At 51.3% G+C, this 141,226-nt stretch overlaps 2 protein-coding genes across 10 annotated transcripts; one reads left to right on the top strand and one right to left on the bottom strand.

Annotated features, from left to right (window-relative positions):
* The first annotated feature begins 24,542 nt into the window (after window positions 1-24,542).
* Window positions 24,543-70,110, top strand: SCMH1 (Scm polycomb group protein homolog 1). 9 transcript variants are annotated; one of them, XR_014185959.1, is made up of 17 exons: window positions 24,543-24,623; window positions 35,962-36,023; window positions 38,162-38,246; window positions 40,459-40,527; window positions 43,872-43,942; window positions 44,695-44,929; window positions 47,655-47,743; window positions 48,614-48,857; window positions 56,403-56,635; window positions 57,195-57,321; window positions 58,285-58,485; window positions 59,130-59,315; window positions 63,581-63,712; window positions 66,391-66,594; window positions 67,650-67,792; window positions 68,267-69,534; window positions 69,609-70,110. XR_014185959.1 is itself a non-coding variant. In XM_082071604.1 (16 exons), the coding sequence occupies exons 3-16, from the start codon at window positions 38,222-38,224 to the stop codon at window positions 68,390-68,392; spliced, it is 2,085 nt and encodes a 694-aa protein (XP_081927730.1). In that variant the 5' UTR covers window positions 24,543-24,623; window positions 35,962-36,023; window positions 38,162-38,221; the 3' UTR covers window positions 68,393-70,110. The 9 variants fall into 9 exon arrangements, 8 of the variants coding, with proteins under 8 accessions (XP_081927730.1, XP_081927734.1, XP_081927733.1 ...); XM_082071604.1 differs by having other exon boundaries at window positions 68,267-70,110; XM_082071605.1 differs by lacking the exon at window positions 24,543-24,623 and adding an exon at window positions 25,256-25,496 and having other exon boundaries at window positions 35,917-36,023; window positions 68,267-70,110.
* A 295-nt stretch (window positions 70,111-70,405) lies between these two features.
* Window positions 70,406-83,626, bottom strand: CTPS1 (CTP synthase 1). The gene is made up of 19 exons (XM_082071704.1): window positions 83,489-83,626; window positions 83,009-83,182; window positions 82,449-82,619; window positions 81,615-81,715; window positions 80,867-80,983; window positions 80,161-80,244; window positions 79,831-79,911; window positions 78,237-78,388; window positions 77,377-77,509; window positions 76,848-76,936; window positions 76,609-76,703; window positions 76,020-76,082; window positions 75,321-75,364; window positions 74,333-74,429; window positions 74,022-74,077; window positions 73,841-73,937; window positions 73,417-73,561; window positions 72,497-72,587; window positions 70,406-71,973 (listed from the first exon to the last, which is right to left on the bottom strand). Exons 2-18 carry the CDS (start codon window positions 83,172-83,174, stop codon window positions 72,503-72,505), a joined length of 1,776 nt encoding a protein of 591 aa, XP_081927830.1. The 5' UTR covers window positions 83,175-83,182; window positions 83,489-83,626; the 3' UTR covers window positions 70,406-71,973; window positions 72,497-72,502.
* Window positions 83,627-141,226: the final 57,600 nt, after the last annotated feature.

Below are 141,226 nucleotides of genomic sequence, written 5' to 3'. Positions count from 1 at the left end.
AATTTTTCCATTTTATTGCTCGTGTTCCTGGCATCAGGACAGAAATACTTGAACTGTTTCTGCCCAGTCTTATCTGAGCTCTCAGCCGAGGAGGTGCCGTCCGTTTGCTGGCTGGAGGGCCTGCCTGACGTCAGCTGTTGGCAAGGGAGATGCTCTCCCGGTCCTTGCTGCTCTCTGCTCTTCCTTTCTTGGCTGCTCAGCTCCTAGAGACATGGTCACCCTCCTGCTCCATGTGTATTCCAGGCAGGGTGCAACCAAGGCCAAGAAAGGAAATACTGAGACAGTCGCATCCACAGGGAGCACCGCTGCTTATCCTTCTTCCCCTTGATAACCTGCTTTTAATATTATCCACTGCAGACTCATCCTTTGCAAGTTCTTTATCCACTTTCATTCTGTGATCCCATCTTCTCTAGGTTAGCTAATAATTTCCCATGGGTGCTTTATCCGATAGTGGTTTAAATCGCAATGCAACACGCTGCCTTTGTGCAGAAGAGCCTCGGCCTGCTTAGTCACTGACAAACTACCTTCAGAGAACCCATGTTGCGTTTTATTTCATCTTCCCCACCTTGGCCTAGACATGGGAAAGCAGGAATCCGTCCACTGCTCGTCCCTGCTGGAGAGTCCCCACCTCTTCATCTGCTCTGTCTTCTCTGCATGTCCCCTGTCATTTCAACCTCTGTTTCTTGGTTGACACTATTATCTCTTTTCTGTCTTCTTTTAGGACTAGATGCTATTTTCTTTTTCATGGCCAACCTTCTGTTTCTCCTCCCTGAGCTCTGGTGCACCAAACCAAGGTCTCCGCTCCATTTTCTGCTCTACCTGTCTCCTCCTTCTGCCCTGGGTTTCTTACCCTCTTTTCCATGATGCTCTATGGACACAGCCCCACTTCGCTTGCAAGACGAGGTGCTGGGCAGCTCTGGGATCAGAATAAGGATATTATTTTCTGGTTTAAATCAGCCTCATCCCATATACATCACCTTTGTTCTTCCTTTTCTGCGTGGCTCCAAGTGAGAGGGGAATCAGGCCATGTAGTACATACAGCAAAGGCTACATCGCTCTGACCCGTCGCCACAAGCAGCCCACTTAGAAAAGAAAGAAACTGCAGGACACATTCAGCCACACAACAGCTGGGATACTGAAGTATAAGATATCCATCCCATTAAAAAGCTCAAAGACAAAAATCCTCTTCTAGCTGCATTGTTGTTTCCAGGAACATCTTAAAGATGCTTTGATTTTTCATGTCTTATGTCCTTGTTATACAAAAGCAACAGAACAGCTCTCCACAGAAGCACCATTAGCTACTTAACACATCATGGTCAGAAAGAATAAAACCTGGTTTTATGTCTATTCTTTGGGCCCGGCTCATCCAGCTATGCAGAGATACACCAAAATCCAAGGGATACACCACCTCTGTAACCACTTCCACAGAAAGAGCCATTGTGAGATGATTTTATCAGTCAGGGCCATCACGATCACTTGTGAATTCCACCTGATTTCATCCTTCTCTTGAGCAAAACACAATACATGAAGAGCAGGCTCCAAGCTCATTACAGACAAGAGTTCAGCAAAACTGCCCCGCTGAGCCACTCAGACGTACAACGGTGTAATTTGTTTTGGGAGATAACCACAAGAAACCCCATCCACAAGCCAGATTCCATCAGCTGAAGCATTTGTTCACCTATAGAAAAGTCCATCAAACTCAAGATAAGCCAGACCTAGAGATCAGACCCAAAAATACAGCGCAAGCCATTCAGTGTTTCCCTGCAGTTGTTCATGTTGCTGTTTTTCTGCTCTTTGCCTCCTGGCCCCTGTGCTGCTTTCTTAAAAAGTTCCACAGTAGAACCAGCCAAAGTCGAGAATTTCCAAGAGACGTGAAAATAGCAGAATGCAAATTTTGTGGAGGCTTGAAATTTCAAGTGATTTACCGGTGTCAAATCCGTAAAATCAATTTGGCAGGTGTTTGCTGGTTAAGATTAGTTTTAACTGAAAGCTGGAGGCATTATTGCGGGTGTCTTTGAGCATTGTTTTGGATGCACAAGATGTAAGCATGACTGTGTGCATATAGCGCATGTATGCACGTCGTAAAGTGTAATTCTTCTTGCGTGCCTTGTAACGCTTTTTGTGCACACTCAGAGATCTCTGCGGACTGAAGCCGTGTGGCCGGTTACCGCAAAACTGCGTTTGCGGAGGTTTTCTGGCATTAGGAAAGCCCTGCCTTGCCATGGTCAGCGGGTGACGGGCGCAGGTCCCTGTCCTGGGGCAGCGTCGGTGCCCGCAGGTTCGCGCCCAGCCGGGATGGTGGGGTTTGAAGAGCAGAAAGGGTGAGGGAGGTGTAATGAACTCGTGGCATATCAAGGCAAATGGGTTCTGTTCACCATGGCAGCGCCGGTCTGTGCTGCTTCCCTATGGCAGAGCTGCCCTTCCAGCAGACCTAGAATTACCCTGCGCTCCTGTCCCAGACATGGTTACCTGCCACTCTTACTCCCGGTTTTCTCAGGCATTTTGCTTGCTGGGTTAAGGTTCCATTGAGCATTTGGGCTTCTCTGGAGGGGTGGAAAATATCTATGGGAGGATGGAGGGTGGTATCCTCCGGGTAGAGCTGCATGATGCAACTCTGCATCTTCAGGCGAGAGGGCCTGACCCTGCCTTGCACAGCCAGCCGGGGGGGCACCACCTCCCTGATCAAACCTCCGTGAGCTGCGAAGGGTCAGGCTGCAGCTGCCAGCCTTGCCCTTTCCTCAAGAGGAGATGCCATTTCGTGACAGTCCTGCTGTCGCCAGGGAGCTGCGCACAGCGCTGCCTGCTCATCCTGCTGTCTCTTGGAAAACTGCCGCACCCCAGTGACCCCAGTACATCCCACCTGCCTGCAGAGTCCTACTGGGTCACTGCCCGGTGCTCTCCACCCCCACTGCGCCTCATCCTCCCAGGAGACACCAGTGAAACCCAATATACAGCAAGTATCTCTGCCCAGCTCCCCATCCTGCGGGGGCTCCTCTCCTGTCTGGGACGTCACCCAGTTCCCCTGACAGGAACCATTCCCAAATGCTTCCTGGGGATCAGAAGCTGCTCCAGGACCCCAGACCCATGGAGAGGGGTCAGCAGAGCAAGACGTGCCCAGGTCCAGGGGCTCTGGGCTGGCTCTTTGACAAGCGGCAGCAGGGCTGGACCAGCATCACTCAGGTCCTCCCTCCAGGGTCAGCAATAAGTCTGAAGGGCAGTGCGGGGAGCCCTTTATCTCCCCTTTGAAAATTAAAAAAGAGGCAGAAAGGGTTTGGTTTTCATTAATATTTTTCTTCAAAAGTTTTCTGGCTTCCCTTCCCTTCCCCGTCTTCTGCCAATATTTCTTCGAGGGGGCGGGCGAGCGAGGAGCAGGGAACGTCTGGCAGGTTTTTGTTTTCAATTCGCACAAAACGGTTTTTTTGTGTGTGGTTTTTTTGTCTCTTTCTGGAAATTCGCTACAGGCAGACACTTCCTGCAGAAATCATCATTTCCAAAGGAAAACTATCTTGCAACCATATTTTGTCCCTTTCCGTTTGCCCTGGGTCTGCAAAAACCCTGGGCTGGGCTGATTTGTGTTCCTGGACCTGTCATGTCCCAGTGACCACACTGTGTGACACACCAGCCCTGCCTGTGCCCTCTGCCCATCACACCCCTCCCCGTGCTGCCCCATCGCTCTGGGGGGCTCAGGCTGAGTTTCCCAGTTCCCATGAAGTCAGAGACACAGAGGGAAGCTCCAAGGTTGATGGATTTTTTGGGGGAGCTTTGTCCAAGAGACGGGTCATTCAACACAGCATCCTAGGGCAGAGGTGCCTTGCCATGGCAGAAGGCCATCCAGATGTTCTACCAGCTGTTCACCTCTGGTTTTCTCCCTGCTCGCAGTGGCACCGCTGCCTCCGCAGGGCTCTCGAGGACGGGCAGGGCTGTCTACAGCCGGGAGGAGCGGGGGCATCTGCCATTGCAGACCCAGCATCAGCTTTGGCCTCTCCCAGTCTGGGTGCCCAGTGAGCCCCACACCACGTCCCAACAGCACTGGTCAGACATTGGCCCTGGGCTTCCTTAGACTAAGTTCTCCAGTCCTGGAGTGTGTGAGTGGGGGGGGTAGCCAGGAATGTGAGGTTAAATAATTCATTCCTCATAAATCTTTCCTAGAAACATTCTTTTTTCTTCCCAGGGAGACACATTACCACCTCACACACGCAAACCTGACCAGGAATTATAAGAGCAGGTTTCTGCAGCGTCGAACGGGGCAGGGAGAAGGGAAAGAAGGGAAGGAATAAAATATAGATTCTTGAACTCAGACCTGGGAAGCGGCAAAGCATCAATCTTGTTAAAGGACTAGTGTGGACTCTCCAGCCAGCCCACTTCATCCTGAGCCCTGACAGGCCCCGATGATTTGTGCCTGCTCAGCAGAGGAGAAGCCCCATAACTCACCCGCCGAGACGGCGTGGGATGGAGGAGCGACCCGGCAGCGGGACCGGCGCCCCGCAGCACCGGGGCTCCCGCGCACCGACCACCCCGCGGGTCCGTCCCCGTCCCAGACCTCCAGGCTGACACAAACCCCACCTTTTGCTCCAAGATTTATGGGGCTTGAGGTGCTTTTAGCCCTTGCACAGTCTGAGTTATAAGGAGGGGGCTGAAATTCCTGGCTTGTCCTGATTTACTGAGCATCTCTATGCTGCTCGCCTGGAAAACAGGCAAGGCGTCTGTCCCCCACTTTGCAAGGCAGAAGGATTCCTCTTTACACCCAGCCCTTGCTGAACGGGAGGAATCCTGCCATCGCTTCTGACAGTGGCAGGTCGAGCCCGCAGGGCTCTGCGGGGATGTGCTGAGCATGGTTATCATCTCCGAGATGGACGGTACCGCTGCTCTGAGCCCTGCCCGCAGGCACCGCCACTGCATCGTTGATTAGTGCAGAATCCTGAGCACGGAGAGGAAATTCTCCCTGGAGCCTTGCCAGGCCAAGTCCGCATCCAAAAATACATCCTGCCGTCCTGCTCGGAGCCCAAAGGTTTTTGGAAAGGAGGCTGCAGCTGCTTTGCATGCAAAAAATAATAGCAGCCCTGAGATCCCCGCATCCTTGTGAACAGTGCTGGAGTCACTTTCAAATCACAGCGTTTATTCCAAAAGAGAGATGGGGAGAAGAAAAAGAAGAAAGACACACATGCAGCACCACGGATCTGGCAGGCAAACACAGCTCCAGGGCTTCTGTTTGCCCATCACAGGAAGATTTACTAGGGGAAAAATATAGGCTGATTAATTATGCAGCCGGTTTGGTCCATTATATCATAAAACCCAGCTGTGTAGGACAACCTTGGAGATGCTACCTCTCCAGCATTATCTCAGCCCGGAACCAGGCGCCTGGAGCCAGAAGAAGGCGTCTCGGCACTGAATCCTCGCTGCCGCGCGGAGCGATAGCATCTTCCGAAACCCACCTTTTCCTTTTGAGATTAGGAGTGCGGTGAACTTTGATATTGTACCACCGCTAATTTCAATCGGCAGGCCCCTCGCCGGTGTCACCGGAGGCCTCGGGTTCATTCAGAGAGCTGCGGCAGCTCGGAGGGGAGGAGGGAAAACAGCCAAAGACTCTCCTTGAATATTAATGAAGCATCAAAGCTTTTAGCTGCATGGCCGTGTCTGAGCGCGACTGCTCTCCAGGGCTCTGCTATGCTTGGCACAATAAAGCCTTGGTAATTATTTCCAATAACTAATTTAGATTATCATTAGCCCCACATTGGAGGCACAGAGAATGCTGCCCTTTCAAACACTTGAACCACTGAGCCTCAAAAATAAAACGTTCGCTCTCTGCAAAGAGATCTTTGCCAGCTCTAATAAATTAGAATATATTTGTGTGCGTTAGCGCCTGTGGTGGCTCAGGATAATGAGAGCAGGTTGTGTCTGGGAACGGAGGAGAAGGCGGCACCTCCTCTGCCCCCCCGCTCCGCACTGTGCACATTCCTTCGGGCCCCAATTTGTCCCCATTATCCTCCCGCACCCCCCAACCTCAAATCACCCAGGCCTGGCAGCCGACCCTGTCACAGCCACTAATAACCCATAAATCATTCCATGCCTTAAAAGACAATTTCTATGTGATGTTAACAGCCTCCTGTGCCCCAGCCCTCGCTGCCAGCCCAGCACTGCGGGGCTCTGCCCCCCGGGGGATGCTCTGCCCCCCGGGGGATGCTCTGCCCTGATCCTGCTCCCCGTCACAGCCAGGGGCTCCGGCAGCTCTGCCCACCCCTCCCTGCCCTGCCCAGGCAAAGCTGCTCGTGCTGCCATCACCTCCAGCCCTGCAAGCACCACGGGGTCCCAGCACTCTGCTCACCAACACCACGAGGCTGCTCCAGCCATCGCCAGGCTCATAGAATCATAATTTTGGTTGGAAGAGACTCTCAAGATCATCGAGTCCAACCGTAACCCAACCCTGGCACTGCCCCATGTCCCTGAGAACCTCGTCTCCGCTCATGGAGCAGCCTGCCCCGCCTGCTCACCCACTGCACCAGGGGAGGTTTAGATCTGATATTAGCAAACTTCTCTTCTCCCAGAGAGGGTTGTGAGGCATTGGAACAGGCTGCTCAGGGCAGCGGTGGAGCCACCATCCCTGGAGGGGTTGAACAGACGCGGAGATGAGGTTCTCAGGGACATGGATTAGTGCAAGGGTTGGGTTAACATCTGGACTCGATGATCTTGAGGTTCTCTTTCAATCAAAATGATTCTATGAATCTTTAACTCTTCAAAATGAAGGCGAAACTCTCGGTGCCCCCAGCCCAGAGCCGGCCCTGCACTCACTGCCTGCAGCTCCTGCCTCTGCCACCGCAGGGGCCTCGAGACCTTGGGTGAATCACTCCAGCTTTCACAGCCTCCATTTCATCAACCGTGTCATTAGGCTAATGATAATTAATGCCTGCAAAGGGCTTTATGCTCTTCAGCTGGAAGGTGATAGTGAAGGGTAAATTATTGTTATTACCATAAACACAGGGTACCTACCACTTACCGCGGGTGGGACCTGCTTTCTGACTTGCCTCAGCTCTTCTTGGATCAGGACCAGGGTCAGGTGTGAGCTTCGTTTCCTCCATCGCTCCCAGGTGAACCTGCTTTTGAGACAGGCACGGCTGGGGTCTGATCCTTTTTCATGCAAAGACTCAGAAATAAAGGTCGAGCTCATTTTTTGGAGCGCACATGCTGCAGCGCCGCTGGGGTGGGATGCGAGAGCTTCCTCCACCACCTCCACGTCCGTTCGCCAAGGGGATGATCACCTTCCTCCCACTGGCTTTGGTATCTAGTGGTGGAACCAGCTGAGCTGCTCTCCTTTGGTACATAAACATGTGTGTGTGCATGGATGCGTGCGCACCAAGAATATGCGTGTGCAAGGAAATGCCTGGTGTGTTTCTGGTAGGGATGCTGTGGGCAGAAGGCAGGACAGCAGCTGGCAATGGGATGTGAGCAAACCCTTCGGCCCTTAAGTACTCCTCACTGCTCCCCAAAGAAACCAAGCAGCTCCAGCTGAATCACTTTTCACCAGCAGTTGGTCCAGCTGTGCCAGAGCTCGCAGGTCCTAATTTCTTTCAGGACTTGACCTGAAGCTGCCCCTCAAATTAACCTCTATGTGTTGCAAACACACTCATGGCACTATAAACATGGCATCTTCAAAGACCTTCATAATTTCCATCATTCGTGGGTGGACCAGAGGCACATGCTGCTGGGAGGGGTGTCCGCAGCCCCACTGCTGCCCCTGCACCCCTCCTGCCACGGGGCCAGGGGTTGTGCTCTTAGTTCATAAGATCTAAATCATTTTCTATGAAATGTAATTAACTCTCCTCCTTCTCCTTCCCGCCCTGGTTCCCCTCTCTCAATCCCAAAGCGATTTCTTCCAGCCCATGTTAATGTTCTTGGAGGAAATGGGTTATCTTTCCTATCTTTCCACATGCGCAAAATCGCAGCTCCTACCCCCCTGGCTCAGCACTGCATACTAATAGGGAGGAGGTTGAGATGGAAATGTATCAAAATGCAAGAACTCAGCTTTGTTTTTGCATCCTCAGAAGCCTTATTTTGCTTTTTGGGCCAAACATATTGTGCATTTTCTGTAACAATGAACTTATCACACTTATTATGATAAACTGAGAAAGCACTTTCCACAGTAGACTAAAATCCCACAGATTGACTTCAGCTCTCAAATATTTTTGGGTACACGTACATTTTTCCATGGCTCCTCTGACCCGGGGAGTTTCCTGCCTGCAGCCGGTCTGTGCATGAGCACAACAGTCAATCCCCAAACGACGGGACCTCGTGCTGCTCCTCAAGCACCAGGACGAGCAGCTGATGCCGTGTCCTTGCTCCAGGACAAGGCCGGTCCCAGCCCTGTGACCACCCAAAGCACAGGGGGCTTTTCAGCCACCCGTCTGCCAGGACATCCCACCCAACCCGTGCGACCACCCACTGAACTACACTGCGGAAATAATCCCCTGCTTGAACACCACCCCTCAGGTTCCTAATTAGCAGGAGGCACGTTAGAGCCTCTGGAAAACTGAGCCAGGCAGACACCCTGTAGCTTTGATATCCCTGCAGCTTTGCTCTCTTGCTAAGCAAGATGAAACAAGAAATCTCGCTCACCCGGTGCCCCACCGCAGCTAAGCCACCACTGCAAAATCCCAAGCTAAGCAAACATCTGGAAATCACAGCTGGAGCATCTGCCTGTGTGACAATCACTGAGGACAGCAAACACATCCCCTTGTATCCCACACTGACCAGCTGCATCCCAAAACGCCTGCACCTCACCCAGCACCACCTCGGCCTCCCCTGTCACCTTTTGCAGACACTCAGCTGCACGTTTCTCTGGACACCAAATTCTCATCCACCACATTCCCACCAAGCAATGTCCTACCACCCATCTCCAGGGACCATGAGCAGAAATATGCTTAAAACACACCAAATACAGTAAAAAAGTGTTTTCCTCCTTCCCACAGACCGGCAAACCAGGGAGGATGCCGTGTGGGGATAAATCCTCGGGATGCAGCAACCCGCAGCCAGTCCCTTTAAGCACGTTTGGTGGCACAGGGAAATAACCGCTGCGTGAAACCCTCTGGAGCCGATTCCCGGGAATCGCGAGTGCCACGCCGTGGTGAGCGCCCGCGAGCACAGGGAGCTCGCCCCACCATCGCCCCAAGGGCAAGCGCTGGGCCAGCAGGAAGCTGTATCTTGGCACATCACCTCCATCCTTCACCTTCAGAAGTGAAGCGTGCAGAAAATGAGAGCAGAAATGCCTTTGCTGACAGGTTTGAATTAAGAGATTCCAGCTTTTTATAAACAGTCTTCAGCTTTCCTGAAAGTTACAGTGCTGGGCGTCATTTGTATGCAGGATGTATTCTGGCTCAAAGGTACCAGAACTAATGCTGTCCTGTTAATGAACTGAGTGAGTAATAGCCATGGGTATAGAAAGCTTATGTCTGAAACTAATCCTAGTTAATGAATCTATTGTTACAGGTATTAAATGGTGACAGGGGGTTTCATCCATCAGCCCTCCATTAATCACAGCGTCCCCGCCTATGCTTATTATTTAGAAGCCAGCAAAGGGATCTTAATGATATTAGTAATAGACTGGTTGCGGTACGTGACCTAGGACAAGCTGGGGATTTAAGGTGATAAGTGTCTGATCACATAAGGCATTTTAGAGGTGATCCAAGCGGCTTTGCTCCCCATGGCGTGTTATCTTGTCTCTGCCAGCTTGCTCTGCTGTGAGAGCGTCGGCGTGCGGGGCCGCGGTGGCCACGCGGGGACCCCCACCCCGTCTGCGAGGAAACCTGCGGCTGCGGGGGGTCTGCCCGTGTTCTCCAGCAGCCCCCTCCCCGCAGACACGCACCGGGCGCCCGAGCGTGGGGGGCACGGCGCAGGGACCGAGCGTGCCCGCGGGGCGCACACACGGGCGCCGGGCGAATCCGTCTGCACAGGCAGCCAGGTGCGAGCCCACGTGCGTGAGCACACATACCCACACACCCACGCAGCCTCGCAGCAAATGACTCAAAGGTTTCTCTGGAAAGATGGGATATTCTACGCTGGTTCTCCGTCTGGATGCTCTCGGCATGCACAGGATTCATCTCACCTATTGTGGTCCCCTAAAGTCATGTCTAGTCAGAGATATTTCAGCCCAGCAAAGGGACATCATCATCTCCAGGGCAAGGCGGGCTCGCTGAGAGGGCCAGGGCAGTGTCTAAGGTAAAACAAGCCACCAGCTTCAGGGATGGTCCTTTGCTACCCGCCTGCCTTTGCTCCCTACCACCTGCTCTGCTGGGAGATGTCCCTGCCCAGGGCAGGGGGTTTGGAACTAGATGATCTTTAAGGTCCCTTCCAACACAGACCATTCTGTGATTTCACAGGGCCATACTGTGCTGCATCGGCATCAACAAGCTGGGCATGGACCAGCTTTGGAGACCTGCAGGGCTGATCCATCTTTTTGTATTCTCTGCAAGGACTCAGAGCCCTGAATTTCCATGAAAATCCAAGACAGGTAATCTGCCACTTGGTTATATTTTTAGGTTAATAACAGATGTGTAAATATATATATATATATATATATATGTCTCATTTTTACAGGTATTCAGAGCCAGGAGCTCACCACTTGCCAGTGTTTAAAACAAGCCCAGATCTAACCTGATAAGCTGAGCGTAAACCCAGATCTAACCTGACACCTCGCCTTGTCAGCCACACAAACATCACCCTGTTGCTCTGTTGTTGGCCCAAGCAGCCCTGTGTGGCTGCAGCCCAGTCCTGTCCCATCACCAGCCCCATCACCAGCCCCATCACCAGCCCAGGCCCATCCTTGGCCCCATCACCGTCCCACCCTCAGCCCCATCCCCATCCCTGCTCGCTCCCCACAGCCTCCTCCTGTTCTACTGCCCAGGCTGAGGGTGCAGAGCTTCCCAGGACAACTGACACCCAAATTTGCCCACAAGCAGGGAGGTAACCCCCTCCAGCTCACTCCAAGCGTCCTGCCACTAGAACAATGTGTTTTGGAAGTTGCGCTTTGTTGCAGTGTTAAGAAACCACCTTCACTTTCCTGCCTGCTCCAGAGGGAGAAGATGAATGATGGCTCCAAGGGATGCATTACCATAGTCAGGCCCCCAAAAAACAGGAGACTGCCTGGAAAATCTTGTAACCATAAGAAACTGGTGCCTTTGCTTTGTCAGTCCATACTCACAGCTTTCTCCCCCATCAAGAAGGAAGCTGCGTTTATCCAGCAAGGAGAGCTGAGAGCCTCCCATCACCTGCTTCCAAGAGCTGGGGTTTTCTATGAAATCCCCAGGATTGCAGGGTCTGGCAAGCAAGGCCAAGCCCTGGCCAAGGCTGGGCTCGGTCTCCCCGTGCTGCACAAGCCCTGGCACCGAGCAGGTGGGTACCTGGTCTCCAGGAGTGCCAAGCTGCTCTAGGCCAGCAGCCAGCAGAGGAGGAAAAGGAAGGGGAGAGATAATTATTAGTGATTGAAACTGATTGCATGAAAGAAGGACAGATGTTTCTTGTTGTGCTTGTGTGCCTGAGGCTACAGAGCCATGCAAGGGACCAGGGAAAACTCCTTCTCAGCCTGGGAGTGCTGTGGCGCTGAGCTGCATTCAAACGAGGACTGGAATCCAAATTTCCCTCTGACTCTTGCAAATTGGTACAGGATGTGGTTAAAATGCCCATTTCCTCATTTTACCCATGCAGGTAGGTGATGCCCATATCATCTCCATACCCATGTCCATCCCTCTGGCCATGGGATCCCCCAGCTACCTCCCACACCCCAGACATCCAACCATCCCAGTGGGGCCAAGGCACTGGGAGATGACGGGACTGGGGACAGCACAGCCAGGTCTGGCAAAGCAGGGGGCAGAAATTTTGAGCACGGCATCATACAACTGAAGGCAGGGAAAGCTCCTGGCCATCCTGTTGCTAGAGCAAAACAGGCTTTTGTATGAGAGCAGAAGGATTTACTAATCAGCATCCTCCCTTGTAGCACCCAGGATGGGGGATCCCACTGGTGTTTTCCTTCAGAAAGGATGGGTCATCCAGGAGAAGAGCCAGCTGGTGTCCCCACCAAGAAGAGGAGTTGCTGTTGAGTGGACACAAAGCCCCTGTGGTGTGTTGTGTGGGCTGCAGTGCATGTTTAATGGTATAAAATATGTAAATAGAAGGCTTGTCTTAGCAATGCTACTGATGGTGGTGATGTGCTTTTGGCACCAGTTCAGGTGGCTCCAGTGCCAAGGCAGGATGGAGCTGGAGATGCTTTAAGGCAGCGGAGAAGGGGTCTTGCCCAACCGGGAGAGGAACCTGCCCCCTCCAGCATGGCCCCTTGGGATGACCTGAGCTCTTCTCCTGGGAGCCACTGGAGGCACCATCCAGACTCAGATCTGCATTGGTCTTACTTGAAATAACTGCTGGAGCAGCTCCGAGGGAGGCTTTAAGGGGCTGTGAGAGGCAGTGGGGCTCAGACCGGTTTGGGGCGCACTTGAGGTGGGATAAAAGGGCGATTAAATGAGTGAATGCTGCGGCAGACTGGGAGAAGGTGACGGCTCAGCCCTGGAGCTGCCAGCATCGGTGTCTCCTGTCAGCTGAGCCAGAGGACCTGCAAGGAGGGGAGAGAGGATGGTGACCACCCCAGCAGCTCCATGTCCCCGGGGTGACCCCAGGGCTCCCCGTTGTCCCAGCAGAGAACGGCACTGGGTGCCCCGGGGATGCGCAGGGTGTGCACCTCATCACCCGTGGGTGCTGCCACCCGATCCCTGGAGCTCCGTTCCCACCAGCGGCTGCAAAAGCCTCTGGCGTGGGGGGTGAGGGTCGGGACCCCACGGCGGGACCCGGGCTGGCAGCAGGACGGGCTGTCCCCTCCTGTCCCGCCATGTCCCCCGGCATCCCGGCCCCTCCCGGGGCAGCATCCCCGGGTGCCCAGTGCCCCCTGGCGGGGACGCTCCGCCGCCGGGAGACACTCGGTTGCCATGGCAACGGGATGTTCCGCTCCTCGGCGCGACTCCAGCGATGCCTTCGGCTCCCGCAGCCCCGGGCGGGCGGACCGAGGGATGGGGATGGGGGCGTTCTCATGTCCCGGGCAAACAGGGGGGGCTGGTGCCTGAGGTGCGGGGAAGGCACCCAGCTGGGTGAGGGCACGGTCACTTGTCGCTTATCCCAGCGTGAGCCCCCTCTCCGACAGCCCAGCATGGGCCTTTTCCCACACACCTCCATGCTCCTGGGTGTCCCAGTGCCTCCCCAGTGGTCCCCTGGGCTGGCACTGCGCAGAGGGAGGTCAGATGCTCACCTCTTCAGTTTGATCTTCAGGACTTCAGTCCTGCTTGGCTGTTCTGCTCCTTGCAGGAACACCCATGTGTGTACAGCCCTTGGGGGCATCATCCACCATGTCTCCATCCAGCCTGACACCGCAACGAGAGCCCGAGTTGGGCTGTGTGTGCAGTTGCCAGTTTTGCTGACCTTCTGATCTCTGAACCGCCTGAAAGGAGCTTGGAGCCAGGGGGGTCGGGCTCTGCTCCCCAGGAACAAGCGCCAGGAGCAGAGGAAACGGCCTCAAGTTGCGCCAGGGGAGGTTGAGGTTGGATTTAGGAACAATTTCTTCCCCAAAGGGCTGTGGGGCATTGGAACAGGCTGCCCAGGGCAGTGCTGGAGTCACCATCCCTGGAGGGTTGGACATGGAGATGAGGTTCTCAGGGACATGGGGTAGTGTTAGCTTTAGGTTGTGGTTGGACTTAATGATCTTGAGGGTCTCTTCCAGCCAAAGCGATTCTATGATTTCTTGTAAAAAAGGATAAAAAAAAGGATAAAACTATTCAGAGAGTGACAGAGGGGCTGAGGCTGGAAGGGACCTCAGGAGATGATCTGCCCCAGGCTCTGCTCGGGGCATTCCTACGTGTGTGTGTCACCAAGCGCACGCCCGTGCACACTTGTCTGGCCATGGTGTGTGTCCGTGTGAGCATCTCCCCCTGCAGCCCTGTGCCTGGGATTACAGCTCTCAGCACAACGCAGGCAGGCAGAGAAGTTCCCTGATTTGAAAGAGCTGCTTCTCCAGACATCAGAGCTGTCTTTGAAAGCACATGAAAGGCAGGCAGCTCATGAGCAACCAAAGCCTAGCTCAGGGAGGCAAATGTCCTTCTGCACACCCCCAGCCTTTTCCTGCGACACGTGTGATCTTCCCCGCTCTCCTGGGTGCTGGGGTTTGAAAGGCTGCGATTGTACCGGGGGCTGGCGGTGTTTGAGAGGATTAGGCAGCCTGGGAAGGGCCTGGCGTGTGTCAGGGAGCTGCTGGAGACACGTGCCGCACACCCTGCACCGCGGGGACACCGGCCAACAGCCAGCGCCGACCCAAAGGCCTCCTGTGTGGGGATATGGGGAGGAAGAGCAACAGCACCCCAGCCCCCCAGAAACACCCCAGCACCTATGGGGGGCTGTGTCTCATTCCTGAGGGTCTGATGCGCTCACTAGACTCTACCTCTCTGCTTTGCAAACCTGCGTTGGCTGCACTGACCACACTCCAGGAGACCAGTGGAAGGGTGAAACCTTCTGCTGATGCTCCCCAGAAACACAGAATCACTCACAGCATCCCAGCCTGGCTGGGCTGAAGGGACCTCTGGAGATCATCCAGTCCAACCCCTGCTCACGCAGGGTCACCGAGCAGATCACCCAGGATCCCAGGGGTTTGAATGTCTCAGAGGAGACTCCACACCCGCTCTGGGCAGCCTGGGCCAGGCTCCGGCACCTCCCAGCAAACAAGTTTCTGCTCATGTTCAGATGGAGCCTCCTGTGTTTCAGTCTGTGCCCGTTGCCCCTCACCCTGGCGTTGGGCACCACTGAGCAGAGTCTGGTCCATCCTCCGACACCCACCCTGAGATATTGATCCATTGATCGCATCCCTCTCAGCTTCTCTTCTCCTGCTCAACGGCCCCAGCTCTCCCAGCCTTTCCTTAGCAGAAAGATGCTCCAGACCCCTCAGCATCTCTGTGTCCCCCCCGGACTCTCTCCAGTGATTCCTTGTCCTTCTTAAACTGGGGAGCCCAGAACTGGCCCCAGAACTGCAGAAGTGGCCTCCCCAGGCAGAGCAGAGGGGGAGGATTCACCCCCCTGACCTGCTGCCCACACTCTTCCTCACGCACCCCAGGCACCATTGGCCTCTTGGCCGCAAGGGCACATGTTTCGCCTTCCTGAACGCCCAGCAGACGAGCCCATGCCCACAGTGACTGCACAGCACCATGCACAGCCCCAGCCTCTCCCTCCCACTGCAGCCCCAGCCCCTGCAAACCCCCAACTATCCCCCAGCTCCTGCTCCAACCCTGAGCAGCCTCCTCTGCCGTCCCCAGGACCAGCGAAGCTCTGACAATTATTTAATCCCAACCAAAACCTTTCTGCAGGAAGTTTGGGGTTTGGGAAATCACTGCTCAATTTTTGTCCTGGTGTAACTTGGTGTTCCCGACTCTTCTCAAAAAGCCTCTTGTTCTTTCATCACTTCTCCCCTCACACTGGAGAATAATATTTTCACTCACACACTGAAATAAGATCCTGATGTTTCTGCCAGCAAGGCTTTTCAATAAGTTGCTTTTGTTCCTGGATGTAATTCCCTGGCAGAGTTTCGGCCCCTGTGAATTCGGGGGCGAGGGTGTGTGTGAAATGAGACCCATTAGTGTCCTGCACCCGAGCCCATTTTGGCTGCGTTGTCGGGGCCCAGGTGAATGAAGGGCAGAGCAGATCAGAGGGTGAGCACACACAGGGCATCCCCTCAGTCCGGCACCACGAGGATGGACGAGCTCTGGAGGAGCTGGATCCCCAGGCTCAGCTCCTTCAAGCACATCAGCAGGTCCCTGCAGAGCCCAGACCCCTCCCCAGCAGCTCACGGGGGGACCTGGGCCGTGTCCCAGCCCGGATGGTTCTGGCAGTGGACAAGAGATGCCAATGAGTGGTGACAAGTGTTCCTGCCTCGGTGGCACCCTGCTAGGTGCAGTAACAGAGAGCCAGAGATGGGGTTTAGTTTCTGGGGCTCCCCAGACTCACTGCTGTCGCGCTCCAGGGCGGCTGGCCAGGCAGGCACCTGGAAGTCCTGAGGGTCCCAGCTGCCCAGCACCCTTCCAGCTTGCCGCAGCGTTGGGCCAAGGCTCCCGGGGAGCGGGCCAGCGCGGGGATGCTGACAGCCTGCCAGGGGCAGCACGGAGCAGGCAATTCTGCCAGCCCCGCGGTCCACCTGGCAAACTGTGGAGTGGTTTGGCAATCCCCGCTCTGCAGCAACGCGTGTGGCAAGCCTGGAAGCCATGGGTGCCCATCTGCCAGCCTGGCAAGCTCTGGGCAGCAGAGGAGCCCCGGCTCCCAGCGCCAGCGGGGTGGAGCTGGGAGGCAGGCAGAGCATCCCACAGGTCACTGCCAGGAGTTCCAGCAAGCTTGGCAGGGGCTGGAGAGCCCCAAATGCTGCCTGAGCCACTCTCATATTTCAGGAAATCAACCTCGGGAGGAGGGTCCCTTGCCCATCAGGAAATCACAATTCCCCAGGCTGCAATTGCAAAGATATCCTTGAACCACACCTCCAGCAAGGACGCTGCAGCTCTGCACTCTGCTGGTTGGTGCACCCTGCAGGCTCACGGCCACGCACCAGCTGAACTTTTTGAAGGCAGAAAAAATAGTTTATAAACAATAAAGCCTGACAGGGCCCGACAGAGCCTGACAGAGCCTGACAGAGCCCTGCAGAGCCCAACAGGTCCCGACAGAGCTCATCAGAGCCCGACACGGCCCAACATATCGCCAGAAGTGTCATGGTAATTTTCCTTTGGTGTTTTCCAAAACAGCTCATCCTCTGGCTCAGACAGCACGTGGGAATCTCAGCTGGATGTTTCAGACGATTACGAACATCTGAAAAAATGGATGTAAGCGGTCTCTGGCGTAGGCTGCAGCCTTTCCTTAAACTGCTGATGGTTTACTAATAAGCGTCAGGATGTTCACAGCTATTGCCCAGATGCTGTAAACTTTCCCCACACAGTTATCCCGAGGTAGGAGTTTGCTCCTTTGGGAGCAGAGGTGCTGGAGGCCCTGGGGTGCGGGATGGGGTGTTACCCCTGAGCAATATTTGCAGAGATGGAGCCTGAGCCCATGGGTCCCGCATGGCTGGTGTCATCGCTGACCTCCTCCCATAATCCGCCACAGAGGTAACGCTGCACAACGCACAATAAAGGACAAAGCTGGCATGGCGGTGAGTCCTTCCTTTGCTCAGTTTCAAAAGAACACACATTGCAAGCTATTTTACATTTTTTTTTTCAATCAGCTCTTGGAAACTGTGTCTCTTTCTACCTCCAACCGCCTGAATTCCCGCCCGCATTTCTTGTGGTTTCAGCTGGCTGCAAAAATGTTGTACTCGGGAGAAGAAAAACCGTTCGCTCCTCTCGCATGAACCACACTTTCCAACAATAGTTGCTAATAACTCGTGCCGTGATCAAGTGTGTGTAATCTGGAGATGCTTCACCTCGCGAGTGCGCTGCCCCAGGGACCGGGGGCTCTTGTGGCCCAAGCAGAAGCTCCTGGGAAAAGCCTGGCAGGATTTATTGCCTCCTATAACAGGGCAGTAGGTGGATGCTCGCTGTTATTACAGGCTGTATTTCTCTTCTGCAGCAAACTGCGGCTTCTACCCGCTCCAGCTGGTTCTGCTCCCATCCCTGGGCTAAGCCTAACGGGGCAGAAAGCTCAGCTTGGGCTCACACAGCTCCAGTTCAGCCCCTCCGCTGGGCACTGGGACCTGCCGTGCCATCGAGTCATGGAATCATTTTGGTTGGAAAAGACCCTGAGGATCATCGAGTCCAACCGTAACCCAACTCTAGCACTAACCCGTGTCCCTAAGAGCCTCGTGCAGGTGCAGGCAGGGGCTGCAGGCAGGGCAGGTGCAGGCAGGGGGTGCAGGCAGGGGGATGCAGGCAGGGCAGGTGCAGGCAGGGGGTGCAGGCAGGGGGATGCAGGCAGGGGGTGCAGGCAGGGGGTGCAGGCAGGGGGTGCAGGCAGGGGTGCAGACAGGGGGTGCAGACAGGGGGTGCAGGCAGGGGGTGCAGGCAGGGGGTGCAGGCATCGCCCGTCGCAGCAGCGCCCCCTGCCGTCCTCACCCCGCCCTGCAGCCGCGGGGGGGTCGGGCCCGCAAAGACGGCTCCAAAAAGCAGCGCAAAGACGGCTCCAAAAAGCGGAGCAAAGACAGCTCCGTTTCCTTGTTGAGCAGCCTGATTTCCAAGTTCTGTCCTGAAATACCCCTGTAGCCATTTACCAGTAGGATTGCACAGGAACACCTCCCCCTTTCTTTAAAGCAGTTTCTGCATTCTTGTATGTATAAACGGGCAATAAATAAGCAAGTGACCTATCTGCAGGAAAACCAAGTGACTCCAAACACCAGACCCAAGCCCAGCGCTGGGAGCTGCATCCCGCAGAGCCCAACCGCCCGTCAATAATCAGAACGAACAACTCACACAAATTAATTCGCCAAAATGATTTTTCCAATCGGCTTGGAGCAGAGCGTGCGTTCAAGGATCTGCTGCACGGGGTGGTGAGAAAAAGGCAAATGCGGGCTAGAAATGGTTGCCAACTCCTGATGCGGTGAGCACCGAGCATCGCCTGTGGCAGTGCGGGGGGTGCCTGTGCAGCACCGGGATTGATGCTGTGGGAGCAAGGAACTTGCAGGGAGGGTTTCCCCAAAGCAGGGGAGATCTGGGCACTGCCAGCCCCCCGGGGAAGGACTGAGAACCAGCCCCGGCTTCCCCACCATCACTAGGTACAGGATTTACCACCTGGAACCATGGAACCGCAGCAGCCGTACGTGGGGCGAGCAAAAGTGGTGGGGACCTGCTGACCTGGGAGAGGCTCTTCATGTGCAAACTGCAAACTGTTTTATTTAATTCAGTGCAAGAAGAGATGAATGGGCTGAGCAGCTACTTCTGTCCACAGAGGGGCTGCAAAAATTAAAACCATAAGTAACCATTAGAGACCACTTATTGCAACTTATATCTGTTGTGGGTCATAGTGTGACCCAAAAATCTACTCTGTTGGGCCCAGAGACCGGAGTGAGGCTAAATATTTCGGATTCCTCCCAGGATTTGTGCTTGATTAAAACCATTGGTCAGGGCCAGCGGAGACAGCCCATGGCAGGTGACAGTAGGGTCCACCATGCTGCATCTCCAGGTGGGACTGGAGAAAACGCAGAAAGGCACAACAAGTCTTACTGCAGATAAAAAGCGAAGCTCAGAGCATGGTATTTAGATATAATCAAAATGTGACTCCAAGTATTGCCCATAGAGAGATGCCTGGTTTCCCTGGCCCTGCTCAGGCCACCCCAGGAGCTCCTCCTGCCCCCATCACCCCCATTTCCATCCCCATCTCATGCCCCGTCCAGCCGCTGCCAGCGAAAGCAGCTCGCCATGGAGAAGACCTTTCATCTTTCTGCACCGTGCATGAAGAGCTCCTTGACCCCAAGTCAGAAGGATGTTTTCCAGCCTTCAGAAGACTTTTGCAGCTTTTCTTCCAGCCCTCTTTTGTGCTCCTACCGGCTTCATTGGAGACTGACAGCAGAGCTGCTGCCGTGTTCCTGTAATAGCTTTTCCAATTCCGTGTGAAGGATCTAGGTCACTCCTGACTTCTTGCTATTCCCCTTTTATATACCCGACATCAGGCGGATGCACAGAATGACTCTGAAGACGCCCTGAATGATGCTTTGTGAGACAAAGGCTCTTGTTCTGGGGAATGTGTTTTCCTGGCTCCCAGGTGCAGTTTTGCGGATGGCTCTTCAAACACAGCGGCTGGACTGGGACTAATTAATGATCCCGATGGGTTTGCAGCAGTAACCTGTCCTGCACATTCGTTTTATCATCAGCAAATGTTACTGCATATTTTGTGATTGTCATCTACATCTTTAATAAAATTACTCCAAAGCTCTGTATTTATAATCCCAGTCCCAGTAGGAACAGCATCTCTCCTTCCTTAGAAGGGAAGGGGCTGGAGCACAAGTGTGATGGAGCGGCTGAGGGACCTGGGGGTTCAGCTGGAGAACAGGAGCTGAGGGGAGACCTTCTGATCTCTGAACTGCCTGAAAGGAGCTTGGAGCCAGGGGGGGTCGGGCTCTGCTCCCCAGGAACAAGCGCCAGGAGCAGAGGAAACGGCCTCAAGTTGCGCCAGGGGAGGTTGAGGTTGGATTTAGGAACAATTTCTTCCCCAAAGGGCTGTGGGGCATTGAACAGGCTGCCCAGGGCAGTGCTGGAGTCACCATCCCTGGAGGGTTGGACATGGAGATGATGTTCTCAGGACATGGGGCAATGCCAGGGCTGGGTTAATGGTTGGACTCGATGATCTTGAGGGTCTTTTCCAACCCGAATGATTCTGTGATTCTGTGATTCATCTCACGGTGCTGGTGTTGGTAGGGAGGTCTGTCGTGAAGCCAGAGACAGCTGATGAGGCCTGTTAACCCTCATTTGCATAGCCAGTTTAGAGCATTTAATTATTTCCTTGGTGGTAGCATTTCCACACTGGCTTGTATTCAGTCTGCCGATCCACACGGCACTGCCAAGATACCCGCTTAAAACTGCTCAGACTTGGCCTGGTCCAGCACGGATGTTTTCACCAGCCTCGATCTCTCACAACAAAGACCATGAGTTTATCCAGCAAGACCTACTTTCCATGCCAAAAGCCATTAATTACATTGTTTAGCCAATGCTTAGTTGTAGAAACTCAATTATCCTTCCCACCATTTGATCTGGGTTCGTGGCTTCCTTTCTCCAACCGTCATGACCATTTTGTAATCCCCCAGTCCCTCGGGAGTTTCCAAGCTTTCAAGACTTGCTAAATCTCACTATTCAGAACTCAGCTTTCCAGCTAAATCCCCTGTGAGCCCCGGTTTTAGGTTTTCCAGAGTGTCAACTTGAAAATATTCCATGTCATTATTCAGCTAGCACCCTCCTCGGTGCAAAACGACGGGTTTTCCAAGGACAACCAGCCAAACCGGAGCAGTACTTAGATGAACTCATACCAGATTCACAAAGAAAAGTCTCCCAAAAAGATGCATACGACCTTTAGTCACTTGCGGACTCTGCATTCTGGTTTGTTGATTATGTATTCTCCAAATTAGCAGAAAATAGGTTGGTTTGTTTTGCATTCTAAATGGATATTCTATTCTGAAGGGACTAGAAAGGTGCCACACTCATTGGGAGGGTGATCCCCGCCAGCAGCCCACGGAGAGGCTGGTGCCAGGGTTGGGTTATGGTTGAACGCGATGATCTTGAGGGTCTCTTCCAACCAAACTGATTCTATGATGCCAAGTGATTGTGTCCCTACCCCTTCACATCCGCTGCTCCCTCCCCAGCCCACGGCAGCTCATCCCAACCCTTCCCCGCAGCCCCAGTGATTGACTTGGCCGCGCTGGGAACCTGCGGCGCTAATGACCCATGGGCAGCAGGTTGTCACGTCCCGGGGACGGCGTTTCCTTCCGAGCCGCGGATCAAAGACGACTCTGGAGTCGTGAGTCCCGGCGGGAGGGGGAGAGGTCAGCCTGGATTAAGATGTGCAGTAATTTGTGAAGGGTATGAACAGAAGAAACAAGCTATTAGGGAAAGTATTTGTGGCTGGCGGGATTAAAGAGCAACAGTAGGAAAGGTTTAAAATAAGCTAGGAAGAAAGGAAATTCAAACCCGTGTGAGTCTATTAATAGACACAGGGAATTTATTAACAGCTGTAACAAATCAGGTGTTCAATAACTTTCTAAGTTCTGCTTTTGCAGAGAAACTGGATCATTTTTCTTGTAATGCATAAAGCTGATGAGGTACTTGCAAGGTTGCTATTAGCCAAGAAATTTAAACAGTATGCATTCAAAATAAACTTATTTTTCAGGCCTGGAGAACCCAAAGAGAAGCATCGTTACAGAGCTGATGGAGATAAAGAGCAGGCTTTTGAAATACCAGACGGCTGATGCTGGTATTGAGCTATCATGAAAACGTGAAATCACATAATTATGGCCTGGCTAGTTTGACATTAGAATAATAGAAAGATTATATATATATATATGTAGCCAAGTTTGTTGGGTGCTAAGTAGCAAAGATGGGGTGGATGGGATGGACAGTTGTGCTCAGGAAAGCAGCAGCTCTGGTAAGGAGTGAGGGGTGAGCGAAGCAGACCTGAGGTGCAGGAATGACTTTTTAAAGGATGTTTTTGCTTAAAAGTGGGTGCATATACTGGAGAGGAGGGGGTACGAACAGGGCGTGTGGATCCTGAACATGGCACGGTGACACATTGGCACTTGGCACCCAGGCTTGGTGTCACCGTGGATGTGGAAAAGACAGAAACAGCTGAAAAGAGCGATCAGAAATGGGAGAAAGAGAAGCGAATTACAGTGAGAAAATGTGTTCTTTTGCCTCAGGAGGAGATCGCAAGGGCACGGGGTTTGCAGGAGTTTGCAGGGGCTTTGCAGGGGTTTGCTGCCCTGCAAGCTGGCCGGGAAAGGCAGAGCTGCCTGCAAACAATTGGGAGACAAAGCCAGCAAGTTTCCCACAACCAAAAGAGGTTACTTGTGTTCACAAAGTTGATTTTCCAGCCCATGGAGCCTTCAGAACTAAACCAGACCCTTTGGGGAAGACATAGCCCAGGTAAAGTCAGCAGCTGGTCTCAATATGAGGCTGCCTTGGGAAAGGGAACGTATGGGAGGTCCTGCAAGGTGATCTGCTGCCCATTCGGGCTTTCAAGTCTAAATAACCTTTTCTCCTGCCTCTTCAAGACATGGGGAAGAGATTCCCACCTCCCATCTGCAAGGGAGATGTCAGGTCAAACAGCATGTCAGGGTTACTCTGCGTTTCTTTAGATCACCCTCCTCTGCATCCGTCCCTGTCCCCTATCATCAACTTTTCTTTAAATATCAGACTTGGGATAAGGACCACGAGATGATAAGGCTCTTCTAGCAGAATATGGTCCGTATTTATATAATTCATGCCAGATTCAGGATCAATTTCTAGCAGAACACAAAGTCGATGATATAATGGGAACATTACAAAGAGTGGGAACCAGCCTAGGAGGAAGTTTAGTCCTGGACTGCGGAGAGGGACTAACCAGGGAGAAGGAGGGAGGGGAGAAGAACAGACAGCAGGAGGACTTCTTCCCAGTCACCTTAGCTTATATTCACCCACATCCTCTCCTTCTGAAGGCTCCTGCTCAGAATGTCTGACACCACACGCATCAGGGTCCCAGTGCCCTTTTGCCACCGTCAGCTCCCGGTGGCTCGTGGTGCTGCCGCTCTGCGAGAGCTGCCCCGAACCAGACTGCAAGTGTGCTTCAGCTTTTTTGGCAACACTTCATAATAAACAGCAAACCATTTCTGCGGCTCGTTTCCATTGTAATATTAATCAAACTGAATTCCTGCGGTGCTCATATGGATGTCATATGTAAATCCTTCTGAACTCGGCTGCTGCTAACTCTAAATTAAAGTCAATGGGGAAATTTCTCTCCTTTCTCCATCTTCAGCTCTTGCGCATTTGTTCCATTCATGAAATCCTGATTATTTTGGAAATGAGGAAATACCAGAGTTGATGAAACCCATGAGGAGCATTGATAGTACTTGTGAATTTGCAGGGAAGGTGCTCAGACGCCGTGCTGATAGGCAGCACTGTGGAGCCCTGCTATGGCAGCGAACACACCTCTGCGTCCTACCATCACACCAAGCACTGCACGTATTGAAACCAAATCCCTCAGCAGCATTTGCAACTGTCCATTGCCTCAATGCAAATATTTTAGGAACAAGAGGGTTTCCAGGCCAGCGGTGGTGGGTACCACCATTCAGAAGTTCTGGAACAACTCCCTCTCAAAGAGTTTTCCCCCCAGACCTTAGAAATCCCACTCCATTTGATAAAATATATCTTTATTTATCATTTTTTGTAGGGGCAAACAGGCAAATACAGGTTGTATTTTGCTCTGAGAGTACCGCTCTGATTTGTGTCCTGAGAAGGGGGTCACAGCTGGCTGGAAGGGGTCCTGCTGGGGTGGGAGGAAAGGGAAGATCTGGGGGTTGGTTGTCTGTCCCCAGGGCTTGGTCGTGCTGCGTGGGCTCCACCCTGGTCCTGGGCGTCTCCAGTGGGGCGTGGGGACCCAGACGTGGATGGACATCACTCTCTGGTACCCGCAGGATTTCTGGGGAGCACTGGGGTTTATCCCAAGGTTGGGATAAACTCTGCACTGTGCCCAGAGCGCGGGGTGAGGTCGGGGGCGTGAAGTGGGCACGGCGTGAAGTGGGCACGGCGTGGGGCTGCCCGCGCTGCTCGGAAACGCTCGGGAGAGTTCGTGAGAGCCGAGTCGGACCGAGCCGGGCCGAGCGGAGCCGAGCCCCGTCGGGCAGAGCCGAGCCGGGCCGAGCGGAGCCGAGCCCCGTCGGGCAGAGCCGAGCCGGGCCGAGCGGAGCCGAGCGGAGCCGAGCCCAGTCGGGCAGAGCCGAGCCGGGCCGAGCCCAGTCGCGAACTCCCCGCTCGCGGCGCGGCGGCGCCGTCCCGGGCAGCAGGGGGCGGCGCGGGGCCGGGCCGGGCCGGGCCCGTCCGCGCTCCCTCCCCCGCTCCCCGCCTTCCCTGCGCGTCGGAAACATGGCGGCGGCGAGGGACTGAGCAGCGCAGCGCTCAGCGGCCGCGCAGGTGAGGGGGCGGCGGGGGCGGCGCGGTGCGCTCCGGCCCGGCCCGGCGAGGCGCTGCCGGAGGCCGGGCGGAGATCGGGGGCGCAGGCCCCGGCGGCGGCAGCGCGGCAGGCCCGGCCCGGCCCGGCGCGGGTCCCGCCTGTCAGCGCGGCCCGGCCGCCGCCTCCCCCGCGGGGCCGCGGTGGCTGCGGCCGGAGGCGCCGTGTCAGCGGCCGCACCTGTTGGTGCCCGTCAGGGCCCGGCCCGGCGCCCCCCGGGGCCTCGCCGGTGGGGCCGCGGCTCCCGCCGGCAGCGGGGCAGAGGCCCGGGGGTCCGCTCCGGCCTCCCGCCCCTGCCCGGGGCCGCTTCCCGGCCGGGTTGGAGCTGCCGGTGAAGCACCTTGGAGAGGCTTTGTTGTCGCTCCAGGTGCCGGGCAGGCTCGGCCGGACGGCCCCGCCAGCGGCTCGTCCAGCGGCCCCGGCTGTCGCGTTCAGCAAAGGCCTCGGGGCGGCTTTCCCGGCCCCCCCCCGGCAGCGCTGCCAGGACAGTCCTGGCATGAACAGGGAAGCAAGACCGAGCTGCCCGAGGGTTCGCAGGAGGCGGCCGCTGCCCGCGGGCTGTGCCCGGGGAGGTTTGTGCCCTTCCCTCCCCACGAACCCCTTAGGACCTCGGTGAGCCCTCCGGTACCACGGTGCGCTCTGGAGGTGGACAGCGACGCCCTGAGCAGGACCCGCCACCAGGTCCGTGTCTCCGGAGGTGTCAGGGGTGACCCCCCAGCCGGACGGAGAAGCCCCATAACAGCATCCCTGGGAAACGTCCGCACCCTGTGCAGCCCCCTGAGCCGAGCGATTGCGCAGAGCTGCGAGGGAGACAAGATTGGAGCTTTTTGTGCACAGTAAGATGTTTAAAAATAAACACAGTGTCAGGCAGGCTCCTGCCGCACGTCGTTCAGCTTTAATCCGCAGGCTCTTTGAAGCTCCCGTGTAAAACCAGGGCAGCAGTTTGGAGCCTTCACAACTAAAGGTAGAAAGAGCGAATCTAAACAGGCATCCAGAGTTTTGGATGCACTGAGCCACTTGGCTCCCTTTGGCCTCAGATGTTTTAGTTTCAGCAGCTGAATACTAAACTAATTATTTCCATGGGTAAAGTCAGGACACAGAGACCCAGCTCCAGGGTACCCAGCTTGGATTTTTGTCTCTGTTTCTGTTTACTGTTGTTGTTTATAGCAAACACTGTGCACTGAGTGGCTGAGCACAGCCATGTGGTCGCTCTTCTTCGGCAGCCAGTAGTATTGGGGAAAAATATTCTCTCACCGTGGTTCTACTGCCTGAGCGACGGCATCGAGCGGGTTGGACCGGGGGTGTTGGTGGAGGGACGGCTCCTCTCCTCCTCCTCTCGGCCTTCCTCTTACCTTCACGCTTTTGCTGGAAATATTTGGAGTATGGCTTGGTGGTTTCATGCCTCCCTTGCTCTTTGTAGCAAGCACCAGCTTGTGGCTTGGTGCTAATTTAGGGAACAAAACTCAGCTGGTGGGGGGCTCAGTTTGGGACTAACTGGCTGCAGCCTCGCAGGGCCTGCGCTGGTGGGTAGTTCAGGATCTGCCCAGTAGATGGTATGAAAATGCAGATGGAAAGAGGGGAGTCCTTTCAGATGGGGAAAAGGGAAATACCTGTATTGCTGTGCTACTTAAAGTCTTTATTTTATTGAAGTGTGTTTTATTTGAAAGAGATACACTGGCCTTCGGTCCTCCTGTTTTGGTATTATGTCTTAGGAAATGATAAATCTACATCTTGACAATCTGCTTTCTAGTCAAATATTTAGTATTAAATGAATCAGATTGTTAGCTAATTAAAAGAAAGCAGGAGTGCGAGCGGCGTCCCCTGCGAGTTGTGGGCCTGCGTCACCTGCTTTTTCTGCATCTAAAATGTTATTAACATTTAACTCTTGAGGCATTCCTCTAGAAACTCGATGAATTTTGCAGCACAGTTTGGTGTCTTTAAATGAACGCTGCTGTTAGGGGATAAAACGGGGATGTTGTTCGTCAAGCAGCTGTGTTCCAGACTGGTGTGAGTGCTCTGGGGTTGTGTCCTTGCTGTGTATCTCATTTAACTTTATTCCATAGCTTCAGACACTGTGTTTGGGGGGGACCTCCAGAGATGCCCTCGGTGTTTCCCACCCCTGGGGTAAGGTCACATCCAAACCCTTCCCGAGCAGTGTTTTTTCTTTTAAGGCTCTTCCTGCTGGTAATTTCGCACCCTGTGCCGATGACGGATGCGGGCGCTCGCACCTCCTCACCATTAGAGAGGTTTTTATGGTGTTTAATCAAAATCTTGGTCTTGCGCTTGGAGCCTGTTCCTTCTTCTCTGGTCTCCAGGGCACGTGAAGAACACTCTGCTCCCTACATCTCCACAGCGAAGTTCGAGCTATTTGAAGACTTTTCTCCTTTTCCTCAGCTGAACAAGCTGTTTCTCTGCTCTTTTCATTGCTCTTGTCCACACAGCTGATCTCTGCCCCTCCGGACTCTGCTGTAGATCCACGCTTTCCTGGTCAGGCTGGGCTTGGTAGGACTGCGTTAGTTGAACTGCTGTGGAGCGGTTGTAATATGTGGGACCAAATGACCCCATTTTGGGTATGTCTGGGTATGGTTATGTGAAAAAGAATGCAGATCAGACGTTTGCATATTTGTACGTTGAACTGTGCGTTTGTGGCAAAGGACTTGGCGTGCTCGGCGAGCTCCTATTGCAAAACCTGGAGCAGCGCACTGGTGAGTTGAAGCTTGGCACGTTCGGGTCTCTTAAAGCCGTAATGTTTGCATCCAGCTCCCTGTCTTTTTTCTTTTTCTTGGCTGCAACTCAAATGCAGTTTGTGATGAGACAAGCAGATTTTGAGTCATTTACTCATCCATTTATGTTTGAAAAGTTTCCTGACAACATGGCCATGAGAAATGAAGCGAGGTGCGTTGAGGACAGAGCGGCAGCCCCAGCTGCTTTTGCAAGGTGGTTAATCTCCTGCATGTGTGTATGTGTTATGTAATTCAGAAACATGCCCAGGTGAAAATCATCCCCACAATTAAACTCTGGGTGTAACAGAACTGTAACTCTGACCACCTGGTATAGCACATGCACTCCAAGCTACCTGAGGTGAACAATGTTTCATTCCACTTTATTTGCAGGATGACAGGGTCTAATCCAAAGGAAAATGCCTTTTTTTTTCAGTACATTTGTAAAGAACTCCTTTCTTACCAAGCTTAAGTATCTGACAGTGGAGACTTTTATAAAATGCTTGCTCAATATTTAGAGCGATAATGCAAGTCTGAAAGTAGCAGGGAGCACATGAAGCCTCCCATCTGTACCACCAGGTCTCACTGGGCACGGGCTTGGAGCAAACAAGTCTCATCCATGTCCAGTGTCTGGTGGGGGCTCTGGGTAACACAGGTCACCCCACCTCTTGTTTGCGAAGCTCTGTGCTGATTGTCCTGTTCATAGGGCATTTCAGCGGTAGCTTCGATTGTGAGCAGGAGAGTCCGGTACAGGAGCATCACTGCAGCCTGGCTGGTGCTGGAAACGTAGTTAATTCCCAGAGATCTGCATTAAACTTCCTTGAAAAAACAGGATAATACTTATCTCCTTTACAAGGTTCCTGACAGACAAGCTCTAGCAGATTTGGCTGCTGTGATGTACATTATTGCGATCTGCAGGCTTCGCTCAGACACCCACCAGGTATTTCTGCCGCTGTCGCAGGGATTTAAGCAGAGTTTGTGCCTCTGTTCTCACTGTGCATAGTCTTGCTGGTTTATGCAGAGTCATCCTGAGCAAAAGTTCAAGAATTTGGCTGTGAACCGAAGGCAAAGATGAAGGTTTTGCTGTGGCTGCTGTTCGTGGCAGCCTCATCCGCCCGGCCAGCGGGATGTGCTGATGTCTTCAGCTGCTGGAATTGGGTCCACCAGCACTCGTCTTGCTGAGATGTGACTTTACCAGCAGCCGTAAGTCATCCTTGCAGCTCCACTGCGTGCTGGGTAACTGGGCACCGGAGATAAGGAGACGAGAGCAGAGATGAGTCGATATGGCCATTACCGACATGAGGGTTTGACACAGGGCTCCTTTTTTCCCCCAGTACAAGCTTGTGCTTCTGAAATACACACACCCCTCTCTATTTCTTGCTCAGAAGTTTTCTTGTATGTGTTGTAAATTGGATGGTATTAGCACCAGTCAGCAGGCTGCCTCCTTTGGGAGGTGCCTCCTCCGGCCACTGTGCTCCGAGTTACCCAGCTCCAGTTCTTATGTTTTGCAGTCTGACACAGTGCGAACAGTCCAGAAACCTCCCCGTGGCTCGGTTTTGTTTTTAACAACGGAAACCGTAGGAGTAGATGCCAGTGGAAATTTGTGAAGCTCCGTCTTTGCCCATTGAGAAACACATGATCCCTCTCCTGGCCCTTCCAGCATTGCACCCACACTGTGTCAGGTCCTTTCTCCTGGATATCGTGGCAGGGGAATAGATTTGGTGCCCAGATTGCTGTGGTTTGCTTGGGCAAACTTTGTGGGGTGTGCGCACCCTTCTGAGCCCCCCCGGGCACTGCTGATGTCCTGCTGGGAAAAGCGGTTGCTTTCCAGGAAGGAATTTGCGTCTCGGGCGGGAGCTGGAGGAGCGTGTGCTGTTCCTGTCAGTTGAGCGCTGGCAGGGCGCTGTGCAGGCTGAGAGCCCAGAGCTGCTTCGGCTGCAGCCGCTTTGCACCAAGTGAGCCGCAGCCTCCTCGGGTCCCTTTGGCAATGGCTTTGGCAGTGGCCTTGCCCAGCGCCCGCCTGGCAGAGGCCAGCGCCTCGGCGGCTGCTGGGCGCAGTGCTGGATTTGTCCGCCCTGACGTGCCCCTGTGTGACAGCCGCCCCTCACGCTGGGTCCCGTCCCCATTCCCAGCGCTCGCTGTCCCTGTTCCCCGGGCTCCCCCATCTCCCCCGCCATGCTGAGCCCTCTCTGCCTGCGTTTGAAGCGCTGGGACACGTGTCCAGCTGCGTCTCCAGCCATCGGGCTGGGGGGGGCAGTGTATGTTCCTTCTCGCTGGCTGTTGGTCGGGAAGCCTCCCGGGCCGGCCGCCAGGCTGCCTGCCCTCCCCGCGTCCCCGGCGAGCGGCGCGGGCTGCGCTGCACGTGTGTGCGGGGGCGGCGGGCCGAGCCGCGCTCCTCCGAGGCAAGAACTTTGGCTCTGGCTCCCGGCAGCACGAAACGCCGTCCACGCCGTACGGCTTCGTGTCCCCGAAACCAGCCGGTCTGCAGAGGTGAGGTCGGTCCCAGGCTGGCGCTGGACGCGCTGCGTGGGCTCCGCGGCGTGTTCGGGCGCCTCCACGCAGCGCTCCCCTCCCTGCGGCGCTGCTGCAACGAGCCCCTCGCCTCCCCGGTCTCCTCCTCCACCGCAGTGTGGCCTTTCCTGCCTAAGGGCACGCAGAAGGTAGGAGAAATTTCTGCTCTGGAAATGGAGCATTATTTAAGTGAACGCGCGGTGAGCAGGTAGAGGAGCTGATGAGGTCTGATGTGGACCGAGGAGGAAGTTACACCAAATCCACTTTCTAAAAATAAGCCAAGTGAATGTTCCCTCAGCCTGGAGGCTGCTGTTTTGTGTATGCTGAGTGTGTTTGCATTTTTGTTGTTTTGTTTTGTTCCAGCAAATTAAAAGAAAGATGCTACACTCCATTAAAATACTGCAGTGGCTGTGTGATCCGACATGAGCTTATGAAGAAAGTCTTGGTTGTTTCAGTGTTTCTAGAAGTGACCTTGAGGCATTACCTGCGCATGGCGTTTCCTAGAGGTTTGTCTAAGCTGTTCTTAAAGATTTCCGGTGGTGGTGATTCAGACTTTCCTCGGCAATCTACTCCACTGCCTGACTATTCACATCGTTGAGGAGCTTTGCTTGATTTCAGGCTCGTATTACTGGGTTTTAACCCCATCATCTTAATGTGTCACCTTCTCTCTGGCAGGCTACCAAAGAGAAGAAAAATTCTATAAATCTAAAAGCGATTATTCATGTAGAGTTTGATCTTCCGTCCTACCTTTCCCTTCGGTGTTCAGAGAGCATCTGCTGCTCTGCTGCGCTCTGTGGTTTTAATTACTCGCTCCTGACTCCTCGGGTTGCGTTGGCCATAACTCAGTCCTTGATCTGTGCAGACGACGGTGAGAACGTGGTGCCTGAAGTGACGTGGGTTTTATTAAAATTGTATATTGCGAATCGCCCAGTTCTCTCATATTTCTGTAGCAAAATGCATGTCTCAAACATCTCATGGAGTTTTTGGTTAGTGATACATTCTGTGCAAATCAACAAGATAACGTTAAAAGTTACATTATTTCGAAGCATCATATAGAGAGGCTGCTGATAAAGCTGAGTGGGAAGGAGCAGAATGTTGTTCTCCATCACGAGGTGGGGTTTTGTCTCCTTAGCCTGTGGTTGACCGTTTTATGAGATGTGCGTTTGCTGTGAACTTCACGATCTGCAGCTGATTTCCCATCCCTTTCCATGCCACAGTGGCTCTTCCTAATAACTTCAAGGCGTTATCATAACATTTCTTCGTCTCAATCACTGATAAAATTGTTATGATGCAGATGGAAGATTGGAAACTGCTAAATTAGTGATGTGCTATCCAAATGTTAGGATTGTTATTAATTTACACTTGCATTAGTAGTTCTTACTAGTTTGGTAAGAGCGTGTCCCTTGGTTGTGGAAGTTTACACCTCTGAGGTTTTGGTGCTGTTAGTGTTCTGTCCTTGTGTGCAGATTACTCAGCAAAACGCTTTTCCTTTTTCTGTAGCAGAATACCTGCTGTGCCCCACGTTATGTACAGGTGACCCGTCATCGTCCAGACGATATTGGTGACGATTGGCAACAGGTATCAGTCTAACCAGCGAGGCCACCACCTTGCTGCTCACCACAAGGGCAATGAACGCCGACAGACGGCCGATCCTCTGGCTTGTCACGTCTTCAGAGGTGAAATCCATGTTGACAGTCCCAAAATTGGGGGGTTTGGGTGGCTTTCCCACGCCACACGTCCCCCAGCGTGCAGGAGGGAGCGGGTTGTGCAACAGTGAATTGGCTTTTGCCGCAGCCGGGGCAGGAGGAGCCGATTCCACTCGGGTGTCATCCAGGCCCCTGTGCTGTAAATCGGGGCAGTCCTGCTGTGTCCAGCACTGCGCTGAGCCTGGGAGGTGCCTTCGTTATCTTGGCTCGTTTTCCATCACCATAAGCCTTGCTGTCATCTCCTGCCTCGCTGGCACCATTTCTAGCGTGTATGTGGCAGAATATATCCAGCATCATCCACCGTGCCTGACCGGAGGGCTCGCTCTCTTCTGGGTCTGTTCAGTTATTTCATATTGTTGTCAGCTGGAAAATCTGTAAATACTCTGTGATATTTTATGGCTTTATAAGCTGTACAAAATGTCCAGCAGGTAGTTTAATGTCTAGCAGATACAGCCTGCAAGAGCGCGTTGTTTTCATTAGCTCTTTGGCAGACACTGAACATACTTTCGGAGCTGCAGGATGGACTTTTGGTTGCTTGTGGCCATGGTTTGTTTTTTTATATTGGCGTCTACCGTGTGTACATGTTGCTGCCAAAGTAAGAGATTTCATCCTGTCTTGTTCAGACAACAGTGGGGGGGCCTCACAAGATTCTTTTTAGTTTTCTGAGCTCTTCACGAATGTAAAGCAGCCTAACAACTTTTTCTTTATCTAATTAAAAGCAATCTGTTCGGGGTTCTTGCAGGAACCGGCTGGTGATTTTTCCTCTCTGGGAGCAACTCTCTTGAGAGAATAATTCTGTATACTGTTAGATTGCTTTTTCTTTTCTTATTAAAGTTTACAGAAGCTCTGACGGACGCTTGGTAACGTTTCCTTGTATCCAGGCTTTGCAGCCTGCGGAGGAACTTTCACCTATTTCAGTAGATTTAGACTTTTGACTCCTGGGATTTTAGCACCTTAAGTCACAGACGAGACCAGAGTTATACCCAGGGTAAAAATAGAAAGCAGTAATTAATACCCATCCTTGGTGAGCCTGGCTCTTCTAGTCTCTCTTGACATGTTACGCTGCTGCAATTTCCTTTCCTGTTCCTGAGAAATAGATTAATTAATATCTGTCTACATAAGTGAGAAAATAAACCGAAGATGTTTGTTTCCTGCCCTGGCACGCTGTTCCCTTGGGTCTCCCTTCGCCCTCCATCATCGCTCCTTCCTCCCATCATCGCTCTTCACCTCCATCAGAGACTGGATTATCTGGATTGTCTCAATGCTCCGAGCGGCAGAGACCGACTCCTCTTCAGCTCTCACAGGGGTAAACCCAGGTTTCTGTGGCTCTTCCCCACACCGTGAGGGTTTGGAGATAGATATATATATATATTTGTATATATTTAATTTATTTTGCAGATTGAGAGAGATCAGTAGGAACTTCTTCTTGTCTGTCATCCGTTTGCACAAGAAAAATCAGCTGCTGGGAGGGTTGGAGCGAAGGGCTCTGAGCGAATGCACCCTCAGCACGTTGGGTGACACCAAGCTGGGTGGTGGAGGTGACACCCCTGGCTAGGGAAATGAGTGTATATTGAATATATATTGAGTATATATTGTCTTCCTGGAGTTAAGCCACATTCGTTTCATTAATTAGTATTACAAATCATGTGTATATATATACATGATTATATGTATATGGTCCAGCAGAGAATAGGCTTGATGAAATTTTTTTTTGTAGAATATACATACTGGGTGTTGAACAGAGACCTGTGGAGAATTTACACATCGGGGCGCATTTTGGGGGCCACATACAGCGTGTCTGTAATTGCTATAAGGAAAAGCAGTCGTGATTTACTGTGTTAGCCTACCATGGAGCTGGGGGGGAAGGTTGTGCCTCTGGTACAGCCTGATGATGATATGGAAACCATGCACTGGGGTTTTTTTTTATGTAGTGCTGTTTAAATTCTTATTTAAAGACTTTGAAGCATCTTATTGTTTGGTTTTGTATGGGGTGACTTTGTAACCGTCACGGGCAGAATCCCATTTCAAGGTCTTCTGTAAGCCATCTGCTTTCATTAATAGCTTTTGGATGTGGCGTGCGGCTCAGCGCACATTAAAATACCCACATTGCTGCAGAACTTTCTTTCGGGGCTGCGTGGGTTTGTCCTGCCCGGGCGGGAGGGCGCTCAGCGCTGCTCCGCTCAGCGTGTCCTCATCGGCCCATCCGCGGTGTGTGAGCCGGCGCAGGGCTGGGGTGCAGCGGGTCTCTGCACCTCTCCTGGGAGGAAACCCCAGGTCAGGTTCACTCCAGTTGAGCTTAAGCGCAGCCGGGCAGGGAGGGGGTTGTCCCGCTCCGCTCTGGCCTCACCTGGGCACTGTGTGCAGGGCTGGGGACACGGGATGAAAAGGGTATTGAGCTACTGGAGACTGTCCAGAAGAGGCCACAAAGCTGGTGAAGTTTGGAGTATGAGGAGTGGCTGGAGTCCCTGGGTTGGTTCAGCTGGAGCAGAGCAGACTGAGGGCAGAGGGAGCAGCAGGACAGGGCTGAGCTCTTCTCTCTGCGACCAGGGAAGGGTTCCCGTGAGGAAACATGCGTTGAAGCAGACATTAAATCGAGGGGGTTTTTACTGGCTGGGCTGCTTGTGGTGCACAACACTAATGCCTTTATGGGGGAAGAAAAAATCAATGACCGCAGGCCTGGTGCGTTATGAGAAACCATCAGGATTTTCTTGTCGCTGTCCCATGGGATTTCCAAGAAGCGTCATTCTCACAGTCCTCTGGCAATATTCAGAGCGTTTTTTTTCCTCTTGATCCTAATCTGTGGGGTGTGCATCTGACCTAATCAAACCACTTCTCAGCTTCGCTGTTGGTAGTTTTCTTCCTGCTCTTTCTGAAGGCGTCTTGCCTGCTGGCAAGTGCATTGTCCAGGGGTTTGGCGCCGGCCGCGCTGTCAGCAGCACTTCGGTTCCCTTTCAATCAGCCGCGGCAGCGCTGGGAGCTGACTTGGCCCCATCCCAAGGTTCGCCAGAGTCTTCCTCGGATAATAGGAAGTCCAAACAACCCCAGGAAATAATTCAGATGTAAGCGGTGCCTTTAGTGGAATAAAGAAGCGCCTAGAAGAGACATTAAGAACCTCAGCTTTAACTCTTTTCATAATTATACACTCCGAAGGAGCGGAGACTTTGTAGATAAAGAGATTAGGTGCATTTTATGAGATCGGTATAGCTGTGACAGTACCTTTCATCCACATTTTCTCACTTTGGCACCATTTAATGGCAGAATATTGCAGAGCGGGATACCCCGTAACCCTGACAGTCCCTTCCCACCTGGCAGAGGTAAATGGAATCACTCTCCATGATAAGGAGGAGGTTTTGGAAGAGCCCGTTGCTAAGAGCGATGCGGGGAGAACATAATTAGATTGAGGTGCAGTTGGGGGATGTTTGTGCTGAGGGTTTTCAGCGCGGGCTGGGGCTGCCCTGGGATGCTCGTCCCAGCTTTTCTTCTTCATCAGGCAAAAGGAACTTACATCCAAGGTGTAAATCTCGGTCAAAACCCATTCAGGGGGTCCCTGGGGTGCTAACGAGGCTGTGTCGTGCTGGTGCCGCGGCAAGCGCTCGGCGTTTCCGTGCCGGAGCGCGGCAGCCGGGCGGTGCCGTGGTGCACGGGGCTCGCTGCTCCCCACCTCTCACAAAACTTCTGCTCGAGTCCCAACGGCCTGTGCATTTCATACTTTGCTGTAGTTATAAACACTCTTCTGCTTTTTAATATATTTGTCCTTTTTAATGTTAATTGTTTCCTTGTGTTGATAACATCCTCCATGAGGAAGCTGCACGTCTGTTAGTTTCCAATAAACAAAATTTGCTTCTCCCTGGTATATACTTTGTGGTTTTTGGTGTTATACGTTGGTCCTGCCGCACGATAGGAGGGATAATTTGGAGTCCTCACTTCACTCCCTTGGTGCTATTCATTATTTTATACGCCTCTCCTGTGGTCTCTCTCCTTTTCATTACTAATCAGCTCTAGTCTTTCAAATCCTTGTGTGTGTGATAGTTTCATTTTACAAGAGCTGAACTAGTTTCTATCAGCTCAGTTGATGTGATCTTACTCATATCAAAGGTGCGTAACGGCAGCGGTCCCGTGTGCTCCCTGCGAGCCCAACTTAAACTGCGTCAAGTTTTGCGCTGCTTTGCTATGGCAAGTGGGAATGTTTGTTGCAGCTGTCTTTAAATTTAAATCTGGATGTTTTAAATGAATTAAATATGAACATGAATAATGCAACTGGTAACCTAGCCTTCCTGCAATTAAATGCAAACTTTTTCATTTTGTCTCTATGCTTTCAGGTTTTGATATGCCGCAGTATTTGTACTGACTTTACTGTCTTGTAGGAATGATGGGGAACTAGAGCCCATGACAGTTCAGTGGAGCCGTTGGCACTTTTGATATCTCGGTGAGTGGAACTTGTTTGAAACGGTGGGAAAGGCACTTTTTTTGCTACAAAAGGCAGCAAATCAGTTGGCCTTTTTACATTTTAAGGTAGCGTCCTGCCGAAATAAATTTGCGTGTCGATCTGTCCTTTCAGGGTATAAATTCTGGAAGCCAGCACCACATAAAGCTGTGGTCTGTGCTTGCAAGGTTATCTCGCTGCCCGCAAGCATGAGACATAGAGCTTTGGAAAAGGAGTTTTAACTTGGGTGTGCAGCTTTGTACAAGAGCTTCTGGAGACCATTGCAGCGTGTGCTGGGCTGTGTGCGCTTTATTTGATGTAAAAGTGAGATTGTCTCCTTTGTGTCATTGACCCAGCCGACAAGTTCCCATCGGGGGCACGTTTGTGCCTGGGGTTGGTCAGGAAGATCTATCTGTGAATAGCCCATTTTTCTCCCTTGGATACCGAACTGTAGCTTCTGCTATTTATGACTTTAAGGTTTTTTCCATCCTTCAGCCCCTGGACAATGTAGGAGCGCACAGCCCCGCAGCGCGCTGCTCCCGCTCCTGCGGAGCCGCTCAGCTCGTCTGCTCTGCCCTTCGCTTTCTCCTCTCTAGACCACAGCGTCCCAGGCTGCCTGGGCTTGAGGGACCCCTGGAGATCACCTGCTAGCGCAGGGTCACCAGAGCGGATCGCAAGGGTCGGTCCAGGCGGGTTTGGACGTCTCCACACCCGCTCTGGCCCAAACGGGGCACATTTACCATGAGTTTGTAGGTACTTGGGTGAGTCCCGCGTGCGGGGAGCGGAGCAGACAGCAGAGGGGCAGAGCCAGAGGGGGCGAGTGCGTGTCTGGTGCCTTCATATAACACCTTTCACCCTGGGTTTTATGGCTGGGGGACTGTTCCTACCATGACTGCGAGCTTTGAATAAAAACGACTGAAGAAAAGTATGAAAAGAAGCATTAAACGTTGTAAATAAGCTCTTGCGTGTAGATTACCTTCTGCTATTGAAAGGAAAAGAGACTTTACTCCTTTCACAAGCGTGCACAAACACACACACTGTTTATGAGAGAGGCAGTGAGGGACTACTGTGTACCTTTGGATTGGATTAAAAAATAACTAGCGCTTTTTTTCCCTTTAGTATTTAATATTCTTTTAATATTTTCCTTCTCAGAGTATTGCTCCATGTGTCAAACGCTGCACATAAAGGCTGTAGTTAATAGCGCTTTTATAGAAAACTGAGGCCTTAATTTCTTTTAGATTTGGAAAAAGGCTGGTTTTCCAAATCCAAACTTCTCGCCAAGTTGGATCTGCAAATAAGCCCTGAAGCAGCAACTCAGCATCGCGTCCTGGGACGGCTGCGTCTTCCTCCCTTCGGCCTGACCGAGCAGAACGGAGTTACATTGTCCCAGTCCTTCAGCAGTTAGTGTAGTGTCAAAACACGCTTTTCCTGGCTTTCCTAAGGGCTTGTTTGTTCGGGTATATTCTGTCAGGCCTTGAGCACATGGGAGGCACATGTGAGATGGGCCGTGCGGAGCCCTGCACACGCGTCTCCAAGAGCTCTGATTGTCAGTAACATTTCCTTATAGCAAGAATGCAAATGCTTTTTCTTTCTAAGGCCAGTCCAGTGAAGTTTTTTTCTCTAACCAGGAAAAACAACATGCAGCGCAACTTGGACATTCGTAGCGGTGCTAATAGCAAAAGCATTTCCTGGGTTGTTGTCCAATTTCTCATCCTGATTACGCAGGGCTGCTGCGAGCTATTTGCATTGCAAGTGGCGAGCTGGGGATTGCGGTGCTGCTCTGCCAGGGTTAATGTTATGTGTCCGTGTGTTTTCTTTCATAAATTTCAGCTCTGCCTCCCTTTGTTAGGAAGGGCGGCCCCCGTTCCGCACACGTGGGACCCGCTGTGGGGCTGGCACGGACACTGGCGTATGCTCCTCTCGCTTATTTATGCCACTCCCGTGGCCGTAAATTTGAAGTTGTCCACGTATTGCAGAAAGACTTGTACTTTCAGGGGGGCTGAAATGAATTGTGTTCAGTAGGAGATGGTTTGTGCAACCCAGGGTGAAAGAGCATCTATTTTCTCCCTGCTGCGTGATTAGTTAATGATTGTGTGCTCCAGAATGGGGGAATTTTCTCATGTTTATTTCTTTTGTCCTAGACATCTTCAGTTATCCAAAACCAAGCCAGTCCCAGGATAAGGACGGCAGCAGGTGATATAATGCGGAAACCAGGCCCTCAAAAAGGTGAGTGGTGACGCTTGGCACAGCCCGGCTGGCGCGGAGCGAGGACCGAGCGCAGCGCACGGGGAGGCCGGCGAGGGGGCGGGAGTGCGGGGACGCGCGGGTTCCACACTCAGAATGGAGTCATAGAGTTACAGAATCATTTCAGTTGGAAGAAACCCTCAGGATCATCACGTCCAACTGTTCCCCCACCCCTGGCACTGCCCCGTGTCCTGAGAACCTCATGTCTGTCTGTCCAACCCTCCAGGGATGGTGACTCCAGCACTGCCCTGGGCAGCCTGTTCCAATGCCCCACAGCCCTTTGGGGAAGAAATTGTTCCTAAATCCAACCTCAACCTCCCCGGCGCAACTTGAGGCCGTTTCCTCTGCTCCTGGCGCTTGTTCCTGGGGAGCAGAGCCCGACCCCCCTGGCTCCAAGCTCCTTTCAGGCAGGTCAGAGATCAGAAGGTCTCCCCTCAGCTCCTGTTCTCCAGCTGAACCCCCAGGTCCCTCAGCCGCTCCATCACACTTGTGCTCCAGCCCCTCACCAGCTCCGTTCCCTTCCCTGCACTCTCTAGTACCGCCCCCTCAGCATGCAGAGGTGGATTCATCAGAGCACCCCCAAAACAAGCAGGGGAAGGTCCCTCGCCGGGCGCACCCGGCAGCTCGTGGGTGCAGCGTTGGGCGGTGGGGCTGCTCTGCACAGCCCGCGGCACCTGCCAGTGCTCCCAGCGTGGGGCAAACTGCTTCTCCGCTGGCACAAGCCTCCCCCCTCTAATGAGGCGTGAAACCAAAGACCAGCCCACCTCGTGGAGATTAAATCTGTTACGGGCGCTTACCTCTTGCTGCCCGAGTCTCTCCTCCCATTAGCGCAGCGGCAGCCGCGTGCGCCCTGCCCTGTCCTGCCAGCCCCAACTGAAAGGGTGAAGTCGAGCAAACTGCTCACACTGAGCCGCTCGGACTCCTCGTGCTTAACAAAAATATCGATTTCCTTTAGTCTCGTGCCGTTCATGTGCGTTCAGCTGGAGTGATCTCATCACATCGGGAAGATGGGGGAAGGGAGAAGCGTAGAGGATGGAGCATCCTCCGCAGTTCTTTGTTCACATCTGCTACACGCTCGCAAGGTTTATTGCAGGAGATTTCTATGCTCGATTTCTCTCCTCGCTTTATTTTTTTTAAACGTCTCCTTTGCTTCTCTGGCGGTTCATCTTACAGAAGCGTTGTTCTCTTCCTAACGCCGCTTGTCCTTTAATGAAGTGAGAATAAATGAAGGCAAGCAGGGAATGGGGAGAGCCTGCTGCGAGGCAGCTGGAGGGCTTGGTAATGAAGAGGCAGGTTGATTAGTCAGCAGCGTGGCCGGGTTGCTGGATCCTCGCCCCCCGCTCGTCCTCCTCCCTGGTGCAGCCGGACACCTCCAGCCCGCCCGGCCTGCAGAACAACACCTGTATCGCACACACGTGGGTTTCTGTCCTACTTACCTCGCTTTTTTAATAATGCATTGAACTTCTCCTTTTTCTTCATTTGCCTGCGGAAATTCGTGGGTTTCTTTCCCCCTCTGCTGCTTGTGCAGCCTGCTTAATGAGGATTTTTGCATGTTAAAAGTTAAGAATGAAAAGTAGCTTCACCTGCAGAGTGTGGCAAAGGCTGCGTTGCGACACCGGGAGCACCGTTACCCATCTGGGGGGCTTTTTTGTTTCTGACTTCAATACTTCGTGTCCTTTATTCTTAAGGAGATGGCAGAACACTGTTCTTCATGGGAATACATTTATAGGAGGGGTGCCCTTCCAGCTTTTTCATTCACCTCTCTTCCAGGAGGTTCTTTGGCAGGTCCATCTAGTGATGCTGTGGCCACACTCCATACGTCCCTCGCGTTCTTTTAAGGGATAAAACCTACATGCCGTCCTCCTGTCCATTGTAGTGAAAAGAGCTCATCAGGAAGAGAAGGTTGCAAAAATAGCGGTCCAAACCAATTTCAGACATCTTGAGACCCACCAGTCTACTGCTTTTTACATTAGTGTGGGAGAACAGTAGTCGGTGAGGACTAGGCAGAGCCTAAGATGCAAATGCTGATTCCTCATGTGAGGTCTCCTGAGCTTTAGACAAGTCACCCCTGTTACCTGGGGCCATGAAAGGGAGGCCCGAGGTGTCTGCAAAGCAGGTGACACGACCAGATAATGTGCAAGGGTTCATTCGCTGGCTTCCTTCACTGACACAGGTGCTTTGTTTCTTGTTTCAGCCATAGACTGGAAAGATGGTAAAAAGCACAAGTACGGCCGCCCGTCAGAGTCTCCCTCCCAGTACCAAGGTAAGAGAACTCCCTTCTCCCATTAAGTTTTTTTACCTAAAAGCTTTCTGATGCGCACGTGTCCGCTTGGCGAGTGTGTGGTGGAGCAGTGGGGATCGGGGATCTCCCCCTGCAAGGGGCTGAAACTGCAGCCGCTTACTGGCACAGAGTGTCCTGCAGTCCAGGCTGCAAGGAGTTCTGCTCAGAGCTCTTACTGGCCTGGGACACCTGAGAAGAAGCAAAGCAGACAGCGTCGTGGTGTTGGAAACCTATTAGTTTTGCCTCGCACATTCTCATGTTTCTTCTGAGCGAGACAGTGAGGAAGCGGGATCATGTTATCGGTCGTAGCCGTGAGCAATAGAGAACGTGCGGGCGGATTGATGGCTGAGCAAAATGAAATGCTAACGGGTGGGATGTGCGGGAGCTCTGCCGACCCCTCGGAGGCTGCGCCCAGGCGTCGCGGGAGCCGGTGGAGCCGCCAGCAGAGACGGTGCTCTGCTCATTTTCATACCGAGCTGCTGCTTTCACGTGCTGCCTTGATGCTCGTTAGCAGACACGCATATGGGCTGCAGACTTTAATGGGATGCCTTGATCTGGGTAGGCCGCGTTCTCCTTCACAGATGTGACCTGAAACGCGCCTGTATCATTTCAGTTGGATTGATGACCCCTCGGGAGCTGAAATGCTAATGGAGACCAAACCAGACTTTGGTTAAAGATATAAACAGAAACTCCATCTTCATTTAAATTCTGGGCAAAAGATCAACACGAAATGCAACGCGATGAGAATCCAAACACAAGGGTGCAGAGTTGCATTGTTCGCAACTACTGTAGTTTGACCCCTTGGGGGTGTGGAGTGTTTTGTTTGTAGTAAATATTTGTGAAGGTGAAGACATCAGAGGCCACATCTGACACTCTGCCTGCAGTAACACCTCCCTTTGGCACAGGCGCTGGTGAGGAGCTTTCCTAAGCAAGCAGAAGTGACAGACAGTCACCCTTCGTGGGCATTTTCACAGCCGGGTTACAGGGAGTCGTACAGATTAACAATTCTAGGCTTTTCTTTAGCTCACGGAGTCACCAGGAACCAGAGAAAAGCCACCTTGGCTTTTTTAAACTCGACCAAGAAAACATTCTCCAGTGCTACCTGCTCAGGCCAGATCAGAAACAAGCATCTTGTAAACTAGAAGGCCCTGTTCCTCTACAGTGAGACATCCAGTTTATTAATATGAATAAGAATACCGAAAGAATATAAAATACAAGGTAGCTCCCCAATTAAAAACACCTCAAGTACCTCCTGCTTTTTTCTTTTGTATTGGCAGCTCTCCCTTTGTTGTAAAAACAAAACAAAAGCCAAACCAAAAAACAACCCAACAAACCCCCAACAATCAAACAAACCCCAAATTTCATGTCCTGCCATTTTCTTCTGATTCTTCCTGCAGTTTTCAGGTTGAAGCTGGTCGTATGTGGTTAAGCATACTTGGAAGTTCTTGCTTCACAAGCATTGTATCGCCAGCTCAGTACTATCACTGAACTGATTTAAAACCGTTCTCACAGTTCAGGGGAGTCTTTCTGCTGCTCCTGCTTTTCTTTGCAAAATAAGTCGCCAGAACCCTGAGTCGTAAGTAGCTGCAGTTCTGGTGTTTTGTGTGTGTCTTCATCTGGGTCCCAACAGGCTCTAGAATTAATCTCAAATAAGTTCCATGTCCAGACGCTATTTTTAGAGGCGCGCAGCTGTCTCCGAAATTTACAGCTCCTGCTGGGATTGTGCAGCGTCGGCCTCGGCCGCGGCGCGGGCTGCTGAGGAGCAGAACGGCCTCGCTCGGTGCGGGGGGAAAGGGGAAGGATTAAAACCATGACTCCCTCTAATAGCGAGGGATTGGAACCAGCTGAGGAGAGGGCAGGATTCTGCTTTTTGCAAATGAAATTGCGGAGCGCAGCTGATGCTCCGCGAGGCGCTCGCAGGGCCGCCCGGGCTGAGCCGAGCCCAGGGCAGCAGCCAGAGCTCTGGGTGCAGCGACACCTTTCCATGCCTGGGTATTTATTACACATTGTCAATACAAAGACTTTCATCGATGTAACTGAGCGTAAAAGTTGTATCTTGAATTAAATCAAAATAATTTTGATTTTTTGAAAGCATCGCTGCTGTGAATCACAGATTTTCTTCATTCACCGTTGGCTGAACGGAAAATACAGGCGAAGGGTTGGAAACGTGAACTCTGTGGAGTCAAGGGCGGCTGTGAGAGTCTGTAAACAGAAATATATTCAGCCAGTGTGGGAGAGAAACTGTATTTGTTTCTGCCCACTGTATTTAACAGTGTGCCAGTCATCTGCACAGGAGGTGCCAAGAAAGCAGCAGTTCTTTCTATTTATTTGTAGCTAGTAGCTTATTGAGCCCTTGTGCACCAAAGTAACGTGTGCTGACCTTAATGCCTGGATTTTCAGAGGTGTGTTGTACCCCGCAGTACCTAAGATGGTTCTTAATGCAGCTTTTGTTTCGAAAATAGACTGATTAAAAACTCGACGTGAATAGGGGGAGCGGCAGCTGACTCTAATTGTGCCGCCGCTGATGCTCTTGAAGCGCCTTGAGAACGGGCGTCTCCCGGGAGCCGTTCGGCTGAATACGAGCTGATGTCGTGCTGGAAGGATCTGTTCCCAGCTGCTCCGTTTAAATGGCAAAAGTCATCATTTGCTCAGATCACAGGAGCTTTTAATTCCTCATTTAATAACAGGTTTCCCTGGATGGCAAATTGCTTTTGTCGGGGGTAAAACGCGCCGGGTGGAAGGGGCTTTGGTGTGGGGACTGAGCTGCCCCGCTCACTAAATCCCAGTTTGGAGCATCCCCATGTCCATCCTGCCTGAGCTGCGGGCTCCGTGTCCACTTCAGGGAATTAATTACTGACCTGTCCGCTAATTGCTGGGGGTGGGCCGATACCTGCCCCAGCTGCTGGACCAGGGGACCCGCAGCATCAGCACAGCGCAGAGTTTCCTGGTGATTTGGGCTCTTCCAGCCCGCGGGGACTGTCTGTGATCCCCAGACTGTGCAGTGTGTTTGACGAGTGATTTTCAAGGGGCAGTTGTCTGGAAGGCTCCACGCATTCCCATCTGTGCTGGGTGTTTGCCATTAAGGTGTGGGTTGTTACCGTGGGGTTGTGCGGGACGGTGCCGGCAGCCCCGCGCTTTGTTCTGCCTGTCAGCTGCAGTTGTAAATCTTCCGTGGTCACAAACATCACAGGATCTTGATGGAAACACGTTGCCTGTGAGCACCTCCTCTGTGAGAACGGGAGAACTGCTGCCGTTGGGAGTCCAGCCGTCTCTATGTGTGAGATTTTTGCTCTTCGGTTCCTATTTGAATCCTTTTCTCTTCTCAGGTCACTTCACCTGGGAGAAATACCTGAAAGAGACATGTGCCATTCCAGCTCCTGCCCATTGCTTCAAGCAGGTAAGGGAGTGAATTAAACCAAGAAGGGACAAAGGTGTTGGTCCATTGGTGACCCAGGAGTTATGTGCCTGGAAGGGGCCCCTTTCTGAGCAAGGAAGATGCGTAAGGATACTGGAGACTTAACAGAAAGCTGAGTTTGCTGAAGCAACGATTAAGAAGTTACGTTCAGGTGCTGCAAATGTTAGAGCAGTGCAGAAGGCTTCAGATGTGCGTGGATGGGAACACGAGGATGTTTTTTCTCTCTGCCGAGCACAGGGTCTTGGAGAAAATGTTCTAAGAGGCTGAGATCCAGGTTTTGGTGGATCCTGCCCGGCAAAGAGATTTTCTTCAGAACTCACCAGATCTTTGCGAATTGAGTAGCACCCAGTCAGGCACTGCGTACTGGAGCATGGAGGTGATAATGATGAGTATGGGAGAGAACTGACGTGGCACCCCTGGTTCTGGACAGAGGGGCAGCAGCACAGAGGAGCATCTGTTTGCCTCTTGGGTCGGGTGGGTGATTCTCCTGAGAAGAGGGCTGAGAGAAGCGGGTAGGTCTGGTTGTCTAGATGATGCAGCACCAAAAGACAGCGGTCAGGGTCACAGATCTGCCAGGGCCTGCTCATCTGTCTTTGCTGCTCTGTGCTTGGAGGACGCTGTCAGTCTTCAGTAGAATCCATTTTGATGCTGTTAGGGCTTAAGCTTTATGACAGAGATGGTGCTTATATTGAAAATCCCAGCTCTGACTGGATCCCCCGTTCTTCTCTTTGCAGTCATACACTCCACCTGCAAACGAATTCAAGATCAGCATGAAACTAGAAGCCCAGGACCCCAGGAACACCACGTCCACCTGCATCGCCACCGTGGTGGGGCTGACCGGCGCGCGGCTCCGCCTGCGCCTCGACGGCAGCGATAACAAGAACGACTTCTGGCGGCTGGTGGACTCTGCTGAAATCCAGCCCATAGGCAACTGTGAGAAGAACGGAGGGATGCTGCAGCCTCCCCTGGGTGAGCTGAAGTTCAACTGTCCAGCGAGCTCCTGCGTTATCTGTGGGGTAAAACCTGGGCTTTTTTATATTTGTGTGCTTGGGACAGAGACCCAGGGACTGCCCCTGCCTGCTGCTGTAATAGCGTAGACCAGCTCTGTTAATTTGGGCTGTTAAACAGATGTATCCCGCACCGGGTCTGTATTTCCACATGGACGTCGTGGCATAGATAGGGAAATGTATTAGAGGGTGGGTGAAAGAGCAGTTTGCACCTTGGTGAGCTGCTCACTGCTCCTTGCAGCTCAGGCTCAGGATTAGCACATACGGACCATGCTGCTCCATTTCCCAGAGGACACACAAGCGATCGAGCTGCACCCCAAAGTCCTGGCGACCTCGGGGTGTGGATGGTGGCCTTTTCTGGGTGATTTTCTGTATGAGGACAGAAGGACTCCAGGTTCTTTTTCTCCAGGAGCCACCACACAGTCACACAGACACGTAGTGGCCACTGTGGCCACTGCCCATTGCTTCTGACCGTGGTTGCGGGCGCTGTCTCCTCCAAGGTGTGTGTGACACGGAACGGCTGCCACCGTCAGAACGTTACCCTGTGCTCCTCCTTGTGTCCCAGCGCGGTTCTGGAGTCTGGGTAGAGCTGCTTTGCTGGGGATCTGTAAATCTCAATGTAGAGCATAACCAAGAGAGCAATTACAGCCGAGGCATCCGCTGTATCGCTGCGGATCCTGACACTGTCATTTCAAAAGCAGTTATATTTTCATTTGTGCTGTCCAAGTGTATTTGTGCGCAGGTTATCTGGAGACCATCCGATGGGGAAACATAATGTCTGATAAGGCTCCCAGTGATTTAGGTCCTGTCTCACATGGAGGGATGTTTGCGATATTTCATCTGTTTATTTATTTAATTTTGCTTGGCTACAGCTTTATAAATAACCTGCACAGCTGAACTCTCCTTCCAGTCTTCAGTTAAATACACATTGAGGTTTTTTTGACGCTGGTCAAACGATGAGCTGATTTGCAGGTTTTTCCTGACCAAGCAGCAAGATTAAGCTGCTTTTGCAATTCTGCTGCCCTTTAATTTTGAAGTGTCTTCATAAATCTCTCAATCAGCACATCCCCAAATAATATCAAGCCGATCTGTAGCGGTGCAAGAAACCTTCAATAGGATACCTTGAGTTAGGAATGTGTTTATTCCTGGAGCACCGTTTGTGAGCTTGGGTGGCAGTCCGGTCCAAATTGCAATGGGACACTTGTGACCCACCGTTCTGAAGAAGGAAGGAACACCAGCAGGTTTGTGTTTCGAGGCTGTGTGTATGCACGTCTAATTATACTCCTTCCCTTCATAATTGCTGCAGACAAAACCTGCTGCAGCTGTTAACGGTGAAGCTGCCGTTTGTGAGGTGACTTCCACGCGTGCTGCTGTCCCATTGCAGACGTCTCTTGGACGGCCCCGGTGCGGCTCAGGGCTCCGGAGGAGGTTGTGGGTGCCCGTCCTGGTGACGGTTCCTCCTGTGCCTCGCCTGGGCTTTGCCAGCAGATGGCAATAAATGTCATTGAGTTGCAGAGCAAAACTCATTTGTGACCGTGCCAGGGAAGAGGGTTCACGCTCTGGAAGATGAGTCTGTGTGCCCAGCTCTGAGCTGTCACCTGCTCAACCTTGGGCCAGCAGGAGCGCTTCTCTTGCACCCGGCATAAAGAAAGGTAACAAATATCTGGTTCTGCACTTGTCTTTCTGACAAGGGCCCAGAAAACACGGGAAGGCTTTTCTGTGTTCCTTTTAGTGTTTTCCATGTGTACACATCTGCTGCTCCCCCTCTCTACACAGATAATTCCCACAAAACGTGATCTCGGCCCCTCTGCGAGCTCAGCGCTCCCATCCCCCGGGGCTTGTGGCTGCTTTGGTGGGTTTCCAGGCGGCTTTGGCGTCGCGGGGCTGGCAGGGTGCCCTGCGCTGAGCTGGGGTTCTGGCATTTCAACCCTGGCAGAACTTTGCCACGTTAATCACCGGGGATGCTCCATCTCGGTCCGGTCCCAGGGTGACCTTCAGACTCCACAGGTGCAGAAAGCGCGATGCAGCAGAAATAGGCTGCACAGGAAGATGCACGTTTAGCAAAGATGGTGTTTTGTGATATCTGGAGACTTTTGTCAGTCGAACAGTTGTACTCAGTGCCATAGACTCAGGATGAGAATTTGCTTTTTCCTTCCCATAAGCCCCTTTCTGTTATTTCTCTGCTGTTTTTTCACAGATGCCAAGCCAAAAACTGCCATCCTTTCGTGTAATGGTTCAATCTGTTTCCCAGCCAAGCCTTTCTTCAGTTTAGCTTGCCTGCAGCTTGCTCTGAAAGGTGGAGGAGGCCACCCAGGAGCTGCGATTCCCTATTGAGGAAGGAATCGCAAAGCCTGAGCGCGCACTTGCCGATTCACGTCTCCCTCCCGTAGGGTTGCTGAAGCTGCCAGCACAAAGTGCTCTGCCTGTATGGTCACTGTACAGACTTCTGTTATGATAAGCGAATATTGCAGTCAAACATCCCTTTCCAGATGTTTCTTTTCAGCAACATAATGTTTTGCATTCAGAGTGTCTGGAAAAGGTCAAACCTGACGCTCCAGCATGAGGAGGAAGGTGCTGTGGGATGACAATATGAGCCCATTGCGGAATTACCATCATTACAGGCATGTGCTGCTGGATCCCGTGGCCCCCATGGCCTTAAATCTCCATCTCTTTTTCTTTCTCTGCAGGCTTTCGGCTGAATGCCTCCTCTTGGCCCATGTTCCTTCTGAAGACTCTGAATGGAGCAGAGATGGCTCCTGTCCGGATTTTTCACAAGGTATTTTCCTGTACTGTTTGCAAAGACATTCTTCTGGCACGTTCCCTTTGCTACAGAGCACCAAAATCACAGCTGGCGTCTCACGTGAGATCTGCCGATGGCAGAGGAGACGAGCGTTGCCCGGCTTTGCCGTGGTGCTGTTCTCTAGGACAGATGTGCTGGTTTTTCACTGGGGCTGCAGGTGCTTTGCAAACTCAGGAACACAATATGTGAAAGTCAGCACCTCTGTCTGAAACCTTTTAATGTACTAGAGCTTGTAGGGAGTGCAAATATTGCTGTGGGGCAACGCTGCGGTATGGTTTTGTAGTTTGTATTCTCACACCCTTAGTGAAGTCAGAGAGAGACAGAAGCCAGTCTAGGGGTGTCTGGTGTGGGATGGTTGCTGTGGCTTTAGTGTGTCTCAGGTATGACAGCTGGCAAGAGCAAGACCCGGATAAGGACACGTGGCGGATCTCTCCCGTGTCTAGCAAAGCAGAAAGTGGGGGAGGAATGATGGAGAGAGACTGTCGCATGTCAGGTTTCCCTGCTTGGAGATAACAAGGTGAGGGAATCCTACAGAGGCTCTTTTCTTTGGAGCTTTGTTTCCTGCCTGCATCGCGTGATGGAGCTGTGACGGGTGCGGTGTTACCGTAGCCCTGTCTGGGGCTGGTCCAGCGACCGGGTGATGCAGAGCAGTCAGCAGCAGATGTCATTGCCTCTTGACTTCAAGGGCATGTGGTTATGTAGCTGGGCCAGCGTGTGCACACCTGGGTGGGGTTCACATCCAGCCCACTTACTCCCCTCTTCATCCGCTCGTAGAGGTGAGTTTGCTGGTGGAGGGGACAGCCCTGGCATATCCTTTTTGAGCACATTTTCAACTTCTTCTTGTAGGAACCACCATCTCCATCCCAAAACTTCTTCAAGACAGGTATGAAGCTGGAGGCAGTGGACAGGAAGAACCCTCACTTCATCTGCCCGGCCACCATTGGGGAGGTGAGAGGTTCTGAGGTCCTCATAACATTTGATGGCTGGAGAGGTGCCTTCGATTACTGGTGCCGATATGATTCCCGGGACATCTTTCCCGTAGGCTGGTGCTCGCTGACTGGAGATAATCTGCAGCCCCCTGGAACAAAAGGTAAGTCCCATGTTGTTGCGTAGCCGTCTTCCTCTTCCACTCAGCTCTCACAGAGCAGCAAAACAGGCAGAGGTGAGCAGCAAGGACATCGGGGTGCCCTGTCTGGCTTTCTTACGCTGCTTCCCGCATGGTCGAGGTGCAGATGACCATACCCAGTAGCAGCGTGACAGTCTGGCGCCGAGGTGCTGAGGGACAGCTGCCCATAAAGACGGGCCAGCTGATGGTTCTCGGGGGGATAGTGCTGCTGTACGACATCACTGAGCTCTGCTCCTCTTCAGGAACTTCCTGGGAGTCTTTCCTGCGTCTGTGAAACACACATTCCTAGGGATGTTTGCACAGGGGGACTGGGCTGTGTGTGGGTGTAAGGGAATAACAAGAACTACTGATTTGCGGGACTGCGCCTGTTTGTGATTCAAACAGTTATCTTGTTGTGTCTTAATGCTGTGACCTCTGCTGTGAACATGGAAAAAGCGGGTCTGGATCAGGTCGTACCTGCCTTGTTCCTAGAGCTGTGATTGTTATTTAGTAATGGTATTGGGGAACTTGCCTCTGGGAGTTTCAGGTGTGTCTCTAGGTTGCTGGCATTGCCGTCGTGTTTAGGACCGCGGGAGCTGCTGTTGTCCCCATGCACATCCCTTTGGCATTGGCTGTCAATGAAATGAGAAACAGGGGAGCGACCTCTGTACCAGAGCTGCAGGGTGACTGCAGGGAGACATTCCTCTGATGAGATTGTTCCTTTGAAGACCCAGGGGCAGCTTGTGCTAACACATCAGGCTGGAGCTTCCCTGTGAGCCAGCTCTGTCCCCTGTGCTGCTGGCAGGATGAGGCTGTCTTGATACCGTCAGTTTTGTAGGTATCGGGATTTTGGGTATCAGTCTGGCATGGCCTGCGTGCGAACCAGGCTGGGGCTCCCCTCGGGTGGAGATGATTTCTGTTATGGTTGGGAAGAGACAAGCACTCTCGCTGTTTATCTTGGACTCCTGCGTTTAGCCTTGATGTTCCAGCCTCTCCCTCGCTTCCCGCTGTTTGTTTGCACCTCGCAGGCTCCGCCGAGCTGCCGGGGACGTCCAGGCCGGGGATGACATTTCTGGCAGTGCCCTGGAGTTGTGAGCGAGCGAACCATCCAGAAATAAAGCCCCATCATGGGGGTGACACCGTGGTAACTTGGAGTCATAGTGGAAAGCCTTTGCTTACCCCTTGGCAGGCAGCAGGGACAGGTTCCCCCCCTGCATCGGCTCCATCTGCAGCGACCCTGCAGTTCCTGCTCACGCACAAGAATAGTGAACCTGTGAAGTCCCATCTCCTGACTCGCGGGCAGGGGCAGCCCTTGCTCTCGGGCACGTTTCTGCTCTCTTTGCCTTGTTTTTCAAGTTCTGGTGCAAGAGCAGGCATTGGCAGAGCCCTACAAAAATGCCACGGAGTCAGAATCAGCCTTGTCTTTGTGGTATTTTACTTTCCTCTCTGTGGCTGCCCCCTCCCTTTCCTGCCCCAGACTTTTCCAATTTCCACTTTGTGGGATTAAACCAAAAGAAGGGAGTGCTGGGAACTTTCCTCCTCTGTAATTAAATTCCTCCCTTGTTCCTTTACTCCCCAGCCCTGCTTCAGAGGGGGGTTGAGCAGGTCTCCCAGGGCCTGGGAGTGCTGCTCTTGGCGGGGTGGGAGGCGCGTTCACCACAGAGGGATCCCCCTTTCCTTCAGCTCCAAAACCTTCCCTGTGTGCAGCCTGGAGCCTGCAGGACCGCGCCGGAGAGTCGGGGAGGTGGGAATTCCCCTTAAATCAGGGAGATTCAGGGAGATCCAGGAAGCTCCGTGCTGACCGTGGTTATACCGGACTGACCATCGTGCCCCAAACCAATGGGTGAGATGCTCAGTGAGTCCTGCGAAGGGTTAACTCCATCGAGACTGATGGCTTCCTGGGGCTGAGCAAAGAGAGGCCTTGCGAAATGAGCTCGTGTTCAAGGGAAGCAGAACTTCAAAGAGGCCAGGCATGTTTATTTAATGCTGGTAACTTAATTCAGCTCTAATCTGGCCCTTCTGCTGGCTGCCAGCAGAGGTGGAGGAGCGCGGGGCTTCTCCCAGCACGTCCCCACTCCGGGGCCTCCCACTCCCACCAGTGTTTGCTTAGTGGGGCGGCGGGGCAGGGTGCTGGTGGAGCTGGGGCCGGGCCAGCCGCACCGCGGGAGCTTTCGGGAGGGCACGTGTGTGAAGGGAGGAAAGGGAGGTCAAGCAGCGAGGAGGAGCAGCTCTCTGCGCGCCAGGTTGGTAATTCCGTCACCGTCAGGATGCGCCGTCTGTGCCGCGGCTGCTGGGAGAGCTGTGGCTGCGGGCACCCGGCCGTCTCCCAGAGCTTCTCTCTCCATGCAGCACAGCTCGGAGCTGGGGGGTTCAAATAAACACGCGCCGCAGGGGAAACGTAGCTCGGGGGGTGACTGCGCACGGGGTCGGTCCTGGCGCTCTGCCGGTGTCAGCCCACGAGCTCTGCGGTGCTCACAGGGCCAGGCGAGACGCGGCTGAGCTCGTCCTGAGCTCATCCTGCGCGTCCGCAGCTTCTCCACCCGCCATGGGGAAGGCATCTTGAAAAGCAGCTCCATTTCCACATCCTGAGAAATCTAGACTTAATCTGTGCCCACACACACACGCACAGTAATGTCCCCTCAGTGTGCTCACCACGTTTAGTACATCGCTGCTGGATGGAGACACTATAACCTTAACAACAAGGATGCAGGGACCCGCGCAGCCCGCAGCAGCCTGCCCGCAGCCACAAGTGTAGCTGTCACAGTCTAAACCAGAAGGTCTTTGCAGCGTTCGGGTGATTCTGGGTTCCTCTGGAGGTGGGTTCATTGCGCCTTTCTCCACCCTCCTGGCGGCTCCAGAGCAGAGCGAGCGGTGACGCCGCCGTGCTGCTGTGGGACGGGGCAGCACTGAAAGTGTTAAAGCCGGGCGGGCAGAGCTCGGAAGCGGCTCCAGCCCTGGGACTGGGAGGAGTGGAGTCGCTGCCTTGGCACCAGCCCAGCTGGCCGGGGGCCCCTCGCCCAGCGGGCCGGGCAGCGCCGGTGCTGGTGCGGAGCGCACGTCCCGCTCCAGCCAAACCCCCCGGTGCTCCGCGCGGTTAAACCCGGCGCTCGCCTTCCTGCCGGCACCGGGGCTGCCGGCGAGCTGCCCGCTCCCTGGGCTTGGCTGCCCGGAGAGCGGCTCCTTCTGCTTGCAAAGCAAGCAGAACTTAATAGTTTGAGATAATTACCATGGGGATATGTCGAAGTGGAGCTCGCACCCACTGCTGGCCTCGCCGTCTCGCACCCACCCCGCCGTCTCCTCGCCTGTGCTGCCCGGATTGCGGAGCCGGAGCTCCAGGAGGTGACAGAGGCACAAAATGCTCACCCTGGATAGAAAGTTCCTGAAGTTCTTCATCTCTCGCCACCATTGCTGCCGTATGATTTATTCATTAACTGCTTGGTGTCTTCAAGTGAAGACGATGATCGGATGCTAGATGTTCTGCCCGTGGGCGAAGGTAATGTGTGTTTTATGGCTTTATTTTTGATACTGCTTGGTTTCTCTTCCACCTTCGGGGCGAGAACGCGGCGGTGGGTAGAGGAGCCTCGTCAGGAGTAGCTGGCAGGGTAACAGGTGGTTTCCTGAGCTTTACAGGAGGTGGACAAGTATTAATTACTGTCACTTCAGGACTGAGCTGGGATTTGGAGCTCGTCCATCAAACTGGGTGACGTCTGTGTGTGTCGGGGTGGCTGGATTTGGGACCACACGGGTGGAGCTTCTGCAGCGATGGCAGGAGAAGTTCAGCAAAGAAGCTCAGCGTTTTCTGTTGTATCCGTGAGTCTAACACACATGCAGCCACGATTGGAACAGCCCAAGAAGAGTCTCTGGACCGTTTGGAGCACACTTGTTCAGCACTAACCCCCCCTGGGCCCGGATGTGCGTCCTGGGACTTGCGTTGGCTTTGTGGGTCTGGGGGCTCGCAGGGGAGTTTTAATTGAATCTAGGAACTTTGTAGTGAATATACAGCCCCACTTGTTATACGGATCGGACCTTTTGTGGCTTCTCACAGTTCTCCTCTTGATCTTCAGTATTTTTGTAACTTCTGAACAGCTTTAAAAAAGAACAAAAGGCAGAATAAACCGCACCCTCGTACCAGTCTCCTTGTTCTTCGTGCGCTGGTATGTCGGAGGTGTTCTGCTAATATTTAACCAGGAAGCCAAAGCTAAAAAAAGAACTTTATTGAGGATCAGAACAAGCAGACGCCCCAGGAACACTCCTGAATAGCCTGAATATGGCAAGAGTACAGAAACATTTTGATACTCAACATGGGGCTTTGGAAACCTGCTGATAATGAACTCCCAGAGGCAGGAGATGGGATCAGTCGGTGGACTGACTGGTGGCCGCTCATGGCACACATTTTACCTGAATGTACGTCCTTGAGCTGGCTGGGTATAAATAGCAGCGTAGCTGTGCTGTTGCAAACTTCCCGCAGGCTGTGAATCTGTGAAGAAACCGGTGACTCGTGTCCCGCTGCACGTGTAGCTCAGCTTGACTTGGCTGTTCTGCACAAGCCTCACCCAGCCTGCAGGTTCGTTACTTGCTGAGACCATGGCTCAGGGGTTGGTTTGAGGACCTGCTGCCTGGAGCAGACGTGTGTCCGTCACCCCTGGTGCTTTTGGCAGCCCCTGTGGGTCCATGCTCTGCTGATGGCCAGTCCTGAAGTGATAAGCATGGAAAGGTCATTGGAACAGGCTGCCCAGGGCAGTGGTGGAGTCACCATCCCTGGAGGGGTTTAAAGGCGCTTAGACGAGGTTCTCAGGGACATGGGTTAGTGCTAGAGTTGAGTTATGGTTGTACTCAATGATCCTGAGGGTCTCTTCCAGCCAAAGCAGTTCTATGATTCTGTGATTCTATGATTCAGTACAGTGGGTTTCCAGTTAATTTCTCTCCCATAGAGGGGAGAAATTAAGAGCTGAGGTTTGGAACTAAGTAAATCTGCATGCTCAGCACTAAACTGAAAATGACTTTTGCTGAGGACAACGATTTGGACGTGGTTGCTCTTCGCAGCACTGTCACTGTCTCTCTCTAACCATGAGCCACTCACTTATCTCTGTTTATTTTGCCACCAGCAGAATGGGGCCCGCGCTGACCCCCAGGGCATCGTGATGAACAAGTCTATTGTGTTTCGCATCCCTAATGCTTGTTGTGCCAGGTCTCAAAGCGCTTTCCCCCTGCATTGAGCAGAATCTACACGTGTTTATACTCTAAAGAGCATCAGTAAGTGCTAAGTGATAATGAGTTACTGTCTCTGAAGTGATGCTGGAAACCGGTTAAGAACACGAAAAGGTATTTCACATTGTATGCTAGGCAGAAGGAAAGTAATGGGCACCTGGCCAAAAACTAAGGCTCCTTTAGGAAGCATCCGGTCACTGGAAGGGGTTATAAACACCTCGGTGACGAGACAGCAGCGTCTGCAGCCACGATCGGTGGTTTTGGGGCTGCGCCGGTGCAGCTGCTGCACGACTCTGCTCTTCGGTCGGTGATTCCGCACAGCTCGGTACGTCTGGTAGGGGCAGGAGAAGTCAATTGGCACGGGCTGGTGTTTTCTCAGGTTCTGGTTAAAATCAAGCAAGTCTGCTGGATGGCCCTGGGTCGTGGGATGATAAGACTTCATTTCATTAAATCACTCCAGGTCAGAAAAATGTCTGTGCATTCTGTCAGTCTCATAGAAGCAGCCATTGGAAAAATATATTAGTGCTTATTCAGCAATGTATTCCCCGTTGTATTCAGCAATAGTGGCACAAAGCGACAATCGAAGTCATTTTCTGTGTATTTATGGCCGGAGCTGGCTGCACACGGACATGTCACACAGCCTGTGTGGCTGGAAACGGATTCTTTAAGCCTGGCAAATTAAACCTTACCTGTAATATCTTCATGGCTGAAGTAGACAGCAGATCTTTCTAGCGTTTATTGTACAAAAATATGAGAATTTTTTATTATAAATTATAAACAGGCTGGGATCCTGGGATTCTGTGAGGTCCTTGCCATGTGAAGTCCCATAGTCCTGCCATATGATAACACTGGTCCTGGTTTCGAGCTGCCCGAATGAACCATTCACTTGGGTTTTCTTGGCCCCGGCGGGTTGATGCCCAGTGACCCGCAGAGAGCACAGGGACCCCGGAGTCGGAGCGGAATAAAACCAGGGAGACAGCAGGATCCTCCACCTCCAGTGGCTCGTTCACCTAAGGCCAAAATAAGCTGCCACTGGTGGGACCTTGTTCCACGTCCCCGTCGCGGCCGTGCCTGGGCTGGCAGAGCTGGTGCCGGGAGCACCTCCTGCCCTGGGCTGGCTGCTGTCACCCCCTGCTGTCACCCCGCAGCCCTTGGTGCTCCCCAGAGCCCTGGAAAGCGGGACCCAGCTCCGTGTGCTGCTCCAGAGCTGTCAGCGGGAAACACTGCGTTTGTGCCAAGGGAATGGGAATTTGCTCAGAGTAACTGCTTATAAAAACCCTCATTAGAAAAACCTTGAAAATCTCTTTGTTACCCCCGGTTGTGCCACTATTAGGGCTGCGTGCTGTCCTGGTATCAATCTTTTATTGCACTCGGTTTCCTCAGCCGAGGTCTTTGTAACTGTAAAGCTCCTCACTTCAAAAGAGGTTTGTTGGGTTTTCTTTTCTGATTCAGAGCCTCCGTGTCAAATACACAGCAGGGTTTCCAGGTCTGAGAAACAAGACGTCCTGAAGGTCACCATGCGCTTTTCAAAATCTAGGAGGGTTTGGCTTTGTTTCATTTTTAGCAGAAGTTTAAATCTAAAGGAAACATTGTTCTGCTGAGCTGGACCAGTTCATCTCGAGCCTTTAGCAGGACTTGGGAAAGATGAGTGACCCAGTTCGGGGAGTTTATGGGCAAAAGCACCAGAAACCTGGTTTTCTCATGGAAGGCATGAGAAGATAAGAAGGAACAGCCCGTGTGCTGGCACTTCGCTCACCTCGGGCAGCATGTGAGAGGAGCAGGTGGGCTGATCCGAGATGAGCTGTTACTCGGGGCCAGGAGCAATAATCCCTGCAGGCGGCGAGGATGGAGCTGGTACCTTCCACGGCAGGTCACCGGTGATTTAGGGACAGGACAGGTTTGAGTTCTGCCTTGAGAGAGGGGATTTCCAGCGCGGCGCTGGCTCGGTGGCGCTCGGGCAGGTCTTGGCTGGTCCTCCCCAGGAACGCGCTCAGCGCCTTTCTGCTGATGGCTGGCAGGTCCCCGCTCGCAGGAGGAAGAGGTGTAGGTGCCAGTTATTTCCAGGAAGGAAAGTATGGCTGAAAACATGATCCTTCTGGAGTTCAGCCCATCTAGGCTAAGCCTCAGTGTCCCACAGCTCGAGGGCTGAGCCAAGGATCGGTGCGTTTGATTTTTATTCTGGCTTGGAGAGCGGTCGCCTCTGTTCAGGGGGCTGTGAATACTCCAGGTTTTTCCGTGTGACACTGTTTAACGATGGAGGCTGCTCTTGTTTTTGATTCTCGCCTGATTTAATTATATTTGCTTTTTCTCTTTTTATTTCAGTTGTGATTCCAAAGAGCCCTTTACCTGCCTCCGAAGTAAACTCGGAGAAGCCTAGCATGCACAGTAGCACAAAGACTGTTTTGGGGCATCAACAAGGGCAAAGGCGTCGCAAAACAGGGAAGAAGCATGGTCGAACGACCAAAGCGCTAATCCATCACCCCATGCCTACACCCTCCAAGTCAGTGGAGCCTTTGAAATTCCCCAGAAAGAGAGGCCCCAAGCCTGGCAGTAAGGTAAAAGCTGACGCTGAAGCAGGCGGGTGAAAAGCAGGTGCTGCAGGTTCTGCCATGGGACGGTGCATGCGTGTGCTTGTGCACGTTTGTCTCAGCCTCTGGCTGCGTGACTGCAGCAAGTAGGAGACCAAAGGGGCACGTGGGCTGGGAACATCCCTCAGAGTCCAGCCCTAGAACTGTAGAGAATGTCTGTGTCCTAAAGCTCTTTTCCATCAAAGAGCTGTGTCTTTGGAGCTGCATTAGCTGTGAAGTAGCATGGCAGATGCTGTGATCACGACAGGATGGCCAAACGGTGGAATAAGCTCTTCCGTCCATCTTGTGTAGCTAGTCTAAGTCAAGCAGAGGCGGCAGATCTCAGGCTTGTTATTTTTTCAGGATCGTGGTTTATAAAGTACACACGTATTGATTACTAGGTTCTTGAGACTCCCCGTCATCACCGTCAGAAGTGTGTCATGCTCCACAGTGCCTTGTCTGTTGGATGCAGAGGAGAGAGTGTAATGATCACGGGTGGTAAAGGAGAGCAGGGGTAAAAGGAGAAATATCTCCTCTTTTTCTGCAGAGGAAACCTAGGACATTGCTGAACCCAGCACCCACCTCTCCAACCACCAGTACCCCAGAACCAGACACAAGCACTGTGCCTCAGGACGCTGCTACAATCCCCAGCTCTGCCATGCAGGCTCCCACAGGTAAGGGTCTCAAATCGCATTCTGGGCAGGACCACACACTGAGCTGCTGCATCAGTCAGAAAGCGACACACCAAGATACCCCCGTTCCTTCCGAAGCCCATACACCAGCAAGCGTTACAATTCCAGAAGGTGTGTTGGGAGGAGAGGAGAGGCACGCGTGTTCAGATCAGCCGTTCGTTTATCTTTCTGTCTGTTTTGGAAATAATGAAGTTGTAGGAAGATTGCGAGTCCACCTGGTCAGTGCAGGGACCCCTTTCCCTGGGTTACACCTGCATGCTTGTGCTTCCTCAGCCCTCCAGGGGCGGTTCTCGTGGCCCGTGGTGCCTGGAGCAGCTCGGTGTGCAGCACCTCTCGCGAGCTGGAGCGCAGCAAGGTGCAGAACAGCCGCTGAATGGCAGCAGCAATGGTCTGTTCAGCTTCAGCCAGGGTACGGAGGCAAACGGGGACGAGAGAGCAGGGGTAGGAGCGGCGGTGCTGAGTATGTGCTCTGCTACACCTGTGACATGCAGCTGAAGATGAGTCTGGGCAGGAAAGGTCAAGCACTGAATATGGGCTGAGCCCTTTGTTTCCTGAGAACATAACTGGCCACTTTTCAGAGGAACCTAAAGAACGCAGCTTCCCTAAAAAGCGGGAGCTGTGCTCCTTCTTCTCCTTTGAACGTCGCAGCCACCTTGGCTGGCACGGGAACCGCTTTGCAGCTGCCTGTGGGAGCCTGAGCGCTGGGGAAGGTGTAGGACAAACAGCAGCAGCGTGGAAGGTGGGTGCGAGGCCGGGACATTGCGGAGGTGATTCCCCTCTATAAGTGACTCCGCTGTTAGGATGCAGACAGGCGGTCGTGGTGGATTCCCCATTGGAAGTCATTTGACAGTCTTAAAACCTCAGCATCTCTCAGGTTGGATTTTAGGCATCTGTTTCTTGCTTTCTTGAGTGGGTTAATGGCAAACACATTTCTCATCTTGGCAGTTTGCATTTACTTGAACAAGAACGGCAGCACTGGGCCCCACCTAGACAAGAAGAAAGTTCAGCAGCTGCCTGACCATTTTGGACCAGCTCGAGCTTCTGTTGTCCTGCAGCAAGCAGTACAGGCCTGCATTGATTGCGCTTATCATCAGAAAACAGTCTTCTCCTTCTTAAAACAAGGCCACGGGGGAGAGGTCATCTCAGGTGAGAACCGGCCTGCAGCGCTTTGCCTTCAGAGATGTCATTGCAAGAATTGGCTCGCTGGAAGATGTCTGTCCTGACGCTCGGTGCGGTTACGGGCCGGGGGCAGACAGAAGATTTCTGTCTTCTCTTTCTTGCCAAACATCTGTGTGGGTGAAGCAACAGTCGCGGCTGACTCAGAGCAGAGCAGCTGGCGCGGCCGCCGGGCACGGCTGCCGGAGAAGGCGGCAGCAGCCCCAGCTCAGCCTGGGCAGCGTTAACGCTTCACCTCTCGTCCCCAGTGCTGCCCGAGCCCCCAGGAGGCGGAACGGGGGGGATTTTCAGAACACCTGATGGAAAGACAAGAAATACCCCGTTTTTTTTAATTTGGCTTTTAAGCCTGCGTTTAGCCGGATGCTGGGAGCGCAAGCCCCTCCTTGAATGCCTTTGCATTCCCTCGAACGCGGCGTCTCCGGCCCCGCAGCCCCGTACCTGGCGCCGGGTGCAGCAGGCTGGTTGTAGCCTGTCCCGGGGAAGGCAGCGGCTTTTGTTTGCTCTGGTCTAGACCAGCGATGCTGAGATACAGGAGCTGGCTGTGCAGCCCTGGGCGTAGCCTCCTGCTCTTGCTGGGGGTTTACGTGTTGGGCTCTGTTTGTTTCTGTCTCCAGCTGTGTTTGATCGGGAACAGCACACTCTGAACCTGCCAGCAGTAAACAGTATCACCTACGTCCTGCGCTTCCTGGAGAAGCTCTGCCACAATCTCCGCAGTGACAACCTCTTTGGGAACCAGCCTTTCACTCAGAACAGCCACATGCAGCGGGCACACGAGTACGACCACGACAGGTATCTACCAGGTAGGAGCTGGGGCGGGGGCGGCGTTTAGGGACCCCAGGTGCTCTTAACCCAGATTTTACCTTTATCTCAGGAGGCAGGCGTGGGTTTCAGAGCCCTCTCCGCAGGGTTCATTGCATCACACCCAACGTCATGCACAAGCCCGCTGGACTCATTTGCTCAGGATCCAAGTTGCGTATTTTCGGTTGCCTGTCGGTCTGATTTCCATCTCCGCCTGTAGGTTTCCGCTCATCGTGCTGTCTCCTTGTCTTCCCTCCTCTCCTTGTCCCCCAGCCCTTCCCGCTTCCTGTAATCTGCTTAGAGTGACTTCACCCGGTTAGGAATTCCGCTGAAAGATTCTGCGTGAGAAATGGAAGAGTGATAACGTGCGGCAGGTAAACTGTAATTAGAAATGGAATGAAAACCCAGCAGAGCGGTTTCCACGGTGGCTGTGGATCTGCTGCCAGCCCTCGGTGCTGCAGCCATCTCAGGCGTAGGTGGCTTTCGTTTTTCTTGGCGTGGCCAACACTCCACCGCGTTGAAGCAACACACTCCTGGCAAGATAGTTCATGCCGTGATTCAAATCATCAGGCTGCAAAATTGCTGTGAAGTGAAAGTGGTGGAAAACAAGAAGACCGATAGTTTTCCTGGCGGTGCTGTGCAGCAGCAGCAGCCCTGCGGTGATCGCTGGCCGTGGGGCTCCTGTAGAAGTGCCAGTCGTGGCGAGGAGGAAAGCTGTCTGCACCCTCTTCAGGCAGCTCACAAGTGTCTTGTGCTGATCTTGCTCTCCTTGCTTTCTCCGCTGCCTTTCTGCCCCTTGAGTCAGCAAGTAGTTGTTGTGCTGTTTGAAGTCTTTCTGAAGTTAATCCTTTGGATAATTGTGGCTGTTGCCCTGTTGTCATGAGACAGAACGAAAGCAGGACGGGAGGAGGAGGAGCCGGGGTCTGGGCATGGTCATGGGCTCGGGTAGAGAAGGTCCTGGAGCACATGGTTTCCAGGCACCGTGAAGTGTCTGTGCTGAGAGCTGGGCTGCTTGGCAGGGGGAAAAGCGTAAAGAACAAAGTCGGAATTCAGGGAAGCTCAGGCAGAGCACCAGATGTGACATGATGCCGAGAGCTGCCCATCGTGAACTCTTGGTTTGAGTGTTTGCAGGGGTTAAAGAAAGGTTAACCACAGGCCAGAGGAGTGACAACACCTCGTCCTGTTTATACTGATGGCTCAGGGATTGTTGGGCATCTGGTCGTCTAACATTTTTCTGAAGCACTTGAGAGATGATGATAAACCTTGTTATCTACACATTACGGTGGCTTCTGGTGAGGGAAAAGAAACAGTATCGGCGATTTTGAGGGGACGTGGAAGAATGGGGATGCAGTTGTACATCAGCCTAAATCACACCAAGTGGCAAGGCTGCCGTGGTCTCACCTTCAGCTCGGTGCGTCCTGCCTTGTTTCCTCATGTGCCTGAATGGGGCTGGTTCTTCCAGAAATCCGTCACCAGTTAGGACTGGGAGCTGGTCTCCATTCCCAGAACAAGCTGGCTTAACAGGAGCGCTGTGGGTACCGTGGAGAGTTGGTGCGTGTGCTTGTGGCAGGAGGAAGGTCCTTAGGTCAGCTGCATCTGGCGTTCAGTCTCGCTAAGTGAGGCATAGTCATGGAAATAAGGGGAAATAGATCTGGTTGTACATAGGAAACAGGAAGCTGATTGCTGTTAACGGGAACAGGGATGGGCTGTGAAGTGTTGTGAGCAGGTAGGTCTGATCTGGAGCCATCTGAACACATAGAACTGGACCGTTGCTCCTTGGGTCCTGTTACTAGAGACACCACAGCATCCAGCGTTGCTTTGATTCACTCTGGAGCTGGGGATTTTGCTTTTCCAAGGGTAGTTTTTGCTGAATTTTTAGAAACTTTGTTGTAGTTTCTAGCCCAAATTTATTCTTGGACAACCTGATATCCGTGTCTCCTTGTCTTAAGATTGTCTTTTAGCTTAACGTAGTTCTCCTTCTTCTGGAAGTGGGTAGAGAGCAGTTGGATCCGTCGGGGAGCTCGCCTGCGGCTGCTCTGTTGAGAAGAGCTCCCTGCTGGAGCTGCTTTGAGTTCATCTCCGTGAGGTGACCAGAGTGCCCCCCAGAGCGCTGGGGAGGAGCTCAGGGGGCCTGGGCGGCACCATTGTGTTCACAAGCAATGTCTCTGGAAGCCGCTTTTTGTCACTGTATCCTTGTAGCAGGTGATGATCAACCCGTCCTGGTCGCACACCTGTTCTTCTCAGCTGTTATTGTCACCTGCAAGTTCCCAGCTCACGAGACAATCCCTCAAACGCACGTTTGTGTTTTAATGCTGGATTTACCTCCTTTCTGGTACTCTGTTGTATATATATTTTTGTCTGGCCTGACTTGGGAAGGCATCAGCACATTTCATCAGTGAATCTCTAAGGTGTGTGCCAAAGTTATTAAATGACATTGAGCTCAAGAAAATTCGTTAGCAATCGCTCTCCAGCCTCGTAGTCTTGCTCAGTGATCTGCCAACTGCTTTTCCCCTTAAATCAGATGTTTGTGCATCTAAGGAAGCTTCTGGTAACCCTCAAGTTCTCCACATCAAATGCCTCGCTGAATTCCAGGTAAACGAGGCTGACCGCTCTTCCTTTTCTCATAGATCGTGTGCATCTTCTTTCCTAAGTTACATGTTGGCTGCTTCTGCACCCTCATGTCCCCCTTCTGAGAACGTTCAGGTATTTGACGTCCACTCTTGGTCAATGGTGTGTGTTTTCATTCCTGGCCCGTTTCTCTCACCTTTCTGCCTCGCCACGGCTCAGCGAGGCTGCGGCTGGAAGCCGAGGGTGGGATCTGTCGGACCGAGCGCAGGCGGATGTCGCGGGGGCATCGACACAGAGCTGGTTGTGTAGGAAGGTTCTGCCGTCGGGGAGGAGGCACCAGTGCAAGGTGCAGCATCCTGAAGCAGGAGCTGTGACGTGGACTCGAGGAGCTGAGCAGAGTGTCACTGTCAGGGCCAGCAGCACAAACCCTGGCACGGGCAGATGTGCTCCTCTTAAAAACATAGAACCATTTGGTTGGAAAAGACCTCTGAGTTCATGGAGTCCAACCTTAAACCCAACCCTGGCACTAAACCATGTCCCCAAGAACTTCATCCATGCATCTTTTAGACACCTTCAGGGCTGGTGACTCCAGCACTGCCCTGGGCAGCCTGTTCCAATGCCCCACAGCCCTTTGGGGAACAAATTGTTCCTAAATCCAACCTCAACCTCCCCTGGCGCAACTTGAGGCCGTTTCCTCTGCTCCTGGCGCTTGTTCCTGGGGAGCAGAGCCCGACCCCCCCTGGCTCCAACTTTACCTTTGTATTTCACTTTAGTCAACTAAATTGTGACCATCTGATCCTTCCCACCCACCTGTACCTTTGTCTTCTTGTTTGCCATGATGCATCTCCCTTGGTGTCGGGTCCCCGCCGTGTTTCTGTCACCCGTCCTGCCCCCATCCCTGTCCCGCTCGCTCCCGGGGCTGCTCCGTGTCCAGCTCCCGGCATTTGTCCACGAGCGTTTCCCCCGTGTCCCGCACACCCGGCTCACACGTGTCCCCCTGCAGGGGACAGCGGGAGGGCTGGTGGCCCCGTGGGTGACGTGACGTCTTCATCGCTCCTTAGCTGACCGTGTGGTGTCCAGCCGGGCCATGGGCTGCCACCCCCGAGTCGCTTGCTGTCCCCATCCCTGCTGGCGCTGCCATCCTGTGTCCATCCACCCGCTGACACGTCTGCATCCTTCAGTCATCCGCCAAGGGACGTGTCGCAGCCCAGCCTGACGTCTGCTCTGCCGCCTGCGATGCGGAGACCCCAGCGCAGGGAGGCGTTGGGAGAAGTGCTGGGGCGCTTGGGGATCTGTTTGGGGAAAGATTGAACACTCGAGAACGGTTTAATCAAGCACCGTGTGTGGCAAAGCATGTTTGCAAATCTTCGGAGGGTTACAAGTGTCTGAAAGTGGGGAGAAGCGGGATGAGCCATGGGGTGAAACAAGGAGAAATGGAGTTAAGTCAATCAGAGGTGATGTTTGGGGTGCGATATGGCAAAACGTGGCTAAGATTGTTCGTTAGGTTTCTCGCCACCGTTTCCCTCTGATAAAACTTGATAAGCAAAAGGTGACGTGTTAAGCGCTGCCAGATGTGCTGGGTTGCGGTTTGAGCAGGCTGATACGGGCTGGCGATGTGTGCGCGTCTCAAGGGACTCTGGCAGGACTGAACTTCCCCGAAAGTCTCCGCTCCTAAATAGGGCTTGTTCTCTTTTCCTAGACAGAAGCAGTTCGTTAGACGGCACTCTGCAGGGACCAGGCCGGGGTGCAAAGCGATATTCCCAAGATTCCCCTCCATACAGTGCTCCTCTCTCCCCCAAGTTACCAAAGAATGACCGTCACCCTTTGGAAGGTGAGCACAGCGTCTCTTCCCAAAGCTGTTTATAGCGACCTGTAACACACAGCAGGATTAGGTTGGCCGTGCCGAACCGAGCCGCGGTTTAGGACGTTCGCTTTGCTTTGTCTCTGGCGTGGGTCAGCGCTCGGCGTTTCGGAGAGAGGTGGAGAAGCTGCTCTGCACCAAGACACGTTCCCCGAGCGTTGTGTGAGGCGTGTGGAACGCAGGGCGAATTCCTTCTGCCCTGATAGTCATCATCTGATACTTTATAATCTGGGATTTAATTACTCATGTTTTAGCTTCCATGGCTATGCCTGGTATTAACGGTTGTAAAACTACCCGGTTGCTTCATTCACTGTCCCCGGATGTTTGGCAGCGCTGTGCTGAGCGCGTTGTGCAGATGCTGATGCGCAGCTGGACGGCCGGGAACCCGCTGCCCTTTCCCGGGATCCCGTCTCATTCTCACAATCCTCCCCAAATCGCAGAGAGGGCTCACCAGCCTGTGCCCCACCAGTGAAGCCAAATGAAATCGCAGTCGGGTAGCGCATGTGCGGATCTGCTGCGCCACGGCCTCCAAAGCAGCTGCCAAATGTCCTTTTTGGCACATGGTCCACAGGTGTCCCTTGTCCCTTGCGGGAGATGTCCAGGGGTCCAGGTAGCTGCAAGACTAACAGAATTCTTCAATAAATACACTTCCACCTTCCCTTTTGTTTTGAACCGCAGACGTTCCATAATGCACCCTGGAGATTTGACCTCACTAAAACCTTTTGATTAATTGATGGTGAAATCATCGATCAGGGTGTTAGTCTCAGCTCTTTGTAGTATGTCCCTGAAAGCTGCTCACAGTTAGTGGCTTCGTGCTCTGCTGCTCTCCGGTAGAATCCCTGTTTTCCCGGTTCTTGCTGAGTTTGCTGGGCTCGGGTTGTTGATCCACGGCCTCCCACGCACCGCGCTGTAGGTTTAATCTCCATCCTCTGCTGGGCCCTGTTCCGTTCAGGATTCCTGCTCCCTATCCGAGCACAGCTGAGCTGGACCTGCTCCCTGTGCTGGACAGTTTCTAGCGGCCCAGTATCTACGTCAATTAAAACTGTAGGTTTGTCACATAGCTGATGTGAAGAACAAGGTGATGAGTGGGACCATCTCATCTGTTCCAGCATAACAGCAGGTCAGAAATTGTTCCCTGAGGCCCGGTCTGTTTGTTACCTCCAGATACACGTCCTCGCTGGTCTCCTTGACGTTCTCCTCTAACCCATCAGCCGCTGCCCTCAGGTAACGGTCAGCGAACCCTCCAGCGCAGGCGGAACACGCGGCGTTCAGCCCGTTCTCGGAGCGCGGTGGTTGCTCTAGAGGTCGAGGTGCCTTGGTGAGGCGGTGAACGTTGCACGCTCCGTATTGTCAGTGAGAGACAAAGCAGCTCCAATCAGAGTCATTTTGGTTGGAGGAGACCCTCAGGGTCATCACGTTCAACAATAACCCAACTCTCGCACCAAACCTTGTCCCTGAGAACCTCGTCTTTTGAACCCCCCAGGGATGGTGTCTCCAGCACCGCCCTGGGCAGGAGGAAGCTGCGTCCTACAGGACTGATTCTCAGTCTCCTTCAGAGTCTGTTCCGTTGTCTCTTGGGCCGTCTGCATGCCCAGAGTCCTCCAGCCGTTTCTGTAGAAGTAAAGACAAGTGGGCAGAAGTTTCTCTTTGGGGGGGATCCCGCTGGGGTGTGAACTTCTACAGCAACCTGGGCTGGTCTTGGTCCACCCAGGGCTGTTCAGAGCAGGGAGGAACGAGTTGCGCTTCCATATCCCGTCTAGAAATTCATTCTTATCCCGGCTCTGTTCACCCTCACCCCGCCATGAAGTTTAAGTCCAAGCAGGAATATTTGCATTTCAGAGGGTGTATTTTAAAACCTGAGCCTGACATCCTCAGATATTGACTGTTGAGCAAGGAGACGCATCTCCCGGTGATGGGGAGCAGCGGGGGAGCAGCGCGGAGTCTTCGCTCCTCCTGCCTTTGGGAAAAAGCCAGAAAGACGGGGAAGGGATCTCACTTCTTATGCTGTTTTTCCTCTTGCACCCGGTGGCATTTATGTAGCGTTTTGCTAAAAAGCTGCAGTTCCAGCACAGTGGGGACCTTCTTTTTAAAGCCTGTCATTTGTTGGAAGCAGTGGGTGTTCGGTAGTTGTGCAAACCGGATTTACGCTTGTGGCCAAACTCCGTGTGTTAGCAGTAAAAAGACACTCTCGAATCTATAGCGCTATTTGTTTAATTAAACTTTAATTATCCGCTCCCTGCCTCTCCACCACTCATCGTGGCGTGTTTTCCTACAACACAAGCCTGTATTTAAAACCGGCAGTTTGTATAAGATCTGCCCAAGAATTAACCACCTCCTACTCCCTCCGAAGCTGCTTCTCAGGCCACAGAGTTGTATCCGCTGTCCCAGCCGCCGGGTCCGCGGCCTCGCGCGCTGATGCTGGGGACACGCGGCGCTCAGCCCCCGACGTCGAGGCGTTAACAGAGCAGCTGTTGCCCCAGTTTGGGTACCGAGCGTTACTGGTTAGGCGGGCGTTTCCCAGGCAGAGCGCAGGCTGGTTTAATTTCGGTGCTTCCAGGAGAGCGCCGGCGCGGGGGCTCGGCTGGCTCTGCCTTGGGCAGCGGGCCCGGGGCGTTCGGGTGCACTGACTGCAGCTTGGTGCGTTCCAGGTGAAACCTTTGTTCTGGGAGATGGGCCCCCAGGGCCCCTGGAGCCTCGCCTGGACCCCATGGACTCTGCCTTGAACTCTGTCCATTCATCCAGCCACAGCAGGAGCTCCAGAGACTATCGCCTGCAAGGATACAGGCACCTGCACCAGCCCTCTAGCCTCAGCCAGGCCGGCTCCTCTGCCTTGCGCAGGCTGAGCTCTGGGGGTAAGAGCGTTAAGAAGCCGGCCCTCCCGTTGTGGATTTGGCGATAAAGGGTTTTTCTAACTGCAGTTACGCCTTTCTGGCTTGAGGAGGTGGCAGAGACTGAGCTCCGCGCCGTCGCGGGTGCTGTGTCAGGTCTGACGGCAGCTCTGGAGACTGGGTGGAAACTGGGAGAGGTGCCGCTCGTTGGAGTGACGAGGTGGGACCTGGAGGGCGGGAGGAGCAGGAGCTGAATTTGCGAGCACGGGCAGGGCTGTCGAAGCGATAAACGGGTCTGAGTATGTGAGGATGGATCGGGAGCGACCAGGGAGCGCAGAACCGGTGGGCTGGGAGCCGGGGGCGTGGGTGCCCGAGCGGCTCGTGGCTGCGCGGAGGGACAGGGGAGCCGTTCATTGCAGTGAATCCATGCACGTCAGATCCAGGCATTTGCAAAAACAGTCGTGATTTAGGTGCAGGCATCAATAAAAGCCTCTAAGAGGCTCAGGCTGCTGCTGCCTCCCCACGTCGGTGTGTGCAGCCGGGCGGGAGCAGCGGGCGGTGCCGCCACGTTGGGAGCGGGACCTGGGTGAGGTCAAGCGGTGCTTCAGGACAACAGATTTTCATATACGGGCTCAGTCCGTCAGAAAATGCAGCTGATGAAAACACAGAACAGCTTTGCTGGGTTAAAATTGCTCCAGGTGGTGTTTGGAGTGAGGGGAGAAACAGCACGTGGGGAGAGAACCAGGGGTGGGGAGAGTTTTCTGCAAAGCAGATGGGCAGGGAAGAGTGGGAACGGGGGAGCAGGCTCGGCTGGACGGGGGCCAGGGGAGAGCGGGGCTCAGAGCGAGGAAAAGGGCTCAGCACAGAAGGCCACCCCGAAAAGTCAGGCCTAAGCAGAGAGAATAAGGCTTCGGTGCCAGACCTGTGCCGCAGGAATGTCCGCGGCGCGGCTGGGACCTGCGCCCGCGCTGGCTCTGCCGTCGCTTTGCGGGATGAGACGGGGCGGCGGAGGCGGGCGGGCGAGCGCTGGGGCGGCGCCGCGGGACGCCGGGGTGATGTTTGGTGTGGCGGTTCCGCAGGCTCGGAGCGGTACCTCGGCGCGCGGGACGGCTCCCGGCTCAGCAGCCGCGACCCCTCGGCCTGGACGGTGGAGGAGGTGATGCAGTTCATCCGCGAGGCCGACCCGCAGCTGGGACCCCACGCTGACCTCTTCCGCAAACACGTAAGTGTGCGTGGGGATATGTTATGTGTGTGTTACATATGTGAAGGGGCAGATCAGCACACAAGGAGGATCTAGGAGAGCAAGCAGAACGGCAGAACTTTGCGCCGGCTGGAGTTTTGTGCTGAGAAAACCCCCTCAGGAATCCTGCTCGTGCCACGTTCAGGCCTTTCCTCAGAAGGCGTGGAGGGGCAGCCCAGACACCGCGGCCCAGCTGGGCTCCCGGCTCCGCTGCCTTCGAGCCGGGTTTGAACCCTCGCACCCAAAACACAACACCTTGTTCATCCTGGAGTCTTAATATTCACCTCATAGTGAATTTCTCCTGGCAAGGAACACGTTCCAAGTGGAATTTATTGAGTGCGTTGCTGCCAAACCGCGTTTCCCCCAGCAGAGCGGGACGCGGGGGTGCTGTGGGCATTGTGGGCAGGGCTGGGCTCACAGCTGCGGTGACAGGCGCTGTTGTTTCCCCCCGTGCAGGAGATCGACGGGAAAGCCCTGCTCCTGCTGCGGAGCGACATGATGATGAAGTACATGGGGCTGAAGCTGGGGCCGGCCCTGAAGCTCACCTACCACATCGACAAGCTAAAGCAAGGCAAGTTCTGAAAGGACGCTTGGCAGGACGGACCCTGGACGCTCCGCTCCTGGCCACCCATACCCGCGCTCGCCTGCCGACAGGTACGCATGCACACACCCCCATTCACGCCACAGACGGACACCTCGCCGACACCGCGGCCCCGCTGCGGGGGTCCAGCCGCCCGCCGTGCCAGCGGCCAGGCCCCGGCGCCGCTCGGGAGGAGGCTCCTGCGCGGCTGCCCCGGGATTTGACGCCGGACTGGAGTCACGTTCGTGCTGTCAGACGCGGAGGGTCCCTCCCTGCGGCCCAGCCCCTGCGTCTCCGCCGCCCTGGGATGGGGCCGCGGCTCCGGGCAGACTCCAGCTCCTCTCCCCCTCGCTGCGGCTCGTGTGGTCCCAGCCTCACCTGCTCCCCGCGGCGCTGAGCTCCCGTGGAGGGCAGCGGGCCGGGGGCCGGACGCTTCGCGCTTCGCTGGGCAGCGCGGCTGCGAGCGGGATGGCAACCGAGCCCCGCGCAACCACCGCCCGTCCCCGTCTTCCACGCCTGGGGGAGCCCGAACTGGGCCCCCGCCTCCCGCGCTCTGCGGCCCCCCCGCTCCCAGCCTCCCTTCGGCCGGGGATGGAGGCTCCGTATTTATTTCTGACTGCGGGGCGGCACACGGCGCTGCCCGAGAGTGTGGAGGGAGCTGGGTCTGGGTTCCCCGGCAAGGACAGGCCCGGTCGGCGTCGGGCTGGATGCTGCAGAACTCGACTGATCCTTCTCTCTTTTTTTTGGAGGTTTTTTTTTTTATAGGGAGTTCTCTGTTTAAAAAGATGAAATGATTTTTCTACCTGTTGTTGAACTCGCAGCTCTTGGAGATTTTTAGCCAGAAATGCACAGGTTTGTCTTCCCAGGGGCCTCCTGGTCCTCTGGTGTCTCGGTCCGTCCCAGCTCAGCGGGTACAAGAGGGTGTTGGGTCGGGCAAGCCCGAGGATGCCAGCGCGGTGACCTGTCCCTGCGCTGCTCCTCCTGCCGCCAGCACCCGTTCGGTTCAGACAGTCTAATGTATTTATTTGTGATGGCACTTGAGCGGTAACTCACTGTCCCAGACGTGTTACTGCAGCTGCAAGAGGAGTATCGGAGCAGGGGCCACCCAGCCCTGCCACCGCGGCCCCTGGGACAGGGGCTGCCTGTCCCCTGCAGCAGCTCCTGCCCTGGGACCGGCCAGCGAGGCGCTGATGGTGACAAGGGGCTGATGGTGACAAGGGGCTGATGGTGACAAAGGGCTGATGGTGACAAAGGGCTGATGGGGAAGCTGCCCCGGCAGCGCCCACAGCCCTTGGTGCTGCCTGAAGGGCTGGGACGGGATCTCCCCTGCGAGCACTTGTTCCCTGCGCTGTCCCCAGCTCCCCCCGCGCACCCAGAGCAGCGTCTCGCCCCCCGGCAGCAGAACGGGCCCCCCCGGGCTCTCCAGTCTCGTGCACTGGGTCAGGTTTACCCCTAAGGGGAAAAGTTGCAAAAAAAGAAATACCCCAACCCCCAAAGTGATGAAAAGGCCTTTTGTGTCCAGCACAGGCTGCGCTGCTGCAGCAGTGCGGGCGGGGGCAGGGGGGCTGCGGCCCCCTCGCTCGCGGCATCGGCCCCGGGACACCCCTCGTCTTTACCCGCCGCTGATCCCGCCGCAGACAGGTCCCCGCGCGGGGTCAGCCAGTGCTTTCCTCTGCACTTATTTACGTTGATTTGTTTATAAATAAAAGAATTACTAAGTCGTGTGGCTGTGTGTGCGCTGATGGGAGCACTCGGCTGGGCCCCGGCCGTGTCTCCCACTGTGGGGCAACGAGAGGGGCTGTGAGGGCAGATCCCACTGCAGGGAGGGCTGGAGATTTGTCCTGGGGGAGCTGAGAAACCACAGAATCACACAATCATTTCAGTTGGAAGAGACCCTAAAGGTCATCAAGTGCAGCCACAACCCCCCTGGCACTGACCCGTGTCCCTGAGACCCTCATCTCCGCGCCACTTTAGTCCTTTTTCTCCCTCTGAGCTATGGAAGTAACAGGAAGCTCTTGGCTAGTTATTCATTTTATTACAAATAAGCATTTAATGACCAAGTCAGTTGCAGAGTTTTGGCCAAAACAAACACATTTTAGGTGAAAGAAAACAAAACAGAAGTTGTGCTACGGGTACGGAACAATCGCAGCCCCTCCACGGCCCCTGTCCAGAGCACGTCGTGCTGCCATCACTCTTGTAATTGGCACACACAGAGTGCTCGCAGCTTTCCTGGCTAAAAGCAGCTTTACGGCTTATATTGAAATATTTGAGGAATAAAGCAAGAAGAGCTGTGGAAAAGATCATTTAAGATGAGACAGGACAGTGTTTAATTAAGATAGGCGTCAGACAACACGGAAATTAGTATTCAGCCAGTTCCAGCTTTAACCAACTCAAGCGTTCTGAACATAAACCAGACACCGAGACACTATCTGCCTTTCTTCTGCGTTCCCTAAAGCCAAACCCCACGGGGCTTACACTGCAGCAAGAGGCCGGAAAAGCAAAAAGCCCAGGACTGCAAAGCCGAGCTCATCCCTGCAGGCCAGCGCAGATCTGGAACTGCAGCAAAGGAACGACACGTCTGTGCTGCGTCCAGCGCGGGACGCGGCTCCGCCGGTATGGAAAGGCAACGCACGGCTCCAATCCACCACGAGAAGCACCGAGAACTGCTGAGTCCAAGGCAACACAGCAGGAGCTTTTAAAGGCAGCACAGAAAGTGGTTCACTGTGTGTTCTGTGCCTCCCCCTTGATGCAAGGAGGTGAAGTTTCCGAGCCCCAGAAGCAGCAGCAGCCACAGGACGCGCTCGCTCCAGCCACCGCGGCCTTTCCTGAGGGTTTTTCTTACTTCTTTCTAATTTCTCTTTCCACATGATCCAAGTTTTGCATCCCTGCAGCATGGGGTATCACAGCTAGAGCTGATCGTCTTCCAGATTAACTATTCCATTCCAGGAAGACTTTCCCTGGTTAGAAGTTCATTGCTGGCAATGAGTGCACCAAGGCCACCCGTGCCAAATGTTTTTAAATAGCACTGGAGGAAATTAAAATAAAATAAAAACAGAACAAATGTCCCCCTGCCCCTCAAAAAAGAAGAAAGGCTGCATAAAGCTGACCAGACCCATCCTGCGCAGCTCAGCTCAGCTCGAGAACTGAGCGAGCCCCCAGATCCAGTGGCACCCGTGGGATTTCAGCGCTAAGCGATGCGACTGCCCAGGGAAAGGGAAGAGAAAGCATCGCAACCGGTGTCTGGGATACAGACTCACACCAGTGTGAATGTGCGTTAGGAAGGAAACGTGCAACCAGATCATCCCCAGCACATCAAATCCTACGGCTGAATTTGCTTTTCATCTCCAAGATGGTGCTAATTAAGAGCCTAGAGGCGCACGTGCTGCCATGAGCTCTCCTCCAGAAACTAACAGAATCTACACAGAAAATAAATGACAGAAGAGTTGAGGAAATAAAGGGACAGGATTTCGTAACAAAAATTACAAACTCATAACTTAAGAAAAAGGCCAGAGCTGACAGTGTTCAAGCTATTGCTGTAGGAACGCCTGGAAAATCTAGAGAAGACTCTTCAGTGAAGACACATCTGGAGAAAGAGAAAGAAAAGGAGCAGGAATTACTGAGAGTGAAGCCCAACAGGCTGGAATGGCTCAGTGCAGCAGGTCTGAGTTGGACACCCCTGGTCCCCTGGCATTCAGCAATAAAGCCCCACGCTCACTCCAGCCCGTTTGCATGAATGCTGCTCAACTTCTCCAAAACCACCACCCAAAAGCAGCCGGAGCCACGGCCACGAGCACCCACCTACCCTCGCTCAGCTTTGCCTCCACTTTCAGGAACACGTGCTGTATTTGTGCTTTTTTTCTGTATGGGAATTTGATCTCAAACTCCCACGTGCATTCTAATACTTTATTATGTGTCAATTTGCTAAGGAAATACCCACCCCCATCTGTTACACAGACATGAGGAATTGTGTGTCCTTCAGCACAGCTGAACACGTGTGTTCCAGCACTTTTCATGGGGTGCCAGTTTCCTACCGACCGATATAAAACATTCAGACTGGACAGGGAATTGTTTCCATAAGGAAAGAGGTTGAGGTCAGCAGAAGTTACCAGCATTCAGTCGTGATTTACTGATGGAAACTTCAGCTCTGTCATCTCCAGGTCAGGGGAGCTGCTGCCACTCCTGTCGCTGTAGGTGTCCCTGCGGAATTCAGAAAGATGGTGTTTTAGGGATCACAGTGTGTTACAGATCTACTTTTGCATCAGGAATGAGTGGGGTTTGGCAGCAAGCGCTGCTAGCTGAGGCTGGAAAGCAGAGCACACAATTCCTAGTGTAGCTGTCCCTTTGGAAACAGGGCCGAGACATCATCAGTTTTTAGGTTTGTGAGTTAAAATGATGATACGTACAGAGCAGATCACTCAGAGCACAACAGCAGCCGTTCTCCAGGCAGCGACACAGCGAATTCCTGCGCTGCAGCTGCACTGCAGCTCGGCCCAGAAAGGCCAAGAGTCTCCTTTTTGCGTTGCTGCAGCGTTAACACTTTCAGTGCCATTTCTCTTTTGCATTTAGTGTGGGTTTTTTGTTTAGTGGCATGTTAGAACTCCAGCTACACAAGCAAACCCTCTGTGTTCTCCTCTGCACGGAGGAGAATGGGTCACTACCAAAGTGATGTCTGTCTGTTGCATATTGCCACGACTGCTGAGCAGAACCACAGGGCATTGGGGAGCGGCTCAACGAGGTCAGCACACCATTAAGTCTACCCAAAACATCAGGAGCTTTGCAAAGTCATACAAAACAAAGCTTAAGTCAGCAGGAAAAGAAGAAGCTGCAACAATCAGAGCCCACTGTTTAAACCAGCAACACGAACAAGTTTCTTAAGGACTAACAGGTGGGAAAGCCCAATTAGGTATCAAATCATTGAGAAATGAGGCACAGCTGCAGCTTCCCCAAACACCCCCAGAATGAAGCGCTGCTGCTACCACCACCTGTTACCTCGTGTAACTCTGAGCGGCATCTTCCTCCAACGTACCTGGGCGAGAGCCGGCAGCCCTTCTGGAGATAGTGCGTGAGCCGTCCCGCCGACGCCAGCAGGAGCCCGAAGTAGGGGGGAGATGGCTTAATTGGTCTGGAGAGGAACTCAGGGTGATACTGAACACCAACGAAGAAAGGATGATCTAAGAGAAAGAAATGCAAAAAATGTCAAGTTTCTTAAGCCCATGGCTGAACTGCAGCCAAAAGAGCTGATCTTGCTAAGGCCCTGATGACAGAGAAGAAGAATAATTTCTGTCTTGCCTTTTGTCCCTAAATGGACAGGCATGTGGGATTCTTTTTTACTGTAATTTCACAGATGGAATCATTCTTAGAGATCCCGGACGGCACCCACACAAAAACCTGCTCGATAACCCTCTGAACACTTTCCCTACACCCGCAAAACAAATTGCTTAAGTACTCACCTTCCAACTCAACCACTTCCATTCGCTCTCCCTCCTCATCCTGGCCTACGAACTTCAACCCTTGCTCTTCAAAACACTTTTTCAGTTCTGGATTGACCTAGAAGACCAGAAGCAATAAACCCCGTGATCTCTTGTGTTTGGATTACACGGAAAAGCTCAACACCTACAACAGCATTTTTACCTCAAATCTGTGTCTGTGTCTCTCTTCCAAGAAATCATGATCTCCGTACAGCTTCCCTACACCAAAAGAAAGACATTTCTCAGAGCAAATGCCAAACAGTTTGCACAATGCCGACTTTTAACGAGTCCATATGAACAGCATCCATCAGAATCTGCCACTTCTAGAGGCGGCCAAATTCACTTATCCCCATTTCACTACCATATTCTGCAAACCTCTCAAGGATGCTTCAGCATCCCCAGGTCTCTTCCCAACACCCACCACACACACACATTCCCAGGAAACGCTTCCGAAAGGGGTAAGAAATGCCTTACTCATGATGGAATTCTTGGTTTGGAAGAGTGTTCTTCTCTTGCCAAGCCTCATGGTTCCACCCATTTGCCCAGGATTATGTTCCGGCATGTCTATGACCTACGAAACACATCCAGAGAGGGAGGTGAGAATGAGGGGGGAACAACAGTCCCAGGCAGACTGTGAAGCATTGAAGTGGAAAACAACCCTAATATCCACACAGAACACAAGCAAACCACCCCGAGGAGCACTGTCTGCACCAGGCAGACCAACAGAACTACATTGGTTAGCTGAGTTATTCTAGTAAAGGCTGATTGTGGGTTATTCAGGAGCTTTAGTACGGGAAATGGTCTCAGTCGAAGCCCGCACAGATCCCACGCACTAGCACTGCGCTGGTTACTAAGCTCGATGTTAACAAACACACAAGCACGTTTACAGAAACAAAATCCCCAAATCAGGATCGCTTATACTTTGATAAATAGCTTCATCAGCTGTTTTCTTGAGAACTTTTTCGAGTAGCATTTTAAATTCTAGCAGAGGCCCCTGGCTGGCGCGCACAGAACCTGCAGTCTAAGAAACGCCGGTTCAGAAATCTGTCCACAAACGTTCCACAGAATTCATGTCTGTCTGCTCATTTCTGAGATCGTCATTCAGCAGTTATGCAGTGGAACCTGGATATCACCAAATCTTTACCATTTACTCTGTAAAATCAGTTAGCTTTCACACTGCCCTTTAAGAACCTTTTACCTCTTAGAAAACACCTTTATGAAAAGGTGTCATTAAAAATTTCAAAATAGATGAGTTTTTGACCTATAATAAGCACTGCAATCTTCTGCGAAGCAGCAACTGCCATATAGTTCACTAGGCAAAGACATTTTCAGATTAGTAAATGATGGAAGACAGACTTAAAACCACAAGACATAATAATCCAAGCGCTTAACTGCACCAGGAGGCATGTGCAGAGAAGTCTGGCACAGTGAGGATACTACAAGCAAGTCACTGTAAACTCACCACCGGATGAGCAGTTTTGGGGTCGAATTCTGTCGAGTTGGCATCTGCAATGTTATGTTCAGTGGTTAGAAACATGAAGTCGCTCATACCGTGACCAGCATTTACAGGACCTCCCCCTCCACGCAGGAAAAACGCACACTGAACAGCTTAGAATGTTTTAAATAGAGCCAGCAAGGGAAAAGGGGCAGAAGTACTCAGAAAAACACATTTCCCCTACCTTCACTAGGAGTGAGACTCACAATCCAGCTAAGAAAGTAAATTTAGCACTCTGTAAATTGAGTTTTGACAACAGGGGCCTGGACAACTCAAGGACTAGAACCCAGAAAGCAATTCAACTTGCTGAACTAGGTGCAACTGCCTCGTCAGCTGAATGGCTTTTTGGTTTTCTTTCCCACTGGCTGTAATGGGAATTCAGGATGTCCGGCACACACAGACACAACTCCACAGGTGTTTTATTCAGGAGCTGAACCTCACTCTAAGCAACAGAAAGTTTTCTGTCATTATAAGCATGCCTTACTCCATTAATTTTTATTTGAATAGGATCAAGAAATTGTTCTTTTTCCTTTTAATTAGCAAAGGAAATGGGGAATTTTACAGGCCTAGAAAAAAAAAAAAATCTCCCTACCAGTGAAAAATTAAAGGTGTTACTCAAGCAATCAAAGAAACGACCAAAACCCAGGAAGGGTTTTGCGCAGTTACCTTGCCAACCAAGAACACTGCGCGCAAACTCCACAACCGCCAGCTGCATTCCCAAACAAACTCCTGCGGAAGGTAGAGCAGAACACGCGGCACGTCAGGACAGGGAGCACCGACCCGAGCTGCACAGCGCTCACACCCTCCCGGAGCAGCCAGGGCCAGGCCGGTGCCGGGAGCTGGGGTCTGCTCACTCCGCACCAAGTCGTTCTGACAGGTTTTACCCCGACCTCCCTTTCCCACCCGCTGTGCTCACACAATTCCCCGTTTCTGCGTCCGCCCCGTTTAACTGCGGTCACCTATTTCTTCCTGCCAGCATCGCCACAGCCTCGTCCAGAACTTCCTCGGAGACTCCTACCCCCTCATTGCAGAGATTCCACGTCATCACATCCCAGCCAGCTCTGGCCACTTCAGAGCTAATTGCAGGTGGTGGCTGCGTTACCCGGCTGAGCACCGATCGCTGCCTTCCTCAGCCAAATTACTGTCAGAATTGTACATTCTAGATACTAACAAAAATCAGTGAAGCTCTTGCTGCAGACCAGTGAGGCTGTTACTCAGCCCCCTTTATTTCTTATTGATGAAACATGTTTCTCACCTAAGAAGGGTTTTTTCTGTTTCCTCGCCCAGGAAATAGCTTGAATTTTGCCTTCTGTCCCTCGAACACCAAATCCACCAGGAACCAGAACTCCACTGCAGGGGGATGAAAAGATTCCAGTCACACAGGGCTCACCGGGGCGGCTGCACCCGAGCACCCGCCACCTCCCTCCTGGGAACTCTGGGACCTGCAAGACCTCAAGAAGACCTGAAGAAATGGGCAGAGTACAAGAGTCTTACTCAGCACCACACAGCTTCTGCCACGCCTCGTGGTATCGGACAGGCTCTTCCTGCAGAGTGTCTGGCTCCAAGTCAGCAGAGTCAATATACTGGGAAGAAATCCAAAGAAGGATGATGAGATGCTGCAGAAGAGTGTAAATACAGGGTCTGCTTATTTCTGATATCATCATTTCTCCTGGATAGCTCTGCATTTGTTCCCTACTAGATACTTATGTATTTTCTGGGCTGATATCCTGCCTCCTAGTCAAGCGAACTGCTTCCCCACACCGTCATACTACAGATGCACAAACAGAAGCCGTGGTTTTTCTGACAAGATACATATTTCACCTCTTCAGAGCATCTCGCTACAACCAAGACCCTGAAAAGCACCTGTGCAGCCAAACCAGCCTTAAAACCTTAATACAGGACGAACCTAAAGTTCACTGCCTGAATCAACTCTCCCTTACTGTCTATGGGGTTGTGAAAAACTGAAGTAAGACGGGGAGCACTGTGGAAAGAGTACGGGGGGAGGAATTTTTACCACCCCTACCTTAATGTCGAGTTTGTGGTTGATGGCCAGTGCAGAATGCTCCAGTGCTTTAATGACAGATGCGTAGGAATCTGAAAACTTGGTGTATTTGCCAACAAGCGCAATGGAACATGTTTCAAGGAGACGGTCATACCTAAACACAATGAAAACAGAAGGGTTATTTCATCATTCACAGGAAATGGGGGCAAGAATCACATTCTATTTAGCTGTTCGAGTAATATAAACAGTTGGGCTCTTGAAAGCCTGTCCAACTAGAGAGATGATGACTTTGGAAGAAATGACCTTTTGTAACAATTACGACTTAAAAACATCAAAGCAAGACTAGAAGAAAGGAAAAAGAAAAAGGAAAAAAAAAAAAAATCAACAATGACAGAAAGAGTTGCAGAAAGTCACATATAAATGAACTCATCCCTCCTTAAGCTGCAAAGCCATTCTGAGTAGATCCAAACTGTCTTTTCAGAACGCTGTATGAGATTAAAGGTTTGCAGTGAACTATGAGGAGAGAGGATCAAAGCACAACTCTGCACATGTTTATCCTGCGGAGCATCTTCCCGCGCTGCTTCTGTCCGAGTTCACTTCAGCAGCAAGAAATACAGAAAGGATTTCTGGAGTCCTGAGGCTGCGCTGCCCACACGTTCGGCCCCAGCATCTGGCAGCACGGGACTGACGCAGCATTCTTGGCTGCAGCTGAGGAACTGTTTAACGTTTATTTCAAAATTGCTAAGTAACTTCAACCAAGCTGGTGACTGAGGGCTTTTTCTGTTAAAAGGAAATGTTCACTTGTGACCCAATAACCAAGGACTGAGAAGAGAAACTAATCTAGAGTCTTAATTCAAACCTTGTCCAGCAGTGCAGCTCACCTGTCGGCCATTTCCTTCCACTTCATGAGCATCCTCCGGGGCTGCCGCTCGATGGGGAGGTCGAGCCTGTGCCTGAAGTAGTCAACAACTCCCTGCTCCTCTAACAACAGAGGAACCCGGTAGATTGAGGAGACATCATGAATGCAGATGACCTGTCCATAAAATACAGATGTCATTAAAACAGATCACAGAGTCACAGAATGGTTGGGGGTTGAAGGGACCTCTGGAGATCATCCAGTCCAACCCCTGCTCACGCAGGGTCACCGAGCAGATCACACAGGATCCCAGGGGTTTGAATGTCTCAGAGAAGGAGACTCCACACCCGCTCTGGGCAGCCTGGGCCAGGCTCTGGCACCTCCCAGCAAACAAGTTCCTGCTCATGTTCAGATGGAGCCTCCTGTGTTTCAGTCTGTGCCCATTGCCCCTCACCCTGGCGTTGGGCACCACTGAGCAGAGTCTGGTCCATCCTCTGACACCCACCCTGGAGGTATTTATAACTATTGATAAGGTCCCTCTCAGCTTCTCTTCTCCAGGCTGAAGTGCCAGATCTGAGTTCCTGTGCAAGTATTTTTAGACAGATATTGCGAGAGTTTCTATCTCTAGCAAACAAACATATGACCACCTAAACTTCTAGGAAATAGCATCTGTCTAATAACATAACAAGATAGGAATAGCTCAGTACTAGTTTCCACATACTTGAGGTCATCCTTCAACGCCTCCCAGGTGTTACTGCTCACTGGAGCTCCTTGGGAAGGGCTATAACATGATAACAGAGCAGTGAAAAAGCTGCTGTGCAAGTTCAAAGAACGTCTCAGAGACTTGTGCTGTGATAAATCTTCCGGGCGATCCCAACTGAAGCCACGGCTGAGCTGCCCACCAGCCCAGATTCCCACCATCATCATTTGGAACTGGGGCCCCCAGTTTGATTAAAGCCCAGGGAAACCTGCGATCTCAATACTGTGATAAATTTTACAGGGAGTCCATGATCACAAACCGGATTAAACAACTGTGAGCAAAGAGTTCTTGGGTCACTGAGGAGAATCTACAACAATGGTTCCAGTTCACTGAAATGGGCCTCCACAGAAAAGGAAAGACAGCTCTGGACAACTGCCGCCTGTCCATCAGGAGTCAGACTGTACTGTAAGGATCAAATATATACCAGCACAACTATTTTTAAATCCTCATTTCTCCTGACTCAAATAAAAGCAGAGTTCAACACTGCACCACTGAAACTCCCTAGGCTGGAAATTTTCCTCCTGTATAGTCAACAGCATTTACTTCTCAATTCAAGTGCAACTGCAGCGAGGAACAACTACATAAAATTGCATTAAACTTCCCAGAGAGTGACCACTAAGAGCCAACTTCAATTCCTGGCCAACAAGAGGTAGGTATTGTACTGCTGACACACTAATATTTTTGCCAGCTAATTCTGAATGTAAAACTTGAAAGTGCAAGACAAAGCAGCAAATGAATTATGCAGCTAACAAAAGACACAGCTAGAACACAAAACCGCCACGCTCAGATAAAACTCCATTCAACATTTGACAAACAGCTAGAATATTTATTGCAAGAAAGTACAGACAGCAGCCTTTACCTGTTCTGGTTCAACATGACAGAACATGGAAATCTTTTCTTTTACTGAGGTATCCAGTGGAGTGGAGCACCTGCAAACAATCTAACAGAACAGCAACATCAGGGTTGTGAAGCAAAGCAGAAGCGCTCAGACATGCATATAACAAGCCTCTAAAAAGAGAAAAAGCTTTCTCCAGACTCCGCGACTTGGGGAAAAAACTCAATTCCGTTCCTTTTACTTGTTTATTACCAATATACAAGAGCTTTTGACATAAGCATTATTTAGACTAGGATGTTGCTGCAACAGGCCGGTGCTGCATTTGCAAAGTCAGAGCCGTGTAGCAAACCTTACCAGATCTGGTGAGAGACCAAGACCTCGGAGTTCACGAACACTGTTTTGGGTGGGTTTAGTCTTCTGCTCTCCTGTAGAGCTCGGCTGGTCAGAGAGGAGCAGAAGTTGATATATCAAATTAGGATATGTATTCATAAGGCCAATCGGGACTCTCCACCCCATTCATCTCGTAAAAACTTTGCCCCAGTTCTTAGACAAGTCACACGAGTTTTAAATACCCCTGTACACTCATTTTAATCTCACAGACTGAAAGCAACTGGCAGAAACCAGAGTTCCAGTCTGTGTAGTACATAATTATGCACTGTAGTGAGAGAAGGAGAGAGCAGAGATCCTCAGGTTTTAGCCACTGCTCTTTCCACATACCTAATATCTTATATTTCTAATTTTTTTTTCCATAAACCACCCGGCCTGGACAGAAAGGGAAAGGAGAAAGCAGTTAAACAGCAGTTAAAGATGCAAAACTGCACTGGCTGCAACTCTCAACTACTTATTACACATTCACACATTTTGAAAAGTTCCTGTTCCCTTCTTGCAAACCTTTTTAAGTACATAAACCATATATGCTCTGCATTCCTTCCAGAAGTTTATATATAGAGAGATACAAATATAACAGTGCCTATAGATATAGCATTTCAGAAACACATATTTAGAAAGCAAGTTTTGGACTGGGGAAGCCCCTGATCACCAAAACATTTTGGGTCCTTACCTGAGGAACTAAACTGACGTGAATGTTACAAAAATTCTCTCTTTTGGCTTTGAACTGGAACTGACGGAAAGCTTCAATGAAAGGCATGCTTTCAATATCACCTACTGTCCCACCGAGCTAAAAAAAGAGACATTTAGAAGCAAAGTTAGGACCAAAACATCATCTACTGAATTTGTATGCTAAAGCATACCAAAACTACATAAAAGCACAGTAAAACATCTCCCCAGTACCTCCTCCCAATATCCTAAAGGAGCGTCAACACCAACATGAAAAGCAGGATTTGCCAGTTGTACGTTCTACTTCCACTGCCTCCAATCTACCTCAACTATTAATTTTACCCCCATGATTTTCCCAAAATCAAAAAGCCACAAGAAAAACAGCTTCTCATATGTGCAGCACCTCTCCAGGGACATAAGCTTTGCCTGTATTCAGTCTTCAAGGAAAAGATTCAGGTGTTAAAATATCCTTTATGAACATTAGGTGGCACTAAGAAGCAAAATTTCTGTTAAATTTTAGTAACTCTATAGAGTAGATTTGTGTATGTGCAGGAAGAGACACAAGGATTCTCTGGAGCCCTGAGAACTCCCATTTCTTGTCAGATGGTGCCTCCCAGATACTTCAGGGTTCAGACTTGTAATTCCTGGAACAGAAACTGGCACCTGAGCTGCAGGGAGAGTCCTAAAGTCACCGTGACCTGGGTTCAGTTTTAAAAAATACTGTTTCTTGCATGGAGTAAAGAGCTACAAACCTCAATCACACAAACTTGGGGTTCAATGCCATCTTCATCTACAGGAATCCGTGCCTGCCTCATCACCCATTCTTGTATAGCATCTGTGATGTGGGGTACAACTGAAAAAGAAACCCGGGCAAGGGTTAAAACCACAACCCCTGCACATTTCTCCTTTTAACTCCTTACAGCGCAAATTGTTGAAAATAACTTGGCAGCACTAGTTCAGCGCTGATTTGTGTCTTTACAGAAGTATGCATTTTTGAAGTGATTATTCTTGGCTGCGATTTTCAAGAGAAGTGAGTTGGCAGCAAATGTAATCCTGCCTCAATTTAAACATATGCAAGAAACGTTTAAACTGCAAGATTCAAGTACAAACAGTTCCTTGCTCTAAGCAGCGAGAGTTACTCTGTGTTAAACTGTCTGTAAAAATCCTTATCCAAACCAGCTGTGGAGAATGATTAAAAAGGGAAGGGACTGATCTGATCCTCAAAGATCCTTTAGGTTTTCTAATGACATGACAGTTATCAAAAGCAATAATCATTTACCCAGCTAATAATCCACAGGTGTATTAGTCTGAAGCCTGTCCACATTTAGCATTTGCTCTGTTAGACAGCTGGACCCAAGTCCAGCATATAGTCTGAACAATAGGCAGCGTATTGCTGAGCACCAGAAGGTTCTGAGGGGCATAACCTGATTTCGTATGGCACACACTGGTGCATCTTGTACTTCACAAAAAGCACCACAAGAACATCACATAACAAAGACCTCAAGTTAGGATGAAATGCAAAAGCATCCAACCCGACAGAAATACAGATCGTATTTCTAAGCATCAGAAATAAAGCTTCACATCACCTTGGACAGTTTTGCCAAGATAGTCTCCCTTCCTCTCCTTGTTGATGACGTACTGGTAGATCTTCCCAGTGGTCAGGTTGTTGTCTTTGGTGAGTCGGATATCAAGGAAGCGCTCGTAGTTCCCGAGGTCCAGATCCACCTCCCCTCCATCATCCAGCACAAACACCTCGCCTGCGGCACACGGAAAACAGCACAGATGTCAAGGGGAAACAGTCCACGCCAGCAATTTGTTGGATTTGTGTGTGACAGCTGGAAGAATCCAATGCAAGACAACACCTTCTTTGATCGCTACAGAAGTTTAGAAGTGTCTAATAAAACTAAAAGCCTCATATAGGCAAGAGGACAACTACACCGAGGACTGAATCCCTCAGAAGCGATCAAAGAGCAGCGAGCACATCTGTCCTGGCACCATCGGCCCGTCCATCAGCCCAGCTGGCAGATCCCACACCCAGCACCCAGCACAAACTCTTTGCCCGCACAAAGGAGACAGATCTTCCCCGGACACGCCGGTGCTGGCTCAAGGTGGCTGGATGCGCCAGCCCGGCCGCGGGGCCACTCACCGTGCTCGTACGGGGAGAAGGTGCCGGCATCGATGTTGATGTAGGGGTCGATCTTGATGGAGGTGACGCGCAGCCCGCAGGACTTGAGGATGGTGCCGATGCTGCTGGCGATGATCCCCTTGCCGATGCCCGAGATCACGCCGCCCGTCACCAGGATGTACTTCATCTGCCCCGCTGCGGACAGCGGCGCCGCCTCAGCGGGGGCTCCGCCCGGCGGACCCGCCTCAGAGCCCCGCGCCATTCCTGTCAGCGACACCCCGCCACTCCCCCCCCTCCCCTCTCCCCCTGTCAGCGACCCCCTCAAGCGCCAGCGCCCCCCCGCCATTCCGGCCCGTCACCGAGGGCCGCTCCCGCCTTCGCCCCTCACACAAACTCCCGCCACAAACCCACCAGCGCCCTTGTCCCCCCCTCCGGGCGGGGACCCGCGTGGTCCCACCCGCTCCCCCCGCGCCCGCCCAGATGGTCGCGCCCGCCCCTCACCTGTTCCCGCCGGGGCGGCGCGCGGAAGCTGCGTGGCGCGCGGGCAGCGGGACGGAGCGCGCGCTGCTGCCGGCCGGCTCGGAGCGGGAGCGCATGAGGCCGGCGCGCGGCGGCGCGCAGGCGCAGCTCTGCCTCGGCGCATGCGCGGTAACGAGGGGCGAGGCCTCGGGGCGGGGTCGCGGGAACGGCCGCCCCGGCCCCGCCCACCGGCGCTGCTGCCAGCGCCCCCCAGCGCAGCCGGGGCGGCACCGCGGCCCGGGAGCGGACGGACCCGGTGCGCGCGGGGGCTGAGCGGGCGGGGGTCCCGAGCTTTGCGGGGTGTCATGACCTCCAGGCCCCAGCCACCGGGCGGCTCCAGCACCGTTTATAAGCACAGGATGTATAGCGCAGTATAGAAAGCGTATAAAGGTGTCCAGAGGAGGACACCAATCGGTGAGGGGTTCGGAGATGAAGCCGTATGAAGAGCAGCTGAAGCCACCGGGACGTGGTCTGGTGCAAGATTTACATTACGGTTCAACCCAGTGAACTCGAGGGTCTTCCAACCAAAATGATCCCGCGATTCCACAATTTCACGAGACACCCGCCTGTGGCAACTGTGGCAAGTCCTTATTTCAGAGGTGTGTGCAACCCAAATGTGAGCATTGCCTTGTAGACACATAAATCATCCTCTCAGTGCGTAATTAAGGCCGCAGGGGCTGGATACCCAGCGGTGCTTAAGCGATAACTGCGCTCAGCGGGAGCTGTGAGCGGTAAATGGCGTGGAATACGGTGACCCAGAAAAGTCAAATCACAACTATCTCAAGTTATGCAAAATCACATCAAGTTTTTGGAGAAGCGGGGGAAGAGTGAGGTTGTTGCGCCCTTAGTAAGCTTTGCCCTGACAATGCCTTGTTCCCAGCTCTCAGTAGAACGCACATTGTGAACGTTTTCCTTTGAGAGATGTGAAATGAGATGAAATGGATCCGCTCTGTTTATTTAACAGGATTTGATTCACAGCAGAACAAATTAACTGGAAAGCATTGCTCAGACTGGCATTGTTCTGGCAAATGTTAATGTGTCACTGGGATTATGTGAGGAGAAAATACACTGGAATCCTCAAATACTCACTTGAACTTCCCTATTGTTCAGGTGCCTATTGATGCAGGGAAATGCTTATTATGATATTATATATATAATTTTAATGATGATGCAACTAGTAATAAATTATTCTATAAAGTATAACTATATTGATACATTAATATGTGGTTTATTATTGCATTATAATCTTCATTATAGGTATTGAGATTTGCATTTTCTCTGGAAGATACTTCTGTTTCTTTTTCTTTTCCAAGTGAGGGCTTTTCTTAACAAGTTCACTTTGTTCACCATTGGTTTTCCATTTTTGTTTCTTTGATTGCCTTAAAATTCCACAGAAAAGTTGGATTAATACAGGGCTTGTGTAAAGCGTTCAAATCCTTCACTGAGTCTACACTTTTACTCTAAACTTGATCAGAATTTCACCAAACTGAACAGTAAACAGACCTGCTACCCTGAGTAACCAAGGGATTTTGGCAGATCTCAAAAAAGATGCAAAATAATGTCGGGATTAGGGCTTTTATATGTAAGGAAGGTGCCTGGTGTACCGCGAGTTCTGCGGTGGCGCTTGTTCTCCAAGTTTGCGGGCTGGGTCTTCTCCGAATTGTCCACTAGAGGGTGGAATTGAACAGCAAAAGAGCTTCCGAAGCAACAAAGGGACGCGGCCAGACGGTGGTGACACCGGGGGACCCCAGAGCTGCGGTTCGGTGGCACTTGGGGTCAGGTTCTGTGCACCAGCTGCAGTTTGTCCTGCTGGTCCTGGGGAGTTCTGACCCCTCCTGGTAGCTCTTGATTGTGTCAGGCCGGGCTTCTTCACCTTCTGGCCTCTTCCTATCTGCTCCTTTTTCTCCACAAAGAGTTGTGTCCTGGGAAGCAAGGGGTGAACACGCTGAGGTGCTGCGGAGCTTGTCCATGCTAGGAGGCCACATCTGCAGTTCTGGGTCCAGTTCTGGGCTCCGCAGTTTAAGAAAGACAAGGAATTACTGGAGAAGAGTCCAGAGATGCTGAGGGGTCTGGAGCATCTTTCTGATGAGTTGAGCGTGAGCCTGCGCTGTGTTATTTCCCTCATTTCCATCAGCTGCGTAAAGCAAACTGAGATCTGCCAAACCCAGCTGCTGTCCAAGGGGTGCCGGATGCTGATGGAGATGCTGGTCACCCTTTGGCCAGTCTGCAGGCTCTCATATTTGCTGCAAGACTCATGCAGGTTTCATGCATGGAGAAGGTGCAGACCCAGAATGAGACATTTTGCTTGGAAAACATGAAGTTTCCTTCTCTGGGGGGTGCTGTGCTGGTGCGAGCTTTGCTGGACACCTCCTTTCTGAGGAGGGAAACCAGACGGACCATCTGAAGCCTGAGGGCTGTACTCAGCTCCTCCAGCGTTCTGGGTTTCCAGTTCACGCATTCTGGAGAGCCACGGCCAGCTGCCGCGCAGGCTGTTACGGAGGCGTGCAAGGACAAGAGGCAAGATCAAGAGTTTCTTCTCTACCTGCATGACTGAGCAAAATGTAATTACGTCTTGTCCCAGGAGAGCTGGCTGGTCCTTGTACACGAACCGTGCAATTTCGGTTTCCTAACAACCCGCGGTGCTGCTCCCCTGGCCCAGTAAGTTGCCTTTAGTAGGGACCAGGAATGAGGGCTTTGTAGTGAGCTGTTCAAGAAAAAGAATGGTATAGGGAAAAGAGACTTACCACCCCCAGGCAACATGCTGTAAATACTCTTTAACATCTTACACGGTTGGATTATTCATCTTTATGAGATGTGTGAGAAATACAGTGACTTTCAGTTAATTCAATTGCAGGATAATTTTAACGTTTATTTAATTAAATCAAAACTCCTGAAATAAGACCATTTGCATTCTTGAAACAGACCCATTTGCGCTCTATTTCTACCAGGCTGATGTAGCTGTAATGGGTTTTTCATTTAAAGGCCACTTCACAGCTAATTTTTATACTGTTTTTGCTTAACTGTCAATGAAGAAATATTCACACACTTGTGCTACTGATTTCTACCTAAATTTATGACATTTCCCTGCACAAAGTGAGTCATTATTGAAGAAACCCTCAAGTGCTGGTGCGCTTTCCTGCTGAGCTGCAGTTGAGCTAATGCTCCCAGCTCGTTTTGTTAAACATGCCTGCAAATAAGACGGGCTGTTCAACATGAGTGGGTTATAAACTGGGATCCTTGCTGAGAAGAGACCAACGTTATGAAAGACGTGAGAGAATAAAGAGCTCAAAGGGAACGAAGGTGTGAAACGATGGGCAGCACCGCGAGCCGAGCTGCCCACACCTCGCACGGCCACCGCAAGCACAGCGGGAGCTGCACAGCCTGCAGTGCACTCATGTGGGGGTAACCAGACTCGTTTGTTTCATTCAGCAGGAGAAATAAAGTCAGGAACAGAGCAAAACTAGGTGCAAGCACACCTGCGTTGTTTTCAAATACAAACAAGAGCGCTCATTGCTTTTGTTTCAGGAGAAAGGGAACAGCGAGCAGCCCAGGTGGTGGGAGCACCGGGAGTGTAAACCCAGCGATGTTCACCCCACGGTGAAACGGTTGGTGTTTTTATTTGATCTCTTTCCTTGATCTCTCTGGCAGGAGGCTGAGCGTGGTCTGGAGCCCAGCGGTGGAAGGAGATGCGCGCAGCAGTGGATCGGAGCCGCTTTTGTCCTGCCCTGGCCCCGGGGCTCAGCCCCGCTGGGTTTGCAGAGGGACAATCTGGATGGGCCGGAGGAATTTTAATCCTGAATGATTTCCACATTCCTTCCAGCCTGGCAAAGGATTCTGCTGAGGCATCAGCTGCCTTGTCCAGCCCAGCCTGTCCTACATCTGATAAATTAATTGAGGATTTCATTGAGGAATTAATTGAGCCATTCTGCTGGTTACCACAACATGATCAGTCAGCCTCCCGGAGTCAGAGCTTTCCAGGCTGTTTGGACTCAGTTCTGTAAACAACTAAATACCATCAATCTCCTCCGAAATCCCTGGAGTGGTAGGTGCTGGGAGCTGCAGAGATCAGGGTCCTTTTTGCAGGTCTCTGAGTGCTCTGTTCCTCTTTCCTGGCGGCTGAGCCGGGTTGTGCTGCCTGCAGCTCCAGGGAGAAAGTTCACAATGGAAGCAGAACTGCTGAAAAGTCCTTTTTCCACTCGAGTTCTAGTTCCGCAGCTGCAGCTGATCGTGCTGTTTATTAGATCTGATTCTGGCGTTTGTCTTCGCATCCCGGGAAGATGTTTAGCTTTTGTTCTCAAAATGATACAATACCCAGAGAGATTTCTATCTTCGTTCAGTGCGTTTGTGTAAATTGTGGCTGTAATATGTAATGCAGCTGCAAGGTAATAACTGCACTTTGATTAAATTTGAGTGCCTGAACTACAACATGTAAAACCAAAAACTCCAAGAGATTATCTCTAAACCTTAGGGGCTCGTTCTGGTCTTACTCAAACTGGTGTGAATGGGAACAAGGATAATCATGAGACAAGGGGGCAGAAGCAGGTCTGCACTTCCTTTCCTTTATGAGACTTTTGTAGCCAACTGCACAGTGTTGTTCAAAGCATTTTTTAAATCTTTGCTTTCCTTTTCTTTCTGCACCCCTAAATTATAGACAGTATAAGGAACCTGAAACAAGGAGCAGGCACTTGGAACATGGTCCCTGCCACGGTCATTTGCCTGTTTAAGATGAAGATTTCCACAAGCTGACACTGTGGGTGTTTTGTTAGAATTAACAAGAAAAAAATAAAGATGCCCCTGTAGATAGCACATTATTCCAGTTGCTAACAGGATTTTCCTACCTAAAGCTACGTAGTCATCCTAGCAGCACAAAGGTCTTGCTGCTATTGCCATGGGTTCAGACACTATGCCCAGTGATACGGATTTGGATTATCCAAAACCATTTTGTGTCCCAAAAAGTGATAAATTCAAACCTCAAAAGCATGTCTGTGGTCTTGGCTTTTAGCTGCTGAAAGTGAGACCAAACTTCTCGCCAAGTCTCAAACCTGGAGCTCTGCATCTTCAACAAATGCACTATTGTATGTGCTGGCACAGGCCCTGGGCGATGGGAACCTGAGATTGTGCGAGACCCCTGAGGGTCTGGAGATTAATCACAATTCTGCTTCTCCTGTCTCCCCATCTCAAGACAAATTGGAATTTCCATGATTATAGGAGCTGAAAAGCCCGGTTCTTCCAGGTTTCTGTGCTATGAGCCTGACTCCATTTTACTGAAATAACACCCTCTTTCCTCCATGGCTGCGTGGGCCACACGAGCACTCCTCACCTACCATAACCGACCTGCTGAGTGCGGCAGTGGGGTCACATTGGGACCGTCCCAAGGCCACATGTGCGATAATGGACCGGCTGGTTGACCTGCTGACTGTTGCCCAGCAGAATGCAAAGTCTTCAAGATGGGATGCTTGTGTTCTAGCCAGTTGTTGGTATTTGTATTTACATGAAGTTAGGATCTTTGAGACCTCAAGATCTTTGGCAAAACCTATACAAGTTTCTTGGCAGATCAGTTGGGATTGAAAGACGTCCACTTGAATGACAAAGCAATGCCACTCTGCTGGATCTAGGCAGAGGATGACCCCAAGTTTGCAAAGCTCCTCTGGGTTGAAGGTGCTCTTCAAACTAGCAGTCCTGTTGTTCTTGTCTCTCTCTTCAGCTGAGCAGCTGCTTCAGCTGTGCTTGTTCCATATTGCAGTGTGATGTTAATTTTCTAAGATCTGCCTATTGAAGAGGATTTCATTTCAGTTGGCAAAAGACAAAACACTGAAACAGCTACAGCTGAGACAAAGACGGAAATTAACATTTGTAAAGGGAGGAAGAGACAAAGGAATGTTGGTGACAAGGAAGAAAGTGAAACATAAATGAAATCATCGTCATTATCTGACTACAAAGGGGAAGGATGCTGCTCCAGAGATGAAGGCTCCTGCCGTGCCAGCCTGCTGCCTGGGACCCGCTGCGCTTTGTCCCCATCTATCCAGGAATGGGGCACGGCTGTGAGTCGCCCACCTTCAGCCCTGGAGAGGCGATGGCCTAAATGGTCCATTCCCATGGTATTCACCATCAGAGCTGTGGATACCTATTTTTTAGGCAGGTACTGGTGGATGGAAGCTTGGCCACGGCCCGTCAGCGTGTGCTCGCAGCCCAGAGGCCCATCGATTGTACCCTGGGCTGCATCCCCAGCCCCGAGGGCAGCGGGTGGAGGGAGGGGATTTACCTGTAACTCAGCGATGGTTTCCCCAGCAGCAGGCGCACACTTACCAGCCAAACTCAGCCAAAGGACACGTCTGAGGATTTTCGTGTAGCTGGGAATCAGCTTTGCCGGGGAACCGCAGGGACTCATTTACAAGTAATGAATCATGAAACAGCAGGAAGCTCGCTAGCCAAGAAAAAGTGTGAGCTCTGCAATTAACTATGGAGTGCTTAGGTGAATAACAAAGGGACGTGATACTAAGGCAGAAAGCAGGTCTCAGAGCCATCAGAGCTGGGAGTGTTGCAAGACCAATTTCTATAAGTCACAGCTTTTCCAAACAACTTTTAGTGAAAGGAATTGCTACTTTCTCTTTAACTGAAATGAGTCCCAGGTGCATGTAATTATCAGGCAAAACAGCTGACAGCTTTTAACTCATGATTAAATTTACCAGTGACCCAGGGCAGCAAAGACTAGGAAACCAGCTCCTTGAAGAGGTCTGTTCTTTGCTGCTCCTGTGGAGTGAGGTAAGGCAGCAGGTACCAGATAAGGCCAATGGAGCAGGTGAAGGATGGGTTTCCACTATGTAAGAGGCACTTGTTGTGTGTTATCAGCTTACAGTGCAGATGAGAGTGGGATGAAGGAAAGAAACAGGTTGTGTCATTGTCCTCTGGATATGGGGAGGGGTTGGAGGTTTGAGTGGCAGGGTGAGATGCCCCACTGGAAACTTGGTGGAGGTGAGAATTCCAGAGACCTGAGCAGAAACCCTGAGTGGAATCAGCGCTTGTGGCCTTGGCTGTACGGGGAAAGCGGAATTGTCACACCAGGTTCATCACATCAGCTCATGATGCTCTTTCTGCCCACAGCCATCCCACCGCACCCACTCCTGATCGGTGACCAGAGCTGCTACAGGACAAGCGCTGGGGTGGGAGATGCCTCTTCCCTTCCCTCCTGTTTCAGGTCACCTCCAAAGTGGCATTTATGGAAATCCGTGATGTTCCAACTCAGGAATAGAGAGACCCTCTCATTCCTTTCCATTCATTTTCTCACTCTGCTTTTTCTCTGACCTCTTTTTGTTTTCTTTTCACCTTATGCTGGTTTCCCAGGCCCAAGAGGTGAGCAGATCAAACAGATGGATGCTCTGGGCTTGTCTCCTGAGGGCTGGGAAAGCTGAGTTAGGCAGAGCAGGGTGGGTAGTGCCTGGGAGTGTAAGTCATCAAACCTCTGTGCAAATGCTGTCACTGAAAAGTAAAGCAACCCTCACTCCCTGGAGCTTAATCCTCTGACCCGAGACCTGTATCACTGCAGCCTGAGGAGTAATTCTTAGTGTTTACATGGGTCAGCAGCTAGACAAGGACTTGACTTAGATTTTCCCAGCGGGTCACACGGCTCTTTGATAATCAGCGGTAGCATAAACACTGCCAGGATCCTTATGGGTCACTTGCTAGGGACAGGCTAAACAAACCATCACCAGATGAAAAACAGCATGGGTGAGTGGATGAGATTTGAAACAACTGTATTTGAGTCCTGAGTCTGGGCCCAGAGGGGTTTCAGACCTGTGAAACGGAGAGGGAGGTGGCTGGGAGGCTTGGATCTCAGCCTTGGTCCTGGCACAGACAGGAGAGTGTATGTGGGATGGATTCCATGCTGGCACGGGAACTTGAACGTGCTGGGGATGGGGAAAAACCTCATCGTCCCTCTGTGTCATTGTGTCTTGCAGTGTTCAAGGGAGACCTGTGACAGCTCCATCATAACTGGTCTGGATATCCCCTGTTGCGTGTGTTCAGCTGGAGAGAGGAACCCTCCCTACAGATCCCACCTGGCAGCCGTTGTGCAGGTGTGAACCACACACAGGAGCAGCACAGAGCAGATCTGGCCTGGCTGGGAGCTGCAGGAGGTGGTGTTTGCAGTTCTCGGTGAATCGCTTCCCTCCATCCATGTCCTCAGCCGTGGCACAGCCCAGTATGGGAGTTAATCTGGCACGGAGGCACCAAGCCACCAGAAAGCATGACAGCTCTTGAGCTGGGGCGACCCTATGGACTCATCGTGCTGTCCTGTGAATGAGCACAGGGAAAACGAGACAGAGGGCACAGCCTGGGGCCAGGACTCTGTGCGATTTCTTGCTAAAAGATCTGGAAAGGTGAGACACCAGCAAAGTCTGTGTTGTTCATTGTAGTATCATGTGAGCAAGACTTTCGTGAAATCAAAGTTTTAAACTGCTATCACACTTCCTAATCAGCAGAACAAGGAGCTCTGGCTCCATTAGCGATGTTCCCTCGCTCTGTCAGCACATCCAGCAGCTGCTCTGCTTGGAGCAGACACACACAGCCTGTGTTTCTTCCCATGGGATTCCTGGGGAGAAGTATTCACAGACCAAAGTAGGGAGGCTTGGCCCCAAACTGTCCACAGCAAGAGCTGTGTAACAGCATAATTATGATCTGTTTTCTCCATGCAGCTGGCATGCCACTTTCCAAGGAGATTCAAGAATACTGACATCTCAATGGCATGATAAAAATCATTTTTGCACTACAGACTAGAGCAACAGCCTAGGATTTATTTTTAATAATCCAGCCTCCAAAAGCAGTGGCATGATTTTGCAGACACTTTGCCATCAAATTAACTCTGCCTTTTTTTCAAAACAAAGATGCTCACCCAGGTCACAACCTGTAGCCCAAGACAGAGGTTGGTGGCAACTGCAGCTGTTGCTCTCTCCATCTTGTGCAGGTTAATCTGCATTGATGTAGCAGGTGCGGATTCACTCCCAGCACAGTCAGGCGGGGCCGGTGGGATGCAGCGGGGCCGGTGGGATGCAGTGGGGCTGCTTGCTGTTAGTACCAAGGCCGGATGGGTCAGTGCTGGAGGGAGCAGCACCCATCTTGTTAGGCTCTTGTAGGATGTCTGGCTTGTCCCTGCTCCTACCATGCCAGGGCAGGAGCAAAGAGGAGGGAAGGATGGAGAGAAGGTAGGGAGAGGATTTCTTGCAGTAGGTAGAAGGAGATGCAGGTGTGACTCACTGTGTATTGCTGGAGGAGAGATCAGTGGGTCCTGCCCGGAGCATGGAGGGGACCGAGCATCAGTGTGAGCACCCAAGGTGCCAGCCTTTCCCACGGGTACCCTGCTCCGACCGGGGGGAACCAGACCTGTCCCCCAGCAATGGGGACAACACGGCAGCAAAACTCTGGCACGCTCTCCTGACCCAGGAGCTGAGTCCCGTGTGCTCTCCCGCAGGTTGTGTCGGGGCAGAGCAGCGGGGCGGTGAGGGAGGAATCTGCCTCCCCATCACCGCTCCCCACTCTCAGCCCGCAGAGGAAGAAATTCAGAAGTCCAGAAAGGAAGGGAGAAAAGGACTCTCCAGTGAAGGGTAAGTCCTGCCTTCCTTCTCTCACCTTTCCCTTTTCATGGAAGGAGTAAGATGCTGTTTAGCCCTGGGGCAATGTGCAGCGTGGCAGAAAGCAAGGAGCAGAACCGTGCATGAAATTGTCTTGGAGGAGAGGGGTTGCAAAGAGGGCATTGCATTATGGTGCCACCTGCCACCGCTTCAGGGTGACAGAGATGGCAAAAGGACATGTGCTGCTGCCCAAATAGCAGCCAACCTGCCCACGGGCTGAGCCGGCGTGGCTGGGTGGGAGCCAAAGGGCTCCTGCCGTGACCCCACAGGCTTTGACAGCACCTGTGCTGCGTTTCTCACCAGCAGCCAACAAAACCAAGCTGGCTGGGAAGAAAACCAGTTTGTGATTTCCAAAGCAAGCACCTTTGATCTGGCAAAGTCAAAGGGAAGCTGCCAGCTTCCCAGGATGTCATTTGCATGGAGAAGCTGTGATGGCACTCGTCAAGCTGGGTAAAGGAATGAGCCTCTTGCAGGAATCAACCTCCGTCAGTCCCCAGGTTAGATACCAGAGAGGAGGACCTGATAAAGCAGGAGATAATGACAGCACAGCCCAAACATAGCATTGGAGATGCTGAAGGGCTGACGTGTTTCTGCAGGAGTAGCTGTCACACAGGAGAACCTTTCTGGTGCCACAAGGTGACCCACTTTAGCAGCATCTGCTGAAATGGGAAGAGAGGAAACACAGAGGCAAAATGTCCCAAAGGCTCAGGTTTTTGGAAATGAACCCTAAGACCTTTCCCAGAATATCCATGCTATGAAACACACACAGATCAATGAAAAACTCACAAGTGAAAGACACTGTGGCTTAAAACAGCCTTGTGAGCTCTGTGCACCGCTGGCAGTGGGGTGGGAAAAGCAGTCCCGGTTATGTGCTCTGTAAATGGCTGCAATGTGGGGTTTTCTTAAAGTCATGTCTGTTTTGCCATCCAGTCAATTTGCCAGTGAGGGGCTGAGGAATTGTTGGCGTTGTTCTGCCACGAGGCTGGGGGTGGAAAGCCATTTAAATCAAACAAGCATCAAAGAGCAGAGAGCACCAAGCACGCTGTGCGAGTCCGGACGCCGTCTGTCCCAGCCCTGCGGTCCAGCCTGTCCCCGTCCACCAGGACCCAGGCAGACCTCAGGTTTCCAGGCTGAATGTACAAGGGCAACATTGACCTAATTAGTCTCTGAAACAAATGGGAAAGAAAGACTTGGTGCCGTATGTTACAGCAAGAAACCCTCTCCCTCTCCTTTCGCTCTCCTGGCCCCAGGGATTCATCCCAGGCAGGTGCTTCTTTGATTGCAGCAGGTTTTGAATCCTCTTCCTTCTCCTCACGGGGATGCCACATGCTGTCTTCTGACCTTGTTAGCTTCTCCTCCTGTTCCACTTTCCCGCTCTGCACTCCCAGCCCCACCGATGTGCTAATTACTACAAAGCAATCTGCAGGAACAGGCTCCTCTGAGCGGGGTGAGGGGAGAGGAACGAAGCGATGCTGTCAGAGCGTCATGGGGGATGGAGCAGATTGGGTGAGCGGGGAGCTTGGCTGAAGCAATGGTGATGTTTGAGCTTGCTCCAGGCTCCTTGGTGCTCCTCGGGTTTAGTGCTCGTGTCGTGTTTTGGCTGCAGAAGCTCTGAGGTTCATCCAGCCTCCCCTGCAGTTCCTCTCTGAATTCATCTGATGGTGCATTTTGATGCAGACTCGTCAGACCTGGGGACCTGTGTTTGCCCTTCGGAAGTGAACCACCTTTTAGTGGCGTTCGAAGCAAGTGCCCTTTCTGCTGTTACTGAAGTATCCTTGTCTTTCAAAACTTTCCATTGTTCTCTCTCTTCCTTTTCTTCTTTTACTCTGATTACTTAACAATGGGTCCCCCCACCAGCCTCTACCCTTCTTAGACTTTTCTTCGCATCGCATGTGATGTGAAAAGCAAAGGTTGCTCTTTCTGCTTGCATGTACTCACATCCACTTCCAACCTTACTTATTTCAGATCATGTTCCCTTTTTGTTCATTTTATATTTTCCTCTCTAACTTCTGAATTGTGGGCCACATCCAATGGTGAGGACATCGACTCTCTTCATTGTGGTATTTTATGACCATTCTTAGCAATGCCAGTACACAAAGGCTACCAAGAAAATACTACAGGTTGTACTACTGGGGTAGTGTGGGAGGCTGAATTGCGCATCACATCTCTCTGATGACAGACAGGTCATTGTCAAGAAAGGCCTATTTGCATCATTAAAAACATTCTCATGTGCTTCCAGGGTGGGGAATGTTTTTCCAAACTTTAACACAGGGAATGGCTGCAGCAGATAGCTTTTTCTAGGCTCTGATGTTGAAAGGCTCTTAGACTGGTTTCTCGTTATTAGACAGCATTGCTTTATATCCACTGATGCTTGCCCAGTCATCATTTTGCTTTTTAGAGCACAACAAAGGTGAGAATGATGGAGTTCCATTGTCAGGGAGCAATGTAGTTTTCCATGTGTATGTTGCATTTCAAACTCTTGGTCTTCCCATTTCTTTTTACATAGGGAACTTCTCAAGTCCTTATCTCAATGAGTGGTGGAAATGCCACTCCCTCCTCAGGAATGCAGACCGGCTTGGTGGCGGTTCAACCAACACCAAGATACAAATCAGACATGAACCCACGTGTAGTGCGGAGCTTTATGAATTAGCTGAAAAATAAAGATGTCATGAAATGTAACAGAACTGGCAATAAGATGTATTTAAAGGAATACCTCAAAACCTGTTATAATTTATTTTAGTCCAGGGGCACTATGTAGTTGAGGGAAAACCATGTGCTGCTTTAGGGATCTTTTTTCTCCTTTGCAATGTCTTGTAGAGAGAAGAGGCCACACTTGCCCTCCTTGTGATTGGCGTTTATTTCCAAGGGATACTGAAGGATACATTGATTTGTTTGAGCAAATATTTTACTTCTGACACATTCCTGAACCAGAAGAGAAAACATCTGTAGTGTGCAGCCCCATCTCTTGTCCTCATGGCTCTCATTTGCAGGCCATAGGTTTTCTATAGAACCTACTACAGGCTGCATGTATTCGTTGGGTTGCGTGGGGACATCTAACGATGGTGATGCTGCAGTTACTGCGGGTTGGGAGCAGTGCTCAGAAACATCCTGTGGTCTATCAGCGAGAACCTGTCAGAGGAGGAAACGAAGCCAGAGCAGCCAGTGACACCTCTGATAAAAATCTTCAGAATGAAATAATGCATCGGGCTGGCAGGAATAATCCACACCTTCTCTCCCAGGTGCGTGAGGCTCAGCACGAACTCACAGCCTTTCCTCCCTCTGAAACGCACGGGTCGTCGCTGTGGTCCTCACGTCTGTCCTGAGCTCCGTCATCGCTGGGTCCGTGTGTCTGTCAGTGTGTCTGTCCTCCCCGAGAGGCAGCTCCAGGTTCAAATGCTGCAGCTGGGAGGTTAATCAGCAACTGCAGAGGGAGTGCTGAGGAAAAAACACATGTCCCTTTCAATTATGTTTGCTCAAATCCACTGCAATGAGCAGAGGGCCATAACACTCAATTATTCCCAGCAATCAAATTAAATTTATGCTCGTCATTAAAGAGTCACTGTTTGCCCACAGCTGCCTTGTTGGGAGCTCTGATCACCGCTGTGTTATCATTGGGGGGTGGTGAATGAATTCTTGTGCATGCTTTATCTTCAGTCAATCTTTGGGGACTTCATTTGCTTGCTTTTTAAAGCCATTCTCATCATAGGATTTGGAAAATACCCCCCAGTCTGATGTATTGTAAAAATGACTTGGTGCATAATGCGATTTGTAGTCTAGAGGAGAAAAATCAAAGCATTCCAGCCTGTTTCCTCCTTTTAAAGCCCAAATCAGCAACTTCAGCTGGGCAGGAAGGTCTGAGCAGGCTTTGTGGGTTTGTCTTCGTTTTGCCAAGTTCACGTTTATAGTTATTACAACCATGATGTCCCAAAGAGATGATTTTGAGAGGTAGTGTTGTATCTTTGCCTCTTGCCTTGTTTTTTCCTTTAGTTACATTGGAAGCTTTTACCTAACATTGAACAAATGAGATGGAGAAATTAAGGTCCAAAATGTATGAGATCCTTGTCCATGTCTGGAAGAGGAGAGCATCCAATGTGTTGAACTCCTGTGTTTCCTCGGTGGCACGGAAAGTAGTTTTAATGGTTCTTTTACATGAGATCATAAGCTTTCTGCAGCTCACGCTGTGGGGATGTGTTTTCGGCAGAGGGAAAGCCAATATTGACCGTGCAACTGCCCGACTTTGGGGAGGGTAGCGTGTCTGGGTGATAAATGGAGTGGAACAGGATTTATGCATTTATGCATTAATGTTATTGCTATTGTTTGGCTGGAAAAGATTATCTTCTCTGCGTCTGGACTAGTTTAATGCCGGCCTGATCCTGTTAACCAGCTACCACAGATGTTTAGACAAACACACCCATAATCTCCAAATGAAAAATGAAGGAAACTCAAATAGGTTTTCAAAGGACACTTGAGTAAAACTGAGGACAAGCACAGGAAAGCAGGACGGGATTTCCGTTTGGGTTTCTTTTTAGTGTACTTTGTTTTCTCCCCATAAGAAGCGGTTGTGTTCACACAGAAAATTCCACTACCACGTTTTAATATACATTAGGTCGCCTGGCACGCAGTGGAAAGAATCTTTAGCTGTTGACCTCTCTGTGGGGCTGGAAGGAGAGCTGTTCTCCATCAAACTCTTCCTCTGCTCTCAGCAGAGCAGGATTTCCATGAAGTGCATCACCTGTCACGCCCTTGTGTCCCATCCCATTGGGATGGGATTTTGTGGAAGCCATGGGGAAAACCATTGCAGGAGCTGAGCTACCCAGGTCCTAGAATCAAAGTGGAGCAGCACTGACGACAAAGACCTATGGAGGTATCCAGTCCAAACGACCACTTGGAGCAGGACAATCCTAACACTAAATCATGTTTGCTGTGGCTTTGCCAAGCCAAACCTAAAAACCCTCCAAGAATGGAGACCTCTTGCTTCTCCCATGGGTTAACCCAGGGCTGTACCATCCTCCTGGGGACGAAAGTTTTCCTAATGACCATCCTGAACCTCCTAAGCCTGAATCTGTGGCTCCTGCCCCAGTTACTTCACCTAATGCTATTGAGAAGACTTCAGCTCCAATGTCTTTGTAATTCCCTTTCAAGTAATTGTAGGTTGAATGTTTTCAAGCTGGTAGTTGTGAATCCAGCTTTTGCCACAGTCGGAGATGCACGGATCACTTTCTGTTCCTTTATTGAGTCAACAGAAAACACTCAGCAGTTTTTTTTTCACCTAATGTGTTTTCTCATGAACATACATATTCATAGTAGTTTTATAGATGAGCCCATGTGGGTAAATATGTTTGCATAAATATTCAGATGAGAATATTTGCACAAGTAATTAGGACGTGTTTGTTTTTCACAAGTGTTTATTTGGAAAGGAAGGGGTTTTCTACCAAATACTCATGAATAAAGGAGCTCACGAATGCAAACAGAACCATTCATGGGGATTAGTCTGCAAGAAGATTTCCCCGTGTGTCTGTGATACTTCCACTCACCTCTGGCTGCGATGTTGCCAGTCACCTGCAGAACCTGATGAGCTCTGACAAGGCCTTTTCAAGTATGCAGGATCATCTGGAGCACTGATGGAGGCATTACTGCAGGTTCCCTAAAGCACTGAGCCTCAGCTAGTAATTAACAATAATAAGAAATAAGAATATAATCCTTGCCTGGCATGAGACCCTGAGTCTGGGCTGACACCTGTTCTTTATCCTTGAGATGCCATTCCCAGTTAATGCTGCCTGAGCCCATTAAATTGAATCCAAAGGACAGGGCGCTATTATGTTTCTCATAAACCCAAGAGATTTATTGCAAAGACACTGCTTAAGTCTTCTCTTCCACTTAAGAGCATGCCATTGATTCCAGAGCTTCCTGATGTGCTGCTGCCACTTCATGGAGGACCATGGCTCAGCCTCCATGGTGCAACACGATGCTGATGGAGCTGGGTGCTCGAGGTGGTGGGGCTGGTCCCAGGGTGGTGATGGCACCTCATGCTCTCATCCACACTTCATGGGTCGGTGAGAGCCACAGCCCCCATCCCGCTGTGCCCCCTCCGCATGGCACCACTTTCCCGAGTCACCTGGAGCAGCTCATTGTGGTGGAAATCACAGACGATCAACTCCAATGGCAACCTCAGCCAGCATGACACGCCTGATGGCCGGGGGGCTGGAGGCAGCCTGGCGTGACCTGTGCCTGCTGTCACCCCTGCTGGCCCTTCCCGAGGAGCTCGGCTGGTGTACCTAGAGCTCCGCATAAGAGGCAAAGTCCTCATGCTGTTCCTGCAGCCCAAGGTCATGGATTAATGGGAGTTACTGAAGTTTGCTCGACCTGGTGCCTTTTTCCGTAGCAAACCTCATTTGCTCAACATGAAGTTATAGCTTTTGGGCCATTACTGGTTTAAGGAATTTCCAATATCCTCTGCTGGTGTCAGCAGCAGCTCGGAGCTCATCCGCCAGCAGCTCCAGGAGAATGATCTGAGCTCAGGCAGGGTGAACTGGAGATCTGTGCCCTACTTAGCTGGCGTATATATTTGTCAGTAAGTGGGACACTCAATAACCTGAGATCTGACAGCCTTCAGATCCTGTATGGAGAGATGTCAATCATTCTGGCTTACATTAAACACCTTCCCAGGCATCTGGACCATATTACAATATCCCAGCAGTGCCAAATTACAAACATGAACCACACATGATAATCTCTTGTTCCTGTCTTATTTCCCTTTTGGACAGTCCTTGAAGGAAGGAAAAAAATGTCTTTTGTGAGCATAAGAAAATTATAAGCCATGTGCAGGGGAGGGTGGAGGAGCATGCATCACCCCATGTCTCTCCCGAGCCAAATATGGATTTTCACAATTGATTTGAGAGCATGTTTATGGCCATTTTCACTCTGTGCCCCAGTAATAATCATAATGGAGACATCCAGTAACTGGTAAATGGAATTACAACAAGAAAATCCTTTGACGTTTCGTGTGCTGCTCAGTTTGCGCTATGACATGGTCCCACCTCCCCAGCAGAGGTGGGACTGAGCTGGACCCACTGGCCGAGGGGTGGCGATGGCAGAGTGGGACCCGTCACCAGCTCGTCCTGCTCGGGGGCAGCGTGTGGGAGCCACGTGGAAACCACGGGGTCGCTCAGACCAACTCAGAGCTCAGTTTTACATCCTAGCTGAGCAAAGAATACAACTGCAGCAACAGGAGGCTTCTCACATATCTTAAGGACATGGAGATGGAAGAGCTTGGCAGCACTTGCTCAGCATCCCCGGGGGCTGGGACAAACCCTGCTCATTTGGGGGAAACTTCTCCTCCAAGAAGCTGCTTCTGTCACATGGAGCACCTGAAATTGCACAGTGTGAACTGAACCACAGAGTTTCAGTGCAGGTGGGGTCCCACAGGAGGAGCTGGACAGGTCCTTCTCAAGCAGAAGTTTAGAAAATCAACATGCGTTTGAGCCCTGGTACGTGTCCCTGGTACGTCTGCAATGACCTTCGGGTGACCTTGCTTCCCAGTGCGAGGGTAGCAGCAGAAGTGGTTTCAGTCCACTGCAACTGGAATGGACTGGGCACTTTGCCAAGTGAATATCTGCTGGGTTAATCACTGTGCAAATCTAATCAGGAATTGGAATGTGCCAGGCTCATTACCGAAATTAAATTCACCTCCAATTAAAGAGCGAGCTACAAGCTTCCATCATGTAGAGGTGCCCCCAGGCTGCCCCTCCCAAAACCAACCTCAAACCCCGTCCTGCTGAACTGCAGGTTTGCTGAACACTGGAGGGATTTCCAGGTGCAAGGAAGTGAATTGCTGCTTGTGCTTTCCCCCGAGGCTGCGTAAGGAGTTTGCTGATGCCCTTAATAAGTCACCTTGCAGGTCAGAAGTAACTTCAATGGCAGGATTTCCAAGGAGCACTTGCCAAGAGAAATCTGAGGACACAGTAAGTGGAACATCTCCCATGGCAGGATCGTTCCTGGGATCTGTGGGCACCTTCACAGATTCTCGCCTTCACACGCTGAATCTTTCCTTGGGACCTACGTGCCTTATGTTTACACTTCAGAGTGAAATAAAAAACTGCTTTGTGATGAGAACAGCAAAGCTGCAAAGTCAAGCAGGTAAAAATGCAGAGATGCTGACTTAAAAGTTGTTCAAGCTTCATTTGCCCCTTTTTCTTTCTACAGTTAGACTTGTACAGCCTAATCGCACCATCACCACTCTCAACATCAGCTTTTCCTCCATCTGTGCTTCATCTGGGCATTATCAGATTTCAGGGAACAACGTTTTATATCTTGGGTCAAAATATATTTCTGTAACCATGTCCTCCAGAGACAGCTGTTGTAGCTCCAAATCCCCGTCCTAAAGTAAGCAGGAAAGACATTAAATTGACATCTCCTACAGATTGAGTTGAGGGGATTGAGTAGATAATCACTTCTCTGTCCATTTTATAAGTAGCAGTTAGAAATTTGAGGTAGTGAGAGCCTGGTGCAGGTTGGCCAGAGAGGTGGTAGATGAACCATCCCTGGAGACATCCCAGGCCAGGCTGGACGGGGCTCTGAGGAACCTGAGCTGGTGAAGATGTCCCTGTCATGGCAGGGGGGGCACTGGGTGCCTTTTGAAGGTCCCTTCCAACCCAAACTACTCTGTGAATCTATGATTCTGTTCTGCTCCCATTGCCACTTGTACTGACAACTTGACACGAAATTTCTGCAAACTCTGGAACTGCTCAGGAGCTGCAAGTACAAAGAGGAGCAAAGAAGAGCAACGAGGGCTCAGGTGAACTCCTGCCACATGTTAGCAAATAACCACTCAAAGAGCAAAGCTGCCCTGCTTGCCAGCCCTGCTCCGGGGCTGCGAGGGGGATCTGGAGTGCAGGTACGAGGTAAAGCCCAAAGAGCCTTCGAGTGGGCTGCGGGGGATGCAAAGACCTTGTTATGGAGCAGAGAGCTCAGCACTGCCCCAAGGGTTAATTAGCAGCATCCTTTGCCTTTGGAGGTGTTCATCTAAGTGTTCCTCCTGGAGGGACAGCTGTCTTTGTTGCCTGGATACAGCCTTGCCGGGGCTTTGAGGAAGGTACCTGGAGCATCATTAGAAGAGGATGTTAGTGGGATTTTCAGATTTAGCTGCACTATGTAAATTATTACCCGGGGCAGCCCTGAGGCAAAGCGGCTGCCAGTTACTATCAGCCACACATCACATCCAAGTGCTGACAAGACAAATAAGGGTAATTGTCTCTCCTCCCTTAATCAGGTGGACGTGATTAGCTGGTGAAGGCCTGGCCAGGTGTTCACCAGCATCACCCAGCTCAGCAAAGCAAGTATCCCTGCAAACACAGGCTGGGGAGCAAGGACCAGCAAGGTCCAACACGCTTCAGCTTTTGGAAGAGACCAACAACCAAGAAGCCGTCTTTCATGGTTTGGAGGAAGGTTGTGGGGAGTACAATGGTTAGAAAATGAAGAAGACCTGAGGTATCAGAGAAAAAGAGATCGGGGCTTGGCCAGCACTGGGCCCAGAGGGCAGGGGGCTCTGTCACCTCCGGGGGTGACAGCCGTGATGGGCAGAGCTGCCTGTTCCCCCACGATGAGCTGCACCGCTGTGTTCACTGCACACGGTGTCCATTCAAGCAGCAAAATCAGATACTGGAGGAGGTGAGGCTATTTTGATATGTGTCTTGTTTGGGCAAAAAAACCCAAAATAAGTGTCCTTTAATTTTTAGAGCCTGGCACAGCAACATAAAATACCTTTCAGCATCTGCTGGAAATGGTTGTGATTAACTCCCTGTGGTGAGCAGGAGACTTAGAGTTCTGACCTTTTACTGGACAAAGCCAAGTCCCAGCAACTGCACCAGGAGATATAAGATGCATCACCGGCAGCGCTGCCCATCTTGCCCAGCCCTTGTCCTCTTGCTCTCCCCGCCGCCAGCAGCAGGCAGCTGTACCCTGATGTCTTGATGAGTAGGTGTTAACTGAGATGAGCCTCTTTCCCCGCTCGCTGAGCGCTCCGTGTCAGCCCCTGGCGCTGATGGTCGGTGGCGCAGTCCCAGGTGGAGCATCGGGACGCAGCTGTCACCTCCATGCTGAAAAACGACATCGCAGTGCCAGGCAGGTTTCTGCAGGGACCGGTGCACAGCAGTGGGTTAGGAAATTGCTTCCCTCTTGTGGTGGCTGTGTTGCTTGGTAAGGTCACACGTGCTTCAAATGCATTTGAGTTTTGCATGGTTGGCCTTCCACGTAGTGTCAGAGGAGAACAACTGTGACCTTGGGCAGGTGGAAGCCCCAGGAGCTGCTGCTGCTGAACAGCACAAGCTTTTCAGTGATATCCCTGCTCTGCTGACACCAGTGATGGCACCAGTGAGCTCTGGGAGGCGATGGGCAGGAGGACTAAACCCAGCTGGGACAGGCAGGTGAGAGGAGCTGAGCTTAAATACAGCAAAAAATAGATCAGAGGAATAAAAGTAGGTTTGGGATGAAATGTTTAGCTTTGGGGTAATGATGTCCTCCAAAAGCTGAAGGAGACCGAACATCACGTTCAGCTGCAGATCCTTATGGAAGTGCAGGAGCCGTTAAATAGCAAAACCAAGGCAGATAAACCAAGAAGGAAATGCTGGCCCATCTGACGGGGATTGCGCCAAGAGCAGCGGTGGTTTGGGGTGCCCTTCAGAGCAGATCACAGACCGAGGCAAGCAAGACCGGCAACTGTTTGGCAAAAAAGAAGTCAAACCAGAGCTGGATTGCATTAAATGTGAAGCTAAATGTTCCTGAAATAAGTGTCCTGCAAACAGGGAATTCTGCAACAACTTCCACAGAAAGGAGCATTATGCAAATATATGCAAAGTTATCGAGGCGCGTGTAGTCACAGAAAGTGATAATGCAGATAGCAGGTGAATTGTTCGCTGTAACAATGTCCTAAACAAAGAAAGAAAATAGTAGAAGAATTAAATGGAGATTTTGCCGGTATCCAGGTACTCCTCAGAGCTTCTCAGCTACCTCAGCAGCCAGTAATACAGGAGTCTCAAACAGGTGATGAAGATTTTTGCCGCACCTGTTGGCAATGAGGCCAAGGTCACCACAGACCATTCTGAATAAATATCTGCCACAGCTGGGAAGCTCTTTCCACGGAGGACTCAGCAATACGGATTGTGGATGTGGCTTCTTGAACACTTCCCATGAAAACACAGGGCGGGTGATGAGCTTCTTCACATCTCCCTGCGGTGAGGTTGGTTTAAAACCATCAGGAATGACTTAATATACACAGTTCCTACATGTGTCATAAGTAAGGACCAAGAAACTTTTATCAGGAGTAATAATAGAGCTTCCTTTCCAAGCAGCCTTTATGGACAGAGCACTTGTATTTATGAGTCTGAATGATGTGATCCATACAGGCAGTTTCTCCAGGGGTCAGCCCTACTGCTTCCAGTTGAAGAACACACCAGGACAGTTGTTTTCACAACTTGGTCAATGAAGACAGGCGAGTTGGGGATAAGTTATCCTATAAAAACTTCGTCTGCAGGTGGAATGACGTGGTCTCACGTTCTTAGCATCAGCCAGCACGGTGCGTCAGCATTGCCAATCAGTTACCCTGGCTTGTAAACAAGTGTATAATCACAGCCCTCCGCTGCAGCATTCATGGGATCACACCTGGAAAGATAGGCTTGTTTTTAAAGAGAAACCCAAGAAATAGCTTTTAGCCTGGCAGATTTTGATTGCAGCTCCACAGATGTAATTATTGAAAGCCCTGATTTCATTAACCATGAGTGCTTCCTCACCCGTTTGTCTGTAGTTTTGTTCAATGGATGGCATTGTGCTCACATGGCGACAGGTCCCCCTGTCCCACCTGGCCGTGCGTCATTCGGAACAGCTTCAGTGCCACAAAGTGATGCAGACACATACCCCTCCATCATCTCTTTTCACCCAGATGAATGAACCCTGAATCAGATGCTAATAACTGCTTGACATTCTTGGAGATCTCTGCGTGCTGGTGAGTTTATCTCTATACAATTTCCCTGTTGAGAAAGCAACAAAGATCTTCAGCGCCCGCTGCTCTGTGCAATAGGAAGCTGTGGTACAGGTTGAGCAATCCAAGGAATGCTTGAAACGCCCACTTGAGTTTTGGCTCTGGAGCCTCATGTTTTGCCTTTTCTCTGTGTCCTTTTGGGTAAATGTCTCAGTTTCTCAATTCCTGCCACTCGTCCTCAGTTTTTGGCAGGATCCTCCTCCCCTTGCCAGAAGCCCAGCGCTGTGTTTGTGGAGCAGAGTGCACAGGATGGAAGCAGAGGAACAAGCACAAGAGAACACATGAACACATCACCAGCTCTTGCTACAGCAGGAGAAAGGCAGGGAGGTGACTAGCCATGACATGAAGCTGTCAGGACAAACAGAACAACATCCTGTGTATGACACAGCCTCTCGGGCCAGCATTCGCATCATTCAAACCGTTTACCTGCACAACTCACTTTCCATTTATGCTGAGCGCTCGGAGCCATGTACACAGTTGTCTCATTACTGCGTTTCACTTGTTTCAGCTCACCCAGGGCCCTGGTGGCTGCATGCCCTGGCAGTAACTAGGTGCTAAGTGTCTCATCATTTGAAACCATGATTCTGTGGAAAACATAATTTTCGGTAGTTGAGCAGCTCCCTCCTCCATCCTGCCATGGGGAGCTGGCCCTCCAGCAGGGCCACGTGTGGGGCTCTGGGTGCCCAGAAACCCCCACATGCAGAGACCACACCTGCAGATGGCATTAAGGGGGAGGCCGTGGTTTGCGGTGATTCATGTCATTGCCGCCCTGCCGGGCTGCTGTGCTAGCCCTGCGGTAGTCACACCGACACACCTGGAAATGGGAAACAGACAGGTGATGAGATACAACCTGCTGATGTCTCCCAACAGTTATGTTTTGAAATCCACATGTCAACGCCTAACCTGAAACTTCGGGATTCTTCACATGTATTTCTGTTTTTCTAGACCACGGATTCAGCATCAGACCATAGATAGGTGGAGTGCTGCATGATAATGGCTCAAACCGTCTCCACCAGCTCTGTTTATGGGCAGGATGGGACATGCTCTGTGTTGTACCGGGTCCATCACAACTCTGGTGCTGTGAAAGGGGACTTGTCCCTGCTGGAGACACAGGACGGGAAGTGTCTGGTGCTATAATGCCACTTGGGACAGCGGCCCTGCTAAAAAGTTTGTCCCCATCTTTCTTACATGCTCCTTTTAAGTATGGAAAGGCTACAGTAAGGTCTCCCCAGAGCCTTCTCTTCTCCAGGCTGAACACCCCAACTCCCTCAGCCTGTCCTCATCGCTGAGCTGTCACCCGGACACCTGTACACCTTTCCCCCCATGCTGTTTTTCCAGGTGAGCGCACCTGGCTGCCTGTGACCAGACAATGACCATGGCTGGGACCAGTGGTCATTGAAACAGCATCCACAGAGGGAACGGGAGAGCCCAGCCCTGAGCAGGCTCTGCCCATGGGGAAGGCTGGAGGTGTTGGACGTGTACTGCGAGGTCCAGCATCACCGAGAACATCTCCTAGCTCCTGGTTTGGATGAGACAGAGGAGCTTTCTGCCCTTTTCTCAGCTTCCCGTGAGCTAAAGGAGCCATGGCTGTGGCTGTATCCCTGATCCAACCAGCCTGGAGGAAACCCAGCCCTGCATCTCCCTTCACATGGAGGGGAGAGACACCTCTGGGAGCTGGCAGGGACGGGGACCACCGCACTGACACACACCGCAGACAGAAAACCCTTCAGAAGAGCACATTTTGCAATGCAAACCACTCCTGTCTTCTCTCCCGGCTCCGCAGGGCTATCTCCAGCGTGCTGGCTGCCTGCAGCCTCTCCACATTTCCTGTTTTCATTCCAGTATCTGCAGTGCTAACATGCCGCATGCCTCGAATTCCAGCCCTGACGCACCAGGAAAAGGGGCCAAGGGCACATTCGTGGGAGTCTTGGAGCCTTTTGTGCCCTTTCCCCAGCCAGGCTGGGGATGCTGATAACTCCCTGACTTCTTCCTTCATCCCTTTTCTTCCTTTCTGCTAATTCCCAGAGTTGCTGTGTTATCCTTCAGCACTTTAATTCTGCAGTGAGAGAAGGGCATTGCTTTGCCCTGCTTTGCTCAGGGCAGCAGCTGGAAAGAGCTCTCTTGCTGAATCAGTGCTGTTAGTCCAGAAAGAGTGTACAAAAGATCGCTCTGAGCTCCAGGAGCTTCTGCATAGCCAACATAATACCATTTCCCCATCGCTGTGATAACTTTCCAACTCCTCTCTCCTAATTATATAGATCAGGAGTAAAACCCTTAAGCCAGTGGAAGGATTGTCTTGTCAAATATTTAATAACACTGTTTTGAGTTCCGTGTGAGCCCGATCCGTCCCTTCTGTGTCCTCCCTCAGCTCAGTCATTTCAGGGAGCAGAAAGCAAAATCCAGGTTCCCTCTTGTGGGACAGTCTCTTTGAAAGTCCAGAGCCTTTGCTGCGATTCAGGTGGTGACAGCCATCCCTGAGAAGTGACAGGTGTCCCCAAGTGACAGCGCTGCGCTGGGGAGGAGGCCGGACGCTGGCACAGAGGGTGACACAGGCTGGACTGGGAGCCCTCGCTCAGGCACAGGTTGGACCCAGAAAGGGGAGGAAACCAGCAGGTGACAGAGCAAGGAAATGCCACCGCAGGCGAGTGACCGTGAATCATCCCCACACTCACATTTTGTGCTGCATTATTATCCTTTTTAAAAATTAAAGATGGTAGTAGGTTACTGTAGTTGAAAGTGAGATAATGGGAGATTTTAGGGAGATAAAATTATAACAGTATCCAGGGAGACAAGGGGATTGGGAGAGAACATTGAAAGGGATTCATTATGAACTTATCCTCACTTATAAATATTCCCCCAGGTTAGGACCTTATGGTGTTAATAATTAACCAGAATCTTATGAAGGCTAAAATAACTACAACACGCACAAAGATCGTTGCTTCAGTATTCACCATGTGCACAAACCTTGCCTGCCACTCGTCTCAGTTACTGTGGCAACAGTACATCTGCTTTCCACAATATCCTTCATTAATCATTTACACCCAGGGAAAAAAAGAAGTCTTGGAAGAATGATACCACAGGAGCTATTTCTGCTCGTCTCTCACTGGTGAGTGGGACCAGCTCTGAATGTGCTCATAGAATCACAGGATCGTAGAATCACAGATGGTTTGGGTTGGAGGGACCTTCCCAGCTCATCCAGTGCAAGCCCTGCCATGAGCAGGGACATCTTCACCCGCTCTCCTTGTGGACACACGGGCTGCTGTGAGCTGGTGCAGGGGTACCAGGGAACAGGCAGCAGCACGCTGCCGTTTCAGGAAAGCCTCGACTTCCCAGGAGCATCTCAGGAGCATCATCGTTCAGCCGTGTGTACCCAGCTCGCAGAAGGGAGTTTTGGAGTCGGTGGTGGAGTGGTTCCGCGTTGCTCTGCAGCACAGACAGCAGCACAGCCCCTTTGTCTTCCTTTTTGTTCCAGCTCAGGGACAGAACAGGTTGATGTGAAAAGGTGTTCAGGGCTACCTGACCTGCATCCCAGCAGGGTTGCGTGCAGGATGCTACAGGCCAATGACCTTCCTGAAATTTTGGAAGCAATTGAACGGCCAGCCCAGAAGAAGCGCTTCCCTCCCGTGGCTGCAGGCACAGGGAGGGCTGCTCCCAGCTCTGGATGTGTCACCCTGGGCTGAGGGAGGAGGTGACAGGTACACAGAGCAGGTCCAGCCCATGGAGCGCAGCACGGGCTCTGCGCAGTGTCACCCAGCCCCTGGTCATGAGGGTAGCAAATTAGACTTCTTTAAATAACCAAGACCTCTTCAGGAAAGAGAGTAAAGTCCTCAGACAGCCTGATCTCTGCTTAATCCCTGCAAACAGACACCTCTGATTAGGAGGATTTGTTTCTTCTGATGGGGAGTGCAGGTTGAGGGCTTTGCATGGCAGGACCGAAGTGGTGACATCTGGTGCTGTGTTTCCTAAACTCCTGACTACTGTCCCAAATTTAATTCTCAGCCCTCTTGCTTTTCTTCCTCAACCCAGCACCAAACCCCCTTTGTTAGCACCTGACCTGGAGTCCCTGTATCTCTCCATCATTAAGCGCAGCCCCAGCGCACATTGTGCTGGGGATCAGAGGGGGACATGGAGCCTCTGGAAGGGGCAGGTGAGGGGGCAGAGGTGGGCAGGGGTCACCCCGGGGTGCAGCTTTGTCTGGGGGGGCTGAGCAGACAGCGGCTGCTCCACACCCCCTGCACCACTGACACAAATTAGAGGAGCCACATCACTGACACAGAGGTCTCAGTTAATGAGCAGGGGCACTAATGAATCTGTATGTTATCTCAGTGTATCCTCTGCCTCTAGGACAGCCCCAGGGCGCTTCAAGCAAACAAATGAAGGAAACATGTTTATTAGGGCTTGCCGTGCACCTGGGCCAGCCTGGAGTCAGGGCAACTGTGCATTCACAGGAGCCATTTATACAGGCTCACAACAAACATTTTTGCTGAAGATTTTCTGCAAAATTTTGGATGAAAATAATTTTGATGGAAAATGTTCATCTGTCTCTCCAGCAGGGCAAAGCCTCACAGAGCAAAAGTGCTGGCACGGCTGAATGCCTTTGGTTGAAGAGGCAGCAAAGAGAACAGCCCCTGGCAAGGATAGAGGAGCCTTTTCAATCCCAGCTGCATTCTTGGAGCAGCCTCAGAGAGGTACGAGACCCACTGGAGTATCTCAAACCACCAGCCTGTCGCAGTGAGGAACACATTGGGGTTTTTGGCTGTTTTCTTTCCATCCTGACCCATTTGGAAGGCTCAGAGGACACCTTCCAGACTGGGAAGCAGGGGAGAGAACTGGGAGGGGGAAGATGCTGATAAGACTTGGGCCTGAGCTGGTTTCCAAGATGTCTCTGCAAAATGGCAAAAAGCCTCATTAAACATCCCGAACAGAACTGTCCCTGCTCCTGATAAAAGAATGAAGAAGAACATGAGAGAGAGATGGGAAGATCCCAGCTCTCCTTAAATTTGAAGCATGATGCTAATGGGCTGGAATACTCTTATAATGGGCTGGAATGCTCCTATTGCTCAGTGTGGGTGTCAGTCCAGCTCTGTCCATCCATCCCCCTCCTCGCTGCCTCACCCTGTGGGCAGAGCTCAGCGTGTCCTCAGCTCTCAGACCAGAGCAATTAAACACATTAACTCTGTGCTGGGCTGTTATCTCTTGTTCAGGAGCAGGAGGGAGGGGGAACTGTCTGTATATTTTACGTGTAACCTTTTGGGGTGGAAAATAGCTCTAAGCGCCAAAGAGGAGAATTAAAGCGCATTTTAATGATACGGGTCTTATGTCTGAATGAGCATCTCGGATTACGATATCATTTGGGTCCATGTGATGAAATCCAGCCAGTGAATAATCTCCCATCATCACTTTCTATATTAATATACATATTTATGTTTTAGAGCTTAAATTTAACTGTTATGTTCTTTCAAAAGTAATTAAACCAGGCTTCAAACTAAGGAAATGACCTCAGGTAGTCTCTGCCCACCAGCCACACATGAATATTAAAGTAAGTGGTCAGAAACAGATCTATTTGTGAAAAAAAAATAAATGAATGAAATGCAGTTTTCCTTCCCTGCAGCTTCATTCAACCTTTATAGCAAAAGCGACATTAAATGCATCTGTGTTCATTTGTTTATAAAAACCCTTTGAACGCATCTCCATCTCCATTTAAATTAAAAAATGACTTAGCACAAAGAATAACAAAAAGCCTTCTGTGCAGGAGTACAATGAGTAATGAACTTCAAATCATATCTGCATGAAAGATTGTTGAGTTGGATATTGTTTTTCCATATGACCTGTTTTTTTCCTAATTGTGATATTTTTTTCTGGCTCTGATTTTACAAACAGTGGCACTTCTCCCTTTAGCCGCCTTAAAAAGAGGTTGGTTTGATCTTTGACATTTTCTATCTCACAGGCTTCTTTGCAAGTGTCACACAATAGAGCCTTGTTGGGCTCAGTTTAATTAAACACAATTACTTTGCTTTAAGTAGCAGAGGCAGTGACAATTTAAAAAGTTGCAACTCAAAGCAAACAGCTCCTTTTCTGCTTGAAAAATTATACAGTGTCAGTGAATAATTAAAACATACAAAATAATCAGAATTAATTAGCATCTTAACACTTTTAAGTGGTTAAGAGTCTTTATTCCTGGACGTTCCACTCGGAATGCTTTTTGGAGGCTGCTAGAATTTGCAAGCAGCTTTTTGGTGATGATCTCCGGGTCACGGACAGACCTTCACCTTCCTCAGCAGCCGGGCGAGGGGTTCAATCCCCGCAGCGCCACACGAGGTCACGGGGACACGAAATCCTCCCTTCCCATCTCCTCTGAATATGCAAAGCGGCTCCCGCACCAGCCTCCCCACACTTGGGGCATTCGGATTCAATTCTGCAATTCAGATCCTTGCCGACTTTCTGGTTTCTCCATTAACAAACCCCAAAATGTGTGTATCCATTCCCAGCGTTGGATCAGCCATAGCTGGGAAGGCCAGAGAGGCTTTTCTCATCACCTCCCCTTCCCCGCATGGACCGGAGCCTTCCAGGCCGCCTCCAGCGCCGGCTCTGCAGCTTGCTGGCCTTCCAGTCACTTATTTCTATGCGTTTCACACGCACTTGTATAGTAATGTCTCAATATTCAGCGCAGTCATTCCCATACATCGGCCCATCAATATTTATTGCGGTAATTTCCAGCCATCTGAATAATAGAAATTGCAGATGAAGAAGCTGGTTCGCGGCAGCGACAGGAAGGAAATTGGGTGTCGCAGTTCTCAGTCGAGTGCTTGGAAGAGGCTGCTCTCGACTTGAAATGTCGCTTTGTGCCTTTCATCCCATGACACCTACTTGCTCCAAACCAGTTCTTCTTCCTCTTTCATGAGCACACTTTTCAAATGATAATGGGCTGGTGTCACGACCTTGCTGAAGCAGAGATTGCCGTGCTAAAAATATTAACGCCTTTCATCTTTGCTTCTGAGTCCCAAACGGCTTTGCTGGTTTTCTCTGAACATTTCAAACATATTGATATCACTGTAGAAATGAACTTGCCCTTTTCTGGCTATAATATGATAATCCACTGCATATGCATGCAAAGGTTGATTTCATAACCGTTTTGGTTGTGTGGCACCCAGGCAGCCCCTCTCTGCCCATCAGATCAGTGCAGCAGGTGGCAGACAAGTGACTTATTCAGGACAGCATGGCCGAGGCAGGAACAGAAGCCTGGATGGACACAACCCTGTGTGGTCTTCAACACACTCACATTTTCCATGAATATGTGGATGTAGGAATTGCATCTCATATCCCACCCCAGTCCAAGTGAGGTCTTCTGGTCAGTCAGAGGGGTTGAGTCCTGTCCTACCTATGGTACCACCTTTGGAAATCTGGCAGGGCCAAGAGCATGGTGCACAGCCAGTCCTTCCAACACAAACCCTTCTATGGTCTATGAGACAGTTTCCTCCCTGGGTTATTCAGACATTTGTCCTTCTGCAGCAAAACTGCATCTTCACAGCAGCAGTTTTGGTTTGTCACCGCATCACCGTTTGTCTCCATCCTCCTCTAAGGTCTCTGTGTCCACCCCCTCAGCCTCATCTCTCACATGCCAGTCTTGTTTGCAAGATGGACTTTCTCCAATTAGCGAGTCTTCTATGCACCTGTTAGCAGTGATTTGGCCCATGGGGAGCTCACCACTTTGTAAAGCAAATTAGGGAACAGGTCCCAAATGATCCAGCTGGAAGACTGCTGATTTCAAGTGCTGGAGCTGTGAAGTCTATCAGATTTCAACACACCACAAGGGCACAGACTTGCTTTTTCCTCTGCATCGCCACCCTCTGTTCAGCTTTCTCTCTACCAGTCCTGGAACAGGAAAATCCATCCTCCTTTTCCACCAATGATTGCTTTATTTATTCTTTTACAGTGAGCTGGAGAGGCTCCTCCAAGGCAACGGAGCTCACGCCAGAGCACATCCCAGCATCTGCACACCGGAGACATTTCCAGCTCTGACCTCCGAACAGGTTTTCCAGGAAGATTTCATCCCCTGGGACGACAACAGCAGCGGTGGTCTCACTATCAGAGGTAATCACAGCGAGGGTCCTTTTTGCGGTACCTTGGGGAAATCTCAGCTTTTCAGATAGGAAAGGCGGGCATTAGTGTTTCAGTCATTCAGGGTAAAAACCTGCGATACAGAACCAACAATAACGTTCTTGTCTACCATGGACTCCATCAGAGAGCTTAGAAAAGGAGACAATGTTTTCCTTAGATAACTGATAATAGTCTGCGTAAATGTGCGGCCAATTTAATACTCAGCAGCTTTATGTCTATGGCAGGTGTTTGTTTAAGAGAGGTTTCACAGTACAGAGAGAGGTAAATAGCAGATTTCTTCCTTTATTGGGCCTCAGGCTCATTAAACGACATTTCACTTCCTCATGCACAAGGTTTTTATTCATTAAAGGGATTCACTCTGTTTCCAAGGGTGTTCTTTCCTCCTTTATTGCCAATTCACCTAATGTGTTGGAAGTTGTGCATCTGGCTGGGGGACAGGCAGTTGAAGTGTCTCTGCTCCCAGCCCGTTGTATTTTCCACCTCCACAAGTGGCTCCTCTCACACTCCCAACAAGCAACTTGACAAATTTCATCTTTTCCAGATGCCATCTTTTCTGAAAGACAAACTGTGTCTTCAAAAGGCTGTATTCTTCAACCTCAAAACAGGCGAGTCCTTGCAACTGGCAGACCCAAAAGGGCATGGGATTTGCTTTTGAGACAAACCAGCTTATCAAATTTAAAAATCTCTGCAAAATCTTGGAATTCTGTTTATTTTTTTTCCCCCCATATTGATCATTTTTCTACTCTTGCTTCCAAAGTCTATGCATGAGCCCAGGATGGAGCACACCCAGCACCTGCCCACCCAGATCTACAGACTCATCAGTCTGTTTAGTTTGGAAAATCATGGGAAAACTCCAGAGGATCTAAAAATTCTATTTCTTAAATTAAAGTGCATGAACTCATAAAGCTCTAATTATCTGCATCTCACAAAAAGTCTTTAATCCATCCAGTGACCTCAAGCTGTCCATCAATTCCCAAGGAGGAGCATCGATGGCAAATAAACCTTTATCTCCAAACTCAAGGCCTGGTGCCAAACAGCCACCTGCCTTGATCAGCCCTTTGCTGGCCTAATTTTAATGACGAAAGTTGATTTAAAAATCCAATTTGATGGCCTTTCAGTGGCTAAGAAGGGCTTCTGCAAGCCCAGAATAACCGGCCACAAAATCTCATGCAAAATAAAAGTCCTTGGATTCCTGCCTTATCAGAAACAATCTCAGCTGCCTGCTGGCTTTCAGCCTGCATGCGGGTAACACCTTCTGGCTGTGGGAAAGCATAGTATGGATAGAAAACAAAATCCATTATGAGAATGCACGCTACAAAATAAACGAAGCTCCAACAGCCACCAGGATAAGGAGACAAAGGTGGAATTGGTGAAGTATATTTGGAGCAAACACTGAGGCTGAAGGTCTCACGTGTCCTTTATGAGATGGAAGTGCTGAGGTTCCCACTGGCAGTCTCCCGGGTTTAACAAGGAATTCACTAAACTGTTTTGCTAATATCTGGAAAGAAAGAGGGAGGTGCTTTCCCAGCAAGCTGAGATAACACAGAAGTGTCTGCTCCACCCCTGAGAGAAGGAAGGTGTTAGACTGCAATTGAGAAAAACAAAGTTTAACTGATTGCTTAAAAACTTCAAAGTTAAGCAGCTCCAATAATCTGCAACCAAGGATCTGGAAGGAGGTGCTTCCATAGGAGGATTAAATATTTGCAAAGCTGGGAGAAAACTAACGCTATGATAGTCTTTGCATAAGAGCAGCAGGGAGGCATGAGGTGATTAGGAAGCTGTTACGGTGCTATAAACACTGGGAAAACTCAAGGAACGGCCGTCATGGACTGGGAGGTGGCGGTGGAGCTGCTCACGTACCACCATTAATGACACTTGGTAAACAGGGTTTTCCAAAGAATGCAGTAAGTTCTTGAAAATCCACCTCGTGGTGAAAAAGGTGAGAGGTTCAGTGTATTGAATTTACCTATGAACTGGCTAAAGAGTGAACAGGGGGTGCTGCAAACTGGGAGAAACTGTGGGATTTGCATGTGAGCCAAAGCTGGAAAAGCTCAAAGTGCAGGAGTGCAAATAAGCAACCTTGGGAGTACTTGATTTTGGCATGTGATGCGTTTTCCAACAGGTAACACCTGTATACAAGGATTACAAGGCTTTAAAAAGTGTGCCAGATGCATTTGGCTCAGGGAAAGAATCCATGAGCTTGTATTCAGACAGTCACATAAGCCACCGGAGTCATCTCTCCTGGTCTTGATATCCATGGAGATCTTCCAGAAATGTCCTCACCTGAAAAATTCAGACCTTCAACAGATTTATTGCAGTATTTGAGAAGTCAGTGTTTGTACTCCATACCTTAATATAGCATTAACAACCTCTAAGAAAACATAATTCAGTCTTCCCCAAAGAATTATAAGACAAAGCTCCTGGCCCCGTCGCAACCAGCTGGGTCAGCTCAGACTGGGGACACTGGGACACTGGGACTCCCCCAGGCTTGGGCAGTGATGCTGACTGACAGCTGTCACCTCGCAGCCCTGGGAACACGTGGAGCGTTCCCCATTCAAAGGAAACGTCGAGAAGTTTCAGTTTCAGCCTAGTTCAACAGAAACTAAATTTCAACTACCCCAAAATATTCCTTTTCTTGGAAATCACACTTTCCGACCAAGTTTCGATTCTTTTTTTTAGGAGGTGCCTAACGCTGTGTTTATGTCATCAGTGGTCAGGAAATACAAGTGTCCCCATGACGGCCCTGGAATGGGGACGTCGGGATTTCTGAGAGGGTGAAATTTAGACATATGTTGCTCCTGTGAGCAAAAACCTAAATATTTGCATAAAATCCACTTCCCCTACACCTGTGTTATTACTGCCCTGAATGATGAAACACTGACCTATTTCCATAACAATCGAAATGCCGAAAGAAATGGCCCAGAAGTACTGGGGCCTCTGAATATTTGGGACAGCACTGATAGGATCTGCAGGACAGATAACCCCCGAGGCTCTGAGAGGAGAAGCAACTGAGTTATACTGTATATCTTTATTTCTGTTATTCCTTATATCTTTTGCTTCATTTCTCCACCATGAGGAAAGAGCTGTTAATCTTATTAAATCCAAAAAAATCCTACCAATCACCTACTCCAATTAAAAACAAAAATGCAATATACTGGGGCATTTAGGAACTGTGTGGACTCCATTCTGATGTTTTAAAACTCCAGGCTAAAATGATTTGCAAGATCTCATGACAAATACATAACAAGAGAAGAAGAACTCAGGTGAAACCTATTTTCATTAGGGCCACACAGCTGCTTATAATTGCTGCAATCCATGATGTTTTTAACTGTTATTTTATGACATGTTGTGTTGTTTTATTAGCTATTTGTTAGCACATGTGCTTGTGAACCTCAGGAGTGGGTTCCAGAGCTGCTCCTGCGTCTCCCTGCGCGTGGTGGTTTGTCAGCAGCAGGCTTCTCTGCCTGGGCTGCTGCTTGTTACCAAATGGCTTTTACATTTTCCCTTCTTGTTTCTTTTCTCCCTTCCCCAGCCCTGCAGCCGGACGCTCTGGGCTGCTACGTCAGCTCTAGGAGCGCCAAATTAGCATTTTCAGATGTGCAGAATAATGCCAGTGACAGAAGAGTTGCGTTCAAGGAAAAAAACCCGCAAGAGCAACAGGAGACAAGCCAGAGCGTGCAGAAAGTCCCTGTTTCAGTTCAGCTGTCAGTGCGCAACAAGAACTTCCACTTTCCAAGAAGCTGGAAAATGTCCCTGTATTGCCTCTCTACAAAGGCATTAAAATGATGTTTCACCTCCCGAAGACCTCATTGTCCCCATCCCAAGAATGTGCGAAACAAAGTACAAGAGGAATAACAGAAAAGAAAACACTTTGCTGTATTGGCTGCACAGCATGTTCCTGGCCAGCCCTGTAGACTGCCGATAAAATATGAATTAAATGCATTTCTTGCAATTCATGAAGCCGAGCAGAGGAGTTGTCAAAGAGGTCCGTCTGCTGCAATGTTCCCTTGCCCCTGCTAGCGACTGCAGGCTCCCCAGAAACAAACTGCTGCAAAGCACACCCGGGTGTGCGGGTGAGGAGAGGAGGCATCGGTACATCAGTACATGGGCTATCGGTGCATTATCTGCAACGGAGACCCCGGCAGAGCCATTGCAGCTTGGCCAGACCTAAGGATTCTGCTCCAGGGTGGCAAACAACCATTGCACACCCACCAGCTCTACCTGTTTGTAAAGCAGAGAACATGCAGGTGCTGTGGACAAGGAAAAAACATGTTCCCTGGGGCAGGGGACATCCAAATAACCAACAGGCAAAGGACAAGGAGTGCCCAGAGTCAGGGCTAAAGAGTGGCTGTTGTTGACTCTGGATCTTACCCATTTTTTCTGCTCTTACACAATGCTCCGGCCATGCATATTAGATGGGGATCAGGAAGACCACAGCAGCAGGAAGCGAAATCCTGCAGAGCTCCTGGTCAGGACACAGAAGATGCCAAGAAGGAGCTGAGAGCAGGATGTGACAAAGGTGGCTGCAAAGGTGCCAAGCACGTAAAACACCCCTGGGACCAGGCTGCTGTGTGCAGTGCGTGGGGTGCAGTGCGTGGGGTGCAGCGCGCGGGGTGCAGTGCGCGGGGTGCAGTGCATGGGGTGCAGTGCGTGGGGTGCAGTGCATGGGGTGCAGCGCGCGGGGTGCAGTGCGTGGGGTGCAGCGCGCGGGGTGCAGTGCATGGGGTGCAGTGTGCGGAGTGCAGCGCGTGGGGTGCAGCGCTCCTTGCAGACAGGGTGTGCAGGACTGTCCTGCAGCACGAGGGGGCACAGCGAGGGCTGCGTGTGCTGCCAGCACCAGGAGTGCCCGTCCACACACGCTTCGCATCCGACTTTGCTGTAGAAGCCAGACAGCGCTTTTCCTTATAATTATCTTTCCACCTTATCTCTCCAATGTCCCGACGAAATGTGCTCTTGCTTTAACAGCTCCGTTGACGGAGACCCTCAGAGTCCCCTGGAACCCAGGTAGGAGACATTGACCTGCATTTTCCTGAGGGAAAACAAATGTGTTTGGCAAAACTTGGCGAAACTTGGGGTAAATGTGTAATTTGCATATAGCAGCGTGGGTTTATGCAACCAAACCCCACTCTAGAGCACTACAGTGATTTCTCAATAAGAGAAATGTTTATTTATCAGGGACAACCCTTTTGTGAGATAGGCACATCCCACCTAGTCCAGTACGGACACTCCTTTGGTCCCTGTGGCTCCAGGCACAAGCCGGGACCACCAGACAGCCCTGAGGGTGTAGGTATCCCCAAAGCAGTCCTACCTCCCTCATCCCTTCCCTTTCCTCCTTTCTAACTAATCGATTTAGGCAATTGATGGTATTTACAGCTTGGCTCCTGATCTCTTGTTTGTGAGAATGCAAATGAAGCGTTGTTGGAGCTTGTTGGGTTCTGGAATACACAAAGCCCGTGTGATATGCTGATGGCTCACAGCAGGCTCACCCTCCTGCCAGGCGGCTCATTGAGCTGCCACCTTCCCGGCTGCTCCTTTCCCAGGCTGGAGGGTGTGGTGCCACCAGCATTTTTGTAGTGGCAAAGCCAGTTTGAGAAATTCCACCCCTGTGGTTGTGTCAATACAGCTGTCTGGGGAGCCGGGTGGCAATTTGGGTGGCTTGCGTCGGTCACATAAAGAGAGTATTTTGGAGGGGGTGTTTTCATCCACCTGGCTGATGTCGGTGGTCTGGTCAGAAGCGACCACGCACAGCAGAGAGGACACCAAGATAGAGCAGGAATGCACAGCCACGGGGTGGAAAATCCTTCTCTTGAGAAGTGGCACCAGCACAAAGAATGAAGGTCCATCACCACTCCAGAGCACTCTAATCCTGCCATAAGTCGTGTAACCTTGAGCTGAAACCATAAAAACTGCATAGATGCGCGGGAGGAATTCCCTGGTGCCATGGAAATAATTAGTGCGCAGCTGTAAGAGAAGTATGGGAAATGAGAAAAGTCAAATGGCCAGCCTGGGGAACAGCAGTGGCTTCACGAGCAGAGAAGGTGGCCAAGAGGTCCAGGCTGGGTGAGACCAATGGCCAACACCACAGCTGAGTCCTGTAGACTTCGTAAAAATTGTGCTTGTATTAAATTTTGCCTGAGAAAAGCAGTTCTGCAAGAAAAAACACACTAAATCAGGTTGGATTGCCTGTACCTGAGACACAGCTGGGACTCTGGCACTGTAGTTCTGCCCTGAATTTCAAATTTTTTAGCAGAATTCAGACTAAACAGATATGTCAGCAGCAGCATTAGGACTGGTATCAAACCTGATCTCTGCTTTTTGTTGGCAAGGCTTAGGTACATCCTGATGGAGAGCTGGGAAGGGAGCTTGAAATCAGGAGTTCAGTGTGAAGAGCTGAGCCAGCTGGGATATGCACAGAGCAATGGGTTAGAAAACTAAGTGGTTTCTCCAGGGAGCAAGAAAATGGTGCCAGGAGTTTTGAAATTAGCACTGAATATAAAAAAGTGAAAGATGAGTAAATACAAGAGAAAACTGCAGTCATGAAACAGACCTCTTCAAACGGGTCCTCACAAGGAACCGGTTAAAAAAACTGGTTAAAAAGTGAGTGTAACCATCTTTGTCAATGAGCTTTGTGCTTCTGCTGCCCACTCAGAATGTGGTTGATTAAGGTTTGGCAGTAACAAGTACTTCGGCAGCAATGAATGCTGGTTTATTTCAGGGGAAGCCTGTGATTCATGTTCCTTGCACTTCATTTCTTTTGAATATTTGCCCTCTGAGCTGCAGATGTAAACAAAAAGAAGGGTGCACAGGGATGTGTTTCCAGCAAGCAGCCCCAGAGCAGAGGTGCTGTCCTCGGGAGTCTGTCTGTCCGCGCGGTTGCAGGGGGATGCAGGCAGCCTTCCCAAACCAGCTGCCTGGCGTTCCCACTGCTGGACTGATGAGCTGAATTTCCCCAGCATGTGCAGCACAGGTTGGTTTAACCCGTTTAACAAAACCACCCAGCTCGTCGGTGTTGGAACATGCAGGTGCATCCAAGCTGGTGACTGTAACCACCTGCATTACGCAGGCAGCAGCAGCCGGGCAATGAGCCTTGATGGGATGCTGGGTGCAACCCAGTCTGGCACGGGCAGTGCCATGGGACTGGGTGCTGGCACACCTGGTAGCCTATGAGAAAGGTAGGCATGAATGAGAAAGAATACCTGCTTCGTTTTAGCCTAGAACTAGCCAAAACACACCATCAGTGTAACGCTGCTGGAGAAATCAAAACTGCAGAGGGACTGGGTTTTTTGGACTGTGTTTGTGTGTCTTGCAAGATTTGAATGCAACCCTAGGAATGTGTTGTTCCATCCATTAGATGTGCTTTGCAACCCAGCGCTTGATGTGAGTATCTCCCAGCGTCAGGCTGGGCAGACATGCCTGCTCTTGTTCTGCCAGGAATCCTTCTGGGGCTTTGGCTGAGCCGAGCTTTTATAATGCATGAATCCTTGCCAACTTTTAGCCTGTGAAGGCACTTTGCCCACCTTCAGCAAAGCTGAGCAGCACGGCAGGGTTTGCAGTGTGAACCAGCTGTCAAGGATAAGTTATAACTCCTGCCCTGAAGGGAGTGGGAAGAGATGAGGCAGGGAATATCTACCCAGACAAGTTTGTACACACATATGATTTTGTAATATGCTGCCTAGAAGAGACTTGCAGCCACGGTGTGGAAGAGCCTGGAGAGCCCTGTAAGGATCACATCCCCGTCCAAGGGGATGGGACGGGCACACGCAATGCACTCTGCTGGCATCTGCCTTCCCCAAACAACTTCTGTGGATGGTTTTGGGAGCAGCATGGCCACGCAGTGCTGAGAGGACACGGAACAGTTCAAACTTGGTGTTTCCTTCATTCACCTGGTCCTGCAGGTAATGCTTAGTGAGGTGACAAGCTTCCAGCATCACTGCCTGCACATGGAGGCTGTTTTGCATGCACCCAGCAAGGCAGGAGGTGATTTCAGAGTGAAGACGTTGTTGTATAGTTCCGTATCTGAATAGCAACTTGTGCTCTTTTGCCATAATTAAATGGCAAAACCCATTCAATTGAATTAAATTTTGTACCAGAGAGACAGTGGGTTTTACTAGCACCAAGAATGAACAGAATATTAGTAATGATAGTGGCCCCAGGCAGATGCTGCTGTCAGATATGGTGCTGGCTTCTGAATCATTCTGGGGAAAGATTAGCAAAGTGTTGGACACCTTGCCAGAAATCAGAGTCCATTGCAGAGCACAACTTTGCTGGAGCATGTCACTCTTCCCTGCCAAGGCACCCTACTTCAGCTAGGGCTGGGAGCAGAGACACTTGCTTCACTCTCCCCTCATTTTCAGAGCTGTGTGTGAAGGTACCGAGCTTTCCCAGTGTGCTTCCCCGCTTTGTCCCCCAACCCAACCACAGCCTTGTGGATTTTTGAAGCTTTATCAGCGCTTTCTATATCACAGAAATTGAGAAACAGTGACTGTACGCACATCACACGTTGTCACATGCTGGTAGCTCGATTCTGCCTCGGGAGAAGACAACTGAGGGCAGGGATGAACAGAGCGGAGCAGGGTGAGCACCCCATGGCCCCGCTCCCACGACCACGACATCTGAGCACAACAGGGACACATGCCTGCCCATAGTTAATAACAGCACCGGGAGGGGAAGAGGACACAAAGGCACCTGAATAAGGAGGATGTGGATCCAGCCATCCCTTCAGCTGATCCAGCACCATTTGCAACCCCACAAGTTTGGATGCCCAGGAGGAATTAGCACGATCGGAAGCTTTTGCCTCTCAGCAGCTGCTCCTGTGGGACTGGCTTCAGCACAAATGGCTGCTGCAGATTGATTTCACTCTGGGCTGTGATCTGCCTGCGCTGCCGCGGCCGGGGCTGCAGGAAGGATTCGTTCTGCTGACAGGTAACCCGGGCAGGGGGATGTTCCCGAGCTTCTGGCACCAAGTGCTGCTCCCACTCCTTCCACATTGGTGTAGAGTAGAGTAAACCCTCTTCAATCAGTTTAAAATCAGGTGTAAAACAGGAGTATCCAGCCTGGGCCATTTCATTTTCTGAGATCTAAGCAGGCTCGTAATCTTCATCAGCGTTGCTTCCTGCTTGAAAGGCTTTTCATTAGCTGCTCATTCAGTGAGCACAACCACTTCTGCTACCTCAGCAAAACACATGCCACACTTCTTGCTCAGCAGCAGAAGGCAAACATTTTATTGCATTTTAATCACTGGCAGTTTCAGCAGTTGCTTCCTGGTCTCTGTGTTTCTTTTACCCATCCTGCTGAGAAGCCTCCATAAACCCTGATTGCAGAGACGTGCTTGACCAAAAGCGATCCGGTGCCTCCTCAGCCTCCAATAACCGCACAGCCTATGCAGTTCCCTATGCAGATGAGGGCTGAATGTCTGGTGATCTCAGCGGAATATCGATCCAGTCCTGAAGAACTGAGACAGGCTGAGCATAGAAAGTTTTGAGTTGCAAAATGGAGAAAACCCAATGACTGTGTGCCCTTTCCCACCCCAGCCATCGAGGATCCGAGAGCGGGGCTGCCCACTATCAGGCGGGTCAGGCTCGATCTGACACTGCAGTTTCAAGTGCAGAAGTGTTGAGCGACTAGAGAAGGGCAGATCCCAGCCCTGGCTGATTGGTTCTAGCCCAGCTACCCAGAATCTGTTTGCTGTTGTCCCTGGTGGCTCCCTTAGATGATGCTGGGGGACAGGGTCTCCTGCAGATTGTTCCCTTTCCCCGGGCACCGCAGCCCGTCACCCGCTGCTTCTGTCCCAGGCTCAGTTTTCCTGTGCCTCTGAGTCACACCAAGTGTTCAAAAGAAAATCTTGGTGCCTCATTTCTTCATTTTCCTGCGTCTGGGGATTTTCCAGCCTGTGATCCACACCGTTCACGCTGCCAGGGCAGAACTGGTTCTCCTCGCTTGGGCATGATCCTTAACATGCCCGTAATTCACCTACAGCCCCTGTGCTAAGGTCAACATCCCTCTTCCTTCGTTCCGCTGCTGCATCTATGGGCAGGCATAAGCAGGGAGTGTGTTGGAGCTCCCATCAGATGCTGATGGGCCACGGACTGTCAGCATCAGGACGGACAGAACCCCTCGCCGCCCCAGGAAGGGACGGTGGGCTGCAGGGTGGTGGCCATGGGGCCACCAGCATCCCTCCAGCAGCACCAGCCCTATTCCTGCTCCAGCAGCGGGTTCAGCGGAGTCTTTCCTCATTTACCCACATGAAAATGAACGATGGGATCAGGCCCAGCGCAAGTGTCAGCTTCTGGCTACCAGCCATGTGCAAGACCCTAAAGAAGAGGGTAAGCGCTGTGCACAGAAACCCCAAGGGAACAAGAACAAAGGCAGGTCCCTTCTCCTTCCTTCGCCGTTATCTGGGATCGATCGGTGCCTTGGTGTAACACAATCCCCCCGGCCCCGCTGCCTGCCTCTCGCCCTGCAGAGTCATGCTCAAGCGATTTTGTTTCAGGGTAACACTGAGTTAATTTGTCTGAAGCCCCGTGGGACTTCCCAGCCGGCCCTTTTCTGCAAGGGGATCTTGCTGAGTCTGCAAAATAATTCAGCACAGGGAGGGGAGCATCCGCGGGCCCCAAATCCTCTGGTTTTTCTCCTTCAGCTCTGTGTCCCCTGACCCACTGAGGTCCCGAGCTGCCCCGGGACAGTGTCGCACTGAAATGGTCCGAGCTCGGTATTTTCCCCGCTGCACAAATCCTGCTGTGTCTTCCTCCTCCCCCGCAGCACCCTCAAGGTCACATTGGGAGGTTGTGTGATCTGATGAAAGGGAACAGGGAGGGAAAAAAAACAGCCCAGCGAGATGAAAACTGATCCCAGGCTGCAGCCCGTTCCCTTCGGCCCCTCTTGGCTTGTTCCGCGCTGCCCGCAACGCACTTGTGAGGCGGTTATGAAAGGAATTGTGCATTCAGGTATTCTAAGAACTGGCTGAGCCTTTTGTCCGGAGAACGGATGGGAAAGCTTACGCCTTAGTGCCTGCTCCTTAAGTAAAGGGTTGTGTAACCCTGGCATGCGGCAGTGCTCCTGCTGGCAAGTGATGAGAAACTGGGCAGAAAACAGCCTTTGAAATGCCCAGCTGGGGAGTGCTGACCCTCCCTCACCCCTCTCGTAACCTGGCGGCTGCTGCTCTGCCCAGAAGATGCTCAGAGATTTACCAGCAGCCGGAGTGCTTGCATCTCCACTAGTGATTTAAATATGCCTGGCACTGTTTACTGGCCCCGAGGACTCTGACACAGAACAATCTATTAAACTTTCTTATCCTCCCAGCCAGGATGAATGCACCTAAGTGCACAGGGCAATAGTATCAAGTCCCTGCTGCCTGTAAACTTTTGTCCAGGAATTGCCTCTGAAAGCACAAATCATGCCAGGGACCCGCAATCACAGCAAGACCTTCCAGCCCAGGTCCCCGTGGTGCCACCCTCCGCCATGCCCGGGTTTACCATGGAGAGGCAGCCGCAGCGGGAAGCAGTGACTTGCACAGATTTACTGTATCTCTAGGCTCCCCTTTGCTCAGGGGTGCACAGAGCAGCTCTCTCCCCCTTCTCCCTCATTTGTGCTCTTTGCATCCATTTCTTCTGACACACCAAACACGGGTGTTTTGCACCGGTGCCACGATTGGCCCGGTTGCTCAGACGAGCTGCCCGATCCGCTCCCACTGCTTCGCTGGGAAGGTGCCAAAGTGCTTTTTGCAGAACTGCTGGACTCTTTTCCAGCAAACATCCTGTCAGTAGCTGGATTGTTTGAATATCCAGGGAAATCAAGTGCAAGCTGCAGATTGGCCAGGCGGGTTCCCCAGAAACACTTTTATCGAAACTTCTGGCAGAGAAAGTGCCTGGTTTGGTGGAGCCTTTCAGGGGCAGGCAGGGAGAGCAAAGGGTCAAGCACCATCTTTGTGTGAGTGGAGTCAGAAGCTTGGCTCCCCTCCTCCTGCTCGCAGTGCGTGCCCTGGGCACAGGCTGCAGAAACAACCGTCTTCATCCAGAGTATGTAATTAAATGTTCATCGGGCCAGGAGAAGGCTGGTGTGCATGGTGCAGAACATACTCATTCCGGTACATCAGCTGTTTCTTTTCCTAGGGTAACGTACTAACCACGGGACCCAAATCACGTCTCCTGAAGCATGATTTTGGATGTCCCAGGTTTCATTCTGCCTCATAAATAGAATATTTTGGGAAGCTCTGTCTTTTTCCTTTTCACAAAACCAAGCTTTCATTTCCCAGAAACGGGGAGCACGAGCTTGAGCCTCCTGCGAACATCCTCACATTTCTGCTTCGGGTTTGCAGTGAGACACCATCAAATATCAGGTGGAGCAACACACTCCAAAGTGGCCATCGCACTGCACCCTAAGGAGCCAGCAAAGAGATGTGCAGCGCAACCAGCAGGATCAGCAGCCGTGTTTGCAGCGTGGGACATCACACAGCCCAGCATCGGAAAAATCACGCTTCTTCCTGCATGCTTTGTATGCTATTGTTAGCAGCAGTAATCCTGCGGTACAAGAGCTGTAAGGGATTAGGAAGGAAGAGCTTTCTCCCTGCGTTGCAGTGATTGCACAGTAAATTTCCACAGATTAGCGTGCATTGAGTCGACGGCTTCTCAGATACAGCAGTTCTGCAATTGCTCCTACTTTTGTGGGTCTTGAAAACAATAAAGGAGTGAAGAAAAAAGAAGTTGCACCTCTAGCATGTAATGGTGAAACCTCAAAAATTGATTATTTTTCTTTCTTTTTTTTAATCTGATTTATACAACTCAAACGTGCCACTGAGTCTGCAGGGAGCCCCAGGACGGTGTGACAGCGGGTGTCCCCCAGCACCGTCACTGCCGCGTTCGTCCTGCGCACAAAGAAGGGGCAGCGGGTTGAGCGGGAGGGGGGCAGCAGACAGATGCCATCTGCCAGAGCTGACCCGGCGCCCTGCGCCTCCCAACCCTGATGCCGGTGTCAGCAGCAAAGCTCCGCTTGCAAGGCTGGAACTCAGAGCAATTGACCTTTGGGTGACAGTTTGCAGAGCGCCAGCTCGAATGACACTGTGGGGAGGGGTGGGGGTGTTATTAAGGTATATGATATCACCCGCAAGCAGGAAAATAGCAAAACTTCCCCTGGGAGAAAGAAGAAAAAGCCTGTGATTTCTCCCAGTGTTTGGCTTCTTGGCTCACGGCTTCACAGGTTCTCTGGTGGAGACAAGAGCTTATCACCAGGGTACCTGCATTTCTCATGGAAGGTAATTGGCTTTCAACTCCTCTCCATTGCTTTATAACCATCCTGCTTAGATCTGATGGTGTGCAAAAGTTTACAAAGCATCTTCAGTTGACCTGGAAGGCTTGCCGGCTCGGGAGTAGAGCAAATAGCTTAGCCAGGATAACAGAGAGGAAATCACTGAATAGCTCAACTCATTAAGATGTTTGCATTTGATGAGACAGCCACTACCAAGGGCCAGAGAAGAAGAAAGGAGGCGGTGCTGCTCACCCGAGGTGCTGCGATGCACGTCTGCATTGCTGCTCACCCGAGGTGCTGTGATGCACGTCTGCATTGCTGCTCACCCGAGGTGCTGCGATGCACGTCTGCATTGCTGCTCACCCGAGGTGCTGCGATGCACGTCTGCATTGCTGCTCACCCGAGGTGCTGCGATGCACGTCTGCATTGCTGCTCACCCGAGGTGCTGCGATGCACGTCTGCATTGCTGCTCACCCCAGGTGCTGTGATGCACGTCTGCATCCCCCCCGACCCCCAGCACCCGACCTGTGGGGCTCCAGCCTTTTCCCAGCTCACCACCTTGATCGCTTTCTGCCCAAGATCTGGAAAAGCTGCAACGCACATTTCAGCAGTTCCACACACAAGCAAATAAAAAACAAACTACATCCCATAGTAACTTCATCTGCATTCCTCCAAAAAGCTGCGAGTAGAAGGGCTGAGACAACAAGTGTACCTCGCTGGTGCTTGTTTCGGCAAACAGCATCCTCCTGGAATTGTAAGGCGGAGTTTAAAACCTCTCCTCATCCATCTCCATTCTTGTAGCTTTCAGCCATGTTTTATAAACGTTAAGGAAACTTTTTTTCCTTTTATTGCTGGGTGAAATGCATCTTTCTTCCCAGGGTACCCAAGTGCCCGGAGAGCAGGGAGGACCGTTGCAGGAGGACTGAGTGCTGAGCGCTGTGAACTACGGAGCGTTAGGAAGGAGGCGAGGGCACGCTGACATGGGAGCCCTTGGTTTCCTTTTGGGTATGATGTCCCTTCTCACCACACACACCTTGGAAAGTGAAGCTGGGACAATCACAAACACCTTAGGAGCAGCTGATGTAAGGAGAATTTTCTCTTGGTCATTCAGCCTCAGGGACAAATGCCAACGAAGGGAAGGCAGAAGGGATGGGGTCTGCAAGCAGATTTTAAAGGCTGTTTTGCACTGATAGCTTCTGTGGAGAGGCCGGGAGTCAGACTCCTTCAGGCAACATGTGACAAGGTGCCTTGTCCCTACCCAGTTCTCAGTTCCACTGTGGGAGGTCCCGTGATGCCATCGGGACTTCTGTCGCTTGCTCCAGGACACTTGACCTTCCTCCTTCTCTGTCTCCTACCACTTTGCTTTCTCAATCTAGACTCCAGTTTCTGTAGAAGAACAACAGAGTAATGTTGCCAGTGCCGGGGTGGAAGACCTTGCACTGGGGCTTATTTTACCCAAACCATCAGAACATTTTGAGGACTAATACCCAATGGCTATATCAGAACAAATCCAGATTAACTCTGCTTTTTCTGTCCAGCTGGCTGTGGCAGCTCTGCATGGCCAAGTGGGTATCTGCAAGATTAACGGAGAACGTATGCCCTTCCAGCGGGACATTAAAGTCATCCCTAATTGGGCTTATTATGTGCTGACTCCCTATGTGTCATTTCAACAGCTATGGGGCCCCTTATGAGAAAATAATGACTCCAGAGCAATGTACATTACATGCAGTTACACAGAATTCTTCCCCAAGTCTCATTTTCCATTGTAGAAGTCACAACAGCACTGGATTTCTTATAACTAGATAAACACTGTGACAGCAGCAATTGTCTGCAGGAAAGAAATCCCAGGGCATATGAGATTAGTCGCAGGTACGGGAGTTCCTCCTCCTGAGACAAGGAGACATGACATTTGCAGGCAGGCAGTTGCTGGGATTTGTTAAAAACGGTTTCGTGGTCGCTCAGAGGATGCTGGATTTACGCATATCCTCACCATTCATAAATACATTCAAAAGCATCATTTTATTCACACAAATTTTGGCAAAAGGCCCATTGAATTCAGCAGAGAGAAGTCCATTGACTTTGGTAGACTTTGCACATTGCGGGTGAGAACAGATGGAGGCTCCATTCACCAGTTGCCTCTTGTTATTTAAAGCTTATTATTGTTAAAGAGTTTTGTTAATACATTCACAAATGAAGTGTGATCCGGGCGGCGTAACCACTGCTGAGAGCTGGCGAACAGCAGACACGCTCCTCAAACGAGGATGGAGTGAACAAAGGACACACAGACCTTACAAACAGGAGCTACTGGCCCACTCATCTCCCGACCTTCAGATGCAGTAGATCTACAGCCAGCGCTTTCCGCACACAAGATAAAGACTTGTTGGGCTATTCTAGAGGAAGCACTAACAGACATGGGAGTGGCAAGAGGGAGGGTAATGGTTTTTACTCCAAAGTGAGACTGCAACCAGCAAAATAGCATCAGTAAAGAACAAGGAAGGTTTCCCTTGCTTCATTAGCCCTTGGGACTGCTTCTCCAGAACTGGTGAGCCAAACACACCTGGCACACTCAAGACAAAACCCATTCCCTGCTGCAGTGGGCAGCTGGGGTGGGTCTGAGCCAAAGCACCCTCTGAGGCAGGTGTAAATAATTAGCATTGATCTATGCAAATGTTGCAAAACATGGCGGTGTGCACATGTGGCAAGAGGTAATTAATTTCAGCTTGCAAATATCTGATAAGGATGGCGTCAGCTCAGCCTCATCAAAGAGCGGCATGTTCCTGGTTGTTAATTATTGGAGTGACGCAGCTGAGGAACATCTTCTGCTGTTTCTCTGCTTCTTAAAATGGTTCAGGGAAGAAAGTGAATGTATATGAGCTATAGAGGAACAGAGTTCCTCCAGTCCCCACTTTCTCTTTCTGCTTCAGGGCTTTTATTCAAGACTACAGGAACAGCATCTCTTGGGTCAGAAAGTGGATTGAAGAGCTTGGTAAGGTTTTGTTTTCCGTCTGACACATATCCTTCCACAGCTGGACTTGGTCGGTCTTGTGGTGGCTTAATCCATGGTTAATGAGCGCACTACCGTGGAACTGATGTGTGTGCAGTGTCTTTCATATAGTAACTGAGAGGTGCGTCTCTCAGGCAGGCTGCAACCAAGCTCATCTTACAACAAAAGCTGTGTGTCTCAGGCCGGTTACCGACACCTCTAGTCTGTTTAGCTATTTTTGCATCACTTCTTCTTTAACCATTTGTGTTGACCGTGTGCGTTCCCCTCCGTGCTAACCCACGCATCACGCAGCCCAGACACACGGCGACGCAACGTCATGTTTCCCCATACAGAACCACCCCGGTGCGTTCTGGAAGTCTCCCTCTCTTGCTTGTTTGACATCTGCGTGCATGCCCAACAGCTTTACTGAGAAAACCTTTCTTTTTCTACCCAGAATTAACTCATATGCTTAAAAAAGGCCACTCCTTTGGTCTGCAAAGCCACATCTGGCCCAAGGCTGGACACTCGCCATCCCTGTTCTCTTCTGCACGCAGTGGAGCTACTATAAAAACATGGGTTCCTCCCACTCAGCCACTGGAACAAAGGCAGAGGAAAAAGTGTTTCTTCTATACTTCAAAGATGATTCTTCAAAAATAAAGCTGGCAAAACTTCTACCCTCAGCTGCAGTTCCAGCAGTGAAACCAGGCAGGAGAAGGCCATGAGGCATTTTGCTCCCAGAAAGCACCAGTGTGACAAGCTCAAATACAAACAGTTCTCGAGTTGTCAGGTTTGGGTGGTTGGACTTACTAAATAAAACTCAAAACTTTCTGCTGCAAACGGTTCCCATAAAAAACACTCCTACATTTGCAGGGAAAAGTGGTGCAAGCTGAACACAGCAGATAATCCCTGTGCAGAACTCGCCCTCCTCGCCCACCCTGCTGCTCCTCTCCAAAAGTGCTGCTCCATGCGCCCCAGTCCAGACCCGAGGACCAACTCTGTGCTGGTGCTGAGGTTTCGCAACGGCAGCCCGGTGCTGAGGAGCAGCTTGGCGCTGTAGCTGGTATCAGTTGGTGTGTGCAGAGGCTAAAAATAGAGACCCTCCACTCTCACAATGACTCAGAGCTGCAGAAGGGAAACCCGCAGGCTCTGTGCTTGGCTGTCCCCCGAGCTGATTGAAAAGTTTTCATCTAAAACGTTGTTTTGACACAAAATGGCTTTTTGAAAAACAAACTAACCAAAAAAAAAAAAAATTCAAACCTCATCTGTCACCACCACCAAAGCTGCTGGGAAGGCTTCTCAGTTTCTCTAAGTTTGGATGAGGTCTTGGCCAGAAAAGTATGACATTTTGTATTTTTTTAATTCTAGTTGGCTCATATTTACCTGCTGAGCTCTTTCTTGGAGACCCGTGAGAGCACATGAAATGGTGATGCAAGTGAAAGGTGTGCAAGTCCTCTGAAACTTTCATGGGAAATGCAGCACACATCGAGACGGCTCTAATTCCAGCTCAAGGAGAAAACAGATCCTCCAGCTGGCCTCGCTAAACCCGCACGGGGAGTGATGAGTGATCCTTAGGGCTTTAACTCTCTGTCCAGCCTCTGCGCCGGGGGCACCAGCCGGGTTCTGGCCATGCCATGGGTGGGGATGGTCCAGAGGGTCCTGATGGGGAAGCAGAAGAGAACTGGGAGAGGTGCATTGTTGCTTCAGCATCATCTCGCCCGTGGGGAGAGTGGAACCTTCACCTCTGTCTCTCTGTTTCTCTGCCCCATGTTTACAGGTAATTTTAAGATTGGTCAAGCATTGGGGCAGGTGCCCATAGGTTGTGGAGTCTCCATCCCCTGAGATTTTCAAAATGACTGGACAAGGCCAGGAGTGATCAATATTTCTTTATTCTTCATGAAGCAGAGACAAAATCCCCCACCCCTGGCTCTGCACCCCCACAGCAGCACAAAGGCACTTCACAGCTCAGGGCCTGTGGGAGTCCAGCCCTGAACATCTTATTCAGACCAAAAAGTCATGTCCAGCTTCCTATGACCATCACTGGCATTTCCACAAATGGCATATTCACTGCGAGCAAAGTCACCCTCTGTTAATAACGATACTTGAGTTGGTGGAAAACACTGGAGTTTTTCCCCCATGAGATGAAACAGTATTTTGTTTTGATCTGAATCATGATTTTCTTTTCGTTTTAGTCTGCAAAATTTTGGAATTGATGTCTTTTTTCCTTTCCCCTCCCAACTTTTAATCTCTTTCCTCTGAAGCCGCCAGCCCCCAGGGTGCCCTGGTGAGCTTTCTGAAGTTCATCGATATGAGGCGGGATTTGGATCCCCACGAAACTGCCAGTTGCATTTTAAATGTAGATTTTTCTGTGTTTCAAATAACCAGAATAGATGTGTGAAAGTCTGCTCTGAAATAGGGCACTGGGACAAAGAGAGAAGCGTAGTGGGCCCAGAATGCTCGTGATGAATAGCAGCACAGAAATGTCACTGCTCCTACACACCAGCCCATCGTTAAATGCTTCCACTTTCTTTAGTGAAATGACAAAAAAACTAGTTGATGCTTTCAAGACAGCACAAAAAATATCTATCCACATCTGCCTTAAAGTGTCAGGTTCATGCAGGAAGCAGAAGCGCTCCTGCGAGATTAACATCTCTGTCTAGAACAGATCTGTGAAAGGTGGGAACACAATACTAGCACAGCACGATGTTCCTGCTGCATCTCTGTGTGTTTTATTAATGATAACATGGTTAAAATGAAATTATATGCTCTTTAGTTCACTCTTCTTTTCATCATAACTAACTCAAAGGAGTTTCTGGGCACTTGCTCGGAGATTTATTCTTCGTGGACCTTAAAATGACACTTCTAACTCAGTCCTTTAAGACCACAGCAGAGCTCTGCTGGAGGAAGGCTGATGCTCTGCCCGTTGTTAGTACTCGATGGATATAATTCTGCCTCCCCTGTTTGTCTAAATTCCCATGGAAAATGTTGATTCGCGGCTCTGAGCGGTGCACAGCATGAAAGCGCCAAGAAGCAAAAATTCTCCTTATTTTTAGTAGGATCTGATCCACATTTCCTGACTGCAGGAATAGGGATCAAAGATGCTGCTGAAAAGTACACACACACGTTCACACACCACTTGACATTCTTTATTCAGAAGAAAAGAACACCATAATTTGAGGTGGTAACGTCTGATGGGTAGTTCTGAAGCCCCTCTGTGCGTGGCTGCCCTGCAAGTCCACTGAGCTTACAATGCCAGGAAAGGTTTAATCTGGGGAGCCTTTGAGTGCTGCTCATCCAGCACCAAAGCAGCTGTGCCCGTCCCTCTCTTCTGCTCTTTCCATCCCGATGCCACAACCAGAGAGGAAATGTGGTTGCATCAGCACGGAGGAGCTGAGATGATGCAGCTTGTGGCCATGCAAGCAGGACTGAGCTGGCAGAGCAACGGTGGCGTTTGGCAACGGTCACACTCTGGCACAGAGTCTCAGCAGCTCTGCCATTTCCAAGACCTGCGCTTCCATCCATAGGCGACTCCTATATTTAGCTGTGCTGGTGGCAAAGGCCCGGCCTCCAGGATGTTGATTCAGACACCCAGACACTCACCCACTTCCTGTTTGGATGCACTAAAATTATTTGCATCATTTAAAAAGTGATGTTGGTTAAGGGAAACAAAGCGTTATTGTCAGAGGAGGCTGAGGGCCACGTTACATACCCATGCACAATGGAAAAAAGAAAGCAGAACGACTTGCCTCCGTCTCCCAACAGCGGCACACACACACTGCATGTCCCCAGGAGCCACTTTCACCAATTCTTTCGCACCGTTGGCATTTGTATTGCGGTAAAGCACTGTGATCCCCTGCTCAGTCTCCTCCCAACATCATCTCTAGCAACGGATCAGTAGCAAAGACATACCCAGGGGATGTGGTCTGCTGGCTGGAACAGGCAATGGGCAGAAGCACAGACTCCAGCGTCTGCCCTTGCTCTGCCGCCCAGGCAGTTGTGGCTGGTGACACGTTTTCCATAGCAAAATGCAGCTTTGCGCTGTCACACAGTCTTTGCAGCCCCGGTGGGCATGAACGTGGCATCTCAGATGTTCGTGAACTTCTGGATGCTGGAGGTCCAGGAGCGTGGATCTCTACCCTGAAGGCTTTGTATGATCAATTCAGCCTTTCTTCTCTTTGTTTTGAAGCTTTACTAATGTCTAGGAAGGTGGATGACTCAATAGATTTTTCCCCACAGAGTCTGGACAAGCAATCTCTTGGAAAGGGCTGTTTATGACTTAGCTGCAGATGGATTTACCTATCCTGCCTTCTTTTTAGTGGAGATGCAGCTCACCATGTGGACCAGGAGCTTCAAAAGTGACTAGATATCTCAGTGTCTTGACAGCAATCTGGGCACCTAAAGATGAATGCAACTGTGTTCCACTGTCCCTCTGAAAAGTCTTTGCCAAAGTGCATTTTCCAAGCCCAAATGAGGTGAGCGCATTGTTTAAACTAAGGAGTAAAAGGCAAATTACAAATAATAAATCACAAGACGTGAGTTCTGAGTCACCCTCAGTCAGTGACAGAGGTTCTGCAAGCAGAATTTAGGTCATAACTGCATTGCTATTGTATGTGCAGGAATGTAATCTGGTAGCTGTGTCGAGTCAGCAAGGCAAATAGGAGTCAAAAAGAATTAAAGACTTATTTTTGTCACTGCGTTTAGCAACTGTTCCTGAATATCTGTTTGCCACAACTCAAATACCTTAATGGGAACCAAAGTGCCTGTGCATGCCAATAATTTCTTGCTCCTTGCAGCGGGAGGCAATGGTTCAACTTCGTGTCACCACCGACAGAATGGGGCAGCACAGCTGCCGTGGGCGCAGGATGGAGCGGTGGGTTACGTGTTTCCCAGGGTTTCTAACACAGCCAGATTCTGGGGGGGGACGCCACAGGACCGCCTGCCTTCACAGCCAGCATGGGGGAAAATCAGAACGGCGTCTTCAGCATCAGTGTAAATGCACCGCAGGGTGCAGGGTGAAAGGAAGGCAAGTTCCTTTGTATTAAGGGCTCAGGAAATGGCCTTTCAAGGAGTGCCCCACCACCACCTGCCCCCACTGATGCAACCGGGCAGAGCTGGGATCTCCGGTGCCACTTGTGCCGTGTGACAAAAATGGCTTTGCTGACCCTAATGCTTCGGAGCTTACGGCTCCTGATCCAGGTAGTGCCAGGACAGCCATCCGGCTCGGCTTCCTCACAGCAAAACTAAGTTAGAAATGCGACTTGGGAGCTCACAGAGCAAAATGTGCTCCGGTGCTCCCTCCGCAACCAGCGCTGAGCGGGGCACGCGTGTGCCCCTTCCCTCTCCTGAAAGTGCTGGCTCCGCTTCCTCTCTTGCTTCTTGGGAAGCAGAAAGTCACACACTGACCTATGAGCAAGTGCTGCGTGAGGGTTGAGCAAGAGGCGCTGGAGGCGTCTGTCTGGGAGCCAGCAGGTAAGTCCAGAATTCCCCAGCACATGGCTCACGCCTCGGAGCGCAGCAAGCGCGCTGTCGCAACACCTCCGCCAGCCCAGGAGATGCACTAAAGAAGTTCACAGGATGGAAGCACTTCTAGGCCTGTTGCATAATCCAGATAAGGAGATAAGCCTGTAATATTTGCACAACACTGTGTCCCTTCCTTGGCCTTGTTACTGGTCTCGTTTTGCAGGGCTTAATTCAGGGGATCTGATGGATTGAGGACACCTTTCAGGTCATCTGTTCCTTGGGAGGGGGCTGTGTCCCAGCTCTAGTGGTTTGCTACTGGAATAATTAGAGACACGGGCACACTTCGCTTACTTTGTGCTTTGCAAATCTGTCATATTGGAAATGGCACTGTGACACCTGTGGAAAATACTTGGGCAGCTTCTTATGGAAGGACTGTGGCGGTTCAGATGAAGCTCATTTTCTGCACATGGGATCTCTAACAAGTCCTACAGGAAAACCAAGAAATGTCAGACATGACCTTCCTGGCAAATCAAATGTGAAAAACAAGGAAGCCGCACTAGGAAGGCTTTTTAAGGAAGCAAAAAAAGGGCACAGCCCACTTATTTTTCCTCCGCAGATCCTCTCTGAGGTCATCGCACTATTCTGAACTGCACCTCAGTTTGGCCGATAACAGGGTTTAGTGCTGGTGCTCTGCAGCACTAGTCTGTGCTGGTCTAAGTTCATCCAGAGGAGGAGCAGAGCCTTGGAGAGAGGGTGACAAACCCATGGTCAGACCTGGCCGGGATCTGAGAATTCAATCACAGCTTCCTGGTCCCAGCCTTGTCCAGACCCAAAAGTTGGAGTGTCCCTGGAAAACCCTGCGGGGTGGATGTGGGAAAAAGCCCAACTCTGTGCTCAAAGGAGCCAGAGGTCTGTTATTGCTCTCCTTTATGAGAATCCAATTTCCAACCAACAAACACAGAGGGGTGCAAAATTATGTGTCCTGGTAACTGCTCAGATTGTTTTCCATCTTGGTTACATTCCTTTTCAAAGCTCCTCCAGTGTGTCAACGTGGTTTATGGTTTAAAGCTTTTTCCTGTCTGTTAATCCAAGTTTTAGGAGTCCCCTCCCAGAGGGAAAAGCCAGGAGGGGCTGAATCACCCAAGCAAACCACAAAACACAGAGCAAAACACAAAACACAGAGTAAACCACAAAACACAGTCAAGGAGGATGGGCATGGAGTTCATCTGGTGAGTGCCACAGTCTCCAAGACTGATGTTTGCATCTCAGGGGTTACATGAAGTGCTATGGTCACAGGAGAACACGGGGCTTGAGGTGGGACTCGGGGTCAGAGGGGTGAGCTGCCTCTGTAAGAGCAGGATGTGAACTAAACTTCAGCCTGTATGACACAGTGATTAGAAAATATACAGCTCTTGTTGGTACCAAGAGAACCCGTGGCAAGGCAGCTCTCAGGACAGCCCGGCTCGGAGCATCAGCAGCGCTGCTGGTGCTGCCACATCTGCTGGCCTTGCCCTTTCCCCTACTTGAAGCATCGCATATAGCTCAGGAGATTAAACAAACACATAATAAAGGGAAGATTTTGGTCACAGGGAGAGGCCTGTGGGGTGACAGCTGGTACCAAATATTTTTCCGTGCCCGGTGCGTCACTGCAAGTGGGGGCAGGTGCGCTTAGAAAAACAGAGCCCATGTTTGCACACTCTTCAAACCGTTATCGAGCTGTGTTTAGGACCCAGCAGGAAACTGAAACTCCTTTTTATGATGTGGAGGCTACTGATGTGTAAGTAAATCACATTTTATCTAGTTAATAATATCAGAGCCTGGCCAGGGACTCCAGGCAAGTCTGGATTAAACAACCCAAACTGCAATATCCATATAGCACAGAACAGCCCACAGACAAGTGCCCAACACCATCCATGCGCTAGCAGAACAGAGCCAGTGCGCACAACTACCCTCTAGCTTACATATGCATGTGCATAGTTTTATTACAGGAAGCCATGGCCAGTTGAAACTGACCACAAATGATTTAATCTCTATGCCCACAGGGTCTTGGTCAGTGCCTCTAACCTGGGCACACACAGGAAAACGCCTCCACTGCAAAATCGTTTGCAGTTTACACTCCCTTGAGCTGCTGGAAGATGTGGCTGTGACTTGCGGCTGCACAGGTCCAGTCCAGCACTAGAAAGACAGAGCTGACACTGTACGTCTTGGTTAAAGGCCAGATTGCTGTGTGCCTGTGTGCAAAGGTTTCAGTGGCTTACAAAGCCGTTTGGCTTTAGCTGTATCTCTGCTCACCCCTGGTACACCCTACTTCCATGTAGAGAAGAATTCGCTGCCCCTGAGGGTGGTGAGACCCTGGGGCAGCTCAGGATGCCCCACATAGAAGAGCAGAGAGCGGCTGAGAGTTGAAGACCAACCACCATCCCTCCTTGGTGACTGCAGGGCTGGCACGTATGTCAGGGGGGCTTCGATCTTCCTTTTTCCTCGGGAGTGGAGACACAGGACTCCTAAGCCCAGCAGAAGCTGGTGGGTGGCCAGGGCTGGTGTCCCCAAGCTAGCAAAGGGGATATGGAAGCCAAGTGCCCCTTGGAACCCAGTCTGGCACAGCGCTCTCGTAGCACAGCCATGGCATGGCCAGCCTTGTTCCCACCTGGGCCACCACAGGGACCGTGTCTGTGACCTCAGGATCTCCCTGCCATCGATAGCTGCTGCTCATGAAGCCACCGAAGGCCCGAGGAGCTCGCACACGTACAGAGATGGAGCTGCCGGAGCTGGCCCAGCAGGCCAGCCCGGGTTGCAAATCCTCAGCTGACAGGACAAGCCCTGAGCAGAAGGGACAGGATTCCCGGGCAGAGCCTCTGGCACCTCCATGAGCTGTTCTCAGACGGATTATGTTTGCAACTCAGCCAGCAGCGACTGCCAGGGCAGGAGGGTCCCACGCCGACCTCTGCTCCCCAGGCCACAGCCCCTGTGTAGGGTCTCACAGGTACAGTGCTCCTCCCCTACCGAAGGGCTTTGCTCTTTGCCTCATGCCAGATGCTCACACAGCTCTTTGCAAGCAGAATCAGCACAATCTTTCTATTTTCTTTTTTAAAAAAGATTTTCCTTTTCCACTTGGAAGTTGTCCTGCTCCCACAGAGCTCAGAGAAATGGGTCTTGTTCTTATCTGCAGGCATGAGCTGATAGCAGATGAACTCTGGCAGCTCTTCCAGGAGGGTGTGTGCAAGGTGATTTCAGCCATAAAGCCATTGTGGGTGGGGTGTGATTATTTTTTCTTACCCTCCTCATTCTGCACTTAGATAGTTGCACTGATTTGCAAATTCCCCATGCCCCCATGACTTTACATCTCCTGAGGGGGGTACAGCCATAAATGTGACTGCAGGAGGGGTGTCCCCTGCAGGGTGGGACCAGTGACTCGCTCTGACCCCCAGCAGGCAGCCCACGGTGATAACGCAATTTTTCTGAGCCTGATGCTGTGGTGTGATGGGGGGACAAGGGCTGGGAACCCACCGTCCCAGAGGGGTGGGGGATCCCTGCTGGAGTGCAGGGCAAGCCGTGGATTTCACGGTGCTGTCAGTGAGCAGAGTGGGACAATGCAAAGGGAGAGAAAGAAGCTGCTAAACAGCCCTTTGGGGAGAGGGGGTTAAAGGACGGTCTGTGCTGAGCTGCAGGAGGGACACGGGGCTGTTTTCAGCAGAGCTGAAGTTAGAGCAGGGCCGTGGTGCCCGACACCCCCTCTCCTCTGCCAGGAGGATGCCTTTGTGTGCAGTTTATGCACAATAGATTCTCCGAGGAAAGAGATACTGTCTCTTTGCTCCAAATACAATTTCAATTAGATGAATAGCAGCATAATCCCATAGAGGCGCTCAGCTGGGAACTGACCATGTGAGAGGCAAGCGAGCCCTCCCCCAGACGAGCGGTGAAAGGGGATCCCCCCCAACCTGCCAGCGAGGAGCGCCGGGCCCCCAAACCCTGCAAGAGGGACCATCTGCTCCCGCACAGCCCCTCCTCCCGCAGCCCCCAGCCAAGAAGGAGCAAGGGCTGCCAGTGCTGCTGCAAACAAAGGCAGCGCTCCCAGGCTGGTGCTTTGAGCATCCAGGACAGAGGAAGAGGAGGGAGCGGGAGCCCCAGAGGCTCCCGGGGAGTTCCCCGCGTCCCCATCCTTTGGACAGGTAGTGTTGACAAGAACTGGGAGGAGATGGGAGCAAAACATGGAGAGCACGTTGTCCCCCTGCACCAGCTGATGCCACCACTAGGCAAGAGGAGAAAGGAAGGAGGAGAGATCACAAGGGACTCGCTCCAAACTCTACTTTCTTCTCCTTCTGGCCTGTCCCCGGTACATCCCAGGGCAGGGACTGGCTTCTGCTGCCATCCTGGCCAAAGGGCAGAGCGGCTGCACCATCTGGCAGCCATAACCACGGCAGCGGCGCGAGGCAGAGCTGAGCGCTCTCGTCCCTCTGAACCCTCTGGGCTCTTGGGAGGAATTTCCTCTCTCGCTGAAATTCTCAGACTTGTCCCTAGTGCCAGAGAGGCAATTTGGGGAAAGTTTTGAGAAACCTACATTGTGCAACAGGGAGTTTTAAGTGATTTTCAACCCACAAGGCAACTGACAACACTTTTGTCAGTGACTATTACCAAAACCCTCTGTTGCGCTGTTACAGCAACCCCTTGCCAAGCAGGAGTGCACCACGTTTGTAGGACATCACCCGCTGTACACAACAGGCGTGCTCGGCTCACAGCTATAAAACCCTCAGATCCTTGGCTTTGTGATGGCCTCCTCCATCCCTCCTGCATCCCAACATCCTTCAGAACAGGCCCACCTGCCAGGGACACCCTCCGTGTCCCTGCACTGGGACAGACAGAGGAGCAGTTATGGCTTTGCAGCACGTGGAGGAACATCATCCAGTCCAAGGGCAGCCTGGCAAGCTCTGCAGGGCAACAGCGAGGCATCTCCTTGCTAAAGTCAACAGCTCTGAGCCTGAATACACACAGCTGGGCACAAAGTGACTGGAGATCACATCTGCTGAATAAGAAGGGGTCATTGTTGTGCTTTGTCACCCATTTCAGAGCAGATCGCACTTTAAAGCCATTTGGTTCTGCACTCTGAATAGTTAAAAAGGTCAGGCACTGAGCATGGGCAGAGGGGTGTTTTCCCAGCACCAGAGCGTGATGTGAATATTCCCAGGTGCGAATATTTGTCCGAACATCCGCTGCCTTCCCAGTCCGGCAGCGCGGGAGGGGACAGCTGTGATGTCCCCGCTGAGACCCGCGCGGCTGCGCGTTCGCTGTCCCGCTCGCCCTCCGGCTCTGCCACTTGTTGTGTGCAGAAGGGCCAAAGTCAGCGGCACCGCGAAGCCAAACAACAGAACTGCCGATAGATGAGCCGGGGGGACCTGAGGGCTCAGCAACCGAGCTCAGCCGCAGCCTGACCCTGCAGCCAGTGCCTGTAATTTGCTGTTAATCTGAAACGCAGCCGGAACACGCGGGTTCTTGGTTGCCAGTGAAAGGGGAGCTGCTTTCTCCTGTTCTCTGTGTCCCGGGATGCTGCTGAAGCGCCGTGCACGGCCCGGCATCTCCCCACCGCAGCGCAATTACAAACCCAGACGTAAATCATGGTTAACCTTTGCTCTCTCTCATATGTTTGTCCAGAGGCTACAGAAATATTGCACAAGGCACGTGATAGCCGGAGAAACAAAAATAACTTCTATTCAACTGTCCCAGAGTGGGAGAGGAGGGGGAATTTCTGGAAAGTCGATACTTTTCACAGTAAGGAAATGCATTTAGGAAAATAATGCAGAGCAGGTATTCATTTATCAGCAGTTAAAGGTATGTGTTAGGATCTCAGAGGGACAGACACACGCCCTCATGACTCACGTACAGTGGGGCTTTGCGCTCTGACTCTGACCGTGACGTCTTGTTTGCTCTTTTCAAAACCAAAACAACTTGATTTCCCATCAGCTCAGCTCTTCCCAGCTGCCCTGGCTTTGAAACTCCTAATTCCCTTCCTCTCCTCTCCCTCAATCGCTGCTGCAAATCAGAGCTGAACGTGTCCTAATGCGTCCTTATTTCTGAATGACACGGGATTAACCAGAAGGAGAGAAACCTGATTTTGCAAAATCAATTGAGGTTTGGATTGCAAGAAAAATAAACACCTTGGTTTGCCCAGTGCAGGACTGATTACGAGATGATTGTATCTATCTGCAGATAGAGATATCACCCAGCTGTACATGTATTTGTGATGCTAAAACTGGAGTCACAAAGGTTGATAATAT

The sequence above is a fragment of the Streptopelia decaocto genome (genome assembly GCF_964273445.1).
Source record: "Streptopelia decaocto genome assembly, chromosome: 23".
NCBI classification, from domain to species: Eukaryota; Metazoa; Chordata; class Aves; order Columbiformes; family Columbidae; genus Streptopelia; species Streptopelia decaocto.
The sequence above is the reverse complement of the archived record's forward strand: the minus strand, read 5'-3'. Positions and strand labels throughout refer to the sequence as shown.

Coding starts and splice junctions, on each gene's coding strand:
- CTPS1 (XM_082071704.1), bottom strand. CDS start 83,174: ATGAAGTACATCCTGGTGACGGGCGGCGTGATCTCGGGCATCGGCAAG. Junction 80,984..81,614: donor CCCAAGTTTGTGTGATTGAG/GTTTGTAGCTCT, acceptor CTCTTTTTTTAG/CTCGGTGGGACAGTAGGTGA. Junction 74,078..74,332: donor AACCAAGAATTCCATCATGA/GTAAGGCATTTC, acceptor CTTTTGGTGTAG/GGAAGCTGTACGGAGATCAT.
- SCMH1 (XM_082071604.1), top strand. CDS start 38,222: ATGCGGAAACCAGGCCCTCAAAAAG. Junction 38,247..40,458: donor GAAACCAGGCCCTCAAAAAG/GTGAGTGGTGAC, acceptor TTCTTGTTTCAG/CCATAGACTGGAAAGATGGT. Junction 58,486..59,129: donor CGGGGGAGAGGTCATCTCAG/GTGAGAACCGGC, acceptor TTCTGTCTCCAG/CTGTGTTTGATCGGGAACAG.